The following is a 144,179-nucleotide window of genomic DNA, read 5'->3' as shown; positions in this document are numbered from 1 at the left end:
TTTGGTCACAGCAGGTAGGGGTGTAAGAGAGATCACTGCAATATAAAAAGGCAATAGGTTCCTTTTACTATAGAGCAGAACATCAAAGGTTTGTACAACAAAGCTGTTGCTCGAGAAAAGCAATGATAGCAAGTAACCGATAAGAAGAAACCACGCGCAGCAGTTGCAGAGATAAGGAGGCAAGGCCTGCAAACTGTTAAGAGGTTCTTTGACATTTGATAATTAAACAACAGATTTTGGAGAGGAAACCATATAAAACAGCTCATTCTACAAAGGTTTTGGGGAGACCTACGGATGACATCAGAACAAGGCACGATAGGAAAGGAAACTTTGTTTGTCCTCCAAGACAAATAATCTGATCAATTCTTTATCTTGAGTGGTACTCACTAGAAAGACAAGGTTGTATGAAAGTTAATACTTTCTGGTACAAACTGTTGTGTTGTATGTCAAACTATAATTCTTTAAAATTAGAAAGTAACTACAATGTCGCCCTTGAATTCTTAGCCTTTTGTATTCTGAACAAAAGAGAAAAGTAATCTTACAAGGGTGTTTGAGATGTGATTGCTACATCTTTTAAGGGGAACCTGGATAAATATTTGAAACATAAAGATACATGGCTATGTACCTAAATAAAGATACATTAGCTTTTCATTGCTCTGACAAAGAGCCAGCACGAACATTAGGAAATCAGTCCTATGATAAACAATGACGCATTTCAACCTGTGATTTTTCATACCTTGAAGAGCTGCACAAACTGATTCCCATTCATATAATAGCATTGTAGTCAATGGGCATTTTGTAATGGCAGCCCAGGAGAGATGTAACCAGATGTGAATTTAAGGTTTCTTTCTTTCAAAAAAAAAATTACAATAAGCTTTTCAAAAGAAAAAGGCCCAGGATTCAGTACTGGTGAAAAATAAAGATTTACTGAAAGAAGCATAAAAATTACAACAAAGAAACCCCAGAAAATGTAAACAATAAAATGCATTAAATTTACATGAAATAAAAAATGCAGAAATACATTTTTCTAATAAATGCATAAAATAAAATAGTCAATTTTCTTTTGCACGTTTAATGTTGTGCTCATCCAATCTTCCAGACATCCGTAGGTAGAGGGGTTGTGCCAGAGGACTGGAGAATTGCAAATGTTACACCCTTGTTCAAAAAAGGGTGTAAAGATAAACCCGGCAACTACAGGCCAGTCAGTTTAACCTCGGTGGTGGGGAAACTTTTGGAAACGATAATCTGGAACAAAATTAACAGTCACTTCGACGAGTGTGGATTGATTAGAGAAAGCCAGCACAGATTTCTTAAAGGCAAATCGTGTTTAACCAACTTGATAGAGTTTTTTTGATGAGGTAACAGAGAGGGTAGATGAGGGCAATGCAGCTGATGTGGTGTATATGGATTTTCAAAAAGAATTTGATAAAATGCCACATGGTAGGCTTGCTATTAAGATTGTAGCCCATGGAATAAAGGGGGCAATAGCAACATGGATACAGAATTGGCTAAATGACAGGAAACAGAGACTAGTAGTGAACGGTTGTTTTTTGGACTGGAGGGAGGTATGCAGTGGTCTTCCCCAGGGATCAGTGCTGGGACCACTGCTTTTCTTGATATATATTAATGATTTGGACTTGGGAGTACAGGACACAATTTCAAAATTTGCAAAATTTGACACAAGACTTGGAAGGGTAGTAAACAATGAGGAGGATAGTGATAGACTTCAAGAGGATATAGACAGGCTGGTGACATGGGCGGACACGTAGCAGATGAAGTGTGACGCGGAAAAATGTGAGGTGATGCATTTTGGTAGGAAAAATGAGGAGAGGCAATATAAACTCGAGGGCACAATTCTAAAAGGGGTAGCGAAACAGAGGGATCTGGGGGTATATGTGCACAGATCGTTGAAAGTGGCAGGGCAAGTTGAGAAAGCAGTTAAAAAAGCATACGGGGTCCTGGGCTTTATAAATAGAGGCCTAGAGTACAAAAGCAAGGAAGTTACGATGAACCTTTATAAAACTCTGGCTTGACCACAACTGGAGAATTGTGTCCAGTTCTGGGCACTGCACTTTAGGAAGGATGTGAAGGCCTTAGAGAGGGTGCAGAAGAGATTTACGAGAATGATTCCAGGGATGAGGGACTTAAATTACATGGATAGACTGGAGAAGCTGGGATTGTTCTCCTTGGAACAGAGAAGGTTGAGAGGAGATTTGATAGAGGCATTCAAAATCATGAAGGGTCCAGACAGAGTAGATAGAGAGAAACTGTTCCCATTGGCGGAAGAGTCAAGAACCAGAGGGCATAGATTTAAGGTGATTGGCAAAAGAACCAAAGGCATGAGGAAAAACATTTTTACGCAGCGAGTGGTTAGGATCTGGAATGCACTGCCCGAGAGAGTGGTAGAGGCAGATTCAATTATGGCCTTCAAAAGGGAACTGGATAAGTACTTGAAACGAAAACATGTGCAGGGCTACGGGGAGAGGGTGGGGGAGTGGGTCTAGCTGGATTGCTTGTGCATAGAGCCGACGCGGACTCGATGGGCCAAATGGCCTCCTTCCGTGCTGTAACCTTTCTATGATTCTATTCTATGAGAGATCTTAGTGCTGGGAAATGGTATACTTTCTCATTTTGAGAACCCAGTGTCAGCATCAAGCTGTTCCAGGTCACATGTAGCATAGTTAGTTGTAGAGTAAAGCTCTCTTTATTCTTCCCAAACAATGTACCATGTCCCCAACTTCAGAAGAGCGACCCAACCCCCACCTTCACTGCATCAGCATCATATTTTCCATTTTCCACACCAGCCATGTTTGTGGCTTCTCTGAGTGCGATTGCCAGTTAGCGTCAAGTTTGATCTTTGGAGTCAGCTGTGGCTCAGAGGTAGCACTCTCACCTCTGAGCCAAGGCTGACCTCGGTTTAACATCTCTACTGAAAGCCGGCACCTCCGAGAGTGCTGCATTGGAGTGTCAGCTGAGATTACGTGCTGAAGTTTTGGTGTGGGTCTTGAACCCACAACCTCTGAAGTGACCCACGCCAGGACTTCAGCACGTAATCTCGGCTGACACTCCAGTGCAGTACTGAGGGGGTGCTACACAGTCGGAGGTGCCGTCTTTCAGATGAGATGGTAAACCGAGGTCCCATCCGCCATCCAGTGGATGTAAAAGCTCCCATGGCACGATTTGAAGAAGGGAAAGGGGGTTCTCCCTCAATCAAAATCGCTAAAACATTATCTGGTCACTTATCTTATTGCTGTTTATGGGATCTTGCATTTCCTTACATCAAAACAGTGACTACACTTTAAAAGTAATTCATTGGCTATGAAGTCCTTTGAGATGTCTTCGGGTAATACAAGGGGCTATATAAATGTAACTTTGTTTTTTCTTTCATATGAACATAAGAATATAAGAAATAGGAGCAGGAGCAGGTTATACGGCCCCTCGAGCCTGTTCCGCCATTCAATCAGGTCATGGCTGATCTTCGACCTCACCTCCACTTTCCCGCCCGATCCCCATATCCCTTGATTCCCCTAGAGTAAAATCTATCGATCTCAGTTTTGAATATACTCATCCACAGCCCTCTGGGGTAGAGAATTCCAAATATTCACAACTCTCTGAGTGAAGAAATTCCTCCTCATCTCAGTCCTAAATGTCCGACCCCTTATCCTGAGACTATGCCCCCTAGTTCTAGATTTTCCAGCCAGGGGAAACATCCTCTCAGCATCTACCCTGTCAAGCCCTCTTAGAATCTTATATGTTTCAATCAGATCTTCATTCTTCTAAACTCCAGAGAATATAGGCCCATTCTATTCAATCTTTCCTCATAGGACAACCCTTTCATCCCAGAAATCAATCTAAAGAACCTTCGTTGCACCGCCTCTAAGGCAAGTATATCTCTCCTAAGGTAAGGAGACCAAAACTGCACATAGTACTCCAGGTGTGTTCTCAAAACCCTGTACAATTGCAACAAGACTTCCTTACTTTTGTACTCCAACCCCTTTGCAATAAAGGCCAACATACCATTTGCTGTCCTAATTTCTAGCTGTACCTGAATGTTAACTTTCTATGTTTCATGTACAAGGACACCCAAATCCCTCTGAACACCAACATTTAATAGTTTCTCACCATTTAAAAAATATTCTGTTTTTCTATTTTTCCTACCAAAGCGAATAACCTCACATTTCCCCAAATTATATTCCATCTGCCACCTTTTTGCCCACTCACTTAACCTGTCGATATCCCTTTGCAGACTCTTTGCGTCCTCCTCACAGCTTACTTTCCCACCTAGCTTTGTATCATCAGCAAACTTGGATATATTACACTCAGTCCCCTCATCTAAATCATCAATATAAATTGTAAATAGCTGAGGCCCAAGCACGAATCCTTGCGGCACCCCACTAGTTATAGCCTTCCAACCTGAAAATGACCTGTTTATTCCTACCCTCTGTTTTCTGTCCATTAACCAATCCACTATCCATGCTAATATATTACCTCCAATCCCATGAGCCCTAACCTTGTGTAACAACCTCTTATATGGCATCTTATCGAATGCCTTTTGAAAATCCAGATATACTACATCCACAGGTTCCCCCTTATCTGCCCTGCTAGTTACATCCTCAAAAATCTCTAAGATTTGTCAAACATGATTTCCCTTTCATGAAACCGTGTTAATCATATTCTGATTTTCTAAATGTCCTGTTACTACATCCTTAGTAATAGATTCTAGCATTTTCCCTACTACTGATGTTAGGCTAACTGGCCTGTAATTCCCTGTTTTCTCTCTCCCTCCTTTCTTGAATAGCGGGGTTACATTTGCTACCTTCCAATTCATGGGAACTTGTTCCCTAGAACCTGACTGAGACTCCCTCGGCTCACTTCACATAGTATCTCTACAGCCAACAGACAGAAAAGACTTTTCTGTCAGCGTAGCCTCAAATTGGACCGAGGTCCCAGAGGTGGAAAGATAATGTGCCAATCTACACAGCCTTTGGACAATCTCTTTCTCCTGCATTCAAAATGGGGGGACAGGGGGCAGCGGGGGAGGTTAAATACTCTGGAGTCTTGCTTTGAGTAGAATCCCTTGCTAAGTAGATTTGATCTGGCCTGAATGGGTGAACGGCCTTTCCTTGTTCCATAATTTATGTTTTGCATGTGTTATGATGATGAAGGAAGGACATTATTACTGATCTGTCACAGTGATGTTTTTAGAAAAGTGTCTGGCTGGTATTTGTCATACAGGAATGTTCTCATGGGAGCTCAATCCAAAGGCCTGAAGCACAGACTTCACATTCACCCACAGATAACTTTTCCTAAGGAGGTGGAATTTGGTTCCTCTTATCAGTAATATCATCATTGCCATTCACTTTCTCAGAGATAGTGAAATCTTCTGGTAAGAGCTCAGACAATTGGATGTGGAGGAATCGTCTGTGGAGATGTGGAACATTGACTGTTATGTTGATTTTGGATTGGCCACGTTCAGGGATATATTTGTAGCACAGTTCCACTACTGTAATTCAAATGGGAAGTTGCTTTGAAAAGAGAACTTTCTATTCCCACAGGTGAGTGTTTTTTTATTGAATCAAATGCAAATTAAAATGCAAGTGTTTAATCTTTTGTTGTATCTGCCAAGTGACTATCAAACTGATGAGCACAGCTACATTTATTATTAGGAGACGCACAACACCCGGTTATAGTCCAACAGCTTTATTTGAAATCACAAGCTTTCGGAGCTTCAGTAAATGGCTAGTTTAAACAAATCATTAATCTTGACCAGTTTGGACTAGTTCTGACGAAAAGTCATCAATCCGAAACATTAGCCCTGACTGCAGTAAATTATAAACAAGTGAATAAATGAAATAGTCATGCAAATAATATATTTGTATATTGTCCATAGTTATTAGCATTGCATGAAATAAATTTGTGAAGTTTTAGTTCATTGATTTATGGAGGAATTGTGACTGCTAATCCAAAATAAAAACACAGAAAGCTGAAATCGCTCAGCAGGACAGGCAGCATCATGCTAATAACTATGGACAATATACAAATATATTATTTGCATGACTATTTCATTTATTCACTTGTTTATAATTTACTGCAGTATTTTCCAAACAAGAAGTAGAATTTATCAGAAACTGAAGATTTTGAGAGTCATCTTCCAGGTTGTAATGGAGGACACTTTAGCAATTTTACTTCAGCTTTGATTAAAATGGTCACCTGTAATTTTACCCACCACAAAACACAAGCATTTCTGCCATAAGGAAAATAAATACGTCAGAATTTAACTGCAATGATTGACGAGCATCATCGTAATTACTGGAAACAAGCTCAATGTAAATACAAAATCAAAAGCAAAATACTGCGGATGCTGGAAATCTGAAAGAAGAACAGAAAATGCTGGAAATACTCAGCAAGTCAGGCAGCACCTGTGAAGAAAGAAACAGAGTTAATGTTTCAGGCCGATGACCTTTCATCAGAACAGGAAGAAGTTGAAGATTTAACAGTTTTTAAGCAAGTACAGAGCCAGGGGTGGGGGGGAAGGGCAGGGAGTAATCAACGAAGGTCTGCGATAGGGTGGAGGATGGGAATAATTAAATGACAAAAGAGATGGTGGTGCAAGGCAAGGAGGGTGGTAATGGGACAAGTAAAGAAACAAAAGATGGGTCTAGAGGAGCTGTAAATGGCAACAGCAGAACCATTACCAGGACCTGCTGTCTGAAAAAATGGGAGCAGTGGTGATGATCTGAAGTTTTTGAAATCAATGTTGAGTCCGGAAGGTTGCAAAGTGCCTAATCAAAAGATGAGGTGCTGCTTCTTGAGCTTCTGTTGAGCTTCACTGGAACAATGTAGAAGGCTGAAGACAGAGAGGTCAGAGTGGGAGTGGGACGGAGAATTAAAATGGCAAGCGACCGGCAGGTCAGGGTCACACTTGCGGACTGAGCGGAGATGTTCAGCAAAGTGATCACCCAATCAGCGTTTGGTCTCCCCAAAGTAGAGGAGACCGCATTGTGAGCAGAGAATACAGTACACCTCTAAATTGAAAGAAGTACAAGTAAATCGCTGTTTCACCTGAAAGGAGTGCTTGGGGCCCTGGACGGTGGGAAAGGAAGAGGTGAAGGGGCAGGTGTTGCATCTCCTGTGCTCGCACGGGAAGGTGCCTTGGGAAGGACAGCGGGTGCTGGGAGCAATAAAAAAGTGGACCAGGGTGATGCGGAGGGAACGGTCCCTTCGGAATGCTGAAAGGGGAGGGGAGGGGAAGATGTGTTTGGTGGTGGGATCGCGCTGGAGGTGGCCGAAATTCAGCCTGGTTCTCACTTGTATCATCAACCTGACATCTGTCATAAGCCCCCTTTTTCTGCTTCATCTTACTCTCTATCTCTTTCGTCATCCAGGGAGCTCTGGCTTTGGTTGCCCTACCTTTCCCCCTCATGGGATTGTACCTAGACTGTACCCGGACCATCTTCGCTTTAAAGGCCGCCCATCGTTCGATTACAATCTTGCCTGTAAATCTTTGATTCCAATCTACCCGAGCCAGATCCATTCTCACCCCAATTAAGTATTTTTACTCTAGATTGCTCCTTGTCCTTTTCCATAACTAATCTGAACCTTATGATACAATAATCACTGTTCCCTAAATGTTCCCCCACTGACACTTGACCTACCTCATTCCCCAGAATCTGATCCAGCAATGCCTCCTTCCTCGTTGGGCTGGATTCATACTGATCAAGAAAGTTCTCCTGAACACACTTCAGAAATTCCTTCCCCCTTTGCCCTTCACACTATTACTATCCCAGTCTATATTAGGATAGTTGAAGTCCCCCATTATAACTACTCTATAGTTCTTGCACCTCTCTGTAATTTACCTGCGAATTTGCTCCTCCATATCCTTCCCACTAGTTGGTGGCCTGTAGAATACATCCAGTAATGTAATGACGCCTCTATTGTTTCTTAACTCTAACCAAATAGATTCTGTCTTTGATCCTGTAAGGACATCCTCTCTCTCAAGCACTGCAATATTCTCCTTAATCAATACTGCCATCCCACCCCAATCCCCTGCCTTGTTTTCCTTCCCTATCTTTCCTGAACATCTTGTATCCAGGAATATTTAGTACCCATTCCTGCCCTTTTTCCGTTATTGCCACTACATCATATTCCCATGTGGCTATTTGCACCTGCAGCTCACCAACCTTATTTACCAGGCTTTGTGCATTTACACACATGCACTCTAAACCTATCTTAGACCTTCTTGAATTCTCTCTTCGTCTGATCCCACCTAATACTGTACTATTTCTTACTGCGGTTCTATCTGCCTCTCCCAATCCTTTGTGCACCTTGTTTCTCCTTTCTAATACTACATCCTGGTGCCCATCCCCCTGACAAATTAGTTTAAACCCTCTCCCATAGTACTAGTGAATCTCCCTGCGAGGACATTGGTCCCAGCTCTTTTGAGGTGCAGCCCGTCCATCTTGAACCGGTCCCTCCTGCCCTAGAACTGGTCCCAATGCCCCAAGAATCGGAAGCCCTCCTTCTTGCACCATGTCTCTGGCCATGCATTAACCTGCCTTATCTTCCTATTTCTGTACTCACTAGCGCGTGGCACTGGGAGTAATCCGGAGATTACTACTTTTTAGGTCCTGCTTTTTAACTTCCTCCCTAGCGCCTGGAACTTTGACCGCAGGACCTCATCCCTTTCCTTTCCTATGTCATTGGTACCCACATGGACCATGACTTCTGGCTGTTCCCCTTCCCCCACAGAATGTTCTGCACCCTCTCCATGATGTCCTTTACCCTGGTACCAGGGAAGCAGCACCCCATGCGGGACTCAGTTCGGCATCACAGAAACGCCCGTCTGTCCCCCTGACTATCGAATCCCCTATGACTACTGCATTTCTACACTTCACTGTGTCCCCCGTGCAGTCCTTTGACCTATGATGCTATGCTCAGGACTGCACTCCTTCGAGGTGTCGTCACCCTCACTGGGATTCAATGCTGAATACCGGTTTGAGAGTGCCACCCACCCAGAAGATTCCTGCACTGCCTGCCTCTTCCTACCCTTTCAGATGGCCACCCACTTTGCTATCCTGAACTCTCTGTGGCTGCGGGGTGACCACCTCCTGGAACGTACGATCCAGGAAACCTTCAGCCTCCCTTATGCTCTGCAGTGACTCCAGCCGCCGCTCAAGCTCAGAAACCCTCAGTTTGAGTTCGAGCAACTGGAGGCATTTCCTGCACTTGTGGCCCTCCAAGACACATGAAACGTCCTGAAGTTCCCACATGGTGCAGGAATTGCAGGCAATGGGTCTCAGCTGCCCGTCCATTATATTTAGAAACCTTTTTTTTCTAAACTCCCTTTAGATACTCGATTACCATTAATTTACTTACTGTTTACTTACCCCAATTAACCTACTCTTTTATTCTAGGTTTCTCACAGTTCCTCCTCTCTGTTCACTGTTCTTCCCCCTCTACACCAATTAATGCATGAAAAGAGAACATTAAAATGGGCAGAAGAGAGGGAACATGTAGCATGTCTTATGATGTGTTTCGTTTTTTGTGTTGACCAAAATCAGTGAAATAAAACTCAAGTCTTTGCATTTTACAGACTATTCTTCCATTTTAAAGTCTTCAGAGTCAGGATGACAGAGTGTTGCAATGGGTAAGGTAGCATAGTGGTTATATTACTGGACTAGTAATTCAGAGGCCTAGACTAATAATCCAAGTCATGAGTTCAAATCCTGCCACGTCAGATGGGGAATTTAAATTCAATTAATTAAATAAAATCTGGAATCAAAATACTAATATCAGTAATAGTGGCCATAAAACTACCGGATTGTCGTAAAAACCCATCTAGTTCACTAATGCCCTTTAGGGAAGGAAACCTGCTGTCCTTACCCGGTCTGGCCTATACGGGGTGACTCCAGACCCACAGCAATGTGGTTGATTCTTAATTGCCCTCTGAAATGACCTAGCAAGCCACTCAGTTGTAAAATCTCGCTAAAAAAGTCACAATAAGAATAAAACCGGACGGACCACTAGGCACCGGACACGACAACGGCAAACAAAGCCCAGTCGACCCTGCAAAGTCTGCCTCACTAACATCTGGGGACTTGTGCCAAAATTGGGAGAGCTGTCCCACAGACCAGTTAAGCAACAGCCTGACATAGCCATACTCACAGAATCATACCTTTCAGCCAATGTCCCAGACTCTTCCATCACCATCCCTGGGTATGTCCTGTCCCACCGGCAGGACAGACCCAGCAGAGGTGGCGGTACAGTGATATACAGTCAGGAGGGAGTGGTCCTGGGAGTCCTCAACATTGACTCTAGACCCCATGAAATCTCATAGCATCAGGTCAAACATGGGCAAGGAAACCTCCTGCTGATTACCACCTACCTGCCCTCCCTCAGCTGATGAATCAGTCCTCCTCCATGTTGAACACCACTTGGAGGAAGCACTGAGGGTAGCAAGGGCACATGAATGTACTCTGGGTGGGGGACTTCAATGTCCATCACCAAGAGTGGCTCAGTAGCACCACTACTGGCCGAGTCCTGAAGGACATAGCTGCCAGATTGGGCCTGCGACAGGTGGTGAGCGAACCAACACGAGGGAAAAATCTACTTGACCTTGTCTTCACCAATCTACCTGTCGCAGATGCATCTATCCATGACAGTATTGGTAGGAGTGACCACCGCACCGTCCTTGTGGAGATGAAGTCCCGTCTTCGCACTGAGGACACCATCCAACTTGTTGTGTGGCACTACCGCTGTGCCAAATGGGATAGATTCAGAACTGATCTAGCAGCTCAAAACTGGGCATCCATGAGGCGCTGTGGAGCATTAGCAGCAGCAGAATTGTATTCCACCACAATCTGTAACCTCATGGCCCAGCATATTCCTCACTCTACCATTACCAACAAGCCAGGGGATCAACCTTGGTTCAATGAGGAGTGCAGCAGGAGCAGCACCAGGCGTACCTAAAAATGAGGTGCCAACCTGGTGAAGCTACAACTCAGGACTACTTGTATGCTAAACAGCGGAAGCAATATGCTACAGACAGAGCTAAGCGATTCCACAACCAACGGATCAGATCAAAGCTCTGCAGTCCTGCCACATCCAGTCGTGAATGGTGGTGGACAATTAAACAACTAACGGGAGGAGGAGGCTTTGTAAACATCCCCATCCTCAATGATGGCGGAGTCCAGCACGTGAGAGCAAAAGACAAGGCTGAAGCGTTTGCAACCATCTCCAGCCAGAAATGCCGAGTGGATGATCCATCTCGGCCGCCTCCCGATATCCCCACCATCACAGAAGCCAGTCTTCAGCCAATTGGATTCACTCCACATGATATCAAGAAACGGCTGAGTGCACTGGATACAGCAAAGGCTATGGGCCCCGACAACATCCCAGCTGTAGTGCTAAAGACTTGTGCTCCAGAACTAGCTGCGCCTCCAGCCAAATTGTTCCAGTACAGCTACAACACTGGCATCTACACGACAATGTGGAAAATTGCCCAGTGTATGTCCTGTCCACAAAAAGCAGGAAAAATCCAATCCAGCCAATTACCGCCCCATCAGTCAACTCTCAATCATCAGCAAAGTGATGGAAGGTGTCGTTGACAGTGATATCAAGCGGCACTTACTCACCAATAACCTGCTCACCAATGCTCAGTTTGGGTTCCGCCAGGACCACTCGGCTCCAGACCTCATAACAGCCTTGGTCCAAACATGGACAAGAGAGTTGAATTCCAGAGGTGAGGGGAGAGTGACTGCCCTTGACATCAAGGCAGCATTTGACCGAGTGTGGCACCAAGGAGCCCTAGTAAAATTGAAGTCAATGGGAATCAGGGGGAAAACTTTCCAGTGGTTGGAGTCATACCTAGCACAAAGGAAGATGGTAGTGGTTGTTGGTGGCCAATCATCTCAGCCCCAGGACATTGCTGCAGGAGTTCCTCAAGGCAGTGTCTTAGGCCCAACCATCTTCAGCTGCTTCATCAATGACCTTCCCTCCATCATAAGGTCAGAAATGGGGATGTTTGCTGACGATTACACAGTGTTCAGTTCCATCCGCAACCCCTCAGATAATGAAGCAGTCCGAGCCCGCATGCAGCAAGACCTGGACAACAACCAGTCTTGGGCTGATAAGTGACAAGTAACTTTCACGCCAGACAAGTGCCAGGCAATGACCATCTCCAACAAGAGAGTGTCTAACCACCTCCCCTTGACATTCAACAGCATTACCATCGCCGAACCCCCCACCATCAACATCCTGGGGGTCACTATTGACCAGAAACTTAACTGGACCAGCCATATAAATACTGTGGCTACAAGAGCAGGCCAGAGGCTGGGTATTCTGCGGCGAGTGACTCACCTCCTGACTCCCCAAAGCCTTTCCACCATCTACAAGGCACAAGTCAGGAATGTGATGGAATACTCTCCACTTGCTTGGATGAGTGCAGCTCCAACAACACTCAAGAAGCTCGACACCATCCAGGACAAAGCAGCCCACTTGATTGGCACCCCATCCACCACCCTAAACATTCACGCCCTCCACCACCGGCGCACAGTGGCTGCAGTGTGTACCATCCACAGGATGCACTGCAGCAACTCGCCAAGGCTTCTTCGACAGCACCTCCCAAACCCGCGACCTCTACCACCTAGAAGGACAAGGGCAGCAGGCACATGGGAACAACACCACCTGCACGTTCCCCTCCAAGTCACACACCATCCTGACTTGGAAATATATCGCCGTTCCTTCATCGTCGCTGGGTCAAAATCCTGGAACTCCCTTCCTAACAGCACTGTGGGAGATCCTTCACCACACGGACTGCAGCGGTTCAAGAAGGCGGCTCACCACCACCTTCTCAAGGGCAATTAGGGATGGGCAACAAATGCTGGCCTCGCCAGTGATGCCCACATCCCATGAACGAATTAAAAAAAAGGTAGTGGGTGGGGGGGTGGAGAGGTAGACGTGCTGTACTGGGTAAGGTAGTGGGGGGGGAGGTAGGTGTGAGCTGTACTGGGTAAGGTAGTGGGGGGGGAGGTAGGTGTGAGCTGTACTGGGTAAGGTAGTGGGGGGGGAGGTAGGTGTGAGCTGTACTGGGTAAGGTAGTGGGGGGGAGGTAGGTGTGAGCTGTACTGGGTAAGGTAGTGGGGGGGAGGTAGGTGTGAGCTGTACTGGGTAAGGTAGTGGGGGGGAGGTAGGTGTGAGCTGTACTGGGTAAGGTAGTGGGGGGGAGGTAGGTGTGAGCTGTACTGGGTAAGGTAGTGGGAGGTGGGGAGGTAGGTGTGAGCTGTACTGGGTAAGGTAGTGGGGGGGGTGGTAGGTGTGAGCTGTACTGGGTAAGGTAGTGGGGGGGAGGTAGGTGTGAGCTGTACTGGGTAAGGTAGTGGGGGGGAGGTAGGTGTGAGCTGTACTGGGTAAGGTAGTGGGGGGGGGGTGGTAGGTGTGAGCTGTACTGGGTAAGGTAGTGGGGGGGTGGTAGGTGTGAGCTGTACTGGGTAAGGTAGTGGGGGGGGTGGTAGGTGTGAGCTGTACTGGGTAAGGTAGTGGGGGGGAGGTAGGTGTGAGCTGTACTTGGTAGGGTAGTGGGGGGGGGGTAGGTGTGAGCTGTACTGGGTAAGGTAGTGGGGGGGGGGGGAGGTAGGTGTGAGCTGTACTGGGTAAGGTAGTGAGGGGGAGGTAGGTGTGAGCTGTACTGGGTGAGGTAGTGGGGGGAGAGGTAGGTGTGAGCTGTACTGGGTGAGGTAGTGGGGGGGGGAGGTAGGTGTGAGCTGTACTGGGTGAGGTAGTGGGGGGGAGGTAGGTGTGAGCTGTACTGGGTGAGGTAGTGGGGGGGGAGGTAGGTGTGAGCTGTACTGGGTAAGGTAGTGGGGGGGAGGTAGGTGTGAGCTGTACTGGGTAAGGTAGTGGGGGGGGAGGTAGGTGTGAGCTGTACTGGGTAAGGTAGTGGGGGGGAGGTAGGTGTGAGCTGTACTGGGTGAGGTAGTGGGGGGAGAGGTAGGTGTGAGCTGTACTGGGTGAGGTAGTGGGGGGGGAGGTAGGTGTGAGCTGTACTGGGTAAGGTAGTGGGGGGGAGGTAGGTGTGAGCTGTACTGGGTAAGGTAGTGGGGGGGGAGGTAGGTGTGAGCTGTACTGGGTAAGGTAGTGGGGGGGAGGTAGGTGTGAGCTGTACTGGGTGAGGTAGTGGGGGGGAGGTAGGTGTGAGCTGTACTGGGTGAGGTAGTGGGGGGGAGGTAGGTGTGAGCTGTACTGGGTGAGGTAGTGGGGGGGAGGAGGTAGGTGTGAGCTGTACTGGGTGAGGTAGTGGGGGGGAGGAGGTAGGTGTGAGCTGTACTGGGTAAGGTAGTGAGGGGGAGGTAGGTGTGAGCTGTACTGGGTAAGGTAGTGGGGGGGAGGTAGGTGTGAGCTGTACTGGGTGAGGTAGTGGGGGGGAGGTAGGTGTGAGCTGTACTGGGTGAGGTAGTGGGGGGGAGGAGGTAGGTGTGAGCTGTACTGGGTAAGGTAGTGGGGGGGAGGTAGGTGTGAGCTGTACTGGGTAAGGTAGTGAGGGGGAGGTAGGTGTGAGCTGTACTGGGTGAGGTAGTGAGGGGGAGGTAGGTGTGAGCTGTACTGGGTAAGGTAGTGAGGGGGAGGTAGGTGTGAGCTGTACTGGGTAAGGTAGTGGGGGGGAGGTAGGTGTGAGCTGTACTGGGTAAGGTAGTGGGGGGGAGGTAGCTGTGAGCTGTACTGGGTAAGGTAGTGGGGGGGAGGAGGTAGGTGTGAGCTGTACTGGGTAAGGTAGTGGGGGGGAGGTAGGTGTGAGCTGTACTGGGTAAGGTAGTGGGGGAGAGGTAGGTGTGAGCTGTACTGGGTAAGGTAGTGGGGGGGAGGAGGTAGGTGTGAGCTGTACTGGGTAAGGTAGTGGGGGAGAGGTAGGTGTGAGCTGTACTGGGTAAGGTAGTGGGGGAGAGGTAGGTGTGAGCTGTACTGGGTAAGGTAGTGGGGGGGAGGAGGTAGGTGTGAGCTGTACTGGGTAAGGTAGTGGGGGGGAGGAGGTAGGTGTGAGCTGTACTGGGTAAGGTAGTGGGGGGGAGGAGGTAGGTGTGAGCTGTACTGGGTAAGGTAGTGGGGGGGAGGTAGGTGTGAGCTGTACTGGGTAAGGTGGTGGGGGGGAGGTAGGTGTGAGCTGTACTGGGTAAGGTGGTGGGGGGGAGGTAGGTGTGAGCTGTACTGGGTAAGGTGGTGGGGGGGGAGGTAGGTGTGAGCTGTACTGGGTAAGGTAGTGGGGGGGAGGTAGGTGTGAGCTGTACTGGGTAAGGTAGTGGGGGGGAGGTAGGTGTGAGCTGTACTGGGTAAGGTAGTGGGGGAGAGGTAGGTGTGAGCTGTACTGGGTAAGGTAGTGGGGGGGAGGAGGTAGGTGTGAGCTGTACTGGGTAAGGTAGTGGGGGAGAGGTAGGTGTGAGCTGTACTGGGTAAGGTAGTGGGGGGGAGGAGGTAGGTGTGAGCTGTACTGGGTAAGGTAGTGGGGGGGAGGAGGTAGGTGTGAGCTGTACTGGGTAAGGTAGTGGAGGAGAGGTAGGTGTGAGCTGTACTGGGTAAGGTAGTGGGGGGGAGGTAGGTGTGAGCTGTACTGGGTAAGGTGGTGGGGGGGAGGTAGGTGTGAGCTGTACTGGGTAAGGTGGTGGGGGGGAGGTAGGTGTGAGCTGTACTGGGTAAGGTGGTGGGGGGGGAGGTAGGTGTGAGCTGTACTGGGTAAGGTAGTGAGGGGGAGGTAGGTGTGAGCTGTACTGGGTAAGGTAGTGAGGGGGAGGTAGGTGTGAGCTGTACTGGGTAAGGTAGTGGGGGGGAGGTAGGTGTGAGCTGTACTGGGTAAGGTAGTGAGGGGGAGGTAGGTGTGAGCTGTACTGGGTAAGGTAGTGAGGGGGAGGTAGGTGTGAGCTGTACTGGGTGAGGTAGTGGGGGGGGAGGTAGGTGTGAGCTGTACTGGGTGAGGTAGTGGGGGGAGGTAGGTGTGTGCTGTACTGGGTAAGGTAGTGGGGGGGAGGTAGGTGTGAGCTGTACTGGGTAAGGTAGTGAGGGGGAGGTAGGTGTGAGCTGTACTGGGTAAGGTAGTGGGGGGAGGTAGGTGTGAGCTGTACTGGGTGAGGTAGTGGGGGGAGGTAGGTGTGTGCTGTACTGGGTAAGGTAGTGGGGGGGAGGTAGGTGTGAGCTGTACTGGGTAAGGTAGTGGGGGGGAGGTAGGTGTGAGCTGTACTGGGTAAGGTAGTGGGGGGAGAGGTAGGTGTGAGCTGTACTGGGTAAGGTAGTGGAGGAAAGGTAGGTGTGAGCTGTACTGGGTAAGGTAGTGAGGGGGAGGTAGGTGTGAGCTGTACTGGGTGAGGTAGTGGGGGGGGGTAGGTGTGAGCTGCACTGGGTAAGGTAGTGGGGGGGGGTAGGTGTGTGCTGTACTGGGTAAGGTAGTGGGGGGGGGGTAAGTGTGAGCTGTACTGGGTAAGGTAGTGGGGGGGGGGTAGGTGTGTGCTGTACTGGGTAAGGTAGTGGGGGGGGGGTAGGTGTGAGCTGTACTGGGTAAGGTAGTGGGGGGGGGTAGGTGTGAGCTGTACTGGGTAAGGTAGTGGGGGAGAGGTAGGTGTGAGCTGTACTGGGTAAGGTAGTGGGGGAGGAGGTAGGTGTGAGCTGTACTGGGTAAGGTAGTGGGGGGGAGGTAGGTGTGAGCTGTACTGGGTAAGGTAGTGGGGGGGAGGAGGTAGGTGTGAGCTGTACTGGGTAAGGTAGTGGGGGGGAGGTAGGTGTGAGCTGTACTGGGTAAGGTAGTGGGGGGGAGGTAGGTGTGAGCTGTACTGGGTGAAGTAGTGGGGGGGAGGTAGGTGTGAGCTGTACTGGGTGAAGTAGTGGGGGGGAATTAGGTGTGAGATGTACTGGGTAAGGTAGTGGGGGGGAGGAGGTAGGTGTGAGCTGTACTAGGTAAGGTAGTGGGGGGGAGGTAGGTGTGAGCTGTACTGGGTAAGGTAGTGGGGGGGGAGGTAGGTGTGAGCTGTACTGGGTGAGGTAGTGAGGGGGAGGTAGGTGTGAGCTGTACTGGGTAAGGTAGTGAGGGGGAGGTAGGTGTGAGCTGTACTGGGTAAGGTAGTTGGGGAGAGGTAGGTGTGAGCTGTACTGGGTAAGGTAGTGGGGGGGGAGGTAGGTGTGAGCTGTACTGGGTGAGGTAGTGGGGGGTGGTAGGTGTGAGCTGTACTGGGTAAGGTGGTGAGGGGGAGGTAGGTGTGAGCTGTACTGGGTAAGGTAGTGAGGGGGGTGGTAGGTGTGTGCTGTACTGGGTAAGGTAGTGAGGGGGAGGTAGGTGTGAGCTGTACTGGGTAAGGTAGTGGGGGGAGAGGTAGGTGTGAGCTGTACTGGGTAAGGTAGTGGGGGGGAGGTAGGTGTGAGCTGTACTGGGTGAGGTAGTGGGGGGGAGGTAGGTGTGAGCTGTACTGGGTGAGGTAGTGGGGGGGAGGTAGGTGTGAGCTGTACTGGGTAAGGTAGTGGGGGAGAGGTAGGTGTGAGCTGTACTGGGTAAGGTAGTGGGGGGGAGGTAGGTGTGAGCTGTACTGGGTGAGGTAGTGGGGGGGAGGTAGGTGTGAGCTGTACTGGGTGAGGTAGTGGGGGGGAGGTAGGTGTGAGCTGTACTGGGTAAGGTAGTGGGGGAGAGGTAGGTGTGAGCTGTACTGGGTAAGGTAGTGGGGGGGGAGGTAGGTGTGAGCTGTACTGGGTGAGGTAGTGGGGGAGAGGTAGGTGTGAGCTGTACTGGGTGAGGTAGTGGGGGGAGAGGTCGGTGTGAGCTGTACTGGGTGAGGTAGTGGGGGGGGAGGTAGGTGTGAGCTGTACTGGGTGAGGTAGTGGGGGAGAGGTAGGTGTGAGCTGTACTGGGTGAGGTCGTGGGGGGGAGGTCGGTGTGAGCTGTACTGGGTAAGGTAGTGGGGGGGGAGGTAGGTGTGTGCTGTACTGGGTGAGGTAGTGGGGGGAGAGGTAGGTGTGAGCTGTACTGGGTGAGGTAGTGGAGGAGAGGTAGGTGTGAGCTGTACTGGGTAAGGTAGTGGGGGGGGAGGTAGGTGTGAGCTGTACTGGGTAAGGTAGTGGGGGGGAGGTAGGTGTGAGCTGTACTGGGTAAGGTAGTGGGGGGGAGGTAGGTGTGTGCTGTACTGGGTAAGGTAGTGGGGGAGAGGTAGGTGTGAGCTGTACTGGGTGAGGTAGTGAGGGGGAGGTAGGTGTGAGCTGTACTGGGTGAGGTAGTGGGGGGGAGGTAGGTGTGAGCTGTACTGGGTAAGGTAGTGGGGGGGAGGAGGTAGGTGTGAGCTGTACTGGGTAAGGTAGTGGGGGAGAGGTAGGTGTGAGCTGTACTGGGTAAGGTAGTGAGGGGGAGGTAGGTGTGAGCTGTACTGGGTAAGGTAGTGGGGGGGAGGTAGGTGTGAGCTGTACTGGGTAAGGTAGTGGGGGGGAGGTAGGTGTGAGCTGTACTGGGTGAGGTAGTGGGGGGGGAGGTAGGTGTGCGCTGTACTGGGTGAGGTAGTGGGGGGGGAGGTAGGTGTGAGCTGTACTGGGTAAGGTAGTGGGGGAGAGGTAGGTGTGAGCTGTACTGGGTAAGGTAGTGGGGGGGAGGTAGGTGTGAGCTGTACTGGGTGAGGTAGTGGGGGGGGAGGTAGGTGTGCGCTGTACTGGGTGAGGTAGTGGGGGGGGAGGTAGGTGTGAGCTGTACTGGGTAAGGTAGTGGGGGGGAGGTAGGTGTGAGCTGTACTGGGTAAGGTCGTGGGGGGGAGGTAGGTGTGAGCTGTACTGGGTAAGGTAGTGAGGGGGAGGTAGGTGTGAGCTGTACTGGGTGAGGTAGTGGGGGGGAGGTAGGTGTGAGCTGTACTGGGTGAGGTAGTGGGGGGGGAGGTAGGTGTGAGCTGTACTGGGTAAGGTAGTGGGGGGGAGGTAGGTGTGTGCTGTACTGGGTAAGGTAGTGGGGGAGAGGTAGGTGTGAGCTGTACTGGGTAAGGTAGTGGGGGGGAGGTAGGTGTGAGCTGTACTGGGTAAGGTAGTGGGGGGGGGGAGGTAGGTGTGAGCTGTACTGGGTAAGGTAGTGGGGGGGAGGAGGTAGGTGTGAGCTGTACTGGGTAAGGTAGTGGGGGGGGGGAGGTAGGTGTGAGCTGTACTGGGTGAGGTAGTGAGGGGGAGGTAGGTGTGAGCTGTACTGGGTAAGGTAGTGGGGGGGAGGTAGGTTTGAGCTGTACTGGGTGAGGTAGTGAGGGGGAGGTAGGTGTGAGCTGTACTGGGTGAGGTAGTGGGGGGGGAGGTAGGTGTGAGCTGTACTGGGTAAGGTAGTGGGGGGGAGGTAGGTGTGAGCTGTACTGGGTAAGGTAGTGAGGGGGGGGGAGGTAGGTGTGAGCTGTACTGGGTAAGGTAGTGGGGGGGGGGAGGTAGGTGTGAGCTGTACTGGGTAAGGTAGTGGGGGGGGGAGGTTGGTGTGAGCTGTACTGGGTGAGGTAGTGGGGGGGAGGTAGGTGTGAGCTGTACTGGGTAAGGTAGTGGGGGGGGGAGGTTGGTGTGAGCTGTACTGGGTGAGGTAGTGGGGGGGAGGTAGGTGTGAGCTGTACTGGGTGAGGTAGTGGGGGGGGAGGTAGGTGTGAGCTGTACTGGGTGAGGTAGTGGGGGGGGAGGTAGGTGTGAGCTGTACTGGGTAAGGTAGTGGGGGGGAGGTAGGTGTGAGCTGTACTGGGTAAGGTAGTGGGGGGGAGGTAGGTGTGAGCTGTACTGGGTGAGGTAGTGGGGGGGAGGTAGGTGTGTGCTGTACTGGGTGAGGTAGTGGGGGGGAGGTAGGTGTGTGCTGTACTGGGTAAGGTAGTGGGGGGGAGGTAGGTGTGAGCTGTACTGGGTAAGGTAGTGGGGGGGAGGTAGGTGTGAGCTGTACTGGGTGAGGTAGTGGGGGGGAGGTAGGTGTGTGCTGTACTGGGTGAGGTAGTGAGGGGGAGGTAGGTGTGAGCTGTACTGGGTAAGGTAGTGGGGGGGGAGGTAGGTGTGAGCTGTACTGGGTAAGGTAGTGGGGGGGAGGTAGGTGTGAGCTGTACTGGGTAAGGTAGTGGGGGGGAGGTAGGTGTGTGCTGTACTGGGTAAGGTAGTGGGGGAGAGGTAGGTGTGAGCTGTACTGGGTGAGGTAGTGAGGGGGAGGTAGGTGTGAGCTGTACTGGGTGAGGTAGTGGGGGGGAGGTAGGTGTGAGCTGTACTGGGTGAGGTAGTGGGGGGGAGGTAGGTGTGAGCTGTACTGGGTAAGGTAGTGGGGGGGAGGAGGTAGGTGTGAGCTGTACTGGGTAAGGTAGTGGGGGAGAGGTAGGTGTGAGCTGTACTGGGTAAGGTAGTGAGGGGGAGGTAGGTGTGAGCTGTACTGGGTAAGGTAGTGGGGGGGAGGTAGGTGTGAGCTGTACTGGGTAAGGTAGTGGGGGGGAGGTAGGTGTGAGCTGTACTGGGTGAGGTAGTGGGGGGGGAGGTAGGTGTGCGCTGTACTGGGTGAGGTAGTGGGGGGGGAGGTAGGTGTGAGCTGTACTGGGTAAGGTCGTGGGGGGGAGGTAGGTGTGAGCTGTACTGGGTAAGGTAGTGAGGGGGAGGTAGGTGTGAGCTGTACTGGGTGAGGTAGTGGGGGGGAGGTAGGTGTGAGCTGTACTGGGTGAGGTAGTGGGGGGGGAGGTAGGTGTGAGCTGTACTGGGTAAGGTAGTGGGGGGGAGGTAGGTGTGTGCTGTACTGGGTAAGGTAGTGGGGGAGAGGTAGGTGTGAGCTGTACTGGGTAAGGTAGTGGGGGAGAGGTAGGTGTGTGCTGTACTGGGTAAGGTAGTGGGGGGGAGGTAGGTGTGAGCTGTACTGGGTAAGGTAGTGGGGGGGAGGTAGGTGTGAGCTGTACTGGGTGAGGTAGTGGGGGGGAGGTAGGTGTGAGCTGTACTGGGTAAGGTAGTGGGGGAGAGGTAGGTGTGAGCTGTACTGGGTGAGGTAGTGGGGGGGAGGTAGGTGTGAGCTGTACTGGGTAAGGTAGTGGGGGAGAGGTAGGTGTGAGCTGTACTGGGTGAGGTAGTGGGGGGGAGGTAGGTGTGAGCTGTACTGGGTAAGGTAGTGGGGGGAGAGGTAGGTGTGAGCTGTACTGGGTAAGGTAGTGGGGGAGAGGTAGGTGTGAGCTGTACTGGGTAAGGTAGTGAGGGGGAGGTAGGTGTGAGCTGTACTGGGTAAGGTAGTGAGGGGGAGGTAGGTGTGAGCTGTACTGGGTAAGGTAGTGGGGGGGGGGGAGGTAGGTGTGAGCTGTACTGGGTAAGGTAGTGGGGGGGAGGTAGGTGTGAGCTGTACTGGGTGAGGTAGTGGGGGGGAGGTAGGTGTGAGCTGTACTGGGTGAGGTAGTGGGGGGGAGGTAGGTGTGAGCTGTACTGGGTAAGGTAGTGGGGGGGGGGGGGTAGGTGTGAGCTGTACTGGGTGAGGTAGTGGGGGGGTGGTACGTGTGAGCTGTACTGGGTAAGGTAGTGGGGGGGGGGGGAGGTCGGTGTGAGCTGTACTGGGTGAGGTAGTGGGGGGGTGGTACGTGTGAGCTGTACTGGGTGAGGTAGTGGGGGGGGAGGTAGGTGTGAGCTGTACTGGGTGAGGTAGTGGGGGGGAGGTAGGTGTGAGCTGTACTGGGTGAGGTAGTGAGGGGGTGGTAGGTGTGTGCTGTACTGGGTGAGGTAGTGAGGGGGTGGTAGGTGTGTGCTGTACTGGGTAAGGTAGTGGGGGAGAGGTAGGTGTGAGCTGTACTGGGTGAGGTCGTGGGGGGACAGGTAGGTGTGAGCTGTACTGGGTGAGGTAGTGGGGGGGAGGTAGGTGTGAGCTGTACTGGGTAAGGTAGTGGAGGAGAGGTAGGTGTGAGCTGTACTGGGTAAGGTAATGAGGGGGAGGTAGGTGTGAGCTGTACTGGGTGAGGTAGTGGGGGGAGAGGTAGGTGTGAGCTGTACTGGGTAAGGTAGTGGGGGAGGAGGTAGGTGTGAGCTGTACTGGGTAAGGTAGTGGGGGAGAGGTAGGTGTGAGCTGTACTGGGTAAGGTAGTGGGGGAGGAGGTAGGTGTGAGCTGTACTGGGTAAGGTAGTGGGGGAGAGGTAGGTGTGAGCTGTACTGGGTAAGGTAGTGGGGGAGAGGTAGGTGTGAGCTGTACTGGGTGAGGTAGTGGGGGGGAGGTAGGTGTGTGCTGTACTGGGTAAGGTAGTGGGGGGAGAGGTAGGTGTGAGCTGTACTGGGTGAGGTAGTGGGGGGGGAGGTAGGTGTGAGCTGTACTGGGTGAGGTAGTGGGGGGGAGGTAGGTGTGAGCTGTACTGGGTAAGGTAGTGGGGGAGAGGTAGGTGTGAGCTGTACTGGGTAAGGTAGTGGGGGGGAGGTAGGTGTGAGCTGTACTGGGTAAGGTAGTGGGGGAGAGGTAGGTGTGAGCTGTACTGGGTAAGGTAGTGGGGGGGAGGTAGGTGTGAGCTGTACTGGGTGAGGTAGTGGGGGGGAGGTAGGTGTGAGCTGTACTGGGTGAGGTAGTGAGGGGGAGGTAGGTGTGAGCTGTACTGGGTGAGGTAGTGGAGGAGAGGTAGGTGTGAGCTGTACTGGGTGAGGTAGTGGGGGGGGAGGTAGGTGTGAGCTGTACTGGGTGAGGTAGTGAGGGGAGAGGTAGGTGTGAGCTGTACTGGGTGAGGTAGTGGGGGAGGAGGTAGGTGTGAGCTGTACTGGGTAAGGTAGTGAGGGGGAGGTAGGTGTGAGCTGTACTGGGTAAGGTAGTGGGGGTGAGGTAGGTGTGAGCTGTACTGGGTGAGGTCGTGGGGGAGAGGTAGGTGTGAGCTGTACTGGGTAAGGTAGTGGGGGAGGAGGTAGGTGTGAGCTGTACTGGGTGAGGTAGTGAGGGGGAGGTAGGTGTGAGCTGTACTGGGTAAGGTAGTGGGGGGGAGGTTGGTGTGAGCTGTACTGGGTAAGGTAGTGAGGGGGAGGTAGGTGTGAGCTGTACTGGGTAAGTTAGTGGGGGGGAGGTAGGTGTGAGCTGTACTGGGTGAGGTAGTGGGGGAGAGGTAGGTGTGAGCTGTACTGGGTAAGGTAGTGGGGGAGGAGGTAGGTGTGAGCTGTACTGGGTGAGGTAGTGGGGGGGAGGTAGGTGTGAGCTGTACTGGGTGAGGTAGTTGTGAGAAAGGTTGATGATTTCAGAAGAGGATCTATCTGCATAAGACAAGGAACCTGATGTGGCGAGATGCTGACCAAATAAGTTTCTCAAACTTCTTTTGTAGATCAGGCCCAAAAATGTCTGGGTCGTTCACTGGGAAGCAATTTCACAAATGGATATATCCTACACAGGACTAATGCAGGTAAGAGAGGCATATTAGCCAAACTGCACAGTGATATCTCTAACTCCCTCACCACAATATCATTGCATGCAGGAATTACAGTTCAGCCCCATATGTAGGAACATAGGAACAGGAGTAGGCCATTCAGCCCCTCGTGCCTGCTCTGCCATTTGATAAGATCATGGCTGATCTGTGATCTAACTCCATATACCTGCCTTTGGCCCATATCCCTTCATACCTTTGGTTGCCAAAAAGCTATCTATCTCAGATTTAAATTTAACAATTGAGCTAGTATCAATTGCCGTTTGAGGAAGAGAGTTCCAAACTTCTACAACCCGTTGTGTGTAGAAATGTTTTCTAATCTCACTCCTGAAAGTTCTGGCTCTAATTTTTAGACTGTGCCCCCTACTCCTGGAATCCCCAACCAGCGGAAATAGTTTCTCTCTATCCACCCTATCTGTTCCCCTTAATATCTTATAAACTTCGATCAGATCACCCCTTATCCTTCGAAACTCCAGAGAATACAACCCCAATTTGTGTAATCTCTCCTCGTAACTTAACCCTTGAAGTCCGGGTACCATTCTAGTAAACCTACGCTGCACTCCTTCCAAGGCCAATATGTCCTTCCATAGGTGCGGTGCCCAGAACTGCTCACAGTACTCCAGGTGCGGTCTAACCAGGGTTTTGTATAGCTGCAGCATAACTTCTGCCCCCTTGTACTCTAGTCCTCTCGATATAAAGGCCAACATTCCATTAGCCTTATTGATTATTTTCTGCACCTGTTCATGACACTTCAATGATCTATGTACCTGAAGCCCCAAGTCCCTTTGGACATCCACTGTTAACTTTTTACAATTTAGAAAGTACCCTGTTCTATCCTTTTTTGATCCAAAGTGGATGACCTCACATTTGCCTACACTGAATTCCATTTGCCACAGTTTTGCCCATTCACCTAATCTATCAATATCGCTTTGTAATTTTATGTTTTCATCTACACTGCTTACAATGCCACCAATCTTTGTGTCATCGGCAAACTTAGATGTGAGACTTTCTATGCCTTCATCTAAGTCGTTAATAAATATTGTGAATAATTGAGGCCCCAAGACAGATCCCTGCGGGACTCCACTAGTCACATCCTGCCAATGTGAGTACTTACCCATTATCCCTACTCTCTGTCGCCTTTCGCTCAGCCAACTTCCTAACCAAGTCCATAATTTTCCCTCGATTCCATGGGCTTCTATCTTAGCTAACAGTCTCTTATGTGGGACCTCATCAAATGCCTTCTGGAAGTCCATATAAATAACATCCATTGACATTCCCCTGTCCACTACGTTAGTCACCTCTTCAAAAAATTCAATCAGGTTTGTCAGACACGACCTACCTTTCACAAATCCATGCTGGCTCTCTCTGATTAACTGAAAATTCTCGAGGTGCTCAGTCACCCTATCCTTAATTATAGACTCCAGCAATTTCCCCACAACAGATGTCAGGCTAACTGGTCTATAATTCCCCGGTTTCCCTCTCTCTCCTTTCTTAAAAAGCGGAGTGACATGTGCAATTTTCCAATCTAGAGGGACAGTTCCTGAATCTAGAGAACTTTGAAAGATTATAGTTCGGGCATCTGCAATGTGCTCACCTACTTCCTTTAAAACCCTGGGATGGAAACCATCTGGTCCTGGGGATTTGTCACTCTTTAGTGCTATTATTTTCTTCATTACTGTTGCTTTACTTATGTTAATTTTATCGAGTCCCTGTCCCCGATTCAATGTAAGTTTTCTTGCTATCCTCTTTTTCTACTGTAAATACTGACGCAAAGTAATTGTTCAACGTGTCCGCCATTTCCCCATTGTCAATGACAATATCCCCACTTTCAGTTTTTAAGGGGCCAACACTGCTCCTGACCACCCTCTTTTTCCTAATATAACTATAAAAGTTCTTCGTATTGGTTTTGATATCCCTTGCAAGTTTCTTTTCATACTCTCTTTTTGTAGCTCTTACTATCTGTTTTTTGACCCTTTGTTGATCTTTGTATCTTTCCCATTCACCAGGTTCTGTGCCATTTTTTGCCTTTTGTATGTCCTTTCCTTATGTCTTATACTGTCCCTTACCTCTTTAGTTGTCCATGGCTGTTCTTTTTGGCAAGTAGACTTCTTGCCCCTCAGGTGTATAAACCGGTTCTGTATCTCGTTAAATGTTTCTTTAAACATTTCCCACTGATCATCAGTCGTTTTACCCATTAACAGATTTGCCCACTTTACTGTGGACAGTCTCTGTCTCATCCCATTGAAGTCGGCCTTACCCAAGTCTAGAATCTTAGCAGCGGATTCACTTTTTTCCCTTTCAAACACTACATTGAACTCGATCATGTTATGATCGCTATTGGATAGATGTTCACGCACAGTTAAGCTGTTAACTAAATCTGGTTCATTACTCATTACTAAATCTAGTATGGCTTGCCCTTTTGTTGCCTCTAGGACATACTGCTGTAGAAAACTATGTCAGAGGCTATGTACACTTGTAGACACCATCTCGTGTTGGTTGATGTGATGCATATGCTTGTATGACCAGTCCAGTTCATTACCACTGCCTGGCCTATGCCGAGTTAACTGTCTTCAGGCAGTATTGAAATGCTACAGTTAACCTCAGTGTCCCTGGCTACAGAGATGCTAAAAATGGCCACGGTTATTGCTATCAGTAGCTATCCACTGTATACTGCTGGATATACAAGTTTATGAATGACAGATGAATGGATCAGGATTGGTTGTGTTATTCCCCCTGTGATCCACCAGCACCACTGACACTCACTACCAGGGTTCAAGAAGAGGGGGCACTAGGGGGGTTGTGGGCATCTACGGAACAGTATCCCAACACCAATTACTGTCTTCAAGAGATGAAGGATAAAGGTAAAAAAATTGGAGGAAGATAATGGAGAAAGCATACTATAACATTATAAGTATCATTTAACCACAATTTGTGTTAAGTGCATCAGGCAATAAGTGAGTCCTTAAAAACTAGAGTACCAAGTAGAGACATTTAATTAAAGCCCAGGAGTCATTTAGAATCCTTCAATTCTCATTCATGGAATTTAAAAGAATAATGAAAATGGTACAGAAGAATATTCTATTCATGAGGTTTAGTACATTGCATCTGCCCACTTGTTTCTGATGGACTTTTAATTAATTGTGAAGGCCTCTTTCTTTAAATTCATCTTTTTGTCCCAGCCTGGATCAAAGGGAAGAGATTATATAACCAAGGCTGAGTCCTTTGTTGGCCAATTCACTTCTGGCTATGCCACTAGAAGGGCTTTATGCAAACTTAGACAACCACCAGAATCCTTCCTCAAAAAATTTTCTGCATGGACATATGGACCAGGATTACAAAAATCACCATAGTTTCAGTGCTTTTATTGTTTTACAACAGATATGTAAATTAATTGGTGTTGCAATCACCAGATGAGGTGGCAGTAGGTGGTGCCAACTCTGTGTGCGCTTGCTTCTGTTCAGCTATAACTTCCTAATAAATTGACTCATAGTTTTCAACCTGAATCATACAGTCCGTCAACACAGTGTTTACTATTAGTCAGGAACATGTGGTGGTATCCGTTCTATGTCCACTGCATAGCTTATCAGTACAACGTTCTTTGTTCATCCAGTGGCCCTCGATCCTAGAGTACTTTACACATTAAGATCATGCTTCGGTTGACAGGGAACTGGGACAGAGCAGTCACGCAGAGATCCATCTTAGAAGTAAAATAATATTGTGCATAATGCTCTTGTCCTTTCAAAACAACGTATCTTGTTCACCACAATCAAACCCACAAGAGATCAGTTAATATACAATGACATTCCTGGCTACAGATTTCAATTGAAGCTTTACATAGAAATGACAACGTGGAAACAGGCCTTTTGGCACAACCAGTCCATGTTGGTGTTTAATCTCCACAGACGCCTGTCCTGCTGCCATATCCCTTTATCTCCCTTTCCTTCAACTGTGTATCTGACCTATTCTTAAACATTGCCACGGTCTCTGCTTCAATCATTAATTCTGTGGCAGTCACAGAACCCCTCTGTATAAAAAAAAAGTTTCTCCTGCTCTCCGTCCTAAATCTCTTACTTTTCTTCCAGCGAGTGCTATAATAGGATGAATAAAGGGCAGTCTATGTTTTCCAGTGGGCGGTGGTATTTGGAATACCAGTGAACAGAAACCATTTTTTATATAGCGGAGTTGCAATTGCTTGATTTCACTTCACAAAGCACTCAATTTGTAAACCACAAAATTCTAAAATTAGTTGCTGTAAATGAGTGAAATTATCACAAAGAAGGAATCAAAATGATCCATTCCACAATGCTCACAAAGAATTCAAGCAGCAATGTCTAGAATGGAAAATCACAGCAATTACTTTAATGTTTAATTAAGAGGAAAGCGAAATGTGAATTACGGTCTAACTTATTGAGTTTGACTCGAGCTTTGTAAAGATGTCAATTGAGATTTTAGTGCTGTATGGTGCTTCAGCTGTATTCACACCGCTGCACTGCAAAATCAAAAACAGCACAGCTGCAGTGTGACAGTCCCTTCAAATCCATGGGACCACCAGCCCCTGCTATTTACATAAGCTAACAATCAAGAAAATAGCGGGAGTCGGTTTAAATTAAAAATCTTTTCTGAAAAACATTTTGTTTCAAGAGGTCTTCAGCAAGGAAAGCAGTTATATATGTCAGCTATGACATTTTATGTCTATTTAGTGTCTGAAACATTGCCAAAAGAGAAAAGAGCTCATTAAGTAAGGAAAACTATAATTATTGATAAGGTGTGAACAATTACGGGATCTCAGCGTGAGGCGCAGGCCATTTTATCTCCTGGGCCTCATTTAAATATTGCAGCCCTGCCACCCACCCGAAACCGGCAGGACTTACATCAAGGCCGGCGGGCGGGAGCGGGAAATCGGCTCGAGAGCCTCAAGACGCTGGGGACCCAAGGGAACGGTCTTCGGTATAACCTCAGCGCCGCACAAGGGCAAGGGCGTCAGCAGCCAATGCCAGCACCAATAGGGAGAGGCCAGGCCAGGGCTGGAGAAGCCCTAGGACTCCTTACTGGGCCTGGGGGGGCGGGGGGAATGGCGGGGGTGGATAAACATAATTTAATAGGACAAAGTCAGCATGGCTTTATGAAGGGGAAGTCATGTCTGACAAATTTGCTTGAGTTCTTTGAGGACATAACGTACAGGGTGGATAAAGGGGAACCAGTGGACGTTGTGTATTTAGACTTCCAGAAGGCATTCGACAAGGTGCCACATAAAAGATTATTGCTCAAGATAAAGAATGGCAGAGCAGGCTCGAGGGGCCGATTGGCCTACTCCTGCTCCTATTTCTTATGGGTGAGCACTCCTGCTCCTCCTGGTCTACAAGGAATTCTCACAAAAAGACATTTTTAAAAAACTTACCTTGGCATCGTCTGACCAGTTCGTGCCTTCCGCGGTGGTTCGACTGTCGGGTTGCATGCATGGAGGACTCCCCCCGACACGATGTTAAAATCACGTTGCGGCATTGATGACATCATCGGGCTGCGACTTTAGAATTTAAAGTACGCCCCCGCCTGCCTGCAGGGGGAGCCTCGGCCGACTTGAAAGTCGGCGAAGATGAAATGGCACCGGGCGAGAACAGAATAACCTCAGGCCACTAAGTCGGCGCGGCCTAATCTTAACCCCTCCCATACACCATTGGGCGAGGAGGGTTAAAATCGAGGCCTTGGTCTCACTCAGAGAAATGCTGACAAAGGAAATGAAAAACTCACTCTGGTACATGGGGCTATGAGGGGGAGGTCAATTTTGAGGTTAAGCCTATGTTTAAGAGTAGACTGTGCAGAAAAAGTGAAAAACATAACTTGTTCCATTACCCTGGATCGATGTACTTTATCCTCAGTATAAAAACAATCCAAAGATAAATAAATGAAGAAACATAATCCCACATTGAAGATTATTCTAGCAAAGTACGTAGAAGTCAAATGCACTGATATTGCTTTTAAATTCATTTGTGAAGTACTTAAAATTTAAACAGTAGGAAGTTTTCCTTGACAGAGTTTATAACAATTTATATGCATGTTGTAACGCTCCGATAGAATGCACACTGGTATTCTGCAGTGAGGAGACTGTGATACAATTATTATATGCACTGCCCTGATCCAGCATTCACGCTCCAATTATTAGAACTCCCTGCAAGCTCAGTCAAGCAATCCCAGTAATGGCCTGATGGGAATCATGAACATCAAGTTCACACGAGTATGCTCTAACAAGACAATTTTAACAGTTGCAAAAGCAAAATACTGCAGATGCTGGAAATCTGAAATAAAAACAGAAAATGCTGGAGAAGCTCAGCAACTCAGGCAGCATCTGTGGAGAAAGAAACAGAGTTAACATTTCAGATCGAAGACCTTTCGTCAGAACTGGAAGATGTTAAAAATGTTTTTAACATTTAACTTACTGAGCTTCTCCAGCATTTTCTATTTTAACAGTTGGTGAGGATATAGGTTCATTCACCATTGCAGTCAGTTCCTGATGAGTCAGACTGTGCAGGATGGCGCTGAGTGGAGGCCAGATGTTTCCTTGCAAGCAGATGGAAATCATGCAGCACTTCCTCACTATCGTATGCCTCCTGCCAGCCAGCTGAAGCATAGGCACTGGCAGTGAGTCTGGAATCAGGCCACCAAATTCCTCTTCGCAGCTGAATCGGGTAATATGGAATGAGTGATGAAAGGAAGAGGTTAAAAAAACCTGGGTGTACATGCTAGTCATCACTCTGACTCATAATTGGGCAGCAGGGGATTCAAACTTCACATTCTCCCATCTCCTAAAACCTGAAGTTGATGCAGGTTCCCCTGAGCTTCAGTTTTGCATTGCATTGCAGCAACTGGGGTTGCTGGTTGCAGCTGATACTATTAGTGATAACACTCTACAGCACCACTGAGCATCAAAAAAGAAATAGTCTATCCCTACAGAAAGTACGGAGGAGATTTAAAAAAGGGAATAAAAGGGGCAAAGAGTGTATGAGAACAGATTAGCAGCCAATGTAAAGGGGAACCCAAAAGACTTTTATAAAGATATAATTAGTAAAAGGGCAGTCAATTGAAGAATCTGGGACAAAATTAATTGGCACTTAGAAAAGTATGGGCTAATAAATTAAAGTCAGCATAGATTTATTAAAGGAAAATCGTGTTTGATTAATTTGATTGAGTTCTTTGATGAAGTAATGGAGAGGGTCGATGAGGGTAGTGTCGTTGATGTTGTGTATATGGACTTTCAAAAGGCATTTGATAAAGTACCATATAATAGACTTGTAAGCAAAATTAAAGGCCATGGGATTAAAGGGACAGTGGCAGCATGGATACAAAATTGGCTAAGGGACAGAAAGCAGAGAGTAGTGGTGAATGGTTGTTTTTCAGACTGGAGGGAAGTATACAGTGGTGTTCCCCAGGGGTTGGTATTAGGACCATTACTCTTTTTGATATATATTAATGACCTGGACTTGGGTATAGAGGGCATAATTTCAAAGTTTGCAGATGACACAAAACTCAGAAATGTAGTAAACAATGTGAAAGATAGTAACAGACTTTAGAAGTACCTGGACAGACTGGTGAAATGGGCAGACACATGGCAATTGAAATTTAACGCAAAGAAGTGTGAAATGATACATTTTGGTAAGAAGAATGAGGAGAGGCAATATAAGCTAAATGGTACAATTTTAAAGGGCGTACAGGAACAGAGAGACCTGGGAGTGTATTACACAAATCTTTGAAGGTGGCAGGACAACCTTGAGAAGGCTGTTAAAAAAGCATATGGGATCCTGGGCTTTATTAATAGACCTTTTGACAAGATCCCACATGGTAGATTGATCAAAAAAGTAAAGGCCCATGGGATCCAAGGGAATGTAGCAAATTGGATCCAAAATTGGCTCAGAGGCAGGAAGCAAAGGGTAACGGTCGACGGATATTTTTGCGATTGGAAGGCTGTTTCCAGTGGGGTGCCGCAGGGCTCGGTACTAGGTCCTTTGCTTTTTGTGGTATGCATTAACGATTTGGACTTAAACGTAGAGGGCATGATTAAGAAATTTGCGGATGACACAAAGAAAGGCCGTGTGGTTGATAGTGAGGAGGAAAGCTGCAGACTGCAGGAAGATATCAATGGACTGGTCAGATGGGCAGAAAAGTGGCAAATGGAGTTCAATCCAAAGTGTGAGATAATGCATTTGGGGAGAGCAAACAAGGTAAGGGAATACACAATAAATGGGAGGATACTGAGAGACCTTGGAATGCATGTCCACAGATCCCTGGAGGTAGCAGGACAGGTAGATAAGGTGGTTAAGAAGCCATATGGAATGCTTTCCTTTATTAGCCAAGGCATAGAATATAAAAGCAGGGATGTTATGCTGGAACTGTATAAAACACTAGTTAGGCCACAGCTTGAGCACTGCACACAGTTCTGATCACCACATTACAGGAAGGATGTAATTGCACCAGAGGGAGTGCAGAGGAGATTTACGAGGATGTTGCCAGGACTGGAGAATTTTAACTATGACGACAGATTGGATAGGCTGGGGTTGTTTTCCTTGAAACAGAGGAGGCTGAGGGATGATTTGATTGAGGTGTACAAAATTATGAGGGGCTTAGATAAAGTGGATAGGAATAGATTTAGAATAGATAGGCATAGATTTAAAGTGATCGTTAGAAGGATTAGAACGGAAATCGGGAAAAAAAATTTTCACCCAAGGGATGGTGGGAATCTGGAACTCACTGCTTGAGAGGGTGGTAGAGGCAAAAACCCTCAACTCATTTAAAAATTACCTGGATGTGCACCTGAAGAGTCGTAACCTGCAGGGCTACGGACCAGATGCGGGAAAGTGGGATTAGACTGGATGGTTCGTTTCTCAGCCGGCACGGACACGATGGGACGAATAGCCTCCTTCTGCGTCGTAAATTTTCTATGATAGGCATAGAGTACAAAAGCAAGGATGTTATGCTAAACCTTTATGAAACACTGGTTAGACCTCACCTGGAGAACTGTGTTGAATTCTGGGCAGCACACTTTAGGAAGGATGTCAGGGCCTTAGAGACGGTGCATAAGAGATTTGCTAGAATGATACCAGGGATGAGGGACTTCAGATATGTGGAGAGACTGGGGCTGTTCTCCTTAACTTTTTCTGCTCTAAGAGGAGATTTGATAGAAGTGTTCAAAATCATGAACGGTTTTGATAGAGTAAATAAGGAGAAACTGTTTCCAGTGGCAGAAAGGTCAGTAACCAGAGCAGACAGATTTAAGGTAATTGGCAAAAGAACCAGAGGCGACTTAAGGAAGCATTTTTTTATGCAGAGTTGTTATGGTCCGGAATGCATGGCCTGAAAGGGTGGTGGAAGCAGATTCAATAACTGCTTTCAAAAGGGAATTAGATAAATACTTGGAAGGAAAATTGTACAGGGTTATGGGAAAGAGGTGAGTGGGATTAATTAGATAGCTCTTTCAAGGAGCCAGCACAGGTATGATGGGCTGAATGGCCTCCTTCTGTGCTGTAACATACTATGATACGCACTTTATAAAAACCATTCAGCATTTTACAAACCTCTACAAAATCTCCACTTTAGCCTTTTCTGCTCCAGAGGAAATAGTTCCAGCATCTCCTTTCAATCATAGTTTTGCATTCTTGGCATCATTGTGGTGACTATACTCTCTGTATGGTTTAAAGGTGCTTTCTATAATAGGATTCCTTAAACTGCACACAGTACACTAACTGTAGCTTAACCACTGTTACATATAAATTGATTACATATTTACTCATGTACTCTGGGCCTATTTATAAAACCCAATTTTTTTTATTGCTTTTTAAAAAAAAAATGGCTCTATCTACCCACGTTTGTACTTTCATCGAATTATGTATTTGAACCCTGATGTCTATGTCCACCCTTTTTCAGCATCTTTCCATCAAGTGCATATCCCTAATTCCTTGTTTTTGCATCTGAAATATATTTATTCTTCTGCATTTGAAATAGATTTTCTGTTAAACAAGGGCCAAAGGCTGGAAACCCCTCCATGCTAGTTGAAACCGCCAGTACTGCTGAGCCCAATGGACCTGGAGATGTTTCCTTTTATATGAGCTTAAACTCTGGTTCTGCTGGCATGGCATTCTCTTATAATTATATCAATCTACTTGGTGGGTGTAGACTCAGTATTTGCCAGGCATGAGGATGATTTTGAATCTGAAATTAGCACTGAGCCTTGGATGACACCAAGTTGAGTCTGCTTTTTTATCTCCCCTCTTTTTGCTTGAAGTCTTGTTGAATTTTAAATATGTGGAATTTAAGAGTATTTATTGAAAGTTCTGAATGATAACTCTCAAAAGGAATTGTAAACAATTTTACAACACCAAGTTATAGTCCAGCAATTTTATTTTAAATTCACAAGCTTTCGGAGGCTTCCTCCTTCGTCAGGTGAACGATGTGAATTTTCACATCGTTCACCTGACGAAGGAGGAAGCCTCCGAAAGCTTGTGAATTTAAAATAAAATTGCTGGACTATAACTTGGTGTTGTAAAATTGTTTACAATTGTCAACCCCAGTCCATCACCGGCATCTCCACATCATCTCAAAAGGAAGAGTGTTTCTCAGCCTTTCCCGGTTAGCAGATCAGACTTCATCCATGGAACGAGCATAACCGTATGACGATTAGACCTTTCACTTATAGAATAGAAGTCACAACATGGAAACAGGCCCTTCGGCCCAACATGTCCATGTCGCCCAGTTTATACCACTAAGCTAGTCCCAATTGCCTGCACTTGGCCCATATCCCTCGATACCCATCTTCCCCATGTAACTGTCCAAATGCTTTTTAAAAGACAAAATTGTACCCGCCTCTACTACTGCCTCTGGCAGCTCGTTCCAGACACTCACCACCCTTTGAGTGAAAAAATTGCCCCTCTGGATCCTTTTGTATCTCTCCCCTCTCACCTTAAATCTGTGCCCCCTCGTTATAGACTCCCCTACCTTTGGGAAAAGATTTTGACTATCGACCTTATCTATGCCCCTCATTATTTTATAGACTTCTATAAGATCACCCCTTAACCTCCTACTCTCCAGGGAATAAAGTCCCAGTCTGTCTAACCTCTCCCTGTAAGTCAAACCATCAAGTCCCGGTAGCATCCTAGTAAATCTTTTCTGCACTCTTTCTAGTTTAATAATATCCTTTCTATAATAGGGTGACCAGAACTGTACACAGTACTCCAAGTGTGGCCTCACCAATGCCCTGTACAACTTCAACAAGACATCCCAACTCCTGCATTCAATGTTCTGACCAATGAAACCAAGCATGCTGAATGCCTTCTTCACCACCCTATCCACCTGTGACTCCACTTTCAAGGAGCTATGAATCTGTACTCCTAGATCTCTTTGTTCTATAACTCTCCCCAACGCCCTACCATTAACGGAGTAGGTCCTGGCCCGATTCGATCTACCAAAATGCATCACCTCACATTTATCTAAATTAAACTCCATCTGCCATTCATCGGCCCACTGGCCCAATTTATCAAGATCCCGTTGCAATCCTAGATAACCTTCTTCACTGTCCACAATGCCACCAATCTTGGTGTCATCTGCAAACTTACTAACCATGCCTCCTAAATTCTCATCCAAATCATTAATATAAATAACAAATAACAGCGGACCCAGCACCGATCCCTGAGGCACACCGCTGGACACAGGCATCCAGTTTGAAAAACAACCCTCGACAACCACCCTCTGTCTTCTGTCGTCAAGCCAATTTTGTATCCAATTGGCTACCTCACCTTGGATCCCATGAGATTTAACCTTATGTAACAACCTACCATGCGGTACCTTGTCAAATGCTTTGCTGAAGTCCATGTAGACCACGTCTACTGCACAGCCCTCATCTATCTTCTTGGTTACCCCTTCAAAAAACTCAATCAAATTCGTGAGACATGATTTTCCTCTCACAAAACCATGCTGACTGTTCCTAATTAGTCCCTGCCTCTCCCAATGCCTGTAGATTCTGTCCCTCAGAATACCCTCTAACAACTTACCCACTACAGATGTCAGGCTCACTGGTCTATAGTTCACAGGCTTTTCCCTGCCGCCATTCTTAAACAAAGGCACAACATTTGCTACCCTCCAATCTTCAGGCACCTCACCTGTAGCGGTGGATGATTCAAATATCTCTGCTAGGGGACCCGCAATTTCCTCCCTAACCTCCCATAACGTCCTGGGATACATTTCATCAGGTCCCGGAGATTTATCTACCTTGATGCGCGTTAAGACTTCCAGCACCTCCCTCTCTGTAATATGTACACTCCTCAAGACATCACTATTTATTTCCCCAAGTTCCCTAACATCCATGCCTTTCTCAACCGTAAATACCGATGTGAAATATTCATTCAGGATCTCACCCATCTCTTGTGGTTCCGCACATAGATGACCTTGTTGATCCTTAAGAGGCCCTACTCTCTCCCTAGTTACCCTTTTGCCCTTTATGTATTTGTAGAAGCTCTTTGGATTCACCTTTGCCTGATCTGCCAAAGCAATCTCATATCCCCTTTTTGCCCTCCTGATTTCTCTCTTAACTCTACTCCGGCAATCTCTATACTCTTCAAGGGATCCACTTGATCCCAGCTGCCTATGCATGTCATATGCCTCCTTCTTATTTTTGACTAGTGCCTCAATCTCCCGAGTCATCCAAGGTTCCCTACTTCTACCAGCCTTGCCCTTCACTTTATAAGGAATGTGCTTACACTGAACCCTGGTTAACACACTTTTGAAAGCCTCCCACTTACCAGACGTCCCTTTGCCTGCCAACAGACTCTCCCAATCAACTTCTGAAAGTTCCTGTCTAATACCATCAAAATTGGCCTTTCCCCAATTTAGAATTTTAACTTTTGGGCCAGACCTATCCTTCTCCATAGCTATCTTAAAACTAATGGAATTATGATCACTGGTCCCAAAGTGATCCCTCACTAACACTTCTGTCACCTGCCCTTCCTTATTTCCCAAGAGGTCAAGTTTTGCCCCCTCTCTAGTCGGGCCATCCACATACTGAATGAGAAATTCCTCCTGAATACACTCAACAAATTTCTCTCCATCCAAGCCCCTAATGCTATGGCTGTCCCAGTCAATGTTGGGAAAGTTAAAGTCCCCTACTATTACCACCCTATTTTTCTTGCAGCTGTCTGTAATCTCCTTACATATTTGCTCCTCAATTTCCCGTTGACTATTTGGGGGTCTGTAGTACAATCCTATCAAAGTGATCTCTCCCTTCTTATTTTTCAGTTCTACCCATATGGACTCAGTGGGCGAACCCTCGGATATATCCCCTCTCACTACTGCCGTGATGTTCTCCCTAATCAAGAACGCAACTCCCCCTCCTCTCTTACCTCCTGCTCTATCTTTCCTATAGCATCTGTACCCTGGAACATTGAGCTGCCAGTCCTGCCCCTCCCTTAGCCATGTTTCAGTAATAGCTATAACATCCCAGTCCCATGTACCCATCCATGCCCTGAGTTCATCTGCCTTGCCCATCAGACTTCTTGCATTGAAATAAATGCAGTTTAATCTAGTCTTCCCTTGGTCTTTGCCCTGCTTTCTCAGACCATCTGTCCAGTCATGTTCTGTACACTCTCCCTTACTGCCTTTTGTTTCTGTCACCACTTTATTTCCCACTGACTTCCTGCATCGGTTCCCATCCCCCTGCCACATTAGTTTAAACCCTCCCCAACAGCACTAGCAAACACTCCCCCTAGGACATTGGTTCCAGTCCTGCCCAGATGCAGACCGTCCAATTTGTACTGGTCCCACCTCCCCCAGAACCGGTTCCAATGGCCCAGGAATTTGAATCCCTCCCTCTTGCACCATCTCTCAAGCCACTTATCCTTATTAATTTTCTTTTCCATTTAAATTATTTGGCTGGTCAATAGGGAAGAGGCACATCTTTCAGTAATGAAATTCTGATCTAAGAGGAAGTAAACAGACATTATGAAACCAAAATTAATTTTCAAAACTAACATTTCTGCCCTTGAAGATCTCATTAGCCTAAATACATCACAATCACTTCTTGAAACAAGGAAACATTTCAATGAAATTATTTATAATTCCAAATTGTAGCTAATAGATCAAAGATATCAAGCTGAGAAAAGACCAGAATTGTGTCAGAGCAGTAATGAGCCAACAACAACTTGCACCTTTAACATAGTAAAACATGCCAAGGTGCGTCACAGGAGCGTTATCAAACAAAATGACACCGAGCTACATAAGATGATATTAGGACAGGTGACCAAAAGGTTGGTCAAAGAGGTAGGTTTTAAGGAGCGTCTTAAAGGAGAGAGAGGTAGAGAGGTGGAGAGGTTTAATGAGGGACAAGGCAGTAAAGTATTGTCTTAATCCCTATCAGGAAGTGAAGTTGTCGAAGTTCATAATTTTCAGGCCATAATTGACCAAATCTGCATAGTCTCACCAATTGTATTAGTTTCTTCATTAAAATTATAAGCAGGTTCCTGTTCCAAACTTACTACAAGTAGTTCTGAATACTGATGTTATGCACATCCAAAGATCCGTTTGGAGGAGACATTAAATTGAAGCCCCATCTGACCTCAGGTGGATTCAAAAGATCATCTGGCACATTTTGAAAAGTAGGGGAGATCTCCTGCTGTCCTGGCCAATATTTAACCCTTAACTAACATCACAACAACAAATTATCTGGTCATCTATCTCATTGCCGTTTGTGGGACCTTGGTGTGCATAAATTGCCTACTGTGTTTCCCTACCGTGCTGTAAATTCTATGTAACTACAACAGTGACTATACTTGGAAAAAATATTTTATTGGCTGTAAAACACATTGAAATGGCCTGAGGTTGGGAAAGGCGCTATATAAATGCAACTTTGTTTTTTCTACTTTCTTGAAAATTATATAATTGAAAATAATTTCAACAAAAGAGCTACCTGCTACAACACATTTACCAGGCCACTTGTGCATTGAAGCAACAAGTTCTATCTTGCCAATAGGGAATACCAAAACACCAAAGAAACGTGTTCCAGAAATGAGGACAAACTGGAACAAAATCTGCTTTGAAATCTCTTCAGGTAGGTACATTCTTTCATCCAATTTTACCCCACCCCAATCACCTTTCACACAAATGAAAGCTGGAGAGAAACAGCTTCACTTGGACAGCTAGAAAGAAAATAAAAAGGTCAGGCTCAGGAGACTGAAGTAGGAGGTCTATCTACTCCAGACAGAAAAAAATGGCTTAACTTTATTTACTGAATCAGTATTGACTGAGTTTTGATAAAGCCCTATGTACCACCCTAGTTATTCAATTTACCAGGACACTGGTCCCAGCCCGGTTTAAGTGGAGCCCATCCAAATGGAGCAACTCCCTCTTACCCAGTACTGGTGCTAGTGCCCCATGAATCTGAACTCCCGTCTCCCACACCACTCAGTCACGCATTTAACTCTGATCTGTTTGGCCCTATGCTAATTTGCACGTGGTTCAGGTAGTAATTCAGAGATTACCACCTTTGAGGTTCCGTTTATTAATTTGGACCCTTGCTCCTCAAACTCCCTCAGCAGAAACTCATTCCTAGTTCTACCTACGTCATTGGTTCCTACATGGACCATGATAACTGGATCCTCCCCCTCATGCTCAAAGTTCTTTTCCAGCCACGAGGAGATATCCTCAACCCTGGCACCAGGCAGGCAACACAGTCTTCGGGACTCCTGGTCACGGCTGCAGAGAATAGTATCTATCCCACCACCCCCCCCGATTATACTATCCCCTACCACTGCCACATTTCTTTTTACTCCCCCCACTTGAATGGCCTCCTGTACCATGCGCCATGGTCAGTTTGCCCATCCTCCTGCAGACTTTGTTCTCATTCATACAGGTAGCAAGTACCTCGTACCTGTTGGACAAGGTCAAAAACTGCGGCTCCACCATCATCCTGGGTCCCCATACCTGCCTGACTCACAGTCGCATCCTCCTGTCACTGACCACTGAACAAATCTAAACTACGACCTAACCTAATGGGTGTCATTCCTTGATTATTTTTCTCTCTGCTCTCTTTATACCCAGCCACTGTGGGGGATTCCCATGCTCTCTCGTGAAGGGTTTTGATAGTGTAAATAAGGAGAAACTGCTTCCATCGGCAGAAGGGTTGGTAGCCAGAGGACACAGATTTAAGGTAATTGGCAGGGGTGAGATGGAGGAGAATTTTTTTTTTTTTTTAAACACAGCGAGCTACGATCTGGAATGCGTTGCCTGAAAGAGTGGTGGAAGCAGATTCAATAATAACTTTCAAAGGGAATTGGATAAATACGTGATGGGGAAAAATTTGTAGGACTAATTGAATAGTTCTTTTGAAGAGTGGACACAGGCAAGATGGGCTGAATAGCCTCTTTCTGTGATGTAAGATTCTATGAACCAAGACAGCAATAAAAACAAAAGCAGTCAAAGTACTGAATTCAATTTTAATTAGCATAAAAAGGTAACAGTTTCACTTTACACATATTACATATAGAAATCACGACAGTAATAGTTACTTAGAACAAGGCAATGTAACCAGAGATACAGGGGTTGTCTGGAATTCACCAAACCATTGGACTATTCAGTAATTGTATGTTACCCTGAGGAGGCTTCAATAAGTTTACACCATGAATTGCAGATCCCAAATAATCCCCAGAGCATAAAAGTATGTTTTAATCCTTGAACTGGTATTTAAACACTGCTAAACATTTATCTAACAGAACGAAGGAGGGGAGGGGGGATAGAGAGTGAAGGGAGGGGAGGGAGGGAAGGAGGGAGAGGAGAAAAGAAATGAGAATTTCGTACTTTTTGCATGTACAGCAACCTTCCTTCTCCCACTCTCCACACTATTCTTACGCCAGATACAGAAACAGGTTGATATTTGGTACCAAAATAAGTTCACTGGTATTAATACAATTATAAAGTAACTTAATACTTTGGATATTGTGCAAACCTGATCAGCAATTCTGTTCAAGGTATACATTCAGTATTAATAGTTATTCAACTGATGTAATCTATATTATCCACTCAAACACACTGTACATATTTTATACACATACATAGCAGGCTAGTGTGTAGTGAGTTGAGGTTAAAACCATGATCTCTACCAATGTATTTAGAACATTAAATTATATAATCTTTGCATCATGCAATCTTAAAAGTTCTACAGGTAACTTTCTATAAAATCTACTACAGTACTTTAAAAACAGAAAGTCTGCATGCATTAGTCTCAGACTAAATACAAACGTAAATGAAACAGAACTATGCTGGTTGCACAGTGGACACTAGTATATACAAAAATACCCCAAATGGTCATAACCAATACCCTTGAATGACACCAAAGCCTTAGGGAGCATTCTCCAAAGGCTAATTATTAACCACTGGCTGACCTCAAGAGCTAGTCCCTTAAATGCAAACAATTGGTGATTCACTTCTCCCAAACTCCCTACACTCCCAGAAACCAGCCAGACCGTTGGAAACAGTAAATGCTGGCAGTAAACTAGTTAGCGATAAGGCTACGGAAATTTCAGTACAAGCTGCAAAATAGCGGATTGCTCTTTGAACATTGGTGGCTATAGCACTTTAATCTCCCCAAAATCTCACTAGCCTTATGCAGATTGCCATATCCAACATAACTGAACTGCTCCTTAAAACCTACCCTCTGACCAAGCTTTTGGTCACTTATGCTGATATCTCATGTGACAAATAATTTTGTCTGATAACACTCCATGAAGTGCTTCGGGACGTTTTACTACGTTAAAGGCGTGCTAAGTGCAAGTTGTTGTAGAAGTACAATTGCCTTTGAAAAGGATGGCTTGAATGATTGTGAGAAAGCCATAAAATCACTTTACCGTACAAGTTTAAAAGTAGTTTGGACCCCTTTCAACCATCAGCCCAGGAGGCGGGGAAAACCCCTTTCCAAGTGCATGTAATAGCAATTCATTTTCCCACTCTTAAATGACTTGGTTGAAAAAAGTACAGGGTTTCTCCATCTTTCTATACATTGATATTGCACAATTTGTACTATAATGGAGTTAGAATTTGAGTGTTGGGTTAAAGCAAATTCCCTTTTTTAAAAAAAATCATTTCATTTCAGTCCTTGCCTCAAAAATTGTGCAATGAATTACTTTTTATAACAGATAAAATTTCCAAAGAATGAGCCCAAGATATCTTGGAAATGTTCAAGAACATTCCATTTTAAAAACATTCCATTTTAAAAACCAGTGATCTTGATCAACTGCATTACTTTACTTAAGCAGTCACTACCCAACGGGAAACTAAATGTAAAATCATGCGCTCAATCTACAACAGTTACATTACCCAATGGCCACAGATGGCCCACAAAAACAGCTGAACAGATATCAGGCAACCTCAACCAGACAGAAACCATCTGCAGAAGAAAACCAAGCATTGTGACATAACTCACCCTAGATTGATTAAGGCTACTCTGGATTTACAGCCAGGTTTTGAAATGCTCATAACCAGCCACATTATTGAATTTGAGATAAGATCTGTTCTGATAATGACCCAATGTCCAAACTGTATTCCCGAATACAACCCTTTTCTGTAACTGCTCTTTTTGCCCCTCTTCATTCTTGCAGTTAAACTACTTTAGCTGAGCCAGCAGTGCAAATAAACATCAGGACTATAAGTTTATATTTTACACAGTCATATTTCAATGAGCATTTATAGCATAGGTTAATGGAAGAGGATCTCCCTACTGTTCAACTACATAAATTGCAGCACGCTAGCCATTTTCTAGCCTCATGCGTGAAAATTGCAAATTAATGCCAGATTTGCATCAAGGATGCACTAGGAACAGAGTTGAATGTTCCCAAATATATTTCAAGTGACCTTACAACCAAACAGGTGCTAGATTTTAGCAGGTCTCAGAAGGCAACAATGTCACAAGTGCCCTAACTTTTTCAATCAAAAATCTGCCTTCCAAATTCTAGATTACCCAATTTCTTAAAAATAAAACTGAAGTGAACATTAGTCATCTTGATTTTTCTTTCATTGCCAAATAGGAAAAGGATGGAGTCACTAGTTTACAATACATCACTACTCATCAAACTTAATGAAGAGAACCTGTCTATTTGCCATGATCCCTGTCAGCAGGAGGTGGGGGAGGGAAAGGACACAAACCATACTGGATCTAGTTTGGTATTGTAAATCGGGAAACATGATTTAGTCTGAATCAGTGAACAGGGAAACATTACCATTACAATCTGAATCTGATTCACCTCTGATCTAAACAAAGCCATCGGGTGCTTTAACTCAACCACAAATGTTAGTCTAGAAATAGCTGCCTTCTGCACTGGGTTTAATTGACAAGCTGTAGATGAGTTGCCCCACATGGCACTTGAAATCTATTATATAAAAAAAAGTTAAGATTGCATTTGATATAGAGCATCACTGAGGAAAAAACAGACTACCCCTTCGCACCAAAAAATGGACTGTGAAGCTACAGCAGAAATATACAAGAGAACATTGAGATATGTTGAAAGTGAATATCCAAGTTAAAATTCAAGCATGCAATTGTATAGTTTTTCAAAGCAATTCCCTTACCACTACCCCTGCCCCAAACAGAAACTTAAGTACATAGATATTTGTAAATTAGAACTTGGGCACTGCTTCAATGACTAGCACCAGTGATTTAACTCCCTGCTCTGTGGGGAATTTTATACACCACACTAAGGAGATTTCAGTTCCAGCAGGTTCCACCCAGAATTCAATAACCAACATGGAAATTTACAACTATAACCATCCATCACTAAAACGAACTAGGAAAATAAAACTACGTACATTTCACCCGAAACAACCTTTGCCCCTGCCGTAAAAACAGAACCAGGTTTTGTGCAGACTGTTACTTAGTAATCTGCACAGAACTCAAGACAGTAAAGTGCTTTGGGAAAACAAAAAATGGCAAACAAATTAAATCACTTTGGACACTATACAACAGAAGCACAACAAATTAACTAAGGCGATTAACAGTAATATTGGTCATCGACACTTTTTGAGACACCAGTTCTTCAATGGACACGTAGGTCCCAGACACAAAACCCACAAAGCCCACCAGGCTGATCACGGCGTTTTTGGCAATGATCCATCGGCTCATACCCTCACCATAGTAGGTGGTAATTTCAAGAAGCGGGGGGATGATTAATGCTAGCATGCTGCTACTAACAGACCCAACTAGTGAGATCACAATTGCCAGCTTTGGGATCAGGATAGCCAAGAAACCTGTAAAAACAAAAAAAAAATGTATTGAGAAAAAAGGAAACAAAGAATAAACTTTATATAGCACATCACATCCACAGGACACCCTAAAGCCAATTAATTATTTTTAAAAGTGTAGTCAGTTATGTAGGCAAACGAGTCAGCCAATTTGGGTACAGTGCAGTCCCACCAAGATAAATGACAAGTTAATCCGTGTGGTTGTTGAGGGCTAAATGGTGGTTAGGACACCAAGAGAACACCCCTGCCCTTCAAATAGTGCCACAGGATGTTTTATAATCGCTTGAACAGGTAGGCATGGCCTGAGTTTAACATCTCATCCAAAAGACTGCACCTCCAACAATGCAGCACTCCCTCAATACTGCACTGAAGTGTCATCTAGGTTATGCACTCAAGTCTTGGGAATGGGGCTTGAACTCATGACCAAAGTCAAAAGGACTTCCACTGAGCCAAGCTAACACCAGAAGCGCCATAATGTTTAGGAAGGAAAACACACTTGAAACTGTCAACTTAAATGTAACACTTTATATAGACACCATCAACATCAGGGTTTGCATCAGGCTAAATATTTCATGCAACAAATAGTTGCGTGGTAAAAATGATAAACATTTTCAGTGAGGTGAAATGTTGCTTTTGGAGACCAAATGCCACAGAACTAAACCTTTTTTTTTGGGTTCACAGCCTTTGTTTACAGCTTTGCATTTTCTGGAATACAAAAGAAAGGTGACTCAGCACGCCACAGCTGAAATACATTGACATGCAACGATTTAGTCCATAGCCCAACATGACTATACAGGGTTTGTGGATGAGGTCCAAAACCACTGGCAGAGTATCAAACAACCACAGGCTTGTCCCAATCTCGGCTTGAAATTTGAGAATCAAGCTCATGCAAACGGTGTGTAAGGTTTAATAATCACATAATGGCTCAACTATCAGACCTCACTAATGTTGAGCAGGATAGTGACAACAGCTAATAAAAATAGAAAATGCTGGAAATACTCAGCAGGTCAGGCAGCATCTGTGGAGAGAGAAAAACAGAGTTAACCTTTCAGGTCTATGACCTTGCATCAGAACTGGAAGAAATTAGAGATGTAACAGCTTATGAGCAAGTACAGAGCCAGGGAAAGGTTTGGGGTGGGGTGGGGTGGGGTGGGGGGGGGGGGGTGGGGGGGGGGAAGAGGGAAAAGAAACTGCTCTTTCCCAATAGCCCTGCAAATTTTTTCCCTTCAAGTATTTATCCAATTTTCTTTTGAAAGTTATTATTGAATCTGCTTCCACCACCTTTTCAAATGTAAGGAATCTTACAACACCAGGTTATAGTCCATCAGGAGGTCCGAAAGCTTGTGATTTTCAAATAAAACTGTTGGACTATAACCTGGTGTTGTAAGATTCCTTACATTTGTCCACCCCAGTCCATCACCGGCATCTCCACATCATGACCACCTTTTCAGGCAGTGCATTCCAGATCACTACAACTCGCTGCGTTTAAAAAGGTTTCCTCATGTCGCCTCTGGTTCTTTTGTCAATCACCTTAAATCTGTGTCTTCTGGTTACTGATCCTTCTGCCAATAGAAACAGTTTCTCCTTAGTTACTCTACCAAAACCGTTCATGATTTTGAACACCTCTATCAAATCTCCCCATAACCTTCTCTGCTCTGGAAATTGCCCCAGCTGCTCCAATCTCTCCACATAACTGAAGTCCTTTGTCCCTGGTACCATTCTGGTAAATCTCTTCTGCGCCCTCTCTAAGGCCTCGACGCCCTTCCTAAATTGTGGTGCCCAGAATTGGACAATACTCCAGTTGAGGCCTAACCAGTGTTTTATAAAGATTTCGCATAACTTCCTTGCTTTTGTATTCTATGCCTCTATTAATAAAGCCAAGGATCCCGTATGCTTTAGCAGCCTTCTCAACTTGTCCTGCCACAAGTAAAGAAACAAAAGATGGGTTTAGAGGAGCTGTCAATGGCAACAGCAGAACCATTACCAGCACCTGCTGTCCTAAAAAATGGGAGCCATGGATATGATCCAAAGTGGTTGAAATCAATGTTGAGTCCGGAAGGTTGTAAAGTGCCTAATTGAAAGATGAGGTTCTGTTCCTCGAGCTTCCGTTGATCCTCACTGGAACGTGTAGGAGGCCAAGGACAGAGAGGTCGGAGTGGGAGTGGGATGGACAATTAAAATGGCAAACGACCGGAAGTTCAGGGTCACACTTGTGAACTGAACGGAAGTGTTCAGCAAAGTGATCATCCAATCTGCATTCAATCAACGGAAGCTCGAGGAGCAGCATTACCCATTATCACCCCCTTTTGCCTTGCACCATCATCCTTTTTGTCATTTAATGAGTCCTACCCTCCAACCTATCACAGACCTTCCCTTATGTTCTTTTCTACCCCCCCCCCCCCCCCCCCAACCTTTTGCCTGGCTCTGTACTTGCTTATAAACTGTTAAATCTAACTTTTTTCAGTTCTGACGGAAGGTCATCAACCTGAAATGTTAACTGTTTCTTCCTCCACAGTGGCTGCCTGACCTGCTGAGTATTTCCAGCATTTTCTGTTTTTATCTCAGAATGCATGCGCAGTATTTTGCTTTTGTTTTAGTGATAGCAGCTAGTGGTTAAGTCCCAATTTTAAGCTGAGGGCAAGTGCACACATATTCCAATCTCCCACGCAGTGAAAGACAAGTAGACGAGAAAGGCCATGGAGCCCCTTTAGTTCATCCTTTTGTAAAGAAAGGGTTAACCAGACTATCTCACAACGCCTCATTTTTAAAATTCTCACCCTTGTTTTCAAATTCTTCCATGGCCTCGCCTCTCCCCATCTCTAACCTCCTCCAGCCCTTTAACCCTCTGGAGATCTCTGCGCTCCATCAATTCTGGGCTCTTGCACATCCCCAATTTTCATCGCTCCACCACTGGCTGCCGTGCTTTCAGCTGCCCAGGCCCCAAGCTCTCGAATTCCATCCCTAATCCTCTGCGCCCCTCTCTCCTCCTTCAAGGCGCTCCTTAAAACCTCTCTCTTTGACCAAGCTTTTAGTCACCTGTACTAATATCTGTGACTTGGTGTCAAATTTTGTTTGATAATGCTCCTGTGAAGCACCTTGGGCCATTTTACTACATTAAAAGCACTTTATAAATGAAAGTTGTTGTTGAAGTCACTATTATACTGCTATTGATTTCTCTTTGTATTGTAGTAACGTTAACCTTTGTTTGTTGAGCAGGGAAGTATGATTCAACTTTAAAATAGTGATCACTGAAGTTTTAAACTGAGGTGGACCCTACAGCAATGGTCAGTTTCATCATGAAGTAATCACCTGCATAATGAAGGAACTTAAAAACATGCCATTGCATACTGGTTCCTAAGTTTCAGGTAGCTGCAATCATTGATAATGGCTGGGAGGACAATAGTTAGTCCTGCAAAAGGAAAACATCTGGATAAACATCTTTTTAATTGGAGTTTCTGTAGAATGGGAAAATTTAGCTAGTACCGAATGTTACAGAATCAAAAGACAGACTTCTAGGCAAAGATTTCACTTGGTGCAATAGCAATTGTGTAACAAGAATGAAATTATTGATAAGATAAAGTAAGGTAGTTATACTGATTATTAGCCCCACGGAAAAAGCTTAAGTAAGGAAACCAGCTTATTAACTGATCAGGGACAAGTTCAATTCTCCTTAAATGAAGTTACATTATAACTTTTGTATCATGTAATGCTAAAATGTGCAATTTGTCACAAGTTAGGGTGAGAGAAATATATAAAAAGTGGCAGTCTGTAATAAGTATTTAGATTTTGAAATGGTCTGATCAACCTATACACAGTGTTTTGAGTCTCCCAACCTACCCATGCTCTGGTGCGGCTGTAAGTACTGTTAAGTGTAAGTTAAGTATAGCTGCATGTACAATATGCTTAATAAACTATGAACACTGACCACAACATGCAAGAATTTTATTGATTTGATTTTGTCAAGAAACATCAGGTTATTGTGTGAGTGAATATGTAAATAAATTCCAGTATTGGCCCTCATTAACTGGGACACAAGCAAGAAAGTCTCATTACCACCAACCGAAACAGAAAATCTATATATTCTGTATACGGAATGATGCAGTGCAATGTGTTCAATGGATTCTTGGGTTAGATCGACATTGATAAACCATCTCATTTTTGTAGTTTAAATCATCTAAGCCCCTAGATGCCTTAAAATCCTGCACTGTATTTTATTGTACATGAAAAGGCTGAAGACTAAAAAAAAATTGTAAGTCACATCAAACAGCACCCCAAAATCTTTGTCCTATCCCATTTACTTTGTGTAACGCATTAGTCAGATATGACCTACCATGCTGACTCCACCTGTCCAAGTGTTCAATAACTGTCAGCAACTTCTCCACAATTGGTAACTGACAGTTACCATTTAAAAAAAAACTTATCAAGTCCACCAAGTTCCTCCCCTGGACTTATTTTTAGGTTCCTTTGGACCACTGCTATTTTGTCTTTTTCCTCCACTGCGAAAACGGATAAAGAGTACGCATTTAACAAGTCTGTCATTTTATTATCATAGTCTTGCAGGCATCAGTCTTTAATGGGCCTAAAACCAGCCACCCCCTGTCTTGATTAGAAACAGCAGGTGCCCCATTGACTCCTGAGAAATCTCAAGGTGCACATTCCCACCTTGACAGCAGCTCCTTAACTAGTATCTGTTGCTCCCTCAGCCAATTCCTTGTCCAAATTTTACCCAAGATATCCACTGCTTTAAGTTTGTGTAGCAGTCTCTCACATAGGACTTGATCAAATGTTTTCTGGAAGCACAGGGCTTTGCAACATCCACAAGACAAAATTTCCTCAATTGTTTTCAAAAAATAATAAGTGGGGGGCTTCCTTTCTCAAAGTGTTGGCTTGCATTTAGTAGGTGATTTTCATAGATAATCAAGTTTATTCTCAATGATCAATTACTTTGCCAGCTATTGATGCAAAATATGGCTCCAGCTATTTGGGTTTGTTTGGTCATTTGACAAGTACAACACTAGTTTATTTCCAGTCGTTTGCAACAACCCCTGTATTGAGATTCCCACATGACAACTATTAGTACTTTGTAGACTTGATCTAGTCTCACTTAGCAACCACATATCTGCAGGGACCAGTTGAGTGTCAATCTAGAAAATACATATAAAAATCATAATGTCTGATTGTAGAACTTAAGGACCACGTTACTAGTGTCCTCTATACTGAACACTTACAATGAATTGTTGGCTAGGGGCTGCAGAAAGTAACCTGAGATTCCCCAGCTGCTGATACACAGGCAAAAACAACTTTTGAACTGAAGTAACCAGAGTTCAGTCACTGGCCTGAGCTGGCTGGAACCGGTTTGAATTAGCTAAGTTTTGTGAAAGACAAAGGAGATGTGATAAGACACAAGTCCTTATTTAGAAAAGGAGTAATGAGGTAATGCTACCTAAGTCCTTGGGACAGAGCCAATAAGGAGAAGACACAGGGTAACCGAGCAAGCCTAAACCAATGAAAGAGAGAGACAGCACAGATTGAAGAGATAAGATTCAGAATAAGAATGAAGGATCTGGGGCATGGAGCCAGAGTGAAGACTCCGGAGACCAACCATCGCGGAAGTGGAAGAACTTACGTCAGGGACGTAGAGACGACGTCGAGAGAGAGAGAGAGAGAGAGAACGGATCGCCTGGCCAGCGTCAGCTCTCCTTTTCGGGTATTATCTTTTATATTTTGTGACCACTCGGAATGTCAGAGAAACCTAGTGGGTGTGCGTTTAGATCTTAGTTTGGGTATAAAACTGTATAACCTGGTGTAAACTTCATGCCGATATCTAACCAGACGTATAAGCTATATGTATATGATCTAACGGCGTGAATAAAGTGAATTGAGTGTTAAGAGAGAATTGACTCTTCTCCTCTTTGTACTAAGCCAGTAACCATAACCGGTGACCTCCGGTCAACAGAATGGTCATTTAGCATGCCAACTATGTAGTTATTGTTTGAATTCTGTTTGGATCCTTAAGTAATTTCCATTCTTCAATAATCTGCTTGTTAGAATACTGGAATTTCTTACTATTGTGTTTGGCCTCTATAGCTATGGTCATCTCTAGTTCCTTTTCCTCAGACTGCCTTTCACATAATTATTGTATTCAAGAATGTACATTCACATTTTATGAAGTTATTTACAAATAATTGTACATTTAGATTGAGGTCAGTGTATAGAGTGTACAATCACATCTAGTGTACATTCCCATAGCTTGTGAGTCTCTTTCTTAAAACTTAGGTTTCTTTATACTTCCTGGTTTCCCTCACCTTTCCCCCTACAGACTTTCTTTGTATTGATGAATCAATTTAGGTCATTGCTCACCACAAGCTTTGTGTACACTCCCATGAGTAGCCACAAAAATCTGCAAAATTCAATGTTTGGACCATTGACATTTGTTCCCTGAAGTTCCCAAGCATGGATAAAATTCTTATAATAAAACAAGACCGCCTAGAATATGAAGAAATCAAAGTAAGCTGGCCTTCAGAAAAGTAATGGAGTGTGTGCATGTTCCTTTAGGCTTGCTATAGATGCAAGACCACAGGGACAGAAAAATCACTAAGTTTCTCTATCAAGGACACGGTGGCTCAAACCACATCTGTCCCATTTATCAAAGGTTAATTTTTCAAAGCAAATTACAAATTCCAACCTTCAACAAAAAAATCATTGAACTAACCCGAGCATCTACATTCCTTTCCACTGCATGGACCAGTTGAGCATTTTTACTGTACCTCAATTATTCTACAGTAAATTAATCTTAATTATGATTCACCTGTATCTAACATAGGTTGAAGCTACTGACCAGGAGAGAGTATTAGCAGGAATTTACACACAATGCCTAGAGATTTCCAAACTAGTTAGTTGTTATGTAAATATTTACATTGTCAGGACTCCTAGCTGATAGACATTTTATTTAGTGAGTGGATATTGCAGAAAAGTGTGCAAAAACAACTAGCTGGCATGTCAAATGCAGAATAAATTTAGAATTCAAGACACCGCATACAGAGTTGGTATGCCAGACATGCTAGATAACCTTGCAGTATCTAATGAAAACCCAATAATTGAGTATCAATTCTTTACCTCCCTCAACAGGAGATGCACTTTTGGAAACAAACTAGTTCCAAAGCTATTTTTGTTTTCTCCAAATTTATCTTCTCTCTCATACTATAGAAAGAAATCTTGCATTTTGGCAAGCTGGTACTGATCCCTCACATCTTTCCTTCAGCACCCCAAGATAGGCATCACCTGGCTTTAAATCAATTTGCTGTTACCTACTCATGTCTGAAACATTCAACTGGCTTACTATAAGAATGACATTTTTGTACACGGACAGCTTATGGTCTCCCACCCAAGTACATACAACATACAAAATTGATGGGTAGGAAAAGACCAGCTGATCCATCAAGCCTGCCCCAAGTACAATTGGTGGGCCAACTGCCAGCTTGCTCCATCACTTTCCAGAACATTTAATCCCTCTCCATCCCCAATCAATTAACATCCTGATGGCAACAGAAACTAGGCTTATCCATCCCCTAATCAAATCCTCTCTGCCTAGTTATACACATCAGGCCCCTTGCCCAAGCTGCCATATGGTCCTCATTGCCAAGTGCCAATTCAATTAGGCAGATGCTTTTTTTTTAAACTCCACTGCGCTGGTACGGAGGTGAACATATGCCTTCACTCGCCATCAATCCCAATTCTAAACAGTCACTGCCTCAGTGCAGGATAGTCATTACATCAACTGCTTCTGTTGATCATATGTTCCATATATCCACTTCACTGTAGAGTGGAAAGTAAGGGGGAGCTAACAGTTTGCTTCTGACTAGTTTCAAATTTAGGTCCTCTAATTCTACACAGCCACAAGTCAAGCAGCCCTATATGTACATGTCTTTGGAGTCATGTGTCTCAATCTTTTCTCCATAGTTCTGTTCTGCAAATCTCTTGCCCAAAACTCTTTTGAATGCAGGGTGTCCAAAATCACATACAAATATACAAAATGTGGCCCAGTGATCTATAGGATTTTTTGGATGGGGGCTTGCAATGGCCAACAGTGCCTTTTGTGGTCCAAATCTATCTCAGACTGATGAGTTAAACATCTCCACTCTGCTGGTGCAAGGATCTTAAGTGAGTACCTAATTCTCAGTAGGTGCAGGTCTATTTGGCACCAATTGACTCAGGTGCAAACAAGCACAGGGAAAAAAAATTGGGACTGTCACTTGGTTAAGGAGTACTCATTAGCAGGCAAGTCAAGGATATGCTGTTTTCTTACACAAACCTGTGAAGACCCGATGTCAACCCTTGCTAAGGCACAGATGAGTGAAGTTAAATGAAAGCACCCAACTCCAAAAAAAAACTCCACTGGCATTAAGAGCTGATGGAATGGGTTATTAATTGTTCCCATTATAAATACATATGTAGCACATGTGCCAGGAAATCCATGTCCAGAAGCGGTTCCAGCACTTTTTGAAGTACTCTTTAGGAACCTGATTTCTAATTGTGCAGACATACTGCTTTTTCTAATATGATTTTTGATAGTGCAAGCCAGCAATGTGAAGTTGCATTGCTTCCCCTGGTTCTGACTAATGGGCAGAGGTCTGCTTTACAGCACTGGAATACCAGCGAACTGTCGACTATCCAGTCAGCTCTTTACTAATGTATTAAGGAAATTCCAGTGTACTGCTTGTGCACTCTTGAAGTTTAAAATAAGGTTAACTGCAGCTGATGTGAAGCAGTGCATTAGAATACTTTTGAGATGATCTCACAACCAATGCTAAACAGCAACTCTACTGCATGTTTTACATCGATAGCTTTGCATCAATGTAAAATGTGGCACAACTGTCCCAAGATTACATCTGGCACCTAAAGAGTTTACTACCAGGACGCTATACCTCTACAAAGAACTTTGTACACAAGTCTATTTTTCTTACCTCCAATCTTTCTAAGTTTCCCATCTTAACAGCCTCATCGTAACTTAGATACTTGAATATAATCTTCAATTCTCGTTTTTCTATTAGCTTGGATTGATATGCTGCCTGCCCTAGATGTTAAACTAAAATGCAAAACCTTGGCAGGGTGTTCCACTTCTGGAAAAGAACCATAAATCATAAATACCACTACTGTAAATAATTACATGAGAATGCAATTTTGAATCATTACTGAGGTAGTTCAGTAACAGAATCACTCCCCATCTATTTCACTCATTGAAAGAATTGAGATATAGATTTGTTGGAAAACAACTTTTGAACAGCTATTCAAATTTCAGAAACCTAAAAAAATGAATTAAGCATGCGGACTCAGACTATAACACACAGTCTGTGTCAAAAATGGCAAATAAACTGAAGAATTAAAATTCCAGTCATGCTATCTTGAAAGTGAATTCATATTTTATTTTAAATGGAGACCTGATCACAGAAAGGGACTTCAATATCAAGTAAGCCAACTATAAAAGCTCCAAGAAAGTAAATACCCCAAGTTACTTCCAAATTGCTCAATGATCACGATGTGGCACCTAGACACCCACTGCCAATAACTCCCTTCTCTAGATCAATCTGAAAAGTCATCCCACTTTAGGCAGCACTACATTGATTTTGCTTCAATGGTCAGTACTAGCCAATGCAGATTTAATTGTAAGAGCTGATCTGATGAATGGTGGCAATCATTGAAATATACTGAAATGAGGCAGGGAAGGCAACAGTCATCACCAAAGTCAACCCTAGTGACAGTACTCCGGTTTAGACAGTTGGCTGAACAGAACAAAAGTTGCGAGCCTCAAGAAAGCAGTTTTAGGTCTAGCACAGCATTTCAATTAAAATGAACAAATCCATGTGTCATAGCTGCAGCGGATAGTCACTTTTCAACAATTACATAGATTGTTACAGCACAGACACAGGCCATTCAGCCCAACAGGTCTATGCCAGTGTTTATGTTCCATACAAGCATCCTCCCACCTTACTTCATCTCACCCTATCAACATATTTATTTCAGATTTCCTGCTGGCTACTGTACAAATGTCTCAGCAATGAATCTACTGAACAGGATAACTTAAACGTACGGAGTCGTACAACACCAGGTTATAGTCCAACAGCTTTATTTGAAATCACAAGCTTTCGGAGATTTACTCCTTAGTCAGGAGCAAAGCTCCGAAAGCTTGTGATTTCAAATAAAGCTGTTGGACTATAACCTGGTGTTGTACGACTCCGTACATTTGTCCACCCCAGTCCATCACCGGCATCTCCGCCATCTCCGTATCAGGATAACTTAGTGACTTAACTCCTAGCAAGTTTGAGACTGCCATGCAATTTCAGCCAATCATAATAAGGCTGGCAATATCTGCACACTAGAAAGTAGAAACATCCACTTGCCTTTCTTGCACAAATATCAAAAATATATATTAGTACAGGGATTAGATATCAGAACTCTTGTGCATCAGTTTTGGAGTCAAGCCCCCTTTTATGTTTGTTTGGCTAAAATCTACATGATTTACTACCCGCTCCACTGTCTTAAATGGCCGCCTTTCATTTCTTTTACTGCTATCAGCAATATATTGCTCCACATGGTAGATATTATAGGTTTGTAGAGAGGACAGCATACTTTGCAATTTTGTGAACTCACCTCAGTAAAAATTAGGAGGTTAATAGTTTAATTCTGTTTGGGTCCCCTCCCTCTCAACTTTAGGTGCAGTACTGAGGGAGTGCTGCATTGTCAAAAAGGTGCCACCATGTCTAGGCAAACAAGATCTAAAGGCACTATTTGAAGAGATGTGGGGAGCTCACCTGAAATTCTGGCCAACATTATTCCCTCAACTGCCAAAAGACCAATTTACTGTACATGGGAACTTGCTGTGCACAGATTGGCCACATAATGGCTACATTTTAAAATTAATTGAATGTGAAGCACTTTGGAACAGAGGAAATAAGGAGTTATATAAATGAAAGTTCTTTCAAAACAATTCTGAAGGCGGAAACTCGTGTTGAGACATGGTTCACAAGCAGCAACTCTATTGTACCTCAACCAAGGAACAAATCTTCATGCATTGGCTTAGTGAGCTAGCACTGGCAAGCAGATGGAGGGACAGGTTGGCTTCATTTCGATGTCAGTGAGCTATACCACAGTGGGAGTCACTTTACCCAATATCTACATGCACTTTCAGTAGGCAGTTACTAAATAGCTGTCAGGAACCCTGCCCGCCTTAACCTCACCTAGCTCAGGGAGCATCAGCGGTGTTGGCCAAGATTAGCAAACTCAAGAATGAACTTAGGATCGATCACCCCTGCTAAATCTGCAGGGTTCAGTACATACTACTAAGAGTGAAGTCATGGCAATTGAAATGCATACTGATGCAATTTCCATTTTCAAAACAGATTTGAAATCTCAAATTCTCTAAACTTTACTCAAACGCCTGCATATCCAGAGAATCAGAGGCTGACACCCCAATGCTAGTTTTTAAAATAATGTCAACAACTGCGCTGTCATGGGAAGCAACAAAGAAACATTGGGAGATTTTACTCAATTAGGAGGATACGAATTCCAGGATGGAACCAAAAGGCAAATATTTGAGAAAATAAGTGACCAGTCATTCCAAAACACAACCTCTTCCAAATGCTACTGTTTGGCAACATTCCAACCGAATATTTCTGTTTGTTATAGACAATAAATGATATCAGCCATCACTAAGCACCATCCGCCTTTGAATGTCACAGCACGCCACAAGTGAAACTTTGCACTACTGGTTTGTGTTGAGTGACTGGTGCTGTTTAATCACATTTATGTTCATAAGAAAACAAGAAAAGCAAGGGAGGACTATACCATTCAAACGAGGGCAGGTCAACTTAAAGTCTTCCATTTAGAAAGTGGTACACGAACAGGAGCTCTTTAGTAGCAATAATTCCTGTTGCAAACGTTGAAGGAAAGCTGCCAGTTGGTATAAAAATCCATCCTCTAGCCCAATAGACCATGCCTACAAAAACTGAAACGGGCTGATCCAGAAAGTGAGCAAACTTTGAAGGAATTCTAGTTGTTCCTTAATTCCTACCATGCTTCTTCCTATATGTTTAAATGCAGATTTAATGCCCAACTTTTGATTTGCTAAGAAAATGCTTATTTTTTTCAGGGGTCTGTTTAGTACTGTGATCAACACCAAATAAAATTTGTTTTTAAATCACTCAGCTAACTCCTATGCAGAATTGAGGAAGAAAAGGAAGGCAACAAGGGCTGAAACATTATGGAATTAGATAGAATTTAAAGCACAGGCACAGGCCATTCTTCCCAACAGGTCTGTGCCATTTATGCTCCACATGAGCCTTCTCCCACCTTACTTCATCTAACCCTATCAGCATATCCTTCTATTCCTTTCTCACTCATGTACTTATTTCGCTTTCCCTTAAATGCAAATTCCTGATTGGATTGATTAGTGACTATCTTATATTTACGGCCCCTAGTTTTTGTCTCCCCCACAAGAGGGAACATCTTCTCTAGCTCTACCCTATCGAACTCCTTCATAATTTTAAAGACCTCCATCTAGTCACCTCAGACTTCCTAGAGAAAAATGCCTCAGCCTGCTCCATCTTTCCCGATAGCTGTACCCTCTCAGTTCTGGTATCACCCTTGTAAATCTTTTTTGCACTTTCCCCAGTGCTTCTATATCCTTTTTGTAATATGGAAACCAGAACAGTGCACAGTACTCTAAGTGTGGTCTAACCAAGGTTTAATACAAGTTTAACATAACTTCTCTGCTTCTCAATTCTATTCCTCCAGAAATTAAATCCGTTTCAAACTGATTATTGTTTAATCTGCTTCAAAAGACCAAAGATTGACTGAATACTAGATAGGTGTTGAAACAAAACAGACAAGAGGCCACATCCTATGCAGACCGAGATTTTGAATTTTAAAAAACTTTACAGAATTAACAATGCTTTTCTATCCACAGGCTACATAACTAGAATGCTTTGTGCCACTTCTAAGCACCGACTTAATGGCCCGGGCGTTCTACACAACTGCTTGCCCTAGTGAGGCCCTCCTGACCCCAGCCATATTTCTGGCCCCAGGCTTGCTACCACATGGAGGCAAGCTCCCCATTCTCCACTGAAGAGCTGTACCAGCGCAGGGGTGGAAACGTGCTATGGCAGGACTTGGGGCCCAATTCAAAACATCTCATACCTCTAAGCATCCATTTTATTTGGCTCCTTTGGGGCATTTTCTTCAATACACATTTATATAGCGCCACTAACGCAGCAAAATGTCCCAAGGTGCTTCACAGGAGTGTCATCAGGCAAAAATTGACACCGAGCCAAAGAAGGCGACATAAGGACAGGTGACCAAAGGGCAAAGTGCATCTTAAAAGGGAGAGGGGTGAAGAAGTGTAGGGAGGGAATTCTACAGCTTAGGTGACTGAAAGCATGGCTGCCAACAATGGGGCAACAGTATTGGGGGATGCACAAGAATTGTAGGAACAGAGTTCTCAGCAGATGGTAGGGCTGAAGGAAGTTAGAGATAGGGAGGGGTGAGGCCATGGAGGGATTTGAACACAAGGATGAGAATTTTTTTTTTTTAAAAAAAAGACATTGCTGCACCAGGAGCCAATATAAGTCAGCAAGCACAGGGGTGGATGGGAGAATGGGACTTGGTGCGAATTAGGATACAGGCAAAGTTTTGGATGTGTTCAAGTTTATGGAGGATGGGAGATGAGAGGCTGGCCAGGAGAGCAACAACAACTTACATTTATACAGCATCTTTAACATAGTAAAACATCCTAAGGCGCTTCACAGGAGCATTAACAAAATTTGGCACCAAGCCACATAAGGCAATATTAGGGCAGGTGGCCAAAAGCTTGGTCAAAGAGTGAGTTTTTAAGGAGCGTCTTAAAGTAGGAGAGAGAGGTAGAGAGACAGAGAGGTTTAGGGAGGGAATTCCAGGGCTTAGGGCTTAGACAGCTGAAGGCATGGTCGCCAATGGTGGAGCGATTAAAATCAAGGATGTGCAAGAGGCAAGAACTGCAGGAGTGCAGAGATCTCGGAGGGTTGTAGGGCTGGAGGAGGTTACAGAGATAGGGAGAGGCGAGGCCATGGAGAGCTTTGAAAACAAAGATGAGAATTTTAAAATTGAGGCGTTCCGGGACCAGGAGCCAGTGTAGGTCAGGGAGCGCAGGGGTGGTGGGAGAACGGGACTTGCTGCGAATTAGGATACGGGCAACAGTTTTGGATGAAGTCAATGGCTTCAGTCTTCCCAATATTTAGTTGAAAGAAATTTTTGCTCATCTAGTCGGACAAATAACATGACATATCAGAGACAATAGGGGGGGGTCGAGGGAGGTGGTGGTGAGATAGAGCTGGGTGTCGTCAGCGCACATGTTGAATCCGATGTTGTGTTTTCGGATGATGTCGCTGAGGGACAGCATGTAGATAAGAAACTGGAGGAGGCCAAGGATAGATCCTTTGAGGACCTCCAGAGGTAATGGTGCGAGCGATGGAAGAGAAGCCAGGTAATTCTCTGGCTACGACTAGATAGATAAGAATGGAATCAGGTGAGCGCACTCTCACCCTTCTGGATGATGGAGGATGGTGTGGTCAACCGTGTCAAAGGCTGCCGACTGGTCGAGAAGGATGAGGAGGGATAGTTTACCAGGGTCACAGTCTCAAAGGATTTCAATTGTGGTTTTGATAAGTTTCAGTACTGTGTTCGGGGGGGGGGGGGGGGGGGACATGATTGGAGAGATTCAACATAGAGTGGGAAAGATGGGCATGGATTTTGGAGGTGGCATCATGACCAAGGACTCGGGAAAGGAAAAGGAGATTGGAGATTTGGGAGGGTGGGCATAGTTTGCAAGGACAGAGTGGTCAAGGATGGTTTTTGTTTGAAGAGGAAGGTAATGACAGCAGATTTGAAGGGGAGGGAGATGGTACCTGAGGAGAGAACATCAGAAATAGGAGCAGGAGCAGGCCATACGGCCCCTCGAGCCTGCTCCGCCATTCAATCAGATCATGGCTGATCTTCGACCTTTTAATAAAAAGAGTCCAACCTAACTTATACCCAAAAGTCACAAGCCAGCCAGTAACATCTTGTCATCAATATATGATGTACAAATTTGATGTAACTGGTAAATTTAGTTTATTTTCCCCTACAGCCAGCCCAATTATGTCAGGGCTGGAAGACTTTTAAAAACTTCTCAAAATATGGGCAATGCTGAGAAGACCACTGTTGCTGTCCATCCCTAGTTAGGCTGAGAAGATGGTGATGGGTCTACGAGTGGTTTGTTCTACAACCGAATGGCTTGCTAGGGTATTATGAGTCAGCTATAGTGTAGGCTTGGCCAGGCTGGGTCGGAATTAGTCAACAAGGTGGGCATTTATGACAATGACATCCAGAGGCTGTAGCATTACTGCATGGACCAGGAGTATCTAACAGGTTAGTGGCTACAGGGAACAGAAGCATATAAAACCTTCCATAGTATAATCAATAAGGCTAATGGAATGCTGGTCTTTATATCTAGAGGACTAGAGTCCAAGGGGGCAGAAGTTATGCTGCAGCTATACAAAACCCTGGTTAGACCGCATCTGGAGTACTGTGAGCAGTTCTGGGCACCGCACCTTCAGAAGGACATATTGGTCTTGGAGGGAGTGCAGCGTAGGTTTACTAGAATGATGCCCAGACTTCGAGGGTTAAGTTACGAGGAGAGAATTCACAAATTGGGGGTGATCTGATCGAAGTTTATAAGATATGAAGGGGAACAGATAGGGTGGATAGAGAGAAACTATTTCCGCTGGTTGGGGATTCTAGGACTAGGGGGCACAATCTAAAAATTAGAGCCAGACCTTTCAGGAGTGAGATTGGAAAACATTTCTATACACAAAGGGTGGTAGAAGTTTGGAACTATCTTCCGCAAATGGCAATTGATACTAGCTCAATTGCTAAATTTAAATGTGAGATAGATAGCTTTTTGGCAACCAAAAGGTATTAAGGGATATGGGCCAAAGGCAGGGATATGGAGCTAGATCACAGATCAGCCATGATCTTATCAAATGGCGGAGCAGGCACGAGGGGCTGAATGGCCTACTCCTGTTCTTATGTTCCTATTACGGTACCCAGGATAAAGCCTAATGTTGAACTAAAGTGTTTGAAAGTATAAGTGGTTAAACATTTGAATTTCTGCATATAAGACCAAAATGCCAGCTGGTGACACCAGGAAGAGTTCCACAGGTGGGAAACGCAATCTGAAGCTCTCGGCTAGTAGTGATCTTTTGGATACTCAATCCTAAAACTTGCCTCTAAGTTGGCAAGCTATGCTTGGAATACAGGGCAACTCTACCATCTTTCAATGTGAATTCAGAAAACTGCTAGTTAGATAGAGACCTTCTCTTATTGCTACTTGCTCCATTAAGAACAATTCACAGCTCGTCATGTAGTTATCAGGGCTGCCTCAAACTCCCATACCGTGTTAGGCTGAAGGTCATGAATTTGTAAATGTAATCTAAAATTTGTAATCCAAAGCAAAAGAGTAATTTACATAACTATTTTCCAGCTGTGTTTTCATTTCTCTTTTTCAAGAAAAGCTAAGCCACCCACCTCCATTTTTCCTGACAAAATGTCTGGACTCTTTTGGGGAGGGGGTGGAAGGAGAAAAAAGAAAGTTTAAAAATTTTGAATGATTACCCATTAGTCCCTTCTTGCACAAGCAATACCAATTTAACAAAGCCACTAGCAGCCAGCATTCATTTCAAGCCACCAACTTAATATAAAATAAACCCATGAGGATTAAAAACATTCCTATCTTGCATCTACTGAAAAATAAAAATTTATTACTAGAGTCTTAGAATAGTTAAGTTCCACTAGCAGCGAATTGGAAGCAGAAGCCTTTTGAAAAATGTTTCAGATGGAGAATGAATTTAGTGCCAGTTAGTACACAAGTTGGCTTAGAAATACATTACCTCATTTTAGAGATCATAACAGCAAATGATCACACTAGCCTGAGAAAGTTATGAAAATGCAGCTTTTCCCATAATCTAGTTTAATCAATGTAAGGAATCTTACAACACCAGGTTATAGTCCAACTGTTTTATTTGAAAATCACAAGCTTTCGGAGGCTTTCTCCTTCGTCAGGTGAGCAAGTGATTGCTGGAGGACCCTGGATCGCCTGGAGGACCCCCACAAGCGCTATTTAAAAGGGACCATGCAGGATTTACAGGTTAGTGGCTGGGTTATTGCTTCTGGCTGCCAAGACATTTGTAACTGTTTTTTGGAGGTCTCCTATACTTGAATACTAGGAATAGGGGGCATAGCCTAACATTTAGAGCCAGGACGTGCAGGAGTGAAGTTAAGAAATGCTCCGACATGCAAAGATTGGGAGAAGTTTGGGAAGCTCTTTTGCAAACGGCAGTTGATGCTAGCTCACTTGTGAATTCTAAATATGAGATTGATAGATTTCTGTGAACCAAGGGTATTAAGGGATATGGGGCTAAGGCGGATATATGGAATTAGGTCACAGGTCCACCACGAGGTCACTGAATGGCGGGGTAATAGCGGATCATGTTACTCCTGCCCAAAAACAGGCCCTATCCAATTCCCCCCCCCCCCCCCCCCCCAAAGAACTTTGCACTGAAAAAAGATTACATAACTAGGGGGGCAGTCTTAAGAATCAGACAATCATAGAATGATACTGCACAGCAGGAGCTGTTTAGTAGAACTTCCTCACTTTTGTATTCTATGCCTCTATTTATAAAGCCATGGATCCCATATGCCTTTTTAACAGCCTTCTCAACTTGTCCTGCCACCTTCAAAGACTTGTGTACATACACCCCCAGGTCTCTCAGTTCCTGCACTCCCTTAAATTGTACCTGAATCCCATCCAGTGACCAAACATCACTAGATAGAAACTTCAATGCGTAAGTTACTGACACCTTGGGGGTAGAATTTTCACTGGGATTCCTCAATCTTACGAATTTACAGCAGGAGATTAAAAGTATTCCTGCAGAAATTCCAGGCGCTGATGTTTAAAGGGGATCATAACTGAAATCAAGGGTCGAAGATTGCTTCTTTTTTTATTGCCATGGAGTTAAAAAAAAACTGGAACATAACAATGCTGGTTAGTTTTGCTGAAAAGCCTTGGAAACCTTTCCCTCAAAAAGAGGTTACTTACAGGTTGCTATGACTAGAGCACTTCGAACAGCGAGATCAACCCACAACTCCCAGCGATCAGAGGCCTTGGTTATTACAACTGGGACAATTATCTCTGCTGCAACGAAGAACTGGATCGCATAGGTTATGAAGATTCCAAAAGAATACAAAATCTTCACCGACTGGTACAACCTGGAAGAAAAGATTTTACACAATTAAGCTCTGGAGAGCTTCTAGAGAAGATCGGTGTTAACATATTTGATTTCAACTTTCTCCTCTCCACCTCATGTACAATGCTGCAGGAACAAATACCACTCATAAATGCTATATCAGGAGGTGCAAGAAAGCACACTGACTATTCTCTTCCTTTTTTTGTACATAAAAGTTGCTGGCTTCCACCTTATCTCTTCACTCTTGCAGGAGTGTAGTAGGCTTCTACATATGCATCCATACTTCATGCAATGGTGTTGGGATAGCGTTCACTAAAGCATCCTTCTGCTGGTCTAGTCTATGAGGAGTTTATTTGTGGGGAGGGGGCCGTGCACTTAAAATGCCCCTTGTTGCATGTGCAGCAGTAGAGCCATTTCACTCGTCACCTTCTGAGCCTGCCCCACTTAAGAGTGACCCAGGGAAGAGCAACATGTAACTAGAGCTTCATTGAAACTGCTTGGATTATATCCAGAATAGAGACAGTCAAGCAATGGTTGTATTCGTTTGCTTCCATCAATGCAGACATGGAATATACTACCGGTTTGGCAAAATAAGACTAGGTTAACCAGGCCTCCAGGTGGGGGTGTGGGTTGTGTGGCATGTCTAAAAGGATCAACTGGCAGATAATGGCTCAGCACAAGTCCACTGACAACTGGTAAATTAAGAAGTTGTTGCCAATTGATAGAGTAGGCAGAGCCATCACGAGACAAAGACTGATGGTTGCCATTGTTGGGCTCTGGCAAGAGTTCAACTTTCAGGACCATACAGCAGTTTGACCGATTCAAAGTTTTATCTGCAGGCTAACTGCTCTGCTATGCCACTATGGTTGAAGGCGACACATAAATTGAACAAGACATTCTTTAGTTCACTTCTATGTAATGTCATAATGGACAATTACTAGCAGAAAAAGTACCCATCCCATCCCCTTGCTCCCATCTCATCTGTCTTGCCCTTTGAAAAGCCACTCACATTTATATCAACCTCTTGGTCAACTGTCACTCACCTCACCAATAATTCTACATCCACTCTTCTTTCTTCTCTTAAAGTAGGCAGGGAAGTTAGAGGTCTCCTCACCTTATTTCCCTCCTACTCTCCTTTCCTATCCATTTCCTCAAAGTGGCTGTTAGAATGTGAAAAGACAGCCTCTCTACCCACGTGTCTCATATCAGCAATTAAAATCTTACATAAGTAACTAGAACATGTTCTAATGAGAGTTAATTAGATGCCTTCAAAATTCACCTGTGTTAAACAGCATGAGGAAAAATCAAATCAGCTAACCATGTTTTCTGCTTTCAAAAAGCTACAACGGTTAAGTATATTCACAGCTTGTTTTAAAGACTCCAATTTTACATAAATAAAGCTGTAGAATGTGTTCAGTTTAGCTGACTCGGGTGGTACCAATGCACTGGTGCACAGCAACTACACAGTAAAAGTTCAGCTCACAGCATCACAGCTCTGGGCAAAAATATCAACTTCATGCCCAGACTTTTGGGGCCTTCAAAGAACAACCTGAATGAAGGCATTTAAACACAGGACAATTCAATGGATAAATCTAATCATGTTATTGTGAAATATGTAATTGGTTATTTTGCATAAACCTACATTTTGGACCTCAAATTTCAGTTATTGAGAAAAAAATGACAGAACATTCAAAGCAAAGCAGTTTGTGAGCAAATATATGGTGGCCAGATTATGCCATTGTAGGGTATCTAGTTTACATAAACAGTTTCCATCACAGATGTACACATTATAATAGAAGAAAGTTGACAGTGTATGGATATAAAAATCAGCATACAAGAATAAGGACAGAATATATGACTAAAATGGGAACTGATCATGTCTGCACACCCTGTAGGACAATTACCCAACACCCTCTAATCCCACATCATCTACAGACTACACTTCATCTCAACTCAAATGACACTGATCAACTAATAGTTATATTTAGTGGGACAGTATCAAGTGGAAAAAAATAACCTAATCTTACAGATGACTTAAGTACACTTAAAACTTGAAATGCCAAACTGCCACAGGTTTCTTTTTCGGAGATCATCTACCTAGCTGCCATTTCTGAGGAATGGTCTTTTCAAAAGTAAACTGTCTTCTGTATTTGAAAATAACTGGGACGTCCTACATTTTGGATTGCTGACATGCAAAAAAGGAACTGTTAAAATACAAACCGAATTCTGAAGCATAGATTTGAAAATTGTCAAGAAGCTTCATTTCGGATAGACAAGATGCACTGCTCTGGCTGTTAAAACTTGTCTGTACAATAGCTTTAAAAAGGAGCAGCTATCACAATACTGAACAAAAATACATTGTGTGTTACAGGCTGAAAGCAGTGATCATTGAGTGCAAGATTCGTAGAAAACTTACCAACAAGCTGGCAAATTGAGTGTGATGCTTCCTTTAATATGTTCCCCAAAGCAAATGTATCCCACAAGTCCTAGACTCACGTAAAACATCGTGACGATCGCCATGCCAAAATACAGAATCGCTGGAAACTTCTGTGGTTTCTGCATCCGGTTTTCTAGTGGAAGCACCTTGAACAAAACATAATTAAAACACATCTTCAGCAAGCTCTATATAAAGTCACTACAAGCATCTTGGACAAGTTCTGGATTTTGTTGCCAGTATTGAATTTCTAACTCATATTTTGCATTGCTAGAACAGCATGCAAGGAGGTTAACACCCAAGGTCACAGCATTGTTCAACAAAAGCCATCAGCTCAGACAAGAGTAGTTGGCTAGAGAACACCACAAGGTGCATGTATGTGGGACCATCAATGGCTCATTTAAAATGTTAATTCTTTAAATTGACCCACGGTTATCACATTCAAACATTTCTGCCATCGGCAACGTTTGGCTATCGATTCAACATTGATTGCATCTCAATTACATTCAATCATCTATTGCCTTTTGTTTTTGTACAAGGTCAAAGGAGGTCAGGCTAGAATATTGGAGATTGAGGGGTGATCTGATCGAGGGGTTCAAAATGTTAAAAGGATTTGATATGGCAGATACAGAGAAACTATTTCTTCTGGTGGGGGAATCAAGAACAAGGGGGCATAATCTTAAAATTAGAGTTAGACCATTCAGGAGTGAAATCAGGAAGCATTTTTTCCCCCACATAAAAAAAAAGAGTAGGAATTTGGAACACTCTCCCTAAAAGGCTGTGGATGCTGGGACAATTGGACTTTTCAAGACAGAGATGGATAGATTTTTGTTAGGTAAGGGTATCAAGGGAAATGGAGCAAAGGCCGGAAAATGGAGTTGAGGTGCAGATCAGCCATGATCTAAATAAATGGCAAAGCATGCCCGAGGGGGTGAATCGCCTACTCCTGGTCCTAATGTTACTACGTTACCAAGTCTGTTAAAACATTTGGTTTTTAAAATCTAGAGGAACATTAGCACAATTGAAAAAAAACTAGACAAACTAGTTAAAACAGAAAGTAAGCACAAAACCTGATTAGAAACAATGATGATATTAGCACGCACCTCAAGGGTATTTAAGGGCAAGTGAAAAGTTATTCTAATTTTTTATGGATCATTGGTGAGGGAAATTTTTTAGTGCTATGAGCAGTAACTGCAAAAGTCTCTCAACTTAAGAGGAAAATGTCAAGACAAACATTTAAGCACTGGTTGGCATAATTCACCCAGCCAAGGGTACCGTTCAGTACTATGACATTCATGTGAGCAAGCAGTGGAAGAAGAAAGAACACTTCATTAACAGGTCATCTCTTTTCAAGTCTTAAAAACTTCAAAGCTCAATAGTAGCACTTGTGCCTCTGAGTCAGAGGTTGTGGGTTCAGGTCCCACTCCAGAGACTTGAGCACAAAATCTAGGCTGATACTTCAGTGCAGTACTGAGGGAGAGCTGCTTTTATTTTTTTTTTATTCGTTCATGGGATGTGGGCATCGCTGGCGATGCTGGCATTTATTGCCCATCCCTAATTGCCCTTGAGGTGGTGGTGAGCCGCCTTCTTGAACTGCTGCAGTCTGTGTGGTGAAGGTTCTCCCATAGTGCTGTTAGGAAGGGAGTTCCAGAAGTGATATATTTCCAAGTCAGGATGGTGTGTGACTTGGGAGGGGAACATGCAGGTGGTGTTGTTCCCATGTACCTGCTGCTCTTGTCCTTCTAGGTGGTAGAGGTCGCAGGTTTGGGAGGTGCTGTCGAAGAAGCCTTGGCGAGTTGCTGCAGTGCATCCTGTGGATGGTACACACTGCAGCCACTGTGCGCCAGTGAAGGGATTGAATGTTTAGGGTGGTGGATAGGGTGCCAATCAAGCAGGCTGCTTTGTCCTGAATGGTGTCGAGCTTCTTGAGTGTTGTTGCAGCTGCACTCATCCAGGCAAGTGGAGAGTATTCCATCACACTCTTGACTTGTGCCTTGTAGATGGTGGAAAGGCTTTGGGGAGTCAGGAGGTGAGTCACTCGCCACAGAATACCCAGCCTCTGACCTGCTCTTGTAGCCACAGTATTTATATGGCTGGTCCAGTTAAATAGACAGCCTCTGTCGGAGGTGCCGTCTTTTGGACGAGGCATTAAATTGAGGCCCCATCTGCCCTCTCAGGTGGGCTTAAAAGATCCCAGGGCACTATTTGAAGAAAAGCAGGGGAGTTCTTCCCAGTGTCCTGGCCAATATTTATCCCTCAAACATCACTAAAACAGATTATCTGGTCATGATCTCATTGCTGTTTGTGGGACCTTGCTATTCACAAATTGGTTGTTGAGTTTCTTACATTACAACAGTGGCTACACTTCAAAGTACTTCATTCGCTGTAAAACTTGTTGGGATGTTCTGACATTGTGAAGGACACTATATAAATGCAAGTACTTTGTCGTTGCAATTAAGTGAGTTCAGGCAATTGTAGAAGACGTTTGATAAAAAGATAAATGCTAATGATCTGCATTATGTTTCTACTATAGTTTTAAGTTATCAAATTGATGAGTTAATTGCCAATTACTATACAGGGTTGGCAATGATCTCAGAATTGAACACACTGTCCAAGAGTCTACCAATAACACTGTTGATAATAATATACTAACATTCACTCACCACACCAATGCCTTCAAATGCAAATATGGCTGTTCCAAAAAACATCGCGAAAGATTTCCAACCAGCCACTTGTGGCAGATCCTTGGGATTTGAAATATTCTGCATGAGTAAGAATAGTATATTAGATTTCATACTTAGAAGTATATTTCCCACCATACCATCCCCCGCCAGGTCATTTATATTCAAAATTTGTAAAGACTTAACTCTAGAATGAAGGAGGTCAGATATTTGGTGGGGAAGGGAGAGCTTAGACTTTTCCATGCACTGGATATCTAACGCTTCCCTCTTCTTCCCCCTCCCCTAATCTCTCAAAACTGAATCTCAAACCCCAATTTTGACCCGAGGCAAGCGCGGGGACGGTCAGGTGAGCGGCAGGCTCACCCCACCTCGTCGATATGAGGCCAGGGTCATTTTTAACCCCCGGGCTTCATCAACGTAGTAGAGGCCAAACCCCTGCCCGAGACCAGCAGGAATAACACAGTAAGGCTCAAGTCACAGTAAAAAGGGAGGAAGTTGAGATACTAGATGGGGTGAAAATTGAAGAGGAGGTACTAGAAAGGCTGGCTATGTTTAAAATAGGTAAGTCACCTGGCTCGGATGGGATGCATCCTAGGTTGCTGTGGGAAGTAAGGGTGGAAATTGCAGAGGTGCTGGCCAAAATCTTCCAATCCTCCTTAGATACAGGGGTGGTACCAGAGGACTGGAGAATTGCAAATGTTACACCCTTGTTCAAAACATGGCATAAGGATAAACCCAGCAACTACAGGCCAGTCAGTTTAACCTTGGTGGTGGGGAAGCTTTTAGAAACGATAATTTGGGACAAAATTAAGAGTCACTTGGACATATGTAGATTAATAAAGGAATGCCAGCAAGGATTTGTTAAAGGCAAATCGTTTTTAACTAACTTGATTTGAGTTTTTTGATGAGGTAACAGGGAGGGTTGATGAGGGCAATGCAGCTGATTTGTGTACATGGACTTTCAAAAAGGTGCCTCATAATAGGCTTGTCAGCAAAATTGAAGCCCATGGAATAATAGGGGCAGTGGCAGCATGGATACGAAATTGGCTAAGTGACAGGAAACAGAGTAGTGGTGAACGGTTGTTTTTTGGACTAGAGGAAGGTATACAGTGGTGTTCCCCAGGGGTTGGTACTAGGACTGCTGCTTTTTTTTGATATATAAAAATTAATGACTTGGACTTGGGTGTACAGGGCATAACTTCCAAATCTGCAGATGACACAGAACTTGGAAGTGTAGTAAACAGTGAGGTGGATAGTAATAGACTTCAAGAGGACATAGACAGGCTGATGGAATGGGTGGACACATGAAATTTAATGCAGAGAAGTGTGAAGTGATACATTTTGGCAGGAAGAATGAGTAGAGGCAATATAAACTAAACTAAAGGGGGCGCAGGAACAGAGACACCTGGGGGTACAAATCTTTGATGGTGGCAGGACAGTTGAGAAAGCGGTTAAAAAAGCATATGGGATCCTGGGCTTTAGAAATCAAGGCGCAGAGTACAAGAACAAGGAAGTTATGTTGAACCTATATAAAACACTGGTTCGGCCACAACTGGAGCAATGTGTCCAATTCTGGACACCTCACTCTAGAAAAGATTTACTAGAATGGTTCCAGGGATGAGGGACTTGTTATGTGGATAGACTGGACAAGCTGGGGTTGTTCTCCTTAGAGCAGAGAAGGCTGAGGGGAGATTTTATACAAGTGTTCAAAATCATGAAGGGTTTAGATAAAGTAAATGGAGAAACTGTTCCCATTGGCAGAAGGGTTGAGAACCAGATGACACAGATGTGCGATCGGCAAAAGAACCAAAGGCGACGTGAGGAAAAACTTTCATACGCAGCGAGTCGTTATGATTTGGAATGCGTTGCCTGAAAGGGTGGTGGAAGCAGAGTCAATTGTGGCTTTCAAAAAGGAACTGGATAAATATTTGAAGAGAAAAAAATTTGCAGGGCTATGGGGAAAGAGCAGGGGAATGGGACTAACTGGATTGCTCTTACAAAGAGCCGGCACAGGCGCGATGGGCCGAATGGCCTCCTTCTGTGCTGTAACAATTCTATGACGAGGAGGCAGGCAGGAAGGAGGGAGGGCAGGAGGCCACCGCCAGGCACCCTGGCAGTCAGGTAAGTGGATGGGAGGAGAGGACCTTAAGGGAGCCAAAGGAGCACTCCTGCTCATCCTAGTCCACAGGGAAACCTTACAAAAATTTAAACTGACCTATCTTCTCGACCCTCTTCTGGGCCTGCTGCTCCTTGGCGCCCAGTGTTCCTGGCGAGACCGGGCATAGAGCAGTGAACGTGCAACTGCACATTAAAATGGCTTTGGGGTCTGATTATGTTATCTGACCCCGGGTTTTGCATTTTAATGAGGCCTTCACCTGCCTGCGGTGAGGGCCTCACACATTTGTCAAAGCCCGCAAATTAAAATTGCAGCCGGCACAAGTGCAGCGCCAAGCCGGAGGGCAGGATGCCTCTATTTTAACCCCTAGGATACCCTGTTCTTGCTGGGCACAGGCAGTTAAAATTGGCCCTTCAATGTTTCTTTACACTTTAAAATACAAGTCTATTATTATGGGTTTAGCTCTTATGGGACACTAACTATTCATGCCAGTTTAGGCCTTGTGTTTGGTACTTGGATGAGTTTTATACTAGCTCAGCACTATTTTTAACATGGTGCAAGCCTAGAAAAATGGTTTGTGTTTACTACTGTAAGGCCCCAAAGCTCAGTAGTAGCACTCCACTTGGTTCAAGCTCCACTCCAGGACTTGACCTCATTACGATCTGTAATAGCACAAGCTGAAATATTTATCAGCGTAATAGGTAAAGCTCACCCCCAAGCACACCTTGAGGCTCAATATGTTATGTCATTAATGAACCAATGCATTTGATAGGAATCTAGGATCCGAAGACAGAGACATGCAAGTTAGAATACAATCTGGAGCATTTTGAAATTAAGCGGACATCTTTTCTCGAGAGATTTATAGCTGAACTGCAACTAGAGCTCCACACAAGTGTGGAAAGTGGTAATACAGGAAAAAAAAGCCAATCTCAATGGTCAATCCTCATTTAAACCTGTGCTGCATACTGAAATTTATTCATCTAATCTGCTCAACCAAAAATATGCAGCATCAACTAGGGTGTAAATCCTATAGGAGGTGAACTTTGACTCTTTTGGATTCACCTGGACCAATTTATGAACTAAAGTATCAGGCTAGAACATTTTTATGATCAATTTTCTATAAGCAAGAACACAGGAACAGGAGTAGGCCATTCAGCCCCTTGTGCCTGCTCCGCCATTTGATAAGATCATGGCTGATCTGTGATCTAACTCCATATACCTGCCTTTGGCCCATATCCCTTAATACCTTTGGTTGCCAAAAAGCTATCTACCTCACATTTAAATTTAGCAATTGAGCTAGTATCAATTGCAAATTGCGGAAGAGCGTTCCAAACTTCTACCACCCTTTGTGTGTAGAAGTTTATTTTCTACTGATATACTGAATAATTGATTTCAGCATGCTCTACTTGTACTATTCCCAGGCCTAAATGGTGCTTGACCAAAACATATCTTTGCAATTCCAACTTAATTATTTCCCCAAATAAAAACACTACAGCCACCTCAACATTTCATTCAAATTGAATTTTCAAGCCACCACTGTCGACTCAATACTGTTGTCAAGCAAACAGATTGAATACAAGTGACATTACACTTGCATAGGGCATTGGACCCCATGCTGATATACTTGACCAGCATGCATTCACACAAGGTGTTGTGAAATTATTCCAAACTTGATCCTTTGGCCAAGGTGTCCAAATGTCTTGGACTTATTTAGATGAGAACCCCAACCCAAAAGTGAACCAGTATCAAGTCCAAAAATAATAGATACACAATACAATGTGCCATTGCATACTGCAATGAGTTCTTCTGAAGCCAAATCCACTCATACCAGCTGGCATGAAGGCAAGTAGCAATGAAACCACTGTGTCAATAACTTCAGTCTCAGGGATCACACGACCACTGGCAACAGGGGTGCCAAATAGTCACAGATGTAAGCTCTCAGTATGACTTTTGCCCAATCTTAAGATCGTGGTGTCTGCAAGATACTAGAATTAAATAAATCCATATATGGCATTTCAATAATTAGGTAAAATGTTAATTCTAAAAGATCATTTCCCAAACAAGACCAAAATATTTACATAGTTACATAGAGTCTCCAGCACAGAAACAGCCCATACGGCTCAACTTGTCTATGCCGGCGTTTATGCTCCACGAGAGCCTCCTCCCATCCCTCTTCATCTCACCCTATCAGTGTATCCTTCTATTCCTTTCTCCCTCATGTGCTCATCTAGCTTCCCCTTGAATAACATCTATGCTATTTGCCTCAACTACTCCTTGTGGTATCATGTTCCACATTCTTACCACTCTGGGTAAAGAAGTTTCTCCTGAATTCCCTATTGGATTTATTAATGACTATCCTATATCACGACTTCGGGTTTTGGACAACCCACATGTGGAAACATTTTCTCTACGTCCATCCCATCAAACCCTTTCGTTATCACCCCTGAGCCTTCTCTTTTCTAGAGAAAAGAACCCCAGCCTGTTCAGCCTTTCCTGATAAGTATATCCTCTCAGTTCTGGTATCATCCTTGTGAATCTTTATTGCACCTTCTCTAATGCCTCTATCTTTTTTATAACAAGACAACCAGAACTGTACACAGTCCAAGTGTGGTCTGACCAAGGTTCCACACAAGTTTAACATACCTTCTCTGCTTTTCAATTCTATTCCTCTAGAAATGAACCCCTGCTTGGCTTGCTTTTTTTTAAAAAAATGACCTTATTAACCTGCATCGTTACTTTTACTGATTTATGCATCAGTACCCTGAGATCCCTTTGCTCCTCTACCCCATTTAGATTATCCAAGCAGTATGTGGCCTCATTCTTCCTACCAAAATGCACCACCTCACACTTATCTATACTGAAATTAATATGCCATTTACACATCTATTTTGCAAGTTTATTAATATCTTCCTGTATTCCTCCTTTGTATTATCTACACCTCCCAATTTGGTATCGTCCGCAAATTTTGAAACTGTACTTGCAATTCCTGAGTCCAAATCGTCAATGTAAATTGTGAACAACAGTGGTCCCAGCACCGATCCCTGTGGAACACCACTTCCCACCTATTGCCAGTCTGTGTAGCTACCCTTAAGACCTACTCTGTTTTCTGTTTTGTAGCAAACTTGCTATCCATTCTGCTACATGTCCAGACTCCATATGCTCTGACCTTAGTCGAGTCTACGATGCGGTGCCTTATCAAAAACCTTTTGAAAATCCATATGTATATATTACATCTACTACATTACCCTTGTCTAATCAGTTATTTCCTCAAAGAATTCAATAAGGTTGGTCATGCATGACTTTCTTTTTTGAAATCCATACTGACTACTCAATTATAGTTTTGGTTTCTAGATGTTTTTCTACTACATCTTTGAGTAAAGATGCCATTACCTTTCCTAGCACCGACATTAAGCTAACTCATCTATAGTGCACTGGACTTGTTCTAGCTCATTTTTTAAATATAGGAATCATATTAGCTATCCGCCAGTCCTCTGGCACTATTCCCTTTCCTAATGAATTTTATATATATGTAATAGCGCCTCTATCACTTCGCTAACTTCTTTTAATATGCGCGAATGCAATCCATCCTGACCAGGGGTCTTATCCTCTAAATTTGATTAGTTTATCAATTATCTCCCTCCTTTCTATCTTTTTTGTTCTCTTTTTCTAATGTCATACCCACCTTGTTAGTCTCTGTGGTAAATACTGAGGCAAAGTAATTATTCAATATTTCTGCCATTTCTCTCATTACCTGGGAGTTTATCCTGTGCATCCCTTATTTCTTTTTATATTCGATAATTCAATCTTAATCCCTCTTTGCTTTCCTAATTGTTTTTTTTAAAACTTTTTCGTATTCCCTTTTGTCATCCTCTCCTTTATTGTCCATGAACTTAGTGTATGCTCTTTTATAAGTTTTAATTTTACCCATATCTCTTTATTCATCCAAGGTGTTTCATTGTTGGTTAGTTTGTTTTTTTTTAAATAAGAGGAATATATTTCTCCTGAACTTTATTGTTCACCCTTTTAATTATTTCCCATTGCTGTTCTATCACTCAATTTTTTTTTTCCAGTTTTACCTTCCTAGTTCTATTCTCATCCCCCTCAAAATTAGCTTTTTTCCCCAATCTATTACTTTGGTCTTTGTCTTTCTCGATCATTATTTTGAACCTTACGATATGATCGATATTACCTAGATGGTCCCCTACACTTACTTCTCTTATCTGCTCTGGTTCATTTCCCATTACTAGATCCAGCAATGATTCCACTCTTGTTGGGCTTCTTGCGTACTGGGTAAGGAATGAGTCCTGAACACACTAAAAACTCCATTCCCTTTTCCCCTTTCCTTACCAGTTTCCCTTGCCAGTTTATTTGGGGGTAGTTGAAATTTCCCATGATTATTTTTCTATGTCTTTTACTCATTTCATAGATTTGCCGAAATATTTCTTCCTCCACTTCCCTTCCATTAGGTGGCCTGTAGAATACCCCTATTAATTTATATGGATTCTGCTTTTATCTTAATGTTACTTATAATGGCAGTAGAAAAAAAAAGGACTTTATCTCTAATTGGTTCAGCTACCCCACCCATCCTTTTTTATTCCCTATTCTGTAATATTTAACTACCAGTCCTGTTCATTATTAAGCCATATTTCAGTTACCCCTACATCTGACACCTCGCTGCGAATTATAGCTTCCAGTTCCCCCGTTTTGTATTGGATGCTGTGCACATTGCTGTACAGGCAATTTAACTTGTTTTTATTCATTGTTCCACTCACTTTATTTTTAACATGTTCTATAACTCTATCTAATCCCTGACCATTTATATTACCTTTATTCTTTAACTTGGTCTGACCTTTACTTTCATCTATTTCTTTTATCTTCAGGCTTGTTATTTTCACCAGGTCCCTTCCCCCATCTGACTAGTTTAAAGTCCTATCCTCAGCCCGATTTATCCTTTCCACTGGGACACTAGTCCCATTCCGGTTCAGGTGGAGCCCGTCCCAGCAGTTCAGCTCCTTCCTGTCCCAGCACTGGTGCCAGTATCCCATGAAATGGAACCCCTCCTTCCCACACCAATCTTCAGCCACGTATCCACCTTTCCGATCGGTCTATCCCTATGCCAATTAGTACATGGCTCAGGTAATAATCCTGAGGTTACTACCAGTGAGGTCTTGTTTTTTTTAAAATTTGGTTCTTAACTTCTGATATTCACCTTGCAGGACTTCTTCCCTTTTCTTCCCCATGGCATTGGTCCCCACACGGACCATGACAACTGGATCTTCCCTCTCTTTCAAGTTCCTCTGTAGCTGCTCAGAGATATCTTTTACCCTTGCACCAGATAGGCAACACACCCTCCTAGACTCTCGATTGCGACTGCAGAGGACGCTATCTATCTCCCTAATGATAGAATCCCCTATGACTACAAGCTTTCTATTCTGTGCCCCCACCCCCACACTCCCCCACCTTGGACTGCCTCCTGCTCCATGGTGCCATGGTTAGCATTCAGGCGATCCACCCTGCACCCGTACCCTCACAGATCATAACTACATTGTACCTGTTGGATAGGACCAGTATCTGCGGGAGCTCCTTCTCTACCTTCCCTTGGATCCCCGTACCCTGCTGACTGACAGTCACACACTTTCCCATTCCTGGGGTACTTCTGTTTTCCTCTGAGGTGTGACTCTGGAGAAAATTATCCAGAAATTCCTCCCCCCTCCTTAATGTATTGGATGTTTCTAACTTGGACTTCAGTTCAAGGACTCTGAGCTGGAGTGACTCAAGGCAGAGATATTTCCTTCAGATGTGGCAATCCAAGACAGTCTTGCTGTCCACAAACTCCCACATTCTGCAGTACCGACACACAGCTTATGCTGCCATCTTTAATCTTTATTTATTTGTTAGCAGTAATTTATTGCTAGAACTAATAGAATCACTTGATGTCTAGTATTAATTAGCTGATGGATTAGTTGGATTTGAAATTAATTAGTGATTTATTATGCATAGCAGATATTTATTTAATGCGAATTGGATCCTTTAACGTTGGTTTCCTCTACTTAGTTTATTTTGTCCCCTTAGATCTATATAGGCTATTTAGCCTCTAAAGGTCTATTTGTTTACCTAAACAATATTATGCTCTTAAATTTATCATTTGTCTTAATACTTAACACTGAGCTCTAATTCCTTGGCTCCGCCGCTTCTCCCTCTGTGCTGACTATGTCATCACTGAGTTTTCCCCCTCTGTTTATCTGGTATCTGCTGCTCTGGGTCTCCAGATGTGCTCCGGGTCTCCCAATAGGCTCTGCTGCTGCTTCAGTGGCAGCTGCTCTCAGGTGCTGTTTAAATCTGCCGCTCTGGGTCTCCCGGCAAAGCACAACTTCAATCTGATTTAAAATAAATTTCCCGGTCCTTTGAAATAACTTCTAAAATCTGCAGGTGTTGAAGGCTGAATGCCTACTTAGTGGCTTCAAGCTTTTAATTTCCTTTTAATTACTGCATATTGGTTTAGAGCACTTTTTGTAGTCAGCTACAGCCCAAGGTGATTTTAATTATGAATACAGCATAGGTTCTTCAGCAACTTTGTATTTTATTAATATTGTAAAACCCAAGAGCCATACATTTAAAAAAGAGCCTTAGATTGCATTAAAAAAAACTGAATACATTACTGAAATGTTTTATCCACAGTATTTTCCAGTTTTAGATCAATATTTTCAGTCATCTAAAAATCAGATACTGCAAAGCTCTAATCGAGTCCAGATTCCAACAAGATAATGAGGTAGAAAATAGGTCAACAACTTCAGAAAACTATAAAAATGTTGTATTACTATGTGATGTGCATGAACACTTTGAATGCCATGCACAGTTCATTGATACCACAATAGGAAACATTTGTTGTGGCTTTGATTTCAGGTAGCAAATAATGGAACAAAAAGAGTCAAGATTTGTACAAATATAGGCTGAATTCAGCCGTAGCAGGATTATATACTGCAAAACTTCAGACAAGGTCTGGACATCAAAAAGCTTTTTAAAAGCTCCACAGAATAGATACTAAAAATCACATTGCAGAAAGCAACTGGTAGAAAATAATTCAGACTTACAGCAAAGATGTAATAGAAGATCAAAATGAGGCTCACGCACATAGCTAGGTTGGCCAGCATGGAAAAAAGAGCCAGGTACTTCAGGTTCCGAATGAATACTAACAGAATGATGAATGGCAGAAAGCTAAGTATGTAGAGACGGCTGTCCATGCTTCCGGGTTCTACTGTTGTGATGTTTTTATGGCAGTTATTATTTGTAGCATTTGCTACATCAACAACCTAAAAAAAAAGTTTGAATTGAATAGTCATGCAAAGATTTAATTAATAAGCATATGTTGTACACAACTCCACCTATGCCTTTTGTTCTCCCTCTGGCAAAAAATGTTGCAGAAGCTATGGCAACGAGGTTGCAGTTCTTGCCTATTCCTCACATTTATTAGGTTCTGTACAGTTCTCCAAATTCCACTTTAAAACCTTCAGATAACTGACCGAAGGCAAGACTTGCAGATGGGTGAAATTTTGAATCTATTGTAAAATCTTTGTACTCAAAATCAGAATAGATTCAAAAAGGCCACAATATTCCAGAAGTTGATACAAAAATCAGAATAGCTATCCTACAAACTAGGCATCTGCATAACTAGAGTGAGAAAAACTAACCATCAACACCACAGAATTTAAGTTGTGGACCATATTTATTTTCCTTTCCTTCCCCTCCCCATCTCTTTTTTTTAAATCAACACAGCCTCTCTAACAGCTGGGCTCAGAAGGTTGTGGGTTCAAGCCCTATTTCAGGACTTGAACAATGAGGCTGGTACTTCAGTGCAGTAACTGAGGGAGTGCTGTATCGTCAGATACTATATTTCATACTGTCTGCCTGTTCAAATGGATACAAGAGATCCCATAGCACCTTTTGTAGACAAGGAATTCTTTCAATTACCTGTCTAACATTCATCCCTCAACCAAATTACCTGTTCATCTTTGCTACTTGTGGGACATTGCCATGTTAGCCTAGTGGCTACACTTCAGGAGTAATTTGTTGGCTGTAAAATGCTGAGGATGTGAAAAGCTCTACATAAATGTACAAGCCTTTTTTTGCAAATATTCCATACTTACACATTCCAATATTACCCTGTGATTGGATGTTATTTCACGAAGGTGAGAATTCCTGCATGTAATATTCAGTATGAATGAGTACAAAGTATGTAGAGGGGGGAAGTTAGGGTTTTACCAATGTGATAGCTACAATCCAGTGTCCAATCAGGGTGTTTTTATTAACAGCATCGCTAATCTGCTCCACAAAGTAAAACCTACCTGCTTAATGTTGTCAGCCAGAAATACAAAGTAAACACAGCAAAACCCCAGTTGAGTTAGAAGCAAAAAGAACTCCACCACGCGCCTGAAAGACAATAGCAACAGCAATCAGACAAATCAACTATTATGGACCGTATTATACTCAAAAACTAAATGCACAGGAAGCATTACAATGAAAGCAACAAGAGGCTAAGAGAGCCCTGCAGCAAGTAGAAGGAAGCGTCAGTAATTATGAGGGAGTTTGTCGAGTTGGAGGGAGACAGCATTGGAGGGGTACCCTGAGATATGGGTGGCAGTGGAAGGAGATTGTAATGGGTGGAGCAGCGGAAGAAGAAACGTAATGAGAGTCCGAAGAGGAAAGACTGTAAGGACAGCTCAAGAGGGTGCAGAAGAGATTTACAAGAATAATTCCAGGGATGAGGGACTTTAGTTACGTGGATAGACTGGAGAAGCTGGGGTTGTTCTCCTTGGAACAGAGAAGGAGAAGAGAAGATATTTAAAATCATGAAGGGTCTAGACAGAACAGACAAAGAAATTGTTTCCATTGGCAGAAGGGTCAAGAACCAGAGGACATAGATTTAAGGTGATTGGCAAAAGAACCAAAGGTGACATGAAGAAAAACTTTTTTTTAACGCAGCGAGTGGTTAGGATCTGGAATGCACTGCCCGGGGTGGGGGGGGGGGGCGGGGGTGGAGGCAGATTCAGTTGTGGCTTTCAAAAGGGAACTGGATAAGTACTTGAAAGGAAAAAATTTGCAAGGCCAAGGGGATAGGGCGGGGGAATGGAACTAGTTGGATTGCTCTTGCATAGAGCCGGCTCAGACTTGATGGGCCAAATGGCCTCCTTCCGTGCTGTAACCTTTCTATGATTCTAAGCACCAAGTAGAAATGTAATTTTTTATTTGTATACTGTCATCTATTATTTTGTGGCACACTCATTAGTCTTCCCAAAAGATTCAAATACCTGCCGAGAAGTGAATGATTCCGAAACCACAAGTTTGGGCACTCTTCTAAACTGCACTTCACCACGTTTCCATAATCCAGAAATGGCTTCTGTAATCTGTGAAATGTTTAAAAAAGACATTCTAAAAAAAAAATCATCATCCCAAACATTCATTCCCATAATGAGACAATATGATTGTCAAACAGAATGAGTCTTTCACACCTAATAGGGCCGAGAGATCTACTACGCCAGTAACTACCCTTTTCCCGTAGGCAAACAAATAGCAAGATGCACACACCAGCAACACAAAAAAGAGTGATCCAAAATAATTCAGGCAGCTTTACTGCAACAATTGTTTTACAAAACAAGTTACTCAAATGCCTCAAAAGAACAAAGTTCATTCCAATTCAATTGGTCAGATGCAGCAAACAGCAAGAACAGGAAAAAGCTTATAATAACGCAGGTTGGTTAGCTCAGTACAAGAGTGACATCTACTGGAATTTAAAAAACATAGATCTTGGAATAAAATCCACACAAAACAATGGCATTAGTTAGTGCAGCTTTATGGCAGGTCAGTTAACAATGATTATTGGGAGATTCTATATTATCAGCTTTGAGCTGGAATTCTATCAAGTGAACCAATATTTCACTGAATAAACAAGGCAGTAAATTAGAAACTAAAGACTTGACATTACATTTTAGAGCTCTATGGGATCTATTCACATTGTATTTGACATCAGTGTCATTGAATAATCTAATCTATAAGTGAGATATGACAGAATAGTTCTTTACTCAGGTACCATTATCACAGCAACACTGAACGGTCTCAGATTTTGACCCTACTTCAAAAACCTCAATCATGAAGATTCTAACAGATAAAAATGAGGAAAACGAGAAAGAAAATGTAGAATATGTCCTTACACCCATGTGCACAAACTTAAAACTATGAAATGTGAGAACACCAATTTAAATGGCAAGTAACATTCACACCACACAAGGGGGAAGGGAATGACCACCTCCCCATGGCATTCAATGGCATTACCATCAAGACCCCCACTAGTAATATACTGGGGGTCACAATTCACCAGAAACTCAACTAGACATGTCACATAAATGCCATGGCTACTGGAGATCAGAGGCTGTGTATTCTGCAGCACATGGCTCGCCTCCTGACTCCCCAAAGACTCCACAACCGACATGTCAGGAGTGTAATGGAATAATCTCCAATTGCCTGGATGGGTGCAGCTGCATCACTCAAGTTGTTCCACACCATCCAAGGTCCCCTCCCAGTCACACACACCATCCTGACTTGGACATAAATCGCTGTTCCCTCATCGATGCTGGGTCAAAATCACGGAAAACACTATCCAACATTGTGGGAGCACCTACACCGCACGGAGAGCAGCTGTTCAAGAATGCCCACACCTTTTTTTTTATTTGTTCGTGGGATGTGGGCGTCGCTGGCGAGGCCGGCATTTATTGCCCATCCCTAATTGCTTCAGAAGGTAGTGGTGAGCTGCCTTCTTGAACCGCTGCAGTCTGTGTGGTGAAGGTTCTCCCACAGTGCTGGTAGGAAGGGAGTTCCAGGATTTTGACCCAGCGACGATGAAGGAACGGCGATATAGTTCCAAGTTGGGATGGTGTGTGACTTGGAGGGGAACATGCAGGTGGTGGTGTTCCCATGTGCCTGCTGCTCTTGTCTTACTAGGTGGTAGAGGTCGCAGGTTTAGGAGGTGCCTTGGCGAAGACGGTACACACTGCAGCCACGGTGCGCCGGTGGTGAAGGGAGTGAATGTTTAGGGTGGTGGATGGGGTGCCAATCAAGCGAGCTGCTTTGTCCTGGATGGTGTCGAGCTTCTTGAGTGTTGTTGGAGCTGCACTCATCCAGGCAAGTGGAAAGTATTCCATCACACTACTGACTTGTGCCTTGCAGATGGTGGAAAGGCTTTGGGGAGTCACTCACCGCAGAATACCCGGCCTCTGACCTGCTCTTGTAGCCACGTTATTTATATGGCTGGTCCAGTTAGGTTTCTGGTCAATGGTGACCCCCAGGATGTTGATGGTGGGGGATTCGGCGATGGTAATGCCGTTGAATGTCAAGGGGAGGTGGTTAGACTCTCTCTTGTTGGAGATGGTCATTGCCTGGCACTTGTGTGGCACGAACATTACTTGCCACTTATGAGCCCAAGTCTGGATGTTATCTAGGAAGGAAGATCATTGATGAAGCATTTGAAGAATGGTTGGGCCTAGAACACTGCCCTGAGGAACCCCTGCAGCAATGCCCTGGGGCTGAGATGATTGGCCTCCAACAACCACTACCATCTTCCTTTGTGCTAGGTATGACTCCAGCCACTGGAGAGTTTCCCCCCCGATTCCCACTGACTTCAATTTTACTAGGGCTCCTTGGTGCCACACTCCGTCAAATGCTGCTTTGATGTCAAGGGCAGTCACTCTCCCCTCACCTCTGGAATTCAGCTCTTTTGTCCACGTTTAGACCAAGGCTGTAATGAGGTCTGGAGCCGAGTGGTCCTGGCGGAACCCAAACTGAGCATTGGTGAGCAAGTGCCGCTTGATAGCACTGTCGACGACACCTTCCGTCACTTTGCTGATGATTGAGAGTGGACTGATGGGGCGGTAATTGGCCAGATTGGATTTGTCCTGCCCACCACCTTCTTAGGGCAACTAGGGATGGGCATTAATGCCAGATGGCAGCGCTGCCCACATCCAGAGAATGTATTTTTTAAAATCCCTTAGTCAATATACAAGTAGGTATCAAGCCTCTTAATAGCAGTTTGAGAAATAAATAGCTTCCTGAAAATCACTCTACTAGAGCTCTAACTAATCACTGGTGCACATTACAACATAAAACACAAATAGATACAGAAGAAAGACTTCAGTCACATGAACCTAGTATCACTAATGCTGGAAATGTTTGTAACATTTCCGTAACTTTGTCCTTCTCTGCCCCTGCCTCAGGCAAGAACCATTCATCCATCACCCATGTGCTCGCTGACCTACACTGGCTCCTGGTCTGGCAACACCTCAATTTAAAAATTCTCATCCTTGATTTCAAATCAATCCATGGCCTCGCCTCTCCCCGTCTTTTTAACCTCATCCAGCCTTACAACCCTTCAAGATCTCTGCGCACCTACAATTCTGGCCTCTTGCGCATCCCTGATTTTCATCACTCCACCATCGGCGGATGTGCCTTCAGCTGCCTAGGCCCCAAGCTCTGGAATATACTTCGTTCTCTAAAACCTACCTCTTTGACCAAGCTTTCGGTCACCTGTCCTAATATCTCCTTATGTGACTTGGAGTCAAATTTTGATTGATAATCATAGTATAGTAGGTACAGCACAGGAGGTGGCCAATCGGCCAACCGTGCCTGTGCTGGGTCCTTGAAAGAGCTATCCAAATAGTCCTATTTCCCTGCTCTTCCCCCTTAGCCCCACAAAAATTTTTCCTTTCAAGTATTTATCCAATTCCCTTTGAAAGTTACTATTAAATCTGCTTCCACCATCCTTTCAGGCAGTGCATTCCAGATCATTACAACTCGCTGCGTAAAAAAAATGTTTCCTCATGTCATTTCTGGTTCTTTTGCCGATCATCTTAAATCTGTGTCCTCTGGTTACCGACCCTTCTGCCATTGGAAACAGTTTCTCCTCATTACTCTATCAAAACCCTTCATGATTTTGAACACCTCTATCAAATCTCCCCTTAACTTTTTCTGCCCTGAAAATAGCCCCAGCTGCTCCAATCTCTCCACATAACTGAAGTCCCTCATCCCTGCCACCATTCTAGTAAATCTCTTTTACAAATATGTAAAAAAGAAAAAAGATTAGTGAAGACAAATGTAGGTCTCTTACAGTCAGAAACAGGAGAATTTATAATGGGGAACAAGGAAATGGCAGAGCAATTAAACAAATACTTTGGTTCCGTTTTCACGGAAGAGGACACAAATAACTTCCCAGAAATGCTAGGGAAGCAAGGGTCTAGTGAGAAGGAGGAATTAAAGGAAATTAGTATTAGTAAAAAAAGTGCTGGAGAAATTAGTGGGCCTGAAAGCCGATAAATCCCCAGGGCCTAATAATCTGCATCCCAGAGTACTAAAAGAGGTAGCCATGGAAATAGTGGATGCATTAGTTGTCATCTTCTAAAATTCTATAGATTATGGTACAGTTCCTGCAGATTGGAGGGTAGCAAATGTAACCCCACTATTTAAAAAAGGCAGAGAGAAAACAGGGAACTACAGATCGGTTAGCCTAACATCAGTAGTGGGGAAAATGCTAGAGTCTATTATAAAGGATGTGATAACAGGACACTTAGAAAATATCAACAGGATTAGACAAAGTCAACATGGATTTATGAAAGGGAAATCATGTTTGACAAACCTACTGGAGTTTTTTTTTTTTTTGAGGACGTAACTGGTAGGATAGGTAAGGAAGAACCAGGGGGTGTGGTGTATTTGGATTTTCAGAAGGGCTTTGATAAAGTCCCACCTAAGAGGTTAGTGTGCAAAATTAAAGCACATGGGATAGGGAGTAATATACTGTCATGGATTGAAAATTGGTTAACAGACAGGAAACAGAGTTTGTAGGAATGAACGGGTCTTTTTCGGGGTGGCAGGCAGTGACAGTGGGGTACCGCAGGGATCAGTGCTTGGGCCCCAGCTATTCACAATATATATCAATGATTTGGATGAGGGAACCAAATGTAATATTTCCAAGTTTACTGAGGACACAAAACTAGGTGGGATTGTGAATTGTGAAGAGGATGCAAAGAGCCTTCAAGGCGATTTGGACAAGTTGAGTGAATGGGCAAATACATGGCAGGTGCAGTATAACGTGGATAAATGTGAAGTTATCCACTTCGGAAGGAAAAACTGAAAGGCAGAGTATTATTTAAACGGTGATAGATTGGGAAATGTTGATGTACAAAGGGCCGAATGGCCTACTCTTGCTCCTATTTTCTATGGGAACAGGGTACTGAGTTAGACGATCAGCCATGATCATTTTGAATGGCGGAGCAGGCCCAAAGGGCCTACTCTTGCTCCTATTTTCTATGTTTCTACGTTTAAAGGGACCTGGGTGTCCTTGTACACCAGTCACTGAAAGCAAACATGCAGGTGCAGCAAGCAGTTAAGGCGGCAAATGGTATGTTGGCCTTCATTGCAAGAGGAATTGAGTACAGGAGCAAGGATATCTTACTGCGGTTATGCAGGGCCTTGGTGAGACGACTCCTGGAGTATTGGGTCAGGAGACCAAAACTGCACACAAGAAAAGATATACTTGCCATAGAGGGAGTGCAGCAAAGGTTCAGCAGACTGATTCCTGGGATGGCAGGACTGTCGTATGAGGAGAGATTGGGTCGACTAGGCAATTATTCACTAGAGTTTAGAAGAATGAGGGGATCTCATTGAAACGTATAACATTCTGACAGGGCTAGACAGGCTGTATGCAGGGAGAACATTTCCTCTGGCTGGGGGGGTCTAGAATGAGGGGGTCACAGTCTCAGGATATGGACTGAGATGAGAAATTTCTTCAATCAGAGGGCGGTGAACCTGTGGAATTCTCTATCTAGGAAGGCTGTGCAGGCCAAGTCACTAAATATATTTAAGAAGGAGATAGTTAGATTTCTAGACACAAAAGGCATCAAGGGGTATGGGGAGAGAGCAGGAATATGGTATTGAGATAGAGGATCAGCCATGATCATATTGAATGGCGGAACAGGCTTGAAGGGCCGAATGGCCCACTCCTGCTCCTTTTTTCTATGTTTCTACATCCTCTCCAAGGCCTTGACATCCTTCCTAAAGTGTGGTGCTCAGAATTGAACACAATACTCCAGCTGAGGCCTAACCAGTGTTTTACAAAAGGTTTAGCATCACTTCCTTGCTTTTGTATTCTATGCCTCTTAATAAAGCCCAGGATCCCGTATGCTTTTTTTTTTAAAAAAACAGCCTTCTCAACTTGTCCTGCCACCTTCAAAGACTTGCGTATGTGCATCCCCCAGGTCTCTGTTCCTGCACTCCCTTTAAAATTGTACCATTTAGTTTTAATTGCCTCTCCTCATTCTTCCGACCAAAATGCATCACTTCACACTTCTCTGCCTTAAAATTTCATCTGCCATGCATCTGCCTATTTCACCCGTCTGTCTATGTCCCCCTGAAGTCTGTTACTATCCTCCACATTATTTACTACATTTCCGAGGTTCAAGTCAACTGCAAACTTTGAAATTATACCCTCTATACCCAAGTCCAGGTCATTAATATATCAAAAAGAGCAGTGATCCTAATACTTCACCACTGCATTTGCAAGCCTCCAGTACTCTGCCATGCCCTCTACCTCCACAAGATGGTCTTTTTTGTCCCTAATCGGTCCCATGCTTCCTTTGACTACCTTTTACTATTTATATCTTTATAAGAGACTTTTGGGTTCCCTTTTATGTTAGCTGCTAATCCATTCTCATACTGTTTTGCCCCTCATTCCCTTTTTTAGATCTCCTCTGTACTTTCTATATTCAGCCTGGTTCTCTACTGTATTATGAACCATACATTCATCATAAGCCTCCTTTTTCGGTTTCATTTTAAACTCTATATCTTTAGTCATCCAGGGAGCTCTAGCTTTGGACGTCCTTCGTTTCCCCCTAGTAGGGATATGCCCGCTCTGTACCTGAACCAACTCCTCCTATGAAGCACCTTGGGACATTTTACTACATTAAAAGGCGCTCTATAAATGCAAGTTGTTATATTTAACCAGATTCCTTCCATTTCTCTAGTTTATAGTTTTAGGGGGAAAGTTTGCAAAAGCCACAGTGGAAAAGGAGATAAGAAATGGGGCTATGTTCTACTGTTACATACAAAAAATTATAAACTTGACAGAATAGTCAATATTAGATTTCTAATCATTCACCCACCAACTAAAAATCATGTGTTATAGTCTCTCATTGAAGACAAGGGGTCATTATGGACGGTATCGACAAATCAAAAGCATTACCGGTCCAGTAACATATGCAGGCTACATGGAGTATATTAGCATAATCACAACTTACTTCGCGCACAGATAGTGACTGCATTTGACCAGCAAGTGCATACAGTGTACGGCGACAACTCCCAAGACAACCAGGCTGATGGGACCGAGCTGTGGACCAATAGAAAGGGGAATTAAAACCTTAATTTATACACCAGCCTCATACCTGTGTGCAAGTGCCATGAGATTTACAATCTATTCAGGTATATCCTCAAATCTCCAATACAGTCTATTTGAGCAAGCATTTTAGGGGCAACACAATTTGAGGACCAACAGAACCAGAGGAGAAAGATGTAAATTTAATCCCCAACATTGCTCAGTGCCCATTCTGAACAGTACCAGGCACAAGCTATTGGATAAACTAATAGTTTGCCCTATCTCTCAGTACTGATTCTGTCACTTGGAAAGGCATGGTTTAATCAGGGATAGTCAGCATGGATTTGTTCAGGGAAGGTCATGCCTTACAAATCTGATTGAATTCTTTGAGGAAGTGACAAGGAGGATTGATGAGGGTAGTGCAGTGGATGTTGTCTACATGGATTTTAGTAAGGTATTTGACAAGGTCCCACATGGCAGGCTGGTCAGATAGGTAAAAGCCCATGGGATTCAGGGAAATGTGGTGAATTGGATCCAAAATTGGCTCAGTAACAGGAAACAAAGGGTAAAAGTCGCTGGATGTCTTTGCGAATGGAAATCCATTTCCAGTGGTGTGCCACAGGGCTCAGTGTTGGGTCCCTTGCTGTGTGATATATATTAATGATTTGGACTTGAATGTAGGGGGCATGATTGCAAATTTGCAGACGACACAAAAATTGGTGTAGTTGATAGTGAAGAGGATAGCTGTAGACTCCAAGAAGATATCAATGGGTTGGTGGAGTGGGCGGAAAAGTGGCAAATGGAGTTCAACCCGGAGAAGTGTGAGGTAATGCACTTAGGGAGAGTAAAAGGGGATACGCAGTAAACGGGAATATATTGAGGGATAGAGGAAGTAAGAGATCTTGGAGTGCATGTGCACAGGTCCCTGAAGGTGGCAGTACAGGTAGATAAGGTTGTGAAGAAGGCATACGGAATGCTCTGTTATTAGCCGAGGTATAGAATACAAAAGCAGGGATGTAATGATGGAATTGTATAAAACGCTGGTAAGGCCACAGCTGGAGTGTTGTGCGCAATTCTGGTCAGCACATTAAAGGAAGGACATAATTGCTCTGGAGAGAGTGCAGAGAAGATTTACAAGAATGTTGCCAGGGTTGAAAATTGCAGCTACGAGGAGACGTTGAATAGGCTGGGGGTGTTTTCCTTGGAGCAGAGGAGGCTGAAGGGTGACTTGATTGAGGTGTACAAAATTATGAGGGGCCTAGATAGGAAGTAACTGTTTCCCCTAGCGGAGAGTTCAAGAACTAGAGGACATAGATTTAAGCTGATTGGCGGAAGGATTAGAGGGGACATGAGGAAAAACTTTTTTTACCCAGAGGGTGGTGGGTGTATGGAATTTGCTGCCTGAATTGGTGGTAGAGGCAGGGACCCTCAACTCTTAAGAAGTACCTGGACCTGCACCTAAAGTGCTGTAAGCTGCAGGGCTACGGACCGGGTGCTGGAAGGTCGGATTAGAACGGGCACCTGGTTATTCTTCGAGCCGGCACGGACATGATGGGCCGAATGGGCCCCTTCTGTGCTGTATCTTTTCTATGGCTCTACGGTTCTAACGGCTGAAGGGAAAAAGGGATACGGTCTCAGGATCATGTTGGTTTGATTCCTCACCATTCACTTTTTTTGTGGCCAAGTTTCCATAAACATTACAACAGAGAAACAGGCCATTCGGCCCAACAAGTCCGTGTCTGTGCTCCACGCAAACAAATACTTTTAAGAACAAGTATCCTGGAAATTAAAATTTGCATTTTTACTCTCTGCCAGCCTTAATCGCTTTGTTGTGGCAGTGGGGGCTAGTAGATCTGGAGAAACAGGCTTAGACAGACAAATGGGAGGTAACATTAGCATCAAAATGCTAACAAATGACCATCCCAAGCAAGTGGCCCAGTCACCAATGCCAAATACCTCTTCCACCATCTACAAGGCTCAATCGTGGATGGGTGCAGTTGCAACACTTAAAGCTCAATGCCATCCAAGTCTGCTTGATTGGCACCCCTGCCATTAGACTCAATATCCACCCCCCCCCATTGGCATACTGTGGCTGCAATATATACTACCTGCAGGATGCACTGAGGCAACTCATTAAGCTTACTGATAACACCTCTTAAGCACTGTGACCTCTACTACCAAGAAGGAAGAATAGCAAGATCATGGGAATACCACTGCTCCCACATTCCTCTTCATGTAATCATTGCTGGAAATCCCTGCTAAGCACTATTGGCACAAAGACTGCAGCAGTTCAAGGCTCACCACCTCCTCCAAGAGGCAACTACGGATGTACAATGAAGGCAGCTATGCCAGTGTCACCCACATCATCAACAAATAAAGTTGGAGAATTGGTTGGGCAAAGAGTTTAGGATGGGAGGTTGGAAAGGAAGAATGGTAGCAGTTTGAAATAAGCAAGTAGAGTAGAACTAGCTAGAATTAATAAGTGATTGTGGGAATAAAATCAGGCTGTTATTTACAAATCTGGGATGCTGTGTTAAAAAGGATGGAGGTTGGAGAAACCAGAGAACAGAGGCTGGGATAGGGGCGAAAAAAAAAAATCTTGGTCAGGTACTGGAGCCTGGCAGGGCTAGGCCATGGAGACCAGGGGCATTAGAGATTCTAATGCTAGTTGAACCCTGTTATTCTCTTACCAAACACAAAGAATTTAAATACAATGGGGTAGAATTTCCACAAGGGGTTCTTCTGATCTTCTGAAGTTACAGAAGAACAGGAGAATTCCAGCGGAAATTCTAGCTCAGCATTCTCAACGTACAAACTGAGTTGCTCAATATGGAGATACCTTAGTCTTTGATGTTATTGGATTCAGCAGCTGTTACTTTTAATGAACACACTGACGCCTTTACTTCTTGTAAGTAAAGACAGTGTACTGCTTTCTCTCCTTCAAAAATGTTTGATTTCTGTGCTCTCCCTTTATACTTTCTTGTTGGCTCAATTCTCAAAACAATCTTATTTTCACATTTGGGTTACTATTTCCTTGTAACACCACATGGTAAATCATTCCCATTTCCTACCCTTCAAATTGAAAAAATTAATTTTTAAATATAGTTGAAGGAATTTTTGTTTCTTCCTGCAATGCAAGCCATAACCTTCCTACAACTTAAAACTTCAGTTACACATGGGCATGAAGGAACAGGGCAATTCAGCTTCTGCTCAGATCATAATTTCATTCTTGCCAGGACACCGTTTACAATCCCAACACATTTAGGAGTCAGCATTCTACCACTTTTTAAACACCAAGTCTGTGCTCAACATGTGCGGATGAAGTAGTTACCAAATAGGCAACACCATGAATCAAAATTTCAGTTTGATACAAAAAAAGTGAAAGCATCTCACCACAAGACCCGCATTCTTCACTGCCAGGGGAAGGCTAAGGAGCCCCGTCCCTATGTTGCCTTTAATTAAGTGAATTAATGTCTCAGTACACCTGAAATGTAAACAAAAATGTCAGTTAACAAATACTGTTTCCATACTGTTCAGCTTACACTGATCCTACACCTAAGTCCTAAGCTTAGGTCTCTGAACCACGGACAGAACCAGAATGCAAGAGCAAACAGCAGTTGTGTGGCTCTTTGCCGATTTCAGCACACCACACAGATCATACAATACTATAGAACAGAATTCAAGCTACATGAGTTCCTTGTTAACTCTTTCTAAACAACCTTCAATGCATTAACATTCACAGACCAGTCTGAATCCAAGAGTCTTGATTGCACAGTCAAACCATATCCTCATCACCTATGAGTTAGTGGTACATCACCCCAATTTCAAACCAGTTAACCACGTCCGTCTCCAAGCATAGCCCTGAACACAGTCTGATGTATTTAAAATTTCCCAATAATGTTTAATGGATCCTGCACGGTGACAAACAAGAGATGCAAAGAGAAGAAAAGTATTCCTACCTGAAACGTGGGACAGGTAACTAGTATACTGAAAGCACAAACAGCAAGAACTTTGTTTAAAAAGCTTACAGCACTTACGTTGTGCCATTTCTTTCACTTAGACGCCGATACGTTCCAAAATTAACAGGTGATCTTGCAGAAATATCAGACGAAGAGCTCAAGCTATTATGGTCTGGGCTGTTTTCTGTGGAGCTGTAATCGTTGTAATCTTCATTCTTTAGCTTTGTGGTTGACATGATGGGAGTTCAACACCTGTGGAAAAATGTCGAAATTTCAAAATAGCTCTGCAGAATGTGTGGCTTTTAATTATAGAGTTACCCGAAAAAAAGTTACCAGAGATACTGTTCTCCCAGCAAGCAATACATTAATGATGCAATTAGATTTTGTTTCATACAGAGTTAAAAATGCAGTGTACAATGTAATTTATTTATTTTAGTATCAATGTCCCATTTCAGATCGTCACTGAAAGACGAGTTTACAAATCCTGGCCATCGCCAAGACAACCTTACACAACACATTATCTACCAACCTGGAACGACATCACTGTTTTTCAGTGAGACACTATGTTGACATCAATTTCCCCTCCTGATTACTCTAAAGACCAGTTATCGTTCTTCACTCACTAAAGGGGTTTCCCATATCTTCCTACAAGAATGTTTATGCTCTGTACAAAAGCAGTAATCTTCCAGCACAACCCATTTCTAGTTCCAACAGCGCATGCCATCCAACAATATGCGTCGTTGCGGCCAGGAAACCCGGCAGAACCTCATTTAAATTTTCTGTCCCAGTTTTCCGGCCGGCCGGCAGCCAACCAGATTGAAAGTCTGCGGAAAGGCCTGTGGCTCAAGGCCGCAGCCGGGGACTAAAGAGAGGAATCAGGCCTGGGGAGGTGATCACGAGGAGGGAAGCAGGTTTGTCTGGTATACTGGGGGGGGGGGGGGGGTTGGGCGGAAGAGCTCTCCTGCTCCTCCTGGCCCACACTAAATGCTGTAAAGGCACTTACCTGCTGGGTCCGGCCGGTCATTGGCACCTTCCTCTAGCTGCCGGACTCCCCGAGCCCTGGGAAATCCAGCCCGCAGCTGTAAAATTTAAAGCACTGCTAAAATTTGAGGCATACAGCCTCATTAAAATATTTAAATTACAGACCCACTTCTGGAGAACAGGTTAGTTGCCCACTCTCCAACAACCAGAGAGTCGGTTTCCGATTTTTGAAATTTTAACCCACCAACCCACTGCAACCCCCCACACCGTCTATACTGGGGGTTAAAAGTGACCCCACAAAGTACAAAATGACCATTTGTTTCCTTTACTACAAAAACATCCTCAAGCCACATGTACAATCAATGCAAGATTTATGAACTCTCTCACTTTTAAAATTGTTTTTTGTACAATTTCCTTTGCCAACCACACCCATTATCACATGGATCAATAAATGCTGAACAAGTTATGCCCTTTTAAGTAAGCTCTATGACTAAAGGAGAAAATTTGTAAGTGATCATTTATCATAAAAAGGATCAGGTCAGCATGTAGTAATTAAGGCAAATTGGGCACGGAGGCACATCTGGAGGGCACTGGATTACAATTAGTCTCACTCCCCTGCTCTTTCTCCATAGCCCTGCAAATTTTTACCCTTCAAGTATTTATCTAACTCCCTTTTGAAAGTTATTATTGAATCTGCTTCCACCCCCTTTCAGGCAGTGCATTCCAAATCATTACAACTCGCTGTGTAAAAGAAATGTTGCCTCATGTCACGTTTGGCTCTTTTGCCGATGACCTTAAAGCTGTGTCCTCTGGTTACCAACCCTTCTGCCACTGAAAACACTTTCTCCTTATTTACTCTATCAAAACCATTCATGATCTTGAACGCCTGTATCAAATCTCCCCTTAACCTTCTCTGTTCTAAGGAGAACAACCCCAGCTTCTCCAGTCTCTCCAAATAACTACAGTGTCTCATCCCTGGAACCATTCTAGTAAATCTCTTCTGCACCCTTTCCAAGGCCTTGACATCTTTCCTAAAGTGTGGTGCCCAGAATTGAACACAATATTCCATCTAAAGCAAGAGAGTTATGCTAAACCTTTCTAAAACACTGGCCTAACCAGTGTTTTAGAAAGGTTTAGCATAACTCCCTTGCTTTTGTATTTTTGTATGTATCTATGCCTGTATTTATAAAGCCCAGGATCCCAATTGCATTTTTAACAGCCTTCTCAACTTGTCCGGCCAGCTTCAAAGATTTGGGTATGTGCACCCCCAAGTCTCTCTGTTCCTGCACCCCCTTTAAAAATTGTACCATTTAGATTATTTTGCTTCTCCTCGTTCTTCCTACCAAAATGCATCACTTCACGCTTCTCTGCGTGAAATTTCATCTGCCATGTGTCTGCCCATTTCACCTGTCTATGTCCTCCTGAAGTCTGTTACTATCCACATTGTTTATTACATTTGAGACATCTGCAAACTTTGAAATTATACCCTCTATACCCAGGTCATTAATATATATCAAAAACACCAGTGGTCCTAATACTGACCCCTGGGTAACACCACTGTATACTTCCCTCCAGTCTGAAAAACAATCTTACACTACTACACTCTGCTTTCTGTCCCCTAAACAATTTTGCAAATACACTGTCACTGTCCCTTTAATCCCATAAGCTTTAATTTTGCTAACAAGTCTATTATATGGTACTTTATCAAATGCCTTTTGAAAGTCCATATACACATCAACCGCACTACCCTCATCAACCATCTCCATTACTTGAAAGAACTCAAGCAAGTTAGTCAAACACGATTTTCCTTTAACAAATACGTGCTGATTTTCATTTATTAGCCCATACTTTCCAAAGTGCCAATTAATTTTGTCCTGGATTATTGTCTCAAAGTTTTCCCACAACCAACGTTAGGCTGACTGGCCTGCAAGTACCGGGTTTATCCCTCTTGCCTTTTTTGAACAGGGGTGTAACATTTGCAATCCTCCAGCACTGACCCGTTATCTAATGAAGATTGGAAGGTGGTGACCAGAGCCTCTGCAATTTCCACCCTTCCTTCCCTAGGATGCATCCCACCTGGACCGGGTGACTTTTATACTTTTGAGTATTGCCAATCTTTTAAGGACCTCCTCTTTATCTATTTTTATCCTATCCAGTATCACTACTACCTCCCCCTTTACTGCTGCAATGGCAGCATCCTCTTCCCTAGTGAGGACGGATGCGAAGTATTCATTTAGTACCTCAGCCATGCCCTCTGCCTCCACAAGATCTCCTTTTTTATCCCTAATCAGTCCCACGCTTCCTTTGACTACCCTTTTACTACTTATAAAAGGAAACTCAAAAGTCTGTCATAAACATATATGTTAGCCTCTAATCTATTCTCATACTCTCTTTGCCCCTCATTCCCTGTTTTAAGATTTCTACTGTACTTTCTGTATTCAGCCTGGCTCTCTACTGTATTATGAACCTTACATTAGTCATATACGTCATAAGCAACATAAGAAATAGGAGTAGGCCGTACAGCCACCCGAGCCTTATCCGCCATTCAATAAGATCATGGCTGATTTTCTACCTCAACTCCACTGTCCCACCCTATCCCCATATCCCTTGATTCTCAGTGTCCAAAAATCTAGCAATCTCAATCTTGAATATACTCAACCACTGAGCAACCACAGCCCTCTGGGGTAGAGAATTCCAAAGATTCACAACCGTCTGAAGAAATTTCTCATCTCGTTCCTAAATGGCCGACCTCTTATCTTGAGACTATGACCCCTAGTTCTAGACTCTCCAACCAGGGGAAACAGCCTCAGCATCTATCCTGTCAAGTCCTCTAAGAATTTTATACGTTTCAATGAGAACACCTCATTCTTCTAAACTCCAGAGAATTTAGGCCCATTTTACTCAATCTCTCCTCATATGATTGCAGCATGACCGCCTTACTCTTATACTCCAACCCCCTTGCAATAAAGGCTAACATACCATTTCTGACAATAGGTCATCAGCCTGAAACGGTTAACTGTTTCTTTCTCCACAGATGCGGCTTCAATTGCTGAGTGTTTCCAGCATTTTCTGTTTTTAATCTAACATACCATTTGCCTTTCTAATTGCTTGCTGTACCTGCATGCTAACTTAGCGATTTGCATACAAGGACACCCAAATTCCTCTGACTACCAGCATTTCTTAGTCTCTCACTTTTTAAAAAAATATTTGGCTTTTCTATTCTTCCTACCAAAGTGGATAATTTCATATTGCCCCACATTAGACGCCATCTGCCACCTTCTCGCCCATTCACGTAACCTGTCAATATCCCTTTGCAGCCTCCTTGCGTCCTTCTCACAGTTTACTTTCCCACCTAGTTTTGTGTCATCAGCAAACTTTGATACATTATGCTCAGTCCCTTCATCTAAGTCATTGATATATATTGTAAACAGCTGAGGCACAAGCACTGATTCATGCGGCACCCCACTAGTTACAACCTGCCAACCTGTTTTCTGTCTCTGTTTTCTATCTGTTAACCAATCCTCAATCCATGCTAATATATTAGCCTCAATCCCATGAGCCCAAATCTTGTGTAACAACCTCTTGTGTGGCATTTTATTGAATGCCTTTTGAAAAGCCACTGGTTCCTCCTTATCTACCTTGCTAGTTACACCCTCAAAAATTTTTAAGATTTGTCAAACACGATAAAACCATGTTGACTCTGCCTAATCACATTACAATTTTCTAAGTGCCCTGTTACTACGTCCTTACTACTGATGTCAGGCTAACTGGCCCATAGTTCCCCGTTTTCTCTCTCCCTCCCTCCTTTCTTTCTTGAATAGCAGGGTTACATTTGCTACCTTCCAATCCATGGGAACTGTTCTAGAATCTAGGGAATTCTGGAAGATCAAAACCAATGCATCCAATATCCCTGCAGCCACCTCTTTTAAAACCCTAAGATGTAGGTCATCAGGTCCAGGTAATTTGTCAGCTTCTAGTCCCTTTCATTTCTACAGTATTTTTTTCTTTACCAATCCTAATTACTTTACTCTCAGTAGACCCTTGGTTCCCCACTATTTCCAGTATGTTTTTTGTGTCTTCTACTGTGAAGACAGATACAAAATATTCGTTTAATGTCTCTGCCATTTCCTTATTCCCCATTATAATTTCTCCTGTCCCTGCATCTAAGGAACCCACGTTTACTTTAGCCAATTGCTTCCATTTTATAAACTTCCTTTTTCTGTTTCATTTCAATCTCTATATCTTTAGTCATCCTGGGAGCTCTAGCTATGGATGCCCTTCCTTTCCCTCTAATAGGAAGTGTCTACTTTGTACCCAAACCAACTCCTCCAAGAAGGCCTCTCATTGTTTTGCCTGCCAATTTTTGATTCCAATCCACCTATGCAAGCTCAGTGTTAAAGAAAACGGAAATCAGAAAATGAAATCAGGCTCAAGTAAAACACAAAATCAGACAACAAAGTCTTCATTAAAATAAATGAAGGATAGGTGACCTGCATATCACAAAGTTCTTATCTTTCATGGATATAAATTTGAACACAAGGACTTCAGAATATCAGACATTAGTGAGAAGATCCTCAGCTGTTAAAAGCATCGTACTAGTATCTCAAAAGGCTAGAAATCGCACAATAGGCCTGGCTAAGTAAAATCCTCATACTATCAAATTAATTCTGACATGTAATAGGCCACCCCACTTTCAATGGCTTAATCCACTTACATTACAATGTCCTTGCTAACACAATTCAGTGAACAGCCAGTTGTCGTGGTGCATATAGGCACCAATGATATAGGTAAAAAACAGGATGAGATCCTACAAGCTGAATTTAGGGAGTTAGGAGTTAAACTAAAGAGTAGGACCTCAAAGGTAGTAATCTCAGGATTGCTACCAGTGCCACGGGTTAGTCAGAGTAGGAATGACAGGATAGCTAAGATGAATACGTGGCTTGAGAGATGGAGCAAGAGGGAGGGATTCAAATTCCTGGGCCATTGGAACCGGTTCTGGGGGAGGTGGGACCAGTACAAATTGGACGGTCTGCATCTGGGCAGGACTGGAACCAATGTCCTAGGGGGAGTGTTTGCCAGTGCTGTTGGGGAGGGTTTAAACTAATGTGGCAGGGGGATGGGAACCGATGCAGGAAGTCAGTGGGAAATAAAGTGGTGACAGAAACAAAAGGCAGTAAGGGAGAGTGCACAGAACATGACCGGACAGATGGTCTGAGAAAGCAGGGCAAAGACCAAGGGAAGTCTAGATTAAACTGCATTTATTTCAATGCAAGAAGTCTGATGGGCAAGGCAGATGAACTCAGGGCATGGATGGGTACATGGGACTGGGATGTTATAGCTATTACTGAAACATGGATAAGGGAGGGGCAGGACTGGCAGCTCAATGTTCCAGGGTACAGATGCTATAGGAAAGATAGAGCAGGAGGTAAGAGAGGAGGGGGAGTTGCGTTCTTGATTAGGGAGAACATCACGGCAGTAGTGAGAGGGGATATATCCGAGGGTTCGCCCACTGAGTCTATATGGGTAGAACTGAAAAATAAGAAGGGAGAGATCACTTTGATCGGATTGTACTACAGACCCCCAAATAGTCAACGGAAAATTGAGGAGCAAATATGTAAGGAGATTACAGACAGCTGCAAGAAAAATAGGGTGGTAATAGTAGGGGACTAACTTTCCCAACATTGACTGGGACAGCCATAGCATTAGGGGCTTGATTGGAGAGAAATTTGTTGAGTGTATTCAGGAGGAATTTCTCATTCAGTATGTGGATGGCCCGACTAGAGAGGGGGCAAAACTTGACCTCCTCTTGGGAAATAAGGAAGGGCAGGTGACAGAAGTGTTAGTGAGGGATCACTTTGGGACCAGTGATCATAATTCCATTAGTTTCAAGATAGCTATGGAGAAGGATAGGTCTGGCCCAAAAGTTAAAATTCTAAATTGGGGAAAGGCCAATTTTGATGGTATTAGACAGGAACTTTCAGAAGTTGATTGGGAGAGTCTGTTGGCAGGCAAAGGGATGTCTGGTAAGTGGGAGGCTTTCAAAAGTGTGTTAACCAGGGTTCAGGGTAAGCACATTCCTTATAAAGTGAAGGGCAAGGCTGGTAGAAGTAGGGAACCTTGGATGACTCGGGAGATTGAGGCACTAGTCAAAAAGAAGGAGGCATATGACATGCATAGGCAGCTGGGATCAAGTGGATCCCTTGAAGAGTATAGAGATTGCCGGAGTAGAGTTAAGAGAGAAATCAGGAGGGCAAAAAGGGGATATGAGATTGCTTTGGCAGATCAGGCAAAGGTGAATCCAAAGAGCTTCTACAAATACATAAAGGGCAAAAGGGTAACTAGGGAGAGAGTAGGGCCTCTTAAGGATCAACAAGGTCATCTATGTGCGGAACCACAAGAGATGGGTGAGATCCTGAATGAATATTTCACATCGGTATTTACGGTTGAGAAAGGCATGGATGTTAGGGAACTTGGGGAAATAAATAGTGATGTCTTGAGGAGTGTACATATTACAGAGAGGGAGGTGCTGGAAGTCTTAACGCGCATCAAGGTAGATAAATCTCCGGGACCTGATGAAATGTATCCCAGGACGTTATGGGAGGTTAGGGAGGAAATTGCGGGTCCCCTAGCAGAGATATTTGAATCATCCACCGCTACAGGTGAGGTGCCTGAAGATTGGAGGGTAGCAAATGTTGTGCCTTTGTTTAAGAAGGGCGGCAGGGAAAAGCCTGGGAACTACAGACCAGTGAGCCTGACATCTGTAGTGGGTAAGTTGTTAGAGGGTATTCTGAGGGACAGGATCTACAGGCATTTGGAGAGGCAGGGACTAATTAGGAACAGTCAGCATGGTTTTGTGAGAGGAAAATCATGTCTCACGAATTTGATTGAGTTTTTTGAAGGGGTAACCAAGAAGATAGATGAGGGCTGTGCAGTAGACGTGGTCTACATGGACTTCAGCAAAGCATTTGACAAGGTACCGCAAGGTAGGTTGTTACATAAGGTTAAATCTCATGGGATCCAAGGTGAGGTAGCCAATTGGATACAAAATTGGCTTGACGACAGAAGACAGAGGGTGGTTGTAGAGGGTTGTTTTTCAAACTGGATGCCTGTGTCCAGCGGTGTGCCTCAGGGATCGGTGCTGGGTCCGCTGTTATTTGTTATTTATATTAATGATTTGGATGAGAATTTAGGAGGCATGGTTAGTAAGTTTGCAGATGACACCAAGATTGGTGGCATTGTGGACAGTGAAGAAGGTTATCTAGGATTGCAACGGGATCTTGATAAATTGGGCCAGTGGGCCGATGAATGGCAGATGGAGTTTAATTTAGATAAATGTGAGGTGCTGCATTTTGGTAGATCGAATCGGGCCAGGACCTACTCCGTTAATGGTAGGGCGTTGGGGAGAGTTATAGAACAAAGAGATCTGGGAGTACAGATTCATAGCTCCTTGAAAGTGGAGTCACAGGTGGATAGGGTGGTGAAGAAGGCATTCAGCATGCTTGGTTTCATTGGTCAGAACATTGAATGCAGGAGTTGGGATGTCTTGTTGAAGTTGTACAGGGCATTGGTGAGGCCACACTTGGAGTACTGTGTACAGTTCTGGTCACCCTATTATAGAAAGGATATTATTAAACTAGAAAGAGTGCAGAAAAGATTTACGAGGATGCTACCGGGACTTGATGGTTTGACTTACAGGGAGAGGTTAGACAGACTGGGACTTTTTTCCCTGGAGAGTAGGAGGTTAAGGGGAGATCTTATAGAAGTCTATAAAATAATGAGGGGCATAGATAAGGTCGATAGTCAAAATCTTTTCCCAAAGGTAGGGGAGTCTATAACGAGGGGGCACAGATTTAAGGTGAGAGGGGAGAGATACAAAAGGGTCCAGAGGGGCAATTTTTTCACTCAAAGGGTGGTGAGTGTCTGGAACGAGCTGCCAGAGGCAGTAGTAGAGGCGGGTACAATTTTGTCTTTTAAAAAGCATTTGGACAGTTACATGGGTAAGATGGGTATCGAGGGATATGGGCCAAGTGCAGGCAATTGGGACTAGCTTAGTGGTATAAACTGGGCGACATGGACATGTTGGGCCGAAGGGCCTGTTTCCATGTTGTAACTTCTATGATTCTATGATTCTATGAAATGTGGCACACTATAATGCAGGAAATTTAATTTGAAGTCCCCAGAAAACAGATCTACACTACAAGACAGACAGTGGCTTTACACAGCCAGATGCAAAGTCATTTCAGTGTTAACATTTCCAGAACCATTCTACTTTTGTCTCCGTACACCTTACATATGTTTTATATAGACTAGACGTCCCCATTGCAATCGTCACATGTACAGACATCAGTACCTCAATCTGCTCAAGGAGCCTCTGTTTACCAAGATCAGAACATAGTTAGGATTAAGTTATTAAAAATATCCAGCATCATTAGAATATTTTATATTCTCCTTACAGGTCTAAATTTTTTTCCCCTTCCCCTCCACAGCAAAGTCAAGAATCAATATGCCAGCAAAATGTGAGGGGCAGTCACGATTTTAATTGTTTATGGCTGAAGTTGAGAGTTTTTAAAATTGTTTGTTCTGGGTTTAAAATGCATTTAATGCAGCTGACCATTGTATTGTTTAAAAACTGGTGTAAATTACTCAAGACCTAACTGATTACTTAGCAGAAATCTACAAGTTTCACTTCATGCACAAAGTTCAGAACACGTATGAGTCAAAGGGTTTCCTCAAATTAACACGCGAGTACACCAGTGCATTTCAATTTGCTGCCACATTTGGAGAGAAAGAATTGAAATTTACTTAATAGAAAAAGGCCATTCTATGATTAAATCACTTTGGTAGATTCATTAATCTTACCAAAATACAAACAATGCAATATAACAATGCCAAGGTAGAGTTGGATGGTGCAACAAAATTCAAATATACTCAAAGCATATGCTCCAACAAATGAGTGCAGGACTCAGTAATCCAGATGGGGGGGGGGGGGGAGAAAGAGAAGAGGGCAAGGAGCCTATTGAACACACAAGACCAGTAGATACACAGTACATATTACTGCACTAATGGTGGAAAGTAGCAACTGAGCATATTTCGATGTAATCACCAAATGCCTTAAAAAAAATGGTACCAGCTCAAAACCATCCCTTACTCAATAGCTACCTCCATTTCATCTTGTTATTTTATCTAATAAAACTAATATTGAGATTTTAATGTATTCAGACAAGATTAATTGTGGATTAGAAATTCAGAAAAAAGGGAAAAGCTACAAATCTGGAATGAATTAAACAATTGGAGTTTGATGAAAGGTACACCTCCAAAACACCATCACCTATCCATTGTTTTCTGTAACTAAAAAAAAAATCATTTTACTAAATCTGGAGCTACATCTAAATTTTAAAAACGGATTTCCGCTTCTGTGGCCAACTAGGTAGTTTCAGCTGGGATTCACCAACAACAAAACAAATGTAGAGGGGTGAGGGCGGTAACTATAGGTCATCTTCACCCTTTCTCACTGCTAACTTTCTGCAGCGAGTTTAATGGGCTAATCAATACGCAAACCCAGCAAGTTCTTAGAAAAAAAGCCAAGGGAGGTGCCGGGGGTGGGAAGAGATGCTGTTTGTGCGAAGCAAACGGCGGAGCCGCATAAACCGAGCAGCAAATTCTGGAGATTCACAACTGACGGCGTATCTCTTAATTCACCCCCACCCCCTGAATTTGCTGGCCGATTTGCACATCACCATCAACCCCCCCGCCCCCCGCCCCCCACCCCCGCGCAAAGCGAGATTTGGCCCAGTTTTTATTTTAATCAGGACATCACATTCTCAGTAAACCCATCAGACAAACCAGCGGGCCTTCCCCGCCGAGACTCACGCCTTCGGGTGGGGGGAAAAGGTTCGCTCGACTCGGCTCGGCTCGGCTCCGGGTGTCCGAGCGGACTCCTGACCGCACTCACACCGGCTCAGTCCAGCCGCCAGCCCAAAGCACCGACCGGGGGGGGGGGGGGGGGGAGACAGCGGTCCTCCGACTCCTTCATTCATTCCGTAAAGCGCTTCATCTTCTCCCGGGGCCCCCGGTGCTGCTGCTTCTTCTTCCTCCTCGGCCCCTGTTTACCTCTAGTGCCGGTGCCGGTGTTTCTCTCACAGCCGCCTCCGCTGCCTCCGCTTGTAATTGAAAGCCAGCCTGACAGAAGGGTCACGTGATGCGCATTGTCACGTGCTGGTCAGCTGACCTGTTCGGGAGAGAGGGGGGAGGGGGAGAGAGGAGGGGGAGGGGAGGGAGAGAGGAGGGGGAGGGGGGGGGAGAGTGGGGGTGGGGGTGGGGAGAGTGGGGGTGGGGGAGGGGAGGGGGAGGGAGGCCTGCTAAGGGAGGGAGTCAAGGGGGGTCTTTAGGTGGGGATCTGCTGCCAGAAGGTGCCTTTTTTTGAGTAGCCCCAGTGTCACCTGACGGAAACAAAAAAATATTAAAGCATGTGCCAGGGCATCACAAATACAATAAACAAATAATTAAATAATATAGTTCCAGATTTTGCTGTGAGCGGTGAACGATGATGGATGATGAGGGAGTGAGGATGGGTGAGGGAGGGATGATGGGTGAGGGAGGGGATGATGATGAGGGAGGTGATGATGAGGGAGGGAGGGAGGGGATGATGATGAGGGAGGGAGGGAGGGGATGATGATGAGGGAGGGAGGGAGGGGATGATGGGGAGGGAGGGAGGGGATGATGATGAGGGAGGGAGGGAGGGGATGATGATGAGGGAGGGGATGATGATGAGGGAGGGGATGATGATGAGGGAGGGAGGGAGGGGATGATGATGAGGGAGGGAGGGAGGGGATGATGAGGGAGGGAGGGAGGGGATGATGAGGGAGGGAGGGGATGATGAGGGAGGGAGGGAGGGAGGGGATGATGAGGGAGGGAGGGGATGATGATGAGGGAGGGAGGGGATGATGATGAGGGAGGGAGGGAGGGGATGATGATGAGGGAGGGAGGGAGGGGATGATGATGAGGGAGGGAGGGAGGGGATGATGATGAGGGAGGGAGGGGATGATGATGAGGGAGGGAGGGGATGATGATGAGGGAGGGAGGGAGGGGATGATGATGAGGGAGGGAGGGAGGGAGGGGATGATGATGAGGGAGGGAGGGAGGGAGGGGATGATGATGAGGGAGGGAGGGAGGGGATGATGATGAGGGAGGGAGGGAGGGGATGATGATGAGCGAGGGAGGGAGGGGATGATGATGAGGGAGGGAGGGAGGGGATGATGATGAGGGAGGGAGGGAGGGAGGGGATGATGATGAGGGAGGGAGGGAGGGGATGATGATGAGGGAGGGAGGGGGGGATGATGAGGGAGGGAGGGGGGGATGATGAGGGAGGGAGGGATGATGAGGGAGGGAGGGATGGATGATGAGGGAGGGAGGGAGGGATGATGAGGGAGGGAGGGATGGAGAGGGAGGGATGGGAGAGATGGGGAGGGAGGGGGAGGAGCAGAGAGGTGGGGGGGGAGTGGGGAGGGGAACAGGAGTTCAATCAGGACAATCAATTTGTTTACCTGTAAGGGTGCCCCAGTGTCACCAAACAGAAACAACATCAATATGGCAAGTGCCCTCGGGCACCATTAATGTAATAAATGAATAATAGGTCAAAATTAAATAAACATGCCCAATAGAGCAACAGAAAAACACATCAACAATTACATTATTATAATATTATTGTTGGTATCTAAAATACATTCCATTCTCTGCAGCACTCACTGGTGTTTTCTTGATAGGAGAGACACTGAATTAGCAAGCCTGCTGAGCTTCACTGACCCAATATCTAATTTAAATATGAAAATGCTCAACTGGAGGAGGATTAATTTCAGTGAGTTAAAAAGGAATCTTCGCATCCATCTTCACTAGAGAAGAGGATGCTGTCACTGTAACAGTGAAGGAGGAGGTAGTAGCGATTTTGGATAGGATAAAAATAGATAAAGAGGAGGTACTTAAAAGATTGGCAGTACTCAAAGTAGAAAAGTCACCTAGTCCGGATGGGATGCATCCTAGGTTACTGAGGGAAGTAAGGGTGCAAATTGCGGAGGCCCTGGCCACGATCTTCCAATCCTCCCTCTCTCCCTGACCCCCATTTGCGAGTCGCTCCCCAGAATCCCGAACGCTCCCAACTCTGGAGCCCCCCATCATTCCCAGCACAGCTGTCAGTCCCAGCTCACGGCGGTGGGGGTGGGGGATGATGTCACGGAGCGGGTGGGGGGGGTGGGTACTGCTGCGATGATCTCCCGGACAGCTAGCAGCATTGCTGGGGAGATCTATATCCCATTTCAGGAGAATCCCAAGCAATCCGGGAGGGTGGGCAACCCTGGTTCCATTGGGCATTGCATGTTCCCTCTCCAGGGTCACCCGGGAACAGACAAGACCACAGAAGAGAGGAAGAAAGCTGCACTTTATTGACTGTACTGTTCTAGTTGAAGAAGTGTTGGCTCTTATATGGAACAGCAGGATAAACCGCTGAGGCCTGCTAACTTTAAAAACGATAGCAAGTGGCACAGAATGTGAATGCTGTGTCCTAAACTAGAAGAACAGGCTTGGGCTCATAAGTGGCAAGTAACATTCGTGCCAGATAAGTGCCAGGCAATGACCATCTCCAACAAGAGAGAGTCTAACCACCTCCCCTTGACATTCAACGGCATTACCATCGCCGAATCCCCCACCATCAACATCCTGGGGGTCACCATTGACCAGAAACTTAACTGGACCAGCCATCTAAATACTGTGGCTACAAGAGAAGGTCAGAGGCTGGGTATTCTGCGGCGAGTGACTCACCTCCTGACTCCCCAAAGCCTTTCCACCATCTACAAGGCACAAGTCAGGAGTGTGATGGAATACTCTCCACTTGCTTGGATGAGTGCAGCTCCAACAACACTCAAGAAGCTTGACACCATCCAGGACAAAGCAGCCCACTTGATTGGCACCCCATCCACCACCCTAAACATTCATTCCCTTCATCACCGGCGCACTGTGGCTGCAGTGTGTACCATCCACAGGATGCACTGCAGCAACTCGCCAAGGCTTCTTCAGCAGCACCTCCCAAACCCGCGACCTCTACCACCTAGAAGGACAAGAGCAGCAGGCACATGGGAACAACACCACCTGCACGTTCCCCTCCAAGTCACACACCATCCCGACTTGGAAATATATCGCCGTTCCTTCATCGTCGCTGGGTCAAAATCCTGGAACTCCCTTCCTAACAGCACTGTGGGAGAACCGTCACCACACAGACTGCAGCAGTTCAAGAAGGCGGCTCACCACCACCTTCTCAAGGGCAATTAGGGATGGGCAATAAATGCCAGCCTCGCCAGCGACGCCCACATACCATGAACGAATAAAAAAAAACATTTATTGCTCCTTCAATAAATAAGTTATTCCTGATATCAATTCTCTAATGCCATTTATATCCTCTGGATACTATATTGAGGTATTTTATTAATTCAAAATACACATCAGTTATTCAAGTGTGCTGCAATGCTCCATTACTGCATTATAGGGAACTCCTGATCTTCTGCCTCCTGCCCAGATCTGCTTGTGTGTAGCACAGACAGCTGCAGTAAAGCTCCCTCCACTTTGTCCTAATAATGTGCTTCACCTTCAGAAGAGCATCCATTACTTGCACCATACTTTGCAAGATACATAAAGTACAGTTCAAATATGATTCCAACAATATAGTTTCACATCGTGCATAATTACAGTTCATGACACTCTAGGGTGCCTCACTGCATTACAATCAATACAGCTTATTGATTACAGATTCATTACAGATACATTACATTTCATCAATTTGTATTTTACTTTCTGCCCAAGAGGGTTTTCCCCTGATTTCAGCCACTCAGTATACAATGGCAGGAAGGCTCTAAATGGTAGCCTTTCCCCACAGCACTGATCCTGTTTCATGTCTCTTAGTCTCAATCATAATCTGTTTTTTTGCGAACAATCTCTTTTGCTCCACAGTAGCCTACCACTTTAAAGGAAATGTGCTTCTCTGTTACAACTCTACTTTCCGTCACTGTTATCATGCTTAGTGAATGAGCAGGCTCTAGATTCAGTTTGTTTATGGGGTCAGCCACAGAAGAAAATCATTGCGAACATCATCTTCTGTTGAGTCCACCTTATCAACAGTCACACAGACCTCCAATCCAAAGCTTCCGAGTCAGCAATATCGTTCTTGCCTTGGCAGGTTATCAGCCCCTTCATCTTGACAGTCATCCCCTGTTCAAAACCACTGAGAACTAACCTGCTGAGGTGTAGCGTAATGCAACAGGCATTTTTAGAGTACCGAAAGCAAAAAGAAAAACTCTTCCGGTTTTAGAATACAATCTTATAATAATACAAAATAGTTATGTAATTTAGATTCACATATAAAAGCACATTTAACGAAGTGACTTTGCAAACACTTTACTGGATCTTGTAGCGAGCACACAAGCCGCCTGCAGAACCATTCTGCTGAAAAGGAAGTGAAACGATTAAACTAATATTTCACCTCTGTGTTACCGGAATTTCAGTTTCGCATCAGCCCATGGTGTTGAGCGGGTTTGCAAAGCTTTGTTAGAGGATTAGTCACATGTTAAAACAACGGATTTTCTGCGTAGTAGGAAGCATTTCCAAGTGCAGAGCTCAGCTGTCCATGAGACCTTTTTAAAGTTATATATATTTTGTAAACAATTTTACAACACCAAGTTATAGTCCAGCAATTTTATTTTAAATTCACAAGCTTTCGGAGATTTTCTCCTTCCTCAGGCAAATGTTTCAAGATCTCCTTGAAGCCTACGCATTTATACATATTGAACAATAAAACATGGTGTTTACAGACTGCCCCTGCAACTGCCCGTTGCCAAGGCAATCACCGTGTTCAGACAGAGAGGTGTTACCTGCAGAACCTCCGAATACACATTCAACAAAAAAACAAACAGGGAAAAAAAAACAGAGAAAAAAAAACACAGAGAGAGGCAGAAACATCCGGAAGGCAGAGAGAGCCAGCAAATGACCCATTATATTAAAAACAGATAACATTTGTTCGCTGGTGGGGTAACGTGTAGCGTGACATGAACCCAAGATCCCGGTTGAGGCCGTCCTCATGGGTGCGGAACTTGGCTATCAATTTCTGCTCGACAATTTTGCGTTGTCGTGTGTCTCGAAGGCCGCCTTGGAGTACGCTTACCCGAAGGTCGGTGGATGAATGTCCATGACTGTTGAAGTGTTCCCCGACTGGGAGGGAACCCTCCTGTTTGGCGATTGTTGCGCGGTGTCCGTTCATCCGTTGTCGCAGCGTCTGCATGGTCTCGCCAATGTACCATGCTCTGGGGCATCCTTTCCTGCAACGTATGAGGTAGACAACGTTGGCTGAGTCACAGGAGTATGAACCATGCACCTGGTGGGTGGTGTCATCTCGTGTGATGGTGGTATCTGTGTCGATGATCTGGCATGTCTTGCAGAGGTTACCGTGGCAGGGTTGTGTGGCGTCGTGGACGCTGTTCTCTTGAAAGCTAGGTAGTTTGCTGCGAACGATGGTCTGTTTGAGGTTGGGTGGCTGTTTAAAGGCGAGTAGTGGAGGTGTGGGGATGGCCATAGCGAGGTGTTTGTCCTCATTGATGACATGTTGAAGGCTGCGGAGAACATGGCGTAGTTTCTCCGCTCCGGGGAAGTACTGGACGACAAAGGGTACTCTGTTGGTTGCGTCCCGTGTTAGTCTCCTGAGGAGGTCTATGCGATTTTTTGCTGTGGCCCGTCGGAACTGTCGATCGATGAGTCGAGCGTCATATCCCGTTCTTACTAGGGCGTCTTTCAGCGTCTGTAGGTGTCCATCGCGTTCCTCCTCGTCTGAGCAGACCCTGTGTATTCGCAGGGCCTGTCCATAGGGGATGGCCTCTTTGACGTGGTTAGGGTGGAAGCTGGAAAAGTGGAGCATCGTGAGGTTGTCCGTGGGCTTGCGGTAGAGTGAGGTGCTGAGGTGCCCGTCTTTGATGGAGATTCGTGTGTCCAAGAAAGAAACTGATTCTGAGGAGTAGTCCATGGTGAGCTTGATGGTGGGATGGAACTTGTTGATGTTATCGTGTAGTCTCTTTAGTGATTCCTTGCCGTGGGTCCATAGAAAGAAAATGTCGTCGATGTATCTGGTGTATAGTGTTGGTTGGAGGTCTTGTGCAGTGAAGAAGTCCTGCTCGAACTTGTGCATGAAAATGTTGGCGTATTGGGGTGCGAATTTGGTCCCCATGGCTGTTCCGTGTGTTTGGGTAAAGAACTGGTTATCGAAGGTGAAGACATTGTGATCCAGGATGAAGCGGATGAGTTGTAGGATGGCTTCCGGAGATTGGCTGTTGTTGGTGTTGAGTATTGATGCTGTCGCAGCGATGCCGTCATCGTGGGGGATACTGGTGTATAGTGCCGAGACGTCCATCGTGGTGAGAAGTGTTCCTGGTTCAACTGGTCCGTGGGTACTGAGTTTTTGTAGGAAGTCTGTAGTGTCACGACAGAAGCTGGGGGTTCCCTGTACGATGGGTTTCAGGATGCCCTCGATGTATCCAGAGAGGTTCTCACACAGGGTTCCGTTGCCTGATACGATGGGACGTCCGGGTGTGTTGGCTTTGTGTATCTTTGGGAGGCAGTAGAAGTCTCCCACGCGGGGATTACGTGGGATGAGAATGCGTAGGATGCTTTGAAGGTCTGGATCGAAGGTCTTGATCAGTTTGTTGAGCTGGTGGGTGTGTTCTTTGGTCGGATCTGCGGGTAACCGTCTGTAGTGTTCCTGGTTGTCCAGTTGTCGGTATGCTTCTTTGCAATAGTCTGTTCTGTTCTGTATGACTATGGCTCCTCCTTTGTCCGCTGGTTTGATGACGATGTTGCGGTTGGTCTTGAGAGCGTTGATGGCGTTGCGTTGTGCTCGGGTGACATTCTGGACTGTCTTCTGAGTGCGGCTGATGAATCTGGCATTGACGCATTTCCTGACAGCTTGAGCATACATGTCCAGCTGAGGGCAGCGACCCTCCGGAGGAGTCCAGTTTGACTCTTTCCTCTTCGGTTGCTGTACCGCGGATCCCTCTGTCTGCTGTTCCGGATCGTCGATTGTCTCATTGGGTTCGCTGCTGAAATCTTGGGGTTTGTGGTAGAATTCCCGGAGCCTCATTCTCCTGATGAATTCCTCTGTGTCCGCCGCGAGACTAGTGGGGTCCATTTTGGTAGTGGGGCAGAAATTGAGCCCTCGGCTGAGAACTTCGATTTCGTCTGGTTGAAGGGTGTGGTCGGATAAATTGACAATAGACTTCCCTGTGGTTGCAACCGTGGTACCAGGGGAAGCTTGGTCGTTGCTGGTGGTGATGCCGAGTTTCTCAAGCTTCCTGCTCTTGGTTTTCATGTAGGCAGCGTAGTTCCGTTGCCTCGTCTGTTTGGCGGTATAACGTAGCTGGTCTGCTGTGTCCTGAGTACAGGTTGAGAGTATGGACTCTATCTTGGTTTCGAGGTTGTGGCGTCTGCTGTAGAGTTGGTGTATGAGATGGTTGCGGAGTGTGCGAGAGGTACGGCGGCAGAGTCTCTCAGCGTAATCCGAGTTGTATGTGGACTTGAGTGGGTTCGTGATCTGGAGTCCTTTCGGGATCTTGTCTGCTTTCTTGCAGCTCTGTAAAAACTTGATGTCTGTGTCTAAATGCGCGATCTTCTTGGATATCCTTTCCACTGTGAGCCGGCAGTTTGTGGTGTCGATGGTAGTCATGATGTGGAGATGCCGGTGATGGACTGGGGTTGACAATTGTAAACAATTTTACAACACCAAGTTATAGTCCAGCAATTTTATTTTAAATTCACAAGCTTTCGGAGATTTTCTCCTTCCTCAGGCAAATGTTTCAAGATCTCCTTGAAGCCTACGCATTTATACATATTGAACAATAAAACATGGTGTTTACAGACTGCCCCTGCAACTGCCCGTTGCCAAGGCAATCACCGTGTTCAGACAGAGAGGTGTTACCTGCAGAACCTCCGAATACACATTCAACAAAAAAACAAACAGGGAAAAAAAAACAGAGAAAAAAAAACACAGAGAGAGGCAGAAACATCCGGAAGGCAGAGAGAGCCAGCAAATGACCCATTATATTAAAAACAGATAACATTTGTTCGCTGGTGGGGTAACGTGTAGCGTGACATGAACCCAAGATCCCGGTTGAGGCCGTCCTCATGGGTGCGGAACTTGGCTATCAATTTCTGCTCGACAATTTTGCGTTGTCGTGTGTCTCGAAGGCCGCCTTGGAGTACGCTTACCCGAAGGTCGGTGGATGAATGTCCATGACTGTTGAAGTGTTCCCCGACTGGGAGGGAACCCTCCTGTTTGGCGATTGTTGCGCGGTGTCCGTTCATCCGTTGTCGCAGCGTCTGCATGGTCTCGCCAATGTACCATGCTCTGGGGCATCCTTTCCTGCAACGTATGAGGTAGACAACGTTGGCTGAGTCACAGGAGTATGAACCATGCACCTGGTGGGTGGTGTCATCTCGTGTGATGGTGGTATCTGTGTCGATGATCTGGCATGTCTTGCAGAGGTTACCGTGGCAGGGTTGTGTGGCGTCGTGGACGCTGTTCTCTTGAAAGCTAGGTAGTTTGCTGCGAACGATGGTCTGTTTGAGGTTGGGTGGCTGTTTAAAGGCGAGTAGTGGAGGTGTGGGGATGGCCATAGCGAGGTGTTTGTCCTCATTGATGACATGTTGAAGGCTGCGGAGAACATGGCGTAGTTTCTCCGCTCCGGGGAAGTACTGGACGACAAAGGGTACTCTGTTGGTTGCGTCCCGTGTTAGTCTCCTGAGGAGGTCTATGCGATTTTTTGCTGTGGCCCGTCGGAACTGTCGATCGATGAGTCGAGCGTCATATCCCGTTCTTACTAGGGCGTCTTTCAGCGTCTGTAGGTGTCCATCGCGTTCCTCCTCGTCTGAGCAGACCCTGTGTATTCGCAGGGCCTGTCCATAGGGGATGGCCTCTTTGACGTGGTTAGGGTGGAAGCTGGAAAAGTGGAGCATCGTGAGGTTGTCCGTGGGCTTGCGGTAGAGTGAGGTGCTGAGGTGCCCGTCTTTGATGGAGATTCGTGTGTCCAAGAAAGAAACTGATTCTGAGGAGTAGTCCATGGTGAGCTTGATGGTGGGATGGAACTTGTTGATGTTATCGTGTAGTCTCTTTAGTGATTCCTTGCCGTGGGTCCATAGAAAGAAAATGTCGTCGATGTATCTGGTGTATAGTGTTGGTTGGAGGTCTTGTGCAGTGAAGAAGTCCTGCTCGAACTTGTGCATGAAAATGTTGGCGTATTGGGGTGCGAATTTGGTCCCCATGGCTGTTCCGTGTGTTTGGGTAAAGAACTGGTTATCGAAGGTGAAGACATTGTGATCCAGGATGAAGCGGATGAGTTGTAGGATGGCTTCCGGAGATTGGCTGTTGTTGGTGTTGAGTATTGATGCTGTCGCAGCGATGCCGTCATCGTGGGGGATACTGGTGTATAGTGCCGAGACGTCCATCGTGGTGAGAAGTGTTCCTGGTTCAACTGGTCCGTGGGTACTGAGTTTTTGTAGGAAGTCTGTAGTGTCACGACAGAAGCTGGGGGTTCCCTGTACGATGGGTTTCAGGATGCCCTCGATGTATCCAGAGAGGTTCTCACACAGGGTTCCGTTGCCTGATACGATGGGACGTCCGGGTGTGTTGGCTTTGTGTATCTTTGGGAGGCAGTAGAAGTCTCCCACGCGGGGATTACGTGGGATGAGAATGCGTAGGATGCTTTGAAGGTCTGGATCGAAGGTCTTGATCAGTTTGTTGAGCTGGTGGGTGTGTTCTTTGGTCGGATCTGCGGGTAACCGTCTGTAGTGTTCCTGGTTGTCCAGTTGTCGGTATGCTTCTTTGCAATAGTCTGTTCTGTTCTGTATGACTATGGCTCCTCCTTTGTCCGCTGGTTTGATGACGATGTTGCGGTTGGTCTTGAGAGCGTTGATGGCGTTGCGTTGTGCTCGGGTGACATTCTGGACTGTCTTCTGAGTGCGGCTGATGAATCTGGCATTGACGCATTTCCTGACAGCTTGAGCATACATGTCCAGCTGAGGGCAGCGACCCTCCGGAGGAGTCCAGTTTGACTCTTTCCTCTTCGGTTGCTGTACCGCGGATCCCTCTGTCTGCTGTTCCGGATCGTCGATTGTCTCATTGGGTTCGCTGCTGAAATCTTGGGGTTTGTGGTAGAATTCCCGGAGCCTCATTCTCCTGATGAATTCCTCTGTGTCCGCCGCGAGACTAGTGGGGTCCATTTTGGTAGTGGGGCAGAAATTGAGCCCTCGGCTGAGAACTTCGATTTCGTCTGGTTGAAGGGTGTGGTCGGATAAATTGACAATAGACTTCCCTGTGGTTGCAACCGTGGTACCAGGGGAAGCTTGGTCGTTGCTGGTGGTGATGCCGAGTTTCTCAAGCTTCCTGCTCTTGGTTTTCATGTAGGCAGCGTAGTTCCGTTGCCTCGTCTGTTTGGCGGTATAACGTAGCTGGTCTGCTGTGTCCTGAGTACAGGTTGAGAGTATGGACTCTATCTTGGTTTCGAGGTTGTGGCGTCTGCTGTAGAGTTGGTGTATGAGATGGTTGCGGAGTGTGCGAGAGGTACGGCGGCAGAGTCTCTCAGCGTAATCCGAGTTGTATGTGGACTTGAGTGGGTTCGTGATCTGGAGTCCTTTCGGGATCTTGTCTGCTTTCTTGCAGCTCTGTAAAAACTTGATGTCTGTGTCTAAATGCGCGATCTTCTTGGATATCCTTTCCACTGTGAGCCGGCAGTTTGTGGTGTCGATGGTAGTCATGATGTGGAGATGCCGGTGATGGACTGGGGTTGACAATTGTAAACAATTTTACAACACCAAGTTATAGTCCAGCAATTTTATTTTAAATTCACAAGCTTTCGGAGATTTTCTCCTTCCTCAGGCAAATGTTTCAAGATCTCCTTGAAGCCTACGCATTTATACATATTGAACAATAAAACATGGTGTTTACAGACTGCCCCTGCAACTGCCCGTTGCCAAGGCAATCACCGTGTTCAGACAGAGAGGTGTTACCTGCAGAACCTCCGAATACACATTCAACAAAAAAACAAACAGGGAAAAAAAAACAGAGAAAAAAAAACACAGAGAGAGGCAGAAACATCCGGAAGGCAGAGAGAGCCAGCAAATGACCCATTATATTAAAAACAGATAACATTTGTTCGCTGGTGGGGTAACGTGTAGCGTGACATGAACCCAAGATCCCGGTTGAGGCCGTCCTCATGGGTGCGGAACTTGGCTATCAATTTCTGCTCGACAATTTTGCGTTGTCGTGTGTCTCGAAGGCCGCCTTGGAGTACGCTTACCCGAAGGTCGGTGGATGAATGTCCATGACTGTTGAAGTGTTCCCCGACTGGGAGGGAACCCTCCTGTTTGGCGATTGTTGCGCGGTGTCCGTTCATCCGTTGTCGCAGCGTCTGCATGGTCTCGCCAATGTACCATGCTCTGGGGCATCCTTTCCTGCAACGTATGAGGTAGACAACGTTGGCTGAGTCACAGGAGTATGAACCATGCACCTGGTGGGTGGTGTCATCTCGTGTGATGGTGGTATCTGTGTCGATGATCTGGCATGTCTTGCAGAGGTTACCGTGGCAGGGTTGTGTGGCATCGTGGACGCTGTTCTCTTGAAAGCTAGGTAGTTTGCTGCGAACGATGGTCTGTTTGAGGTTGGGTGGCTGTTTAAAGGCGAGTAGTGGAGGTGTGGGGATGGCCATAGCGAGGTGTTTGTCCTCATTGATGACATGTTGAAGGCTGCGGAGAACATGGCGTAGTTTCTCCGCTCCGGGGAAGTACTGGACGACAAAGGGTACTCTGTTGGTTGCGTCCCGTGTTAGTCTCCTGAGGAGGTCTATGCGATTTTTTGCTGTGGCCCGTCGGAACTGTCGATCGATGAGTCGAGCGTCATATCCCGTTCTTACTAGGGCGTCTTTCAGCGTCTGTAGGTGTCCATCGCGTTCCTCCTCGTCTGAGCAGACCCTGTGTATTCGCAGGGCCTGTCCATAGGGGATGGCCTCTTTGACGTGGTTAGGGTGGAAGCTGGAAAAGTGGAGCATCGTGAGGTTGTCCGTGGGCTTGCGGTAGAGTGAGGTGCTGAGGTGCCCGTCTTTGATGGAGATTCGTGTGTCCAAGAAAGAAACTGATTCTGAGGAGTAGTCCATGGTGAGCTTGATGGTGGGATGGAACTTGTTGATGTTATCGTGTAGTCTCTTTAGTGATTCCTTGCCGTGGGTCCATAGAAAGAAAATGTCGTCGATGTATCTGGTGTATAGTGTTGGTTGGAGGTCTTGTGCAGTGAAGAAGTCCTGCTCGAACTTGTGCATGAAAATGTTGGCGTATTGGGGTGCGAATTTGGTCCCCATGGCTGTTCCGTGTGTTTGGGTAAAGAACTGGTTATCGAAGGTGAAGACATTGTGATCCAGGATGAAGCGGATGAGTTGTAGGATGGCTTCCGGAGATTGGCTGTTGTTGGTGTTGAGTATTGATGCTGTCGCAGCGATGCCGTCATCGTGGGGGATACTGGTGTATAGTGCCGAGACGTCCATCGTGGTGAGAAGTGTTCCTGGTTCAACTGGTCCGTGGGTACTGAGTTTTTGTAGGAAGTCTGTAGTGTCACGACAGAAGCTGGGGGTTCCCTGTACGATGGGTTTCAGGATGCCCTCGATGTATCCAGAGAGGTTCTCACACAGGGTTCCGTTGCCTGATACGATGGGACGTCCGGGTGTGTTGGCTTTGTGTATCTTTGGGAGGCAGTAGAAGTCTCCCACGCGGGGATTACGTGGGATGAGAATGCGTAGGATGCTTTGAAGGTCTGGATCGAAGGTCTTGATCAGTTTGTTGAGCTGGTGGGTGTGTTCTTTGGTCGGATCTGCGGGTAACCGTCTGTAGTGTTCCTGGTTGTCCAGTTGTCGGTATGCTTCTTTGCAATAGTCTGTTCTGTTCTGTATGACTATGGCTCCTCCTTTGTCCGCTGGTTTGATGACGATGTTGCGGTTGTTCTCCGCAGCCTTCAACATGTCATCAATGAGGACAAACACCTCGCTATGGCCATCCCCACACCTCCACTACTCGCCTTTAAACAGCCACCCAACCTCAAACAGACCATCGTTCGCAGCAAACTACCTAGCTTTCAAGAGAACAGCGTCCACGACGCCACACAACCCTGCCACGGTAACCTCTGCAAGACATGCCAGATCATCGACACAGATACCACCATCACACGAGATGACACCACCCACCAGGTGCATGGTTCATACTCCTGTGACTCAGCCAACGTTGTCTACCTCATACGTTGCAGGAAAGGATGCCCCAGAGCATGGTACATTGGCGAGACCATGCAGACGCTGCGACAACGGATGAACGGACACCGCGCAACAATCGCCAAACAGGAGGGTTCCCTCCCAGTCGGGGAACACTTCAACAGTCATGGACATTCATCCACCGACCTTCGGGTAAGCGTACTCCAAGGCGGCCTTCGAGACACACGACAACGCAAAATTGTCGAGCAGAAATTGATAGCCAAGTTCCGCACCCATGAGGACGGCCTCAACCGGGATCTTGGGTTCATGTCACGCTACACGTTACCCCACCAGCGAACAAATGTTATCTGTTTTTAATATAATGGGTCATTTGCTGGCTCTCTCTGCCTTCCGGATGTTTCTGCCTCTCTCTGTGTTTTTTTTTCTCTGTTTTTTTTTCCCTGTTTGTTTTTTTGTTGAATGTGTATTCGGAGGTTCTGCAGGTAACACCTCTCTGTCTGAACACGGTGATTGCCTTGGCAACGGGCAGTTGCAGGGGCAGTCTGTAAACACCATGTTTTATTGTTCAATATGTATAAATGCGTAGGCTTCAAGGAGATCTTGAAACATTTGCCTGAGGAAGGAGAAAATCTCCGAAAGCTTGTGAATTTAAAATAAAATTGCTGGACTATAACTTGGTGTTGTAAAATTGTTTACAATTGTCAACCCCAGTCCATCACCGGCATCTCCACATCATGACTACCATCGACACCACAAACTGCCGGCTCACAGTGGAAAGGATATCCAAGAAGATCGCGCATTTAGACACAGACATCAAGTTTTTACAGAGCTGCAAGAAAGCAGACAAGATCCCGAAAGGACTCCAGATCACGAACCCACTCAAGTCCACATACAACTCGGATTACGCTGAGAGACTCTGCCGCCGTACCTCTCGCACACTCCGCAACCATCTCATACACCAACTCTACAGCAGACGCCACAACCTCGAAACCAAGATAGAGTCCATACTCTCAACCTGTACTCAGGACACAGCAGACCAGCTACGTTATACCGCCAAACAGACGAGGCAACGGAACTACGCTGCCTACATGAAAACCAAGAGCAGGAAGCTTGAGAAACTCGGCATCACCACCAGCAACGACCAAGCTTCCCCTGGTACCACGGTTGCAACCACAGGGAAGTCTATTGTCAATTTATCCGACCACACCCTTCAACCAGACGAAATCGAAGTTCTCAGCCGAGGGCTCAATTTCTGCCCCACTACCAAAATGGACCCCACTAGTCTCGCGGCGGACACAGAGGAATTCATCAGGAGAATGAGGCTCCGGGAATTCTACCACAAACCCCAAGATTTCAGCAGCGAACCCAATGAGACAATCGACGATCCGGAACAGCAGACAGAGGGATCCGCGGTACAGCAACCGAAGAGGAAAGAGTCAAACTGGACTCCTCCGGAGGGTCGCTGCCCTCAGCTGGACATGTATGCTCAAGCTGTCAGGAAATGCGTCAATGCCAGATTCATCAGCCGCACTCAGAAGACAGTCCAGAATGTCACCCGAGCACAACGCAACGCCATCAACGCTCTCAAGACCAACCGCAACATCGTCATCAAACCAGCGGACAAAGGAGGAGCCATAGTCATACAGAACAGAACAGACTATTGCAAAGAAGCATACCGACAACTGGACAACCAGGAACACTACAGACGGTTACCCGCAGATCCGACCAAAGAACACACCCACCAGCTCAACAAACTGATCAAGACCTTCGATCCAGACCTTCAAAGCATCCTACGCATTCTCATCCCACGTAATCCCCGCGTGGGAGACTTCTACTGCCTCCCAAAGATACACAAAGCCAACACACCCGGACGTCCCATCGTATCAGGCAACGGAACCCTGTGTGAGAACCTCTCTGGATACATCGAGGGCATCCTGAAACCCATCGTACAGGGAACCCCCAGCTTCTGTCGTGACACTACAGACTTCCTACAAAAACTCAGTACCCACGGACCAGTTGAACCAGGAACACTTCTCACCACGATGGACGTCTCGGCACTATACACCAGTATCCCCCACGATGACGGCATCGCTGCGACAGCATCAATACTCAACACCAACAACAGCCAATCTCCGGAAGCCATCCTACAACTCATCCGCTTCATCCTGGATCACAATGTCTTCACCTTCGATAACCAGTTCTTTACCCAAACACACGGAACAGCCATGGGGACCAAATTCGCACCCCAATACGCCAACATTTTCATGCACAAGTTCGAGCAGGACTTCTTCACTGCACAAGACCTCCAACCAACACTATACACCAGATACATCGACGACATTTTCTTTCTATGGACCCACGGCAAGGAATCACTAAAGAGACTACACGATAACATCAACAAGTTCCATCCCACCATCAAGCTCACCATGGACTACTCCTCAGAATCAGTTTCTTTCTTGGACACACGAATCTCCATCAAAGACGGGCACCTCAGCACCTCACTCTACCGCAAGCCCACGGACAACCTCACGATGCTCCACTTTTCCAGCTTCCACCCTAACCACGTCAAAGAGGCCATCCCCTATGGACAGGCCCTGCGAATACACAGGGTCTGCTCAGACGAGGAGGAACGCGATGGACACCTACAGACGCTGAAAGACGCCCTAGTAAGAACGGGATATGACGCTCGACTCATCGATCGACAGTTCCGACGGGCCACAGCAAAAAATCGCATAGACCTCCTCAGGAGACTAACACGGGACGCAACCAACAGAGTACCCTTTGTCGTCCAGTACTTCCCCGGAGCGGAGAAACTACGCCATGTTCTCCGCAGCCTTCAACATGTCATCAATGAGGACAAACACCTCGCTATGGCCATCCCCACACCTCCACTACTCGCCTTTAAACAGCCACCCAACCTCAAACAGACCATCGTTCGCAGCAAACTACCTAGCTTTCAAGAGAACAGCGTCCACGATGCCACACAACCCTGCCACGGTAACCTCTGCAAGACATGCCAGATCATCGACACAGATACCACCATCACACGAGATGACACCACCCACCAGGTGCATGGTTCATACTCCTGTGACTCAGCCAACGTTGTCTACCTCATACGTTGCAGGAAAGGATGCCCCAGAGCATGGTACATTGGCGAGACCATGCAGACGCTGCGACAACGGATGAACGGACACCGCGCAACAATCGCCAAACAGGAGGGTTCCCTCCCAGTCGGGGAACACTTCAACAGTCATGGACATTCATCCACCGACCTTCGGGTAAGCGTACTCCAAGGCGGCCTTCGAGACACACGACAACGCAAAATTGTCGAGCAGAAATTGATAGCCAAGTTCCGCACCCATGAGGACGGCCTCAACCGGGATCTTGGGTTCATGTCACGCTACACGTTACCCCACCAGCGAACAAATGTTATCTGTTTTTAATATAATGGGTCATTTGCTGGCTCTCTCTGCCTTCCGGATGTTTCTGCCTCTCTCTGTGTTTTTTTTTCTCTGTTTTTTTTTCCCTGTTTGTTTTTTTGTTGAATGTGTATTCGGAGGTTCTGCAGGTAACACCTCTCTGTCTGAACACGGTGATTGCCTTGGCAACGGGCAGTTGCAGGGGCAGTCTGTAAACACCATGTTTTATTGTTCAATATGTATAAATGCGTAGGCTTCAAGGAGATCTTGAAACATTTGCCTGAGGAAGGAGAAAATCTCCGAAAGCTTGTGAATTTAAAATAAAATTGCTGGACTATAACTTGGTGTTGTAAAATTGTTTACAATTGTCAACCCCAGTCCATCACCGGCATCTCCACATCATGACTACCATCGACACCACAAACTGCCGGCTCACAGTGGAAAGGATATCCAAGAAGATCGCGCATTTAGACACAGACATCAAGTTTTTACAGAGCTGCAAGAAAGCAGACAAGATCCCGAAAGGACTCCAGATCACGAACCCACTCAAGTCCACATACAACTCGGATTACGCTGAGAGACTCTGCCGCCGTACCTCTCGCACACTCCGCAACCATCTCATACACCAACTCTACAGCAGACGCCACAACCTCGAAACCAAGATAGAGTCCATACTCTCAACCTGTACTCAGGACACAGCAGACCAGCTACGTTATACCGCCAAACAGACGAGGCAACGGAACTACGCTGCCTACATGAAAACCAAGAGCAGGAAGCTTGAGAAACTCGGCATCACCACCAGCAACGACCAAGCTTCCCCTGGTACCACGGTTGCAACCACAGGGAAGTCTATTGTCAATTTATCCGACCACACCCTTCAACCAGACGAAATCGAAGTTCTCAGCCGAGGGCTCAATTTCTGCCCCACTACCAAAATGGACCCCACTAGTCTCGCGGCGGACACAGAGGAATTCATCAGGAGAATGAGGCTCCGGGAATTCTACCACAAACCCCAAGATTTCAGCAGCGAACCCAATGAGACAATCGACGATCCGGAACAGCAGACAGAGGGATCCGCGGTACAGCAACCGAAGAGGAAAGAGTCAAACTGGACTCCTCCGGAGGGTCGCTGCCCTCAGCTGGACATGTATGCTCAAGCTGTCAGGAAATGCGTCAATGCCAGATTCATCAGCCGCACTCAGAAGACAGTCCAGAATGTCACCCGAGCACAACGCAACGCCATCAACGCTCTCAAGACCAACCGCAACATCGTCATCAAACCAGCGGACAAAGGAGGAGCCATAGTCATACAGAACAGAACAGACTATTGCAAAGAAGCATACCGACAACTGGACAACCAGGAACACTACAGACGGTTACCCGCAGATCCGACCAAAGAACACACCCACCAGCTCAACAAACTGATCAAGACCTTCGATCCAGACCTTCAAAGCATCCTACGCATTCTCATCCCACGTAATCCCCGCGTGGGAGACTTCTACTGCCTCCCAAAGATACACAAAGCCAACACACCCGGACGTCCCATCGTATCAGGCAACGGAACCCTGTGTGAGAACCTCTCTGGATACATCGAGGGCATCCTGAAACCCATCGTACAGGGAACCCCCAGCTTCTGTCGTGACACTACAGACTTCCTACAAAAACTCAGTACCCACGGACCAGTTGAACCAGGAACACTTCTCACCACGATGGACGTCTCGGCACTATACACCAGTATCCCCCACGATGACGGCATCGCTGCGACAGCATCAATACTCAACACCAACAACAGCCAATCTCCGGAAGCCATCCTACAACTCATCCGCTTCATCCTGGATCACAATGTCTTCACCTTCGATAACCAGTTCTTTACCCAAACACACGGAACAGCCATGGGGACCAAATTCGCACCCCAATACGCCAACATTTTCATGCACAAGTTCGAGCAGGACTTCTTCACTGCACAAGACCTCCAACCAACACTATACACCAGATACATCGACGACATTTTCTTTCTATGGACCCACGGCAAGGAATCACTAAAGAGACTACACGATAACATCAACAAGTTCCATCCCACCATCAAGCTCACCATGGACTACTCCTCAGAATCAGTTTCTTTCTTGGACACACGAATCTCCATCAAAGACGGGCACCTCAGCACCTCACTCTACCGCAAGCCCACGGACAACCTCACGATGCTCCACTTTTCCAGCTTCCACCCTAACCACGTCAAAGAGGCCATCCCCTATGGACAGGCCCTGCGAATACACAGGGTCTGCTCAGACGAGGAGGAACGCGATGGACACCTACAGACGCTGAAAGACGCCCTAGTAAGAACGGGATATGACGCTCGACTCATCGATCGACAGTTCCGACGGGCCACAGCAAAAAATCGCATAGACCTCCTCAGGAGACTAACACGGGACGCAACCAACAGAGTACCCTTTGTCGTCCAGTACTTCCCCGGAGCGGAGAAACTACGCCATGTTCTCCGCAGCCTTCAACATGTCATCAATGAGGACAAACACCTCGCTATGGCCATCCCCACACCTCCACTACTCGCCTTTAAACAGCCACCCAACCTCAAACAGACCATCGTTCGCAGCAAACTACCTAGCTTTCAAGAGAACAGCGTCCACGACGCCACACAACCCTGCCACGGTAACCTCTGCAAGACATGCCAGATCATCGACACAGATACCACCATCACACGAGATGACACCACCCACCAGGTGCATGGTTCATACTCCTGTGACTCAGCCAACGTTGTCTACCTCATACGTTGCAGGAAAGGATGCCCCAGAGCATGGTACATTGGCGAGACCATGCAGACGCTGCGACAACGGATGAACGGACACCGCGCAACAATCGCCAAACAGGAGGGTTCCCTCCCAGTCGGGGAACACTTCAACAGTCATGGACATTCATCCACCGACCTTCGGGTAAGCGTACTCCAAGGCGGCCTTCGAGACACACGACAACGCAAAATTGTCGAGCAGAAATTGATAGCCAAGTTCCGCACCCATGAGGACGGCCTCAACCGGGATCTTGGGTTCATGTCACGCTACACGTTACCCCACCAGCGAACAAATGTTATCTGTTTTTAATATAATGGGTCATTTGCTGGCTCTCTCTGCCTTCCGGATGTTTCTGCCTCTCTCTGTGTTTTTTTTTCTCTGTTTTTTTTTCCCTGTTTGTTTTTTTGTTGAATGTGTATTCGGAGGTTCTGCAGGTAACACCTCTCTGTCTGAACACGGTGATTGCCTTGGCAACGGGCAGTTGCAGGGGCAGTCTGTAAACACCATGTTTTATTGTTCAATATGTATAAATGCGTAGGCTTCAAGGAGATCTTGAAACATTTGCCTGAGGAAGGAGAAAATCTCCGAAAGCTTGTGAATTTAAAATAAAATTGCTGGACTATAACTTGGTGTTGTAAAATTGTTTACAATTGTCAACCCCAGTCCATCACCGGCATCTCCACATCATATATATTTTGAGCAAAGCTCCGATACCGGGAGCAGTTTAACACAAAAAAAACATGTCGCCACTCGGATTCCTCGCTTATTATATCTGTTTCGGGACAGTGCAGGCGAGCCTGTCTCAGGAGTGGAGTCGTGATACTGGGCGAGTGGTGAGTGTTGCTGCCATTGGGCAGGAAAAACGAATACTGTGTGTATTACCTTAATGCTGGTTCTTTTAACAGGCGGGGGTGGGGGGGAATAAAAGTGGGTTCCCCCTTAAAACTGAGAAAGTAAGTGGGGTTCACTTTCAACCCAGTTGTAAAACTGGGATTGCGGATTGGCCACCCGTCACAGAAACCGCCCAATTTCCAGCTCCATCCAACATCCATTAGCACCGTTTGACATGGGATGGGCAATAAATGCGCCTCTCGATGATGTCACTCCCTCTTGCTGGATATCAACCAGTGTGCTATCTTTTGCAGCTCTTCTTGCTGGATGAAATTCTTGCTGTATCTATTAAATCCATGAAAGTCATGCTATGCCGATTGTTTGTCTGATGAGTCCTGCATCAATAAGTTTAATGAAAGCCTTTCTCCACTGTGTATTTGTTTTGGGGATCCTCCATCAGTAAAAATCCATGTGATTCGTGCAGTGCCAGTTGACTGTTTTGTGAATTCTCCATCACCACAATCTTTGAATTTTAGCCTGCGATGCCCTTTCAGTTTGTCATTGGTGCAGTGACCGTTGAATCTACATATCGGTGGCATCAATGTTCAGCTGAAGCACCACAGTGCGACAGGTCACGACACTATAACATGAGCCTAGACACATCTTTTTCCTTCCTCTCACTTCTGCCCTCCCTTGGAAGTGTTGCCATAAAAATATGGGCCCCTTTGGCATCGCTGAGAGCTTCTGGGATTGCCAGGCGGAAAACACATCCGTCCTTAGAGTCCCTGAAAGTATCAGTGGATGGCACCCTCTCTTCTGTTTATCTTCTGTTTACCCACTGCTACTCTCACATGCCTTTCCTCTATCTGCACTTAGGTCAAACTGCAACACACCATGGCAGTTGCCTGTTATCAATGAGCGGAATAAACTGACCTTGAGCTGGATGTGAGGGGTGATTCTGCCTACTGGCGGGATTTAGAGTCTGGGCTGAGAATGTATGCTCCGAAAGAAAGAAGAACTTGCATTTATGTAGCACTTTTCACAACCTCAGGACGTCCTAAAGCATTTTACAGCCAATTAAGTACTTTTTTAGTCACCATTGTAATGTAAGAAACGTGGCAACCAATTTGTGCATAGCAAGTTTCCACAAGCAGCATTGAAATAATGACCAGGTAATCTGTTTTAGTGGTGTTGGTAGAGGGATAAATATTGGTTAAGACACTGGGGAGAACTCCCCTGCTCCTCTTTGAAATAGTGCCATGAGATCTTTTACGTCCATATATGAGGGCAGACGGGGCCACGGTTTAACGTCTCATTTGAAAGATGGCATCTCCAACAGTGCAGCACTCCCTCAGTACTGCACTGAAGTGTCAGCCTGGATTATGTGCTCAAATCTCAAGCAACCCCACCTGCCCCATCCTCTTCTGTTGCTGGAGGCTAATTTCGCCAACCTTCTTTCCATCCCATTCACCTCACCCAGTACTGCCCCCTGTGTGAGATAATAGCATAGTAATGCTTTAAGCAGGATAAACCATTGGTTCATTCTATCTACCCTTCCAAACCTCTCATCAGGTTCTATACACAGGTTCTAGTACCTTGATCCTATTTACTAATAGGAATTCGTCAATTTTTAAAACCTTTACTGGCTTTTGTTCCACCCCTCCCCTTTTTTGCTGGTCATATATTCCACATCTTTATCAACCTCTTACTAAAAAAGAATTGTCTTAAGTTTCCAATTTTTTGAAACTCTGAACTTTCAATTGTCTCCCATAGTCCTCGAATCCTGTGCCTGACACAAGGGGGGTAATTTTAACTGCCAAGAACGGGTGGATTGGGGGCCGGTGAGCTGTAACAATAGTGGATTTTTGGAGCAGGACCGCATCCCGGCCCCAACGTGCCCACTTCTGGGTTTGACCCAGGCGCGTTTGGATGCGCACGCGCAGCAGACACCTAGAAGTCCAGCCCCACTTATAGCCGACGGGCCGATACTTAAAGGGGCAATGTACATCATTGCGATAATTGGGGTGCTTAATTTTTTGAGTATTGTAAAACTAAAACAACTTTAACCTTACCTGCTTCGATTTCCCTTCACTTCCAATTCACGTCAGGTGAAAGCAGGCGGGAAGGGCCGGATCCAGGAGATGAATGTTTTTATTGCACTGCTTGTGTGTCAGGAGGAGCAAGAATGCTTCTTCCAGGCTCAACAAGCTCACTTGACCGACAGGACACCCCAAACGGCCAATCTCCCCCCGGTCCCCCCCCCCCACCCATCCCCGTCCCTCATGCTGGACCACCTCATGTTGCTGGACACACCCCTGCCACGGTGGACCACCCACCCCTTCTCCAATCTCTTCTCCCGAACTGCGACCAACCTCTGATGTCTGCAATCTCCACCCGACCTCCGATCTCCTCTCGGCATCAGCACCCCCCCCCCCCACCCAGATCTCCATCGGCATTCCCCCCCCCCCCACCCCACTACCCCGACCCCGATCTCCTCCCGGTATCAACCCCCCCCCCCCCAACCATTGACCTCCACGGCCCACGATCCCATCCTCCCTCTTCTCCGATCCCTGGCCTTCCTGCCCGACAGCGTGCCAGCTTGTCAATCAGGTTGGCTGCCGAGTTCAAAGCCTGGAAGTAAAATTTATTGCCCCCATGAAGATCGTGACCTGCCAACTTAACTTCCGGGTTTTATATCCGATTATCTTCCCCCACCCCCGCTCCCTTCCCGGCTCCATACTAAAATCATGCTCAAGAACTTTCCTGGATCTAATTTTTGCACATCCCTGAAAATTTTTTAAGATGTCTTTAAAGTTCCAGGCTGGACAATCTCTCCTCATAATTCCTCCTTCCAAGTTTAGGAATTAGCCTCGTAATCTTCATCCCTCCAATAGCTCTATATCCTTTCCATAAAACGGACACTAAAACGGGATATATATTCCAGGTGTGGCCTCGTGAAGGCAGGGTACAACTTCCAAGTTCTCTCTCTCTTATCCCATCCCCTCTCTTGTACCCATTATGGAATATATTTTCTATCCAATGCTGTTCCTGTAGGAGGACATAGCGTGCTTGCACTACTTCTCTCTGCATTTTTTAACACAGGTGTCATACCCCCAATATCCATGTCCCATACCCCTCTCCTATCCTTTCCTTTTTTCCTAGGCATTATCATTGTGGTTTCAGTTTTGTGTTCTGTTTTATGATTACATTGTTCTAAAATGGATGTTATTGTGCTTACTTAGTATACTGGCCGGAAGCTCCCAGGAATTCTGTACCTACCGTGCTTGGCATTGTTGTATAATGGTTTCAGTTCTTGCACAGTTTTCCCTTTCTTCAAAATTGATTACCTGATATTGCTTACTTTTATTAGATATTCTAACTTTTATCTTAGTTATTACTTTTTTCTGATTAGAATAAAATCCTATTTGTTCATCTGTGTTGCCATCTATTGCGGCAATTTCTGTAAGTAATATTTGATTCCTGATTGGCTGCAAAGCAAGTCTCTGCAAATGGATTATAATATTAAAAGTTGACCTCGTTATATCAGTGAAAGGCCAAATCTTGAAATGTTTTTGGCTTGACACAGAGACCCAAAGCATCCAATGCTTTGCCTTGCTTTTCCTAACTTTTCCCGCAGAGCGGCAGTGGACCTGAGAGTAGAAGACTGAGATTGTGGAATAAAAGCAGCAGCAGACCTGCAAAAAGAGACAACTACTGTGCGACATCACAGGTGAGGCAGGAGAGTCCGAGAGGTGAGCAGAGTATAAAAGGGGAGGCCTAGAGCGGGAAGAGAGTCTAAGAGTCTAAGGCAAGTCATGGCAGCACAGCTCGCACCCGTGATATGCTCCTCCTGCACTATGTGGGAAGTCATGGACACTACCAGTGTCCCTGGCGACCATGTGTGCAGGAAGTGTGTCCAGCTGCAGCTACTGGCTAACCGTCTTTCGGAGCTGGAGCTGCGGGTGGAATCACTGTGGAGCATCCGCGATGCTGAGACTATCGTGGATAGCACGTTCAGTGAGGTGGTCACACCGCAGGTAAAGAATACGCAGGCAGAAAGGAAATGGGTGACCGCCAGGCAGAGTAAAAGGACTAGGCAGGTAGAGCAGGAGTCCCCTGGGGCCATCTCCCTCTCAAACAGATATTCTGCTTTGGATACTGTTGGGGGAGATGGCTCATCAGGGGAAAGCAGCAAGAGCCAGGTTCGGGGCACCACGGGTGGCTCTGCTGCACAGGAGGGGAGGAAGAAGAGTGGCAGGGCTATAGTGATAGGGGATCCAATTGTAAGGGGAACAGATAGGCGTTTCTGCGGCCGCAAACGTGATGGTATGTTGCCTCCCTGGTGCTAGGGTCAAGGATGTCACGGAGCGGCTGCAGGGCATTCTGGAGGGGGAGGGTGAACAGCCAGTAGTCGTGGTCCATATTGCTACCAACGACATAGGTAAGAAAAGGGATGAGATCCTGCAAGGTGAATTTAAGGAGTTAGGAGATAAATTAAAAAGCAGGACTTCAAAGGTAATGATCTCAGGATTACTACCGGTGCCACGTGCTAGTGAGAATAGGAACAGGAGAATAGACAGGATGAATGCATGGCTGCAGGGATGGTGTAGGAGGGAGGGATTTAGAATCCTGGGACATTGGGACCGGTTCTGGGGAAGGTGGGACCTGTACAAGCGTGACGGGTTACACCCGAGCAGGACCAGGACAAATGTCCTCGCGGGGGTGTTTGCTAGTGCTGTTGGGGAAGGTTTAAACTAGAGTGGCAGGGGGATGGGAACCTGAGCGGGGAGTCAGAAGGGAATAAAGTTGAGAGCAGCAAGAGAGGGGAAGACCCAGGGGAAATCTACAATACAAATAGTACAAACAGTTGTTCAAGAACAAGTGAAAGGGAAAAGCATAGAGCAGCGGAAAGAAAGTGTACTTTAGGCACTTTAGGTACTTTAGGCACGACAGATAAAATGAAAACTAGAAGGCGTAAGGCGATTAACCCAGCATCAAAGCTGTGGCAGGGGGTTGGGAACCTGAGCAGGGAGACGGAGGAAAGCGTATCAGGAAGGGACAGAAGGTATGGAGTAAAAGGTAAAGTGTTAAAAAAGGAACAAGCAGGAACTAAGTGTCACAAAACATATTTGAAAGTTCTTTATCTGAATGCACGTAGCATTCGTAACAAAATGGACGAGTTAACGGCACAAATAACGACGTATGGGTATGATCTTGTGGCCATTACAGAAACATGGCTACAGGGTGACAACGACTGGGAATTAAATATGCCAGGGTATTTAACAATCAAGAAGGACAGGCAGGAAGGAAGGGGAGGTGGGGTGGCTATGTTAATAAGGGAAGGAATCACTGTAATACAGAGAAAAGATATTGGGACAAAGGATCAGGATAATGAAACAGTTTGGGTAGAGATAAGGAATAATAAGGGGCAAAAAACACTTGTGGGCGTAGTATATAGGCCTCCTAATAGTTGCAACTCTGCTGGAAGAAGTATTAATCAGGAAATAGTCGGGGCATGTAATAAGGGAACAGCTATAATTATGAGTGATTTTAACTATCATATTAACTGGACAAATCAAATTGGGCAGGGTAGCCTTGAGGAAGAGTTTATTGAGTGTATTAGGGATGGATTTCTTGAGCAGTATGTAACTGAACCTACAAGGGGGCAAGCAACCTTGGACCTGGTCCTGTGTAATGAGCCAGGATTAATTAATAATGTCCTAGTTAAGGATCCCCTTGGAATGAGTGACCATAACATGGTTACATTCCATATCCAATTAGAGGGTGAGAAGGTTGGTTCTCAAACAAGCGTACTGAGCTTGAATAAAGGAGACTATGATGGTATGAGAGCGAAATTGATTAAAGTGGACTGGAAAAAGAGATTAAAGGGTAAGACGGTACATGAGCAGTGGTGTTCATTTAAGGAATTATTTTACAACTTTCAAAAAATATATATTCCACTGAGGAAAAAAGGGTGGAAAAGAAATGACAGCCATCCATGGCTAAGTAAAGAAATTTAGGACAGTATCTGACTAAAAACAAGGACATATAAGGTAGCCAAACTTAGTGGGAGGATAGAAGATTGGGAAGTCTTCAAAAGACAGCAAAAAGTAACGAAAGGATTGATTAAGAAAGGGAAGATAGATTATGAAAATAAATTAGCAAAAAATATAAAAACAGATAGCAAGAGTTTCTACAGTTATATAAAAAGAAAAAGGGTGGCTAAGGCAAACATAGGTCGCTTAGAGGATGAGACCGGGAAATTAATGGTGGGAAACATGGAGATGGCAAAAATGCTGAACAAATATTTTGTTTCAGTCTTTACGGTAGAGGACACTAAGGATATCCCAACACTGGACAAACATGGGGCTCTAGGGGGGGAGGAGCTAAATACGATTAAAATCACTAAGGAATTGGTACTCAGTAAATTAATGGGACTCAAGGCGGATAAATCCCCTGGACCTGATGGCTTACATCCTAGGGTCTTTTTTTTATTCGTTCACGGGATGTGGGCGTCGCTGGCAAGGCCGGCATTTATTGCCCATCCCTAATTGCCCTCGAGAAGGTGGTGGTGAGCCACCTTCTTGAACCGCTGCAGTCCGTGTGGTGACGGTTCTCCCACAGTGCTGTTAGGAAGGGAGTTCCAGGATTTTGACCCAGCGACAATGAAGGAACGGCAATATATTTCCAAGTCGGGATGGTGTGTGACTTGGAGGGAACATGCAGGTGGTGTTGTTCCCATGCGCCTGCTGCCCTTGTCCTTCTAGGTGGTAGAGGTCGCGGGTTTGGGAGGTGCTGTCGAAGAAGCCTTGGCGAGTTGCTGCAGTGCATCCTGTGGATGGTGCACACTGCAGCCACAGTGTGCCGGTGGTGAAGGGAGTGAATGTTTAGGGTGGTGGATGGGGTGCCAATCAAGCGGGCTGCTTTATCTTGGATGGTGTCGAGCTTCTTGAGTGTTGTTGGAGCTGCACTCATCCAGGCAAGTGGAGAGTATTCCATCACACTCCTGACTTGTGCCTTGTAGATGGTGGAAAGGCTTTGGGGAGTCAGGAGGTGAGTCACTCGCCGCAGAATACCCAGCCTCTGACCTGCTCTCGTAGCCACAGTATTTATATGGCTGGTCCAGTTAAGTTTCTGGTCAATGGTGACCCCCAGGATGTTGATGGTGGGGGATTCGGCGATGGTAATGCCGTTGAATGTCAAGGGGAGGTGGTTAGACTCTCTCTTGTTGGAGATGGTCATTGCCTGGCACTTATCTGGCGCGAATGTTACTTGCCACTTATCAGCCCAAGCCTGGATGTTGTCCAGGTCTTGCTGCACGCAGGCTCGGACTGCTTCATTATCTGAGGGGTTGCTAATGGAACTGAACACTGTGCAGTCATCAGCGAACATCCCCATTTCTGACCTTATGATGGAGGGAAGGTCATTGATGAAGCAGCTGAAGATGGTTGGGCCTAGGACACTGCCCTGAGGAACTCCTGCAGCAATGCCCTGGGGCTGAGATGATTGGCCTCCAACAACCACTACCATCTTCCTTTGTGCTAGGTATGACTCCAGCCACTGGAGAGTTTTCCCCCTGATTCCCATTGACTTCAATTTTACTAGGGTTCCTTGGTGCCACACTCGGTCAAATGCTGCCTTGATGTCAAGGGCAGTCACTCTCACCTCACCTCTGGAATTCAGCTCTTTTGTCCATGTTTGGACCAAGGCTGTAATGAGGTCTGGAGCCGAGTGGTCCTGGCGGAACCCAAACTGAGCATCGGTGAGCAGGTTATTGGTGAGTAAGTGCTGCTTGATAGCACTGTCGACGACACCTTCCATCACTTTGCTGATGATTGAGAGTAGACTGATGGGGCGGTAATTGGCCGGATTGGATTTGTCCTGCTTTTTGTGGACAGGACATACCTGGGCAATTTTCCACATTGTCGGGTGGATGCCAAAGTTGTAGCTGTACTGGAACAGCTTGGCTGGAGGCGCAGCTAGTTCTGGAGCACAAGTCTTCAGCACTACAGCTGGGATGTTGTCGGGGCCCATAGCCTTTGCTGTATGCAGTGCACTCAGCCGTTTCTTGATATCACGTGGAGTGAATCGAATTGGCTGAAGACTGGCTTCCGTGATGGTGGGGATATCGGGAGGAGGCTGAGATGGATTATCCACTCGGCACTTCTGGCTGAAGATGGTTGCAAATGCTTCAGCCTTGTCTTTTGCACTCACGTGCTGGACTCCGCCATCATTGAGAATGGGGATGTTTGCAGAGCCTCCTCCTCCCGTTAGTTGTTTAATTGTCCACCACCATTCACGACTGGATGTGGCAGGACTGCAGAGCTTTGATCTGATCCGTTCGTTGTGGAATCGCTTAGCTCTGTCTATAGCATGTTGCTTCCGCTGTTTAGCATGCATGTAGTCCTGAGTTGTAGCTTCACCAGGTTGGCACCTCATTTTTAGGTACGCCTGGTGCTGCTCCTGGCATGCTCTTCTACACTCCTCATTGAACCAGGGTTGATCCCCTGGCTTGTTGGTAATGGTAGAGTGAGGAATATGCCGGGCCATGAGGTTACAGATTGTGCCGGAATACAATTCTGCTGCTGCTGATGGCCCACAGCGCCTCATGGATGTCCAGTTTTGAGGGAAGTGGCAGTAGGGATTGTGGATGCTTTGGTAATAATTTTCCAAAATTCTCTGGACTCGGCAAAGGTCCCGGCAGATTGGAAAACTGCCAATGTAACACCCTTATTTAAAAAGGGTAGTTGGCAGAAGGCTGGAAATTATAGACCAGTTAGCTTAACATCTGTGGTGGGTAAAATTTTGGAGTCTATTATTAAGGAGACAGTAGCAGAACATTTGGATAAACATAATTTAATAGGACAAAGTCAGCATGGCTTTACAAAGGGGAAGTCATGTCTGACAAATTTGCTTGAGTTCTTTGAGGATATAACATACAGGGTGGATAAAGGGGAACCAGTGGACGTAATGTATTTGGACTTCCAGAAGGCATTCGACAAGATGCCACATAAAAGATTATTGCTCAAGATAAAGAATCACTGGATTGGGGGTAATATTCTGGCATGGGTGGAGGATTGGTTATCTAACAGGAAGCAGAGAGTTGGGATAAATGGTACATTCTCGGACTGGCAACCTGTAGCCAGTGGTGTTCCGCAGGGGTCGATGCTGGGTCCCCAACTCTTTACAATCTATATTAATGATTTGGAGGAGGGGACCGAGTGTAACATATCAAAGTTTGCAGATGATACAAAGATGGGAGGGAAAGTAGAGAGTGAGGAGGACATAAAAAACCTACAAGGGGATATAGACAGGCTGGGTGAGTGGGCGGAGATTTGGCAGATGCAATACAATATTGGAAAATGTGAGGTTATGCACTTTGGCAGGAAAAATCGGAGAGCAAGTTATTATCTTAATGGCGAGAAACTGGAAAGTACTGCAGTACAAAGGGATCTAGGGGTCCGAGTGCAAGAAAATCAAAAAGTTAGTTTGCAGGTGCAGCAGGTGATCAAGAAGGCCAATGGAATGTTGGCTTTTATTGCTAGGGGGATAGAATATAAAAACAGGGAGGTATTGCTGCAGTTATATAAGGTATTGGTGAGACCGCACCTGGAATACTGCATACAGTTTTGGTCTCCATACTTAAGAAAAGACATACTTGCTCTCGAGGCAGTACAAAGAAGGTTCACTCGGTTAATCCCGGGGATGAGGGGGTGGACATATGAGGAGAGGTTGAGTAGATTGGGACTCTACTCATTGGAGTTCAGAAGAATGAGAGGCGATCTTATTGAGACATATAAGATTGTGAAGGGGCTTGATCGGGTGGATGCGGTAAGGATGTTCCCAAGGATGGGTGAAACTAGAACTAGGCGGCATAATCTTAGAATAAGGGGCTGCTCTTTCAAAACTGAGATGAGGAGAAACTTCTTCACTCAGAGGGTAGTAGGTCTGTGGAATTTGCTGCCCCAGGAAGCTGTGGAAGCTACATCATTAAATAAATTTAAAACAGAAATAGACAGTTTCCTAGAAGTAAAGGGAATTAGGGGTTACGGGGAGCGGGCAGGAAATTGGACATGAATTTAGATTTGAGGTTAGGATCAGATCAGCCATGATCTTATTGAATGGCGGAGCAGGCTCGAGGGGCCGATTGGCCTACTCCTGCTCCTATTTCTTATGTTCTTATGTTCTTATGAGCCACTTTAGTGGCTTATAGAAGTTGATGCACCAAAATGATTACGTGATTGGTGGTAGCCCAAAGGTTAAGCTTCTTGGGTGATTAATTCTTACTCTTGCCTCAATTTACAAATTGGATGCATTTTTCTTCATTCAAGTTACTTTGTCAGGGTTTGAATCAGTCCCTTTTTGTATTAGATTTTCTTGGTTTTCTTTGGTCAACCATTAATGAGTATTTTAGTTGCTTACAATGGCAGATAGGATGCCAAAGAGATTAAACAGAAAAGTCCTATTGCAGTAGCATGCTACCACCTGCATGCCAGTTCTTGCTGGGCCCTCACAGTAATTGACTCATCCACTTGCTCACAAGCTGCAAAGAGAGTGGGTGGATCATGAATGTATTTCCTGCTACTCATACAGGAGTTGCTGGTGGATCATGTTTTGCCACTTGATTTGATTATAGGTTAGACTATTCCAGTTCTAAATGCTAGTGTGGTAAGTGAAATTTTGCAATTCAATTTTAGCATTGCTTGTTCAATTTGGAACAGATCCTTTTTTTGTGTCTGTTTTTAGGCCCCCTTTTATAAGAAGGGAAGGTTAAGCTGTGTTTTATTTTTTAAAAACCAAAATCAAAGTCAAATAATAATTTTATTATATTGATCGAGGCTACATTCCAATCCCTGCGGGGAACAAATCCTGAGTTGTTAGGGTGGTTGAATCTCTTATTTATATACAGCCGAGAGAGCTGTATATAAATGAGAACAAGAACACGAGAGAAAGGGTGAAATTAAAGGATCGAACTCCTGGATGGATTATGTTATCATCCATGTAAGGAGGGAATTCTAATTAACAAGTGTTGAATGTAAATATGATGTATAAGCAGGAGTCCTATAATAACAATGGCCCCAAAATTGCATCACTAACTTTGTAGTAACTTCGACAGAAGCCCAAAGAAACAGCTTAAATGAAGTAAGAGGAGGCTCATGTGGAACATAAATGCTGGCGAAGGCCAACTGGGCCGAATGGCCTGTTTTTGTGCTGTAAGTTCTATGTAGATGGCCATTTACCTGATTTTTTTCTGTGGGTTCAGCCGATCTCTCTGACAAAGTTACAATGCGATTTTGGGAGAACCTACGCAGAATTTCCAGGCAGAGATGCTTGGTGGAAAAAGGAAAATTGCTAATTAGTTTAATATTTTCTTAAGTTTTGGGTTTTTGGTTGTCATTATAAAAACTCATCCTCTTACCTGATGAAACAGTCTGCATATTTGATCATTGTAGGTAAGGCCTGCTTTATTGATTTTCTTCCTAGAAAAGTATTATAATTTATATTAGTTTTGTTCATTACATTGTAGTGTAGCTGACTCAATGAAATTACTTTTGAGGATGAATAAAAATTGTTTGTAACTACGCGACTAACTTCCATGCCTAAGTTTGGGGGAGAGAGAGAGAGAGAGAGAGAGAGGCCATAAAAAAGAAAGAACTCGCATTTATGTAGCACCTTTCACATCCTCGGGAATCCCAAAATGCTTCACACCCAATGAAATAGGTTTGAAGTGTAGCCATTGTTGTAATGTAGGCAAACACAGCAGACAATTTGCGCACAGCAAGGTCCCACAAAGAGTAATGAGATAAATGACCAGATAATCAGTTTTAGTGATGTTGGTTGAGGGATAAATGTTGGCTAGGACACCGGGGAGAACTCCCCTGCTCTTCTTATCACACTGTATTATGTGCTCAAGTGTCTGGCCTGGGGCTTGAACTCACGACTTTCTGACTCAGAGGTGAGAGAACTACAAATACTTAAAGGGAGGAAAGATGAAAAACACAGAAATTTAAGGCATAGTGCTAGTGTTTTCAAACTGGGCTTTTTTTGCTGTCAAATTCTGGTTTACGTGAAAGTTACATTAAGACACTATGGCCTACTCCAGAGACTTGAACACAAGATTAGGCCGACACTCCAGTGCAGTACTGGGGAGTACTGTCCTGTTGGAGATGCTGTCTTTTGGATGTTAAGGTCCCGTCTGCCCTCTCAGGATGTAAAAGATCCCATGGCACTATTCGAAGAAGAGCAGGGGAGTTCTCCCCTGGTGTCCTGGCCAATATTTATCCCTCAATCAACATCACTAAAATAAATTATCTGGTCATTATCGTTGTTTGTGGGATTTTGCTGTGCAGAATATTGGCCGTTGTGTTTCCTACATTGCAACAGTGATTACACTTCAAAAGTACTTTGGATGTAAAGCTTTTTGGGATGTCCTGAGGTTGTGAAAGTGCTATATAAATGCCATTCTTTCTTTCTCTATGGGGTGCAAGCCCAAAAATAGTGCACAGAGGAATGTGGTATGAGCATGCTAAGCATTCATAAAGAAAAAGCAATCTTGCACTTATATCAGCCATTCACCTCCTCAAGATGTCCCAATGTGTTTTACAACTGGTGGATTCTTTTTCAAGTGCAGTCACTGTGATTATGTAGGTAAATGTCCGATTTTCAGACAGCAAGGACCCATGAACAGTAAATGAGTAACCCTATTTTTCATGGTGTTGGGTAAGGGATGAATGTTGGTCAGGACAACTCTCTGCTCTTTTTCCTCCAAGAACAACAGATGGCACCTCCAACAATTTAATGCTCCCTCAGTACTGCAATAAAGTATTAGCCTAGCTTATGTGCTCTCTTGAACCCACAACCTTCTGACTCAAGGCCCAAGTGTTACTAACTAACACAAGATCATACCTGGACTTCACTGAAAATATGGCTCTTTATCTCTTTCTCCATCTGTATCTCTCTTTCTATCTATGTGACTCTCTGCCTCCTTTTTTTCTCTGTCTATACCTTGTGCTCTTTCTGATGCAAAAACATTTTAGTCCTTTTCCAATGATTTGTTTTGCATTTTACAGATTTTAAACGTTGGAACATTTTCCTGGGATAACTGTGGAGGTGGGAAAGATCCTGGCATAATTAAGAATCTTTCCATTCAACCAGACCCAGTTAACATTCCAGGAATTCTTCAAGCCAGGGCTGTGGCCACTACTTCGGTCAACCTCGTCGTACCACTGAAGGTATCTCTAATTCTTCATCCTATAGTATTCTCCATCTTTGCTTCTCTATCATCACTTGTCTTTTACTGATTCTTTGTCACAGTTAGCATTTCGTTGTTTCTCTTTCATGGCTTCTGTATTATTGCTTCTCTTAACAATCATCTATCACTCCCTCCTTTTCACTTCTTCTATATCACTGTATTAATTATCCTGCTTTAACATCTGATGTACAACACATTCCATAATGCATAGTATAGGACATGCTCTGTCACACATGGCTGATTTAGAACATGCTCCATCGTAAGCCCAATGTAGAGCGCACTTTATCACACGTACCTAATGTAGAACGCACTGTATAATGCTTGGCGGTTGCTAAGGCAACAATATTGTTTCGATTGAAATATGTGGGAAAAGCAGAATTGCCCAAAGCATCAGCATTTCATTCGCTTGACAAGAATGAACCTTACTTCCCACAGATTTACACAAACAAAATTTATTATGCTGTGATGTTCTGAAATGTAGTTTCGTACAAATCAATTTATTGTACAGAGATCATGAGAGATGCTGGAATCTGTTGGACTGTTATTTTGGTTGGGGAATGTTTGTCTTGAAGTAAAACAGCCATAAAATCTTTTTAAAGGATTAGCTTAAATACTCATGATATTTTCAAACAAAACTTCAGAAAGCTCATAGAACCACAAATAATTCCGTATTGATAGTTTGAGTCAGATTGTTTGAGTGATGTCCTGGGATTTTTTTTATATACGTTCATGGGATGTGGGCGTCGCTGGCAAGGCCAGCATTTATTGCCCATCCCTAATTGCCCTTGAGAAGGTGGTGATGAGCCGTGCCTTGAACCGCTGCAGTCCGTGTGGTGAAGGTTCTCCCGCAGTGCTGTTAGGTAGGGAGTTCCAGGATTTTAATCCATAGTAGGGATAGCAGGGAGCAGCTCATCCTGAGCAGTAAACCTTTTTCTTTACCAAATACAGGTTGATTTAACATTGAAGAAAGAAGTTGCTGGAATTTGGGTAAAGATTCCCTGTGTTGGTCAAATAGGAAGTTGCAAGTATGATGATGTCTGTCGACTGCTTAACCTGGCAATCCCACCAGGACAAGAGTGCCCTGAGCCATTGTTCACATATGGAATTCCCTGTCACTGCCCTTTCAAAGCGGTAAGACCCACCTATTCCTCTATCACAAGCATTCGAATGAGAACTTGTATGTCTTGTTTACCAGTGCTCACATCACAGGATCACGCTGAATACAAGCACCAGGAAGATGCTAGGATAATTTTTAGTGAAGGTTGTGAGTTACCGGTTTTATTCAAGATTACAGGGAAAAAACAGGGGAATCAGACTATTTGGATAGCTCTTTCAAAGAGCCGGCACAGACACGATAGGCCAAATGGCCTCCTGTGCTGTATGATTCTATGAATATCGAATGCTGCTATTGTTATCTGTCTGACTAACTGACTTTTATGTTTATATGTCTGGCTGTACCTACATTTGGGAGGTAATTTTAACCCCCAAGAATGGGTGGGTTGGGGGCAGGTGGGAGGTTAAAATAACAGCTTTTAGGAGCAGGGCCGCATCTCGGCTCCAACTCACCCACTTCTGGGTTTAACCCAGGCAGGTCTGCATGCGTGTGCACAACAGACACCAGGAAGTCCTGACCCCACATAAAGCCGGCGGGCTGATGCTTAAATGGGGCAACGTACCTCATTGAAATACTTGGGATACTTAATTCTTTGTGAATTGGAAAACTTAAATGAATTTAACTGTATCTGTTCGGGTTACCCATCGCTTCCGATTCAGGTCAGATGAAAGCAGACGGGAAGGGCTGGATCCATGAGGTGACTTTTATTGCACTGCTTGTGGGCCCAGAAGAGCAGGAGTCCTTCTTCCAGGCCCAACAAGTTCACCTGTCCAACAGGACCACTGCAATCGGCTGCCTATCCCCCAAGATGATGACCCCCTCCCCCCCACCACCATGGTGAATCCCCCTCCCAGATAGTTGCTCCCCACCTATCTCCGACTCTTCACGCGACCTCCGCTCTCCAAGTCCCGGCATCGGCCCCGCCCCCCCCACGATCTCCACCTCCCGGCCCCTCTGATATCCTCCCCGGCCCATCGGAAGGCCGGGAAGGAAGTTTTAGAAACGTAGAAAGCTATGTTGAAATTTAAGAGAACTTTAACTCTGGGAGCAGTTCCAGCAGAGTGAGAGAGTTATTGGCAGCTACATTTATGATCATGATCTAGTAAATTCAGATGGAAAATTCATATACATGGACACTGTGTGGTGACAGCATTGGGCTTGGCTGGGATGCACCCCATGGTAGAATATCCAGTTAAAATCTGCCATAAAAACGGCCACTTGTGTACAGTGATAGAGAATATTTGTTGTCTGTGGATTTGTACCACACCACAAGTCAGCATCTTCAGAAAGGAGGGGAAGAAATAATAGGGAGGGGGTTAAATATGTGACCGTTTTTTAAAAAAAAAGTCTTTAACAAACATATACTTCATGAAAGCTGCTGTACAATTTGTCACGAGATGTTGACGTCTCGGAGAAATCGCACTAGGCTTTGTCTAGCAGAATCTGAAACAGGGAGAGGAGGTGAAGCGATAAAGTCGTCATTTTTTGTGTTTGCCCTTCTCGGGGGACAGGTTGTTTCATCTGTCCAGGTCAGTGTAAATGCTGCAGCAGAGTGGTTTGGTGGTGTGGGATTTATTTTTGCACAGGTCAGTGAATTTGGGGATTACTGGTGTCAGCCATGGCTCAGTGGCAGCACTCTTGCCTCTGAGTCACAAGGTCATGGGTTCAGGTTCCCCCTCCAGCAACTTGAGCACACAACATAGAAACATAGAAAATAGGAGCAAGAGTAGGCCATTCAGCCCTTCGGGCCTGCTCCGCCATTCAAAATGATCATGGCTGATCGTCTAACTCAGTACACTGTTCCCGCTTTTTCCCCCATGTCCCGTGATCCCTTTAGCATTAAGAAATATATCGACCTCCTTCTTGAATATATCTAATGACTTGGCCTCCACTGCCTTCTGTGGTAGAGAATTCCACAGGCTCACCGCCCTCTGAGTGACGAAATTTCTCCTCATCTCGGTTCTAAATGGCATACCCCGTATCCTGAGACTGTGACCCCTGGATCTGGACTCCCCAGCCATCGGGAACATCCTCCCTGCATCTAGTCTGTTTAGTCCTGTTAGAATTTTATATGTTTCGATGAGATCACCTCTCATTCTTCTAAACTCCAGTGAATATAGGCTTAGTCGACCCAATCTCTCCTCATTAGTCAGTCCTGCCATCCCAGGAATCAGTCTGGCAAACCTTCGTTGCACTCCCTCCATGGCAAGGACATCCTTCCTCAGATAAGGAGACCAAAACTGCACATAATACTCCAGATGTGGTCTCACCAAGGCCCTGTATAACTGCAGTAAGACATCCCTGCTCCTGTACTGAAATCCTCTTGCAATGAAGGCCAACATACCATTCGCCTTCCTAACTGCTTGCTGCACCTGAATGCTCGCTTTCAGCGACTAGTATACAAGGACACCCAGGCCTCGTTGCACCTCCCCTTTCTATCATCATTCAGATAATAATCTGCTTTTCTGTTTTTACAACCAAAGTGGATAACCTCACATTTATCCATGTTATACTACATCTGCCATGTTCTTGCCCACTCATCCAACTTGTCTAAATCTCATTGGAGCCTTTTTGCATCCTCCTCACAGCTCACATTCCACCCCAGCTTTGTGTCGTCTGCAAACTTGGAAATGTTACATTTAGTTCCCTCATCCAAATCATTGGTATATATTGTGAATATCTGGGGCCCAAGCACTGATCCCTGCGATACCCCACTCGTCACTGCCTGCCACCCTGAAAAAGACCCGTTTATTCCTACTCTCTGATTCCTGTCTGTCAACCAATTCTCAATCCATGCCAGTATATTCCCCCCAATCCCATGTGCTTTAATTTTGCACACTAACCTCTTGTGTGGGACCTTATCAAAAGCCTTCTGAAAATCCAAATACACCACATCCACTGGTTCTACTCTACTAGATACATCCTCAAAAAACTCCAGTAGATTTGTTAAGCATGATTTCCCTTTCATAAACCCATGCTGACTTTGTCCAATCCCGTTATTGCCTTCCAAGTGTTCTGTTATCACATCCTTTATAATAGACTCTGGCATTTTCCCCACTACTGATGTTAGGCTAACTGGTTTGTAATTCCCTGTTTTTTCTCTCCTTCCTTTTTTAAATAGTGGGGTTACATTTGCCACCCTCCAATCTGTAGGAACTGTTCGAGTCAATAGAATTTTGGAAGATGATCACCAATGCATCCACTATTTCCAGGGCCACTTCCTTTAGTACTCTGGGATGTGGATTATCAGGCCCTGGGGATTTGTCAGCCTTTAGCCCCATTAATTTCCCTAGCACTATTTTTTTTTTACTAATACTAGTTTCCTTCAGTTCCTCCCTCTCACTAGACCCTTGGTTCCTTAACATTTCTGGGAGGTTATTTGTGTCCTCCTTTGTGAAGACAGAACCAAAGTATGTGTTTAATTGTTCTGCCATGGTGTAGAAGGGAGGGATTTAGATTCCTGGGACATTGGGACCGGTTCTGGGGAAGGTGGAACCTGTACAAGCGGGACGGGTTACACCCGAGCAGGACCGGGACCGATGTCCTCGCAGAACCAAGGCTGACACTTCAGTACAGTACTGAGGAAGCGCCGTGCTGTTGGAGGTGCCGTCCTTCGGATGAGACGTTAAACCGAGGCCCCGTCTGCTTTCTCAGGTGAAAGATCCCACAGCGAAGAAGAGCAGGGGAATTCTCCCTGGTGACCTGGCCAATATTTATCCTTCAACCAACACCTAACGCAGATTATCTGGTCATTTATTTCATTGCTCTTTGTGGGATCTTGTAGTGAATAAATTGGCTGCCATGTTTCCTACATTACAACAGTGACTACACTTCAAAAGTGCTTTTGAGATGTCCCAAGGTCTTGAAAGGCACTATATAAATGCAATTCTTTCTTGCTGTTTTCCTTTACTATTACCCCGAGGTATTTGAACTTTGGTGACTTTGTCCAGTCTGGTGGTCAGACTCATGGGCAGTATTTTGTAGTCGCTGTTAAATGTGGATATGGACCTGTAGGATGAGCAATTGATGGAATCTTTGCTTTTTTTTGCGTAATAGTGTGATTGATGCTGTCTAGAAAATATCTAAAAGTGCAGTCCGGCAGTTTGAATTAGAAAGAAGGAAATGTACACATTTTTGCCCTTAACGTATTTCCTTATTGGTTTACAGGGTGACTACTCTCTACCAGAAACCAGTTTTTACATCCCCCCAGTGGAACTGCCATACTGGCTGACCAATGGGAATTACAAAGCCAATGCCGTGATGATGAACGGGAATCGGGAAGTGGCTTGTGTCGATCTCTCTTTCGCTATGAAAACTACGTAAAGCTTAGTGAGAAAGGTTAAAGAGCCCTGGGATCATTGAAGCTGTTTTTTTCTCTTTCAGAATTTACTGCTCAACTTCTGAAGTGTGGGGCATTGATCAGTAACATTGTTGATACCTTTATCTTTGTGTTTCAGTTTCACTTTTATACTAACGGGGGATAATATGAAAAACCCTGAAGAGGCCGATAAAAACCTGTTTTAGCACTGCCGATCAGCACAGTTTCCAATTTCTCTTGCTTAATTGCTTTTTTCAATCCTCCATTTCTCAGATCGAAAACTTTTAGAATGGAGTAGTGTCCAAGTGTGTTTTTTTTTAAAGTGCATACTTGGTAGAAATTTGGAAAGTTAAGAAAAAACTAACTTAAAAAATACCTTTCGTTAAATCTAAATCAAAGAGTCGATGATGAAGTAATTATTCCTCCTAAGCTCCAAATTCGGCTTCCTTGCTTCCTCGCTGTGTTGACCCTATGACTCATCACCCGATGTCCTAATCTAACTCATTCTTTCTCCGGTGAATGGTGTGGAAGGAGGAAGCCTCCGAAAGCTCGTGGAATTTAAAATAAATTTGTTGGACTATAACTTGGTGTTGTGAAATTGTTTACAATTGTCAACCCCAGTCCATCACCGGCATCTCCACATCATTCTTTCTCAGCATTGCACATCCCAAAACCTTACCTACTGCGCCAGTCACAAAGTGTTGGTCATTGATCCTCTGAACGTCTTTCTCTTGTTCCTCCTGAATTCCAACTATGCTGTCCTCTGTGCTGTTCCTCCTCCCTATTCCTACTGTTCAGCTTATATTTTTTATGTTTTATGTGTGTGTGTGTGTGTGTGTGTGTATAACAAACAAACACCAAGAATAAAATAGAGGAAAAAATGCCACTGTTTTCACTCCTGCATCTACATGGATCTATGAATGCTCAGAACTGGAAAAGACCATTGTGGTGCATCTGGCTGATCCCAGTGTCTTGGAAATATCACATCCCATCATACTCCTCCAGCAGCTGAGTTTTGAACAAGTTGGAGATAGGAACAGGAGTAGGCCATTCAGCCCCTCGTGCCTGCTCCGCCGTTTGATAAGATCATGGCTGATCTGTGATCTAACTCCATATACCCGCCTTTGGCCCATATCCCTTAATACCTTTGATAAGGGGCCAGCAAGGAGAACTTTGGAGGATTTAAGTCTCGAGGTGACAAAATTGTGCATAAAGGCTGCAACAACAATGGTGATGAAGCAGAGGCATAGACAGAAAATGCTGTGGAAGTGGAAGTAAGTAGTTTCGGTAATGGATAGAATATGGCATTTGAAGCTCAACCATGGGTTGAATAGAACACCAAGATTTCACATGGCCTGGTTCAGCCTGAGCTAATGGCTGGAGAGCAGGATGGAATCTGTGGCAGGGGGCAGAACTAATGGTGGGGCCTGAAAACAATGGCTTCAGTCTTCCTGATGCTCAGTTGGAGGAAATTTTGACTCATTCAACATTAATGTCAGAAAAGCAGTCTTAAAGCTCAGGGGTCAAGGAAAGTGGTGGAGAGATGGAGCTGCATGTCATCATAGCTCTGTCGTAGACCAGTACTAAACCTGCACAATGCTGGACCGCAAAGGAAGTCACCACGCAGAGCTGGGTACCTCCTGAGAATAAGTCACATATAGTATTACCCACAATTGGTTTCAAGGTGTAAAACATTTTAGTTGTAGAGTGTTCATATTAAAGATTTTTAGGCATGTGTATTTTAAGTAGGTGTTTTTATATTTGCTCTTGGGATGTGGGATGTGGGTGACACTGGCTAGACTGCATTTAATGCCTATCCCTAGTTGCCCTCAGAAGGTGGTGATGGGCTTTCTTCTTGAACCGCTGTAATCTTTGTGGCGATGGTGGTCCTGCAATCGTGTTAAGTAGGAAATTCTAGGATTTTGACCCAGCGACGATGAAGGAACGTCGATATACGTCCAAGTCAGGATGGTGTGTGACTTGGAGGGGAACTTGGAGGATGGTGTTGCCACAACATTGTTGTTCTTGGTGGTAGTGGTCACGGGGGAGGGAGCTGCTGTCAAAATAACTTTAGTGAGATACTGTAGTGCATCCTCTCGGTAATAGCCACGGAACGCCAGTGATGAAAGGGTGGAAATTGAGTCCAGAGGCAGGTTTATGAAATAAGTAACATGAGCATAGTTAAGGGAGTTCCGGTGATATTATCCAGTCAGCTGCCTGAAGTGAATGGACTCTGGACTCAGCTTTAATTTCTACTTTTAACTTTTCCCAATGAACTAAAGAAACCAGGAAAATATACAAGATACAGCTTCTCCCACAGGATGCTGCAAAGGAAAAACCACAAGGAAGTAGAAAATTGCCCTCAAACCCCAAATGCCGATCCAGAGCATGCCACTTCACCCATACCACCCACGGATGCCACCTCCTCAACCAAGCGAGCTTATGGCTCCTGGCACCAACCATTAAAAACCCAGTGGTGTTCCTAATGGTGCCTCCCAAGTCAGCCCTGCATGCAAGCCAGAAAGACAGTGATCAGTATCACAGCTGATCTGCTGGCTTCTGTCCAAGTAGATGGGAAATTGCATTTGGTGTTGGGAGGGGAAATTGACTGGAATGTAATCCTGCCTGCCCACCCACTGGTTGTGGCTGCTTCCTGTGTTTCCACTGTGATCCAAAACAGGAGTCCCACAATGAAAGACATGAACCCTACTGCTTCAACGTGCTCACCTTTTAGGTCCCACTAGCAGCTCCAGTGTCCAGCAGCTCCAGTAAGCATTTCCCTAGACCACCAGGAATCCTGATCCTCGAAGGGCTTTACGTGCTACGCACCCCCACTCTGAGGTGACAGCAACATAAGTGCTGCTCTCAACAATTTCCTCTTTGTCCACTCAGAGAGGGCAAAGAGAGGACAAGACCCATGTGCTGGCTAAAGTTGAATTTTACCCCCAATGAGTTTGTGGCAAATAGGAGTTCAATCACAATTCAAATTATAAGAAGGTTGATATATTTTTATATCTATTTATAGGATACGGCTAGTCACTTGAAATTTGGTTGCTGCTAAATTGTTTTTACACATTCTAAAAGGCAAACATGGCAGTCTGGTATGCAAAATGTTCTTTAACAATCTGCTATTATTTAATCTTTACTTTTAATAAACCTTCTTAGTTTCTAGCCTAACTTGCATGGTCCAACAGAGTATTTATTTTATTGCTATTTAAAGATTAGCAGAACACATGGGTGCTTATCTCTACGCAGTGAGCTAAGTTCAGTAACAAAGCTTTCTGTTTGACTTCTGGACCACATCATAGTACCAGCAATTATGTATATATGGCCACAATCCATTTTGTGGGGAGAAGGACTTGTTTACGGGAATCGTCTTTGAAACTCAACACGAGAAATATCCGAGTAAAGCCTAAAAAAAAAGGTGCCTGAGACAACAGCAAGCTGAGCTGAACCCTGGCCAAATTTTCAGCTTCAAAGTCATTTAAATAATTCTGGAGAGCTCCCCAGCATCTCCTCAGGAATCAGTCTGCGGGTTGGGGCAGAGTTTGGCTGCTCTGTGATCATTTCCATAGGGTTTATGGCCATTTAAATTTTAACTGGACCCTCTGCTGCCCACAGCAACGTTGGATGCCAAGAATGAACAAGCATCCCTTGCGGTCAGAATTGCTAGAATGCAAATGACATAAATTATGCCGAATGACTTTTTTCTATCATTTACATAACATTTCATTATTTGAGTCCAAATATTCAATGCCCCTTCCAACAGTTTTGTCTGGAGATCTTGGAATTGGATCCAAGTAGAGATCCGACAGAATGGCACGCAAGGAATGCTCCATCGCATTCAGCTGGACTTAAGCCAGCACCCAGAAAATCTAGACTGAAATCTTCCCCACGCCCATTTTTCACCTTGAAGATTTTCTTCCTCGCAAAAGGTAGGTACAAAACATACATTGCAGTAGGCATTTTGCAAAGCTATTGCTTGAAGATATGAACCCCTGAGTTATTGAAAATGTTTAACCAGAATAACTCAAAGAAATAGCACTGCTCATTTCATCTGTGATCAAGAGAAAGCAGCCATTTGAAGGAGATGGGGGTTACCCCAGTGGGTTTAGTCTGCACTGTGGAGGATGGTAGACACTGGGAGGGAGTACCTCCAAAAAAAATTATACCTTCCCCAATTTAATATTCTGACAGCAACTGATTGAAACTCTACTTGTGTGAAATCGTATTAGTACTGTAAATTCCTAGGAAATGAAATCTTGAGAAATTGGAACAGGGTTGTGCAAAGGGTTAGCTGGCCTTTTACCCTTGGACCTGGGTTTGAATCCAGCCCAGACTGGTGGACAAAAAGTTTTACCTATCTGTTCACAGTGAGGGTCCAATGCGGAATGAATTTGAACAGTCTAAAGCCAGTTTCTACTGATTATGTGCCCACAACACAAAATTTGGCTTAAATTGGCAATCTCAGTCAGAGAGATTCCAGGATGATTGGCGTGAGCAATGAAAAATTCATGGTGGTACAGTAGGTACTGCCCTTCTGAGATTAGGGCTGAGGAACATTGTTGCGCAAGTGTAGAGAGAACTTTATGATGCAACTAACTGTGCTAGGCCTAAACTGAGAACTGCTGGATGCTGAC

General features: G+C 45.0%; 2 protein-coding genes across 4 annotated transcripts; one reads left to right on the top strand and one right to left on the bottom strand.

The window, feature by feature from the left end:
* Positions 1-39,783: 39,783 nt before the first annotated feature.
* On the bottom strand, positions 39,784-100,681 carry slc36a1 (solute carrier family 36 member 1). The gene is made up of 11 exons (XM_067996082.1): positions 100,594-100,681; positions 89,581-89,754; positions 88,937-89,027; positions 85,470-85,558; positions 78,444-78,539; positions 77,481-77,565; positions 76,230-76,448; positions 67,005-67,103; positions 64,324-64,490; positions 61,760-61,929; positions 39,784-43,602 (listed from the first exon to the last, which is right to left on the bottom strand). The coding sequence occupies exons 2-11, from the start codon at positions 89,736-89,738 to the stop codon at positions 43,334-43,336; spliced, it is 1,443 nt and encodes a 480-aa protein (XP_067852183.1). The 5' UTR covers positions 89,739-89,754; positions 100,594-100,681; the 3' UTR covers positions 39,784-43,333.
* A 4,316-nt stretch (positions 100,682-104,997) lies between these two features.
* On the top strand, positions 104,998-140,122 carry LOC137332073 (ganglioside GM2 activator-like). 3 transcript variants are annotated; one of them, XM_067995795.1, is made up of 7 exons: positions 104,998-105,179; positions 120,723-120,857; positions 124,493-124,585; positions 133,926-134,087; positions 135,056-135,238; positions 139,389-139,559; positions 139,679-140,122. In XM_067995795.1, exons 2-6 carry the CDS (start codon positions 120,765-120,767, stop codon positions 139,542-139,544), a joined length of 687 nt encoding a protein of 228 aa, XP_067851896.1. In that variant the 5' UTR covers positions 104,998-105,179; positions 120,723-120,764; the 3' UTR covers positions 139,545-139,559; positions 139,679-140,122. The 3 variants fall into 3 exon arrangements, with proteins under 3 accessions (XP_067851896.1, XP_067851895.1, XP_067851897.1); XM_067995794.1 differs by having other exon boundaries at positions 139,389-140,122; XM_067995796.1 differs by lacking the exon at positions 124,493-124,585 and having other exon boundaries at positions 105,002-105,179; positions 139,389-140,122.
* Positions 140,123-144,179: the final 4,057 nt, after the last annotated feature.

Source organism: Heptranchias perlo, chromosome 14 (assembly GCF_035084215.1).
Source record: "Heptranchias perlo isolate sHepPer1 chromosome 14, sHepPer1.hap1, whole genome shotgun sequence".
Classification (NCBI taxonomy): Eukaryota; Metazoa; Chordata; class Chondrichthyes; order Hexanchiformes; family Hexanchidae; genus Heptranchias; species Heptranchias perlo.
This window is presented reverse-complemented; position numbering and strand designations above follow the sequence as displayed.

Excerpts from the sequence above, each read along its gene's own strand:
- LOC137332073 (XM_067995795.1), top strand. The coding sequence starts at position 120,765 with ATGTCGCCACTCGGATTCCTCGCTTATTATATCTGTTTCGGGACAGTG. Across the intron at positions 120,858-124,492 it reads GTCGTGATACTGGGCGAGTG|AGCGGCAGTGGACCTGAGAG; the intron begins GTGAGTGTTGCT and ends CTTTTCCCGCAG. Across the intron at positions 124,586-133,925 it reads ACTACTGTGCGACATCACAG|ATTTTAAACGTTGGAACATT; the intron begins GTGAGGCAGGAG and ends TGCATTTTACAG.
- slc36a1 (XM_067996082.1), bottom strand. The coding sequence starts at position 89,738 with ATGTCAACCACAAAGCTAAAGAATGAAGATTACAACGATTACAGCTCC. Across the intron at positions 78,540-85,469 it reads AGTCACTATCTGTGCGCGAA|ATTACAGAAGCCATTTCTGG; the intron begins GTAAGTTGTGAT and ends AACATTTCACAG. Across the intron at positions 43,603-61,759 it reads TGCTCTAGTCATAGCAACCT|GTTTCTTGGCTATCCTGATC; the intron begins GTAAGTAACCTC and ends TTGTTTTTACAG.